Consider the following 144,179-nt stretch of genomic DNA (forward strand, 5'->3'; position numbering starts at 1 on the left):
GTGACAGAACTCGCACCACTTACATGAAATTTAACTACGCGATGACCCAAGTATCCGTTTGCGAGGAAATATCTAGTCCCGACTTTAAAATTATAATTGTGCAAAATCGGCTGGATTGTAAATGGAGAACGTTTTATTCCTAAATCTACACGTAGATAAAACTGGGAACGAGTTCTGGCAGACCTCCACCGCCAAGGGGCAGTATTGCGTATGCTGACGTTCTGACGGCCAACGAGTATTAACATCCGGTAACATCTCTCTGTGCTCTCTTCCACCAGTCCGATTCAACATGGTGTGTATACTATGGAATACATCACTTCACAATCCTTTGCAATCCTTGTTTTTTGTTAGGTGAATGCGCGTATACAAGCATTAGTCCGCACATTAACTGCTTAAAGTAACCTAAGTACTTGGTATTAGGTGAATTAGACATCCCATACATTTGTAGTGATTCCCAAATTATGTGTAGTATCGTTAACCAATGGACATTGCCGGCAGCAACAAAACTACTCTTTATCTTTTTATACAGGCTGAAACTGGTTTCAAATAATTACATAGTGGACAAGGTTTAGACGCTATGTTGGTGGCCAGCAATGTCTATCGTAATTCGTTATGGGTTGTACCGAAGAGGCACTAATATAAGAACTCGCGTGGTCATAACCAACACAATATTGAGATCACTAATTAACTAATCAACTGTACTGCCTATCGCAAATGCAGTGTCAGCGTGTGCTTTATTTTGCATTTTGATAGAATGACTTGTGTCTTGGATGTGACTGTAGTACAAGGATGCTCAAGATTCACTCTGCAGACTATTGTGATTAAACTGAATGAGGTTCAACTATCCCAGCTAGGTAACATTATCAAAATGGACCTAGCTAACTCTTGACCATGCACACGAAAAAAATGGAAAACATGCATCTTCAGTCTATCTTCAGAGTTGCCAATGTCTAGTCTTGTCAAATCAGATTTGAAATCGCAAAGTGGGTCGACTTATTGTGGGTTGGGTTGCTTTTTCCCCCACAGGGACGAGTCAGAACTAAGACCGTTAAGAAGGCCGCCAGGGTCATCATTGAGAAATACTATACCAGACTGGGCAATGACTTTCACATCAACAAGAGGGTATGCGAGGAGATTGCCATCATCCCCAGCAAACCACTGCGCAACAAGATTGCTGGGTAAGTTAATGTACTTAAGCTGGGGTTTCAGATTTTTTTTTTTGTATATACTTTTGGTGGTGGCTGCCTAGACCAGTCTGCTTTATTTTTCTCCATCTGAGGTTAGACAGTCTGTGATTGTGCTGGCCTGTGGCAGCTCTCTCCTCTGTCCCATCTCCCTCTCCAAGCTTTGGCTTAAAGTCCCACTTGCATGTTGTATTTTTGTTCAATAAACAATGTGACTAGGCCAATGGTGACTTTCATGAAAGGGGGGGGGGGGGTTATCGAAGTTGACCCAGTTTTAGCGTTTTTATCAAACATTTTGTCCGCACATGGTTCATAGCGTGCGTGTGTCATCTTAATGATGACGTCACAGCAGGTACAGGGCAGCAGGGGCTGAGAATCACAGGCAGGTAGTGGCAGGAAGCAGAGCCTTCTGTTACTACTAGGCTAGCCAAGGAGCTACTATCTGTTTCACCTAACACTATTGCTCCGTGATCATAGCCATTTATCTCTAAAGCTAACCACTATTTGTAAAAGCCACAACCACGTTACCATATTTGTAATAATGTAAAACATGCCGTGACATGTAGCTTGCTAGCCGGCATGATGTGTGCAGTGCTTGCCCCACAGGTCTGAGAAGAGGACCTGCACATTTTACTCGTTTCCGAAACTCTTTTACATTTAAAATGGTTCACCACAGTAGACATAATGCTAACGTTAGCGGGGTAACGTTAGCCAGAGCCATATAGCCAGCTTGGTACTATGACCCGCGACAGCCCACATACCAATAGCGCTGCTGTACTGAACAACAGGCTGCCTAGTGGTACATGTAGTTCTTTTTTTATGACATTAAAAACCTTATAACTACCTTGTTTCAACCAAAAATGCAGTTGTAGCTGGTCCATCAAAGTCTCTCCGACGATTAAATCCATTTGCGTCTTAATGGGAAAGTTACCTGCAGTGACGTCACAGCACTGATGGCATCTGATAAGCTTTTTGATTGGCTCCATACATGTTATTCGTGCATGGACATTTTTAACCTTTTCTGAGTGGAATTTCCGCCGTCAAATGGAAATAAATAATGAAATTAGATACCAATGATGTAAACTACCCATAATTGAAGAGTAGGGTTTAACCTGCAAGTGGGCCTTTAAATTTCATAGACCGGATTATACTGGTACAGTCAACATCTAAACTACAAGCTAGTTCGGTTCACTCCTGTGCAGATTCACTAACTGGTAGATGGTCTGATCTATTGCCTATACCCTAGGCCAGGGGTCGGAAATTTACTTTGCATCAGTACTGACTCTTCATCTCCCAATCTGACATATACTGTCAGAGTGAGGTAACTCTCTGTTCCCCAAGAGATCGAACTATCCAAGGTGCAAGGTGTTTTTTTGTCTATTAGTCTTTAATGCTTTTGCGTGTTTCATAGAAGTCTGTAATTACTTTGGTGCTGAAAAGGCGTTTACGTTGCTCGCCTGGACACGTTACTATTTCCAAATCAAAGGTATATAATGGGTATTATTTTTCATCATGAATGCATCAAACCCGTGTTACCAAGTAAACAAATCATCGTAGCTCTCAGAATGGTAGTCAGAAGCCCACACCGTTAGCGTTAGCATGTAGCCTAGCCATGGCAGACTATTTGATTCCTTAAAGGGGCTATGTATTATAAATGTCATTTTTCAGTCTCTAGCATTGTATTATAGTAATAGGAGTTCGTATCAATGTGTTTTAGGGTCTAAATACCATATTGGCGGATTGCTCAGATTCAGCCCAGCCCCTTTCCTCGTCTAGTAAATCGGGTCATATTTTTTTTGAACGGCCAATACGCGTCATATGGCCGCTGGGTAGCGCACAGTGATGCGATTGGCTCTGTGGTTGGAGCTAATGCCCGCCCCCATTCTACCTAGACTGACTGTACACAGCGAAACCATTTCCTCATACTCGAGAGGGAGAGAAAGGAGAAGAGAGAGAGATAGAGAGCACTTGGGGGTGGGGGACCTGCAGCGCGCCACACACACGCAAACGGGAGATTGAAAGAAAGAAAAAAAAAAACCACAAGCTGCCGGCGGACTGTCTTTTTTTTTTTTCTCTCGCTCTCTCTCTCTCTCTCTCTTCCCCCCCTCCCTCCCTCCCTCTACCAGTGCAGACTGTGTGGCACTGTCACTCAAAGTGCTTATGGGCGGAGCCAGGCCATAACAGCCTGATTTCTTGAGGCTGAAAAATGATGGTTTTGAGTACTTTATTAGAAATATAAAACAATGCATTTTTTTGAAAAAAACCTTACAAATGTCTTCAATAGACTAACAGGAATTGTGTAAAGTTGCCCAAATAGTGCTAGGAATAGCAATACATAGCCCCTTTAAGGGCTCGAAATTGCCTGGGTTTTGGTCATAATGCTCCCGAAATGCTCCTGCTGTTGGCTACTTCTGTGCAGTGAAAACTACTCTAAAGCTTTATAACCTAGTAATTGATTTAGTTCAGGGTAATCTAAGATTAGCCGCAGAGCTAACGCTAGTTAACGTGAGCTAACGCTAGTTAATCAAGCTCACAGAGAGAGATAAACAGCTGACAGCGGATAGTACAGGACGGTACAAATACAATAAAAAAGTGGGTGGGGGCTGTTGTGTAAACCTTGTACTCTTTAGTTAACATATAATAAGAGACAGATTATTTGCTTGCTCCACACTAGTGCACAACAACACAAACCAACTCTTGTCACAACGCTTTACGGTATTTTCACAGCACTGTCGCAACATTACCGTAAAACGTGAACACCGTTGTGACCCACTCGCTCCACTAGTGAGGACTGGTCTCGCCCTCTGCTGGCGCATGTGTGCACTACACTCAAAACTCTGTTTCACTGTAATAGAAACTGAAGCGCATCTGTGATTTTGAAGCTTTTGACTGTATTGATTTTCAATACCGTTGGGATTTAATACCATCGTACCGCCCAAGCCTATTTACAGCCTTAAATAATGTTTGGCACACAAAGACCAAACTGACTGAAAAATATAGGCTACATTTGTCAAAGTATTAACTGGCAGCATACATCAAACTAACACACACACTGTACTGTTTAAAAACAACACTGCTCTGTTCATTCTATTTTTTAAATACGTACATTATCCGTCTACATTTCATTTATTTAGACAGTCTAACATTATTTAAATATTGAGTGCAACTGTGGTGGATTTGGAACTATCTATGGGTTGGTGGGTCCCCACGGACATTTTAGCATGTGGCACCTTCAGCTCCGGTAACGTTAGGAGTTCATAACATCAACAAGCAGCACGAAAGCGGCAATAGTCTCGGTTGGAGTTAGTAAAACACAGTTGTATGTTAGCCTTCTTGGATGTTTAATAAACGCCTATCATTGTCTTTAAACACCCCGCCTCTCAGACTCTAATTTCCTCCTCTGCTAGCTAGTAGCTACAGTAACATTTCGTTGACTATTAGCTGGGGCTAGTGCTACCATAATTAAAGGTGCGTTGTGTTGTACAAACTGCTAACGCTATGGCAAGGTGTGTGTAGGCCTATGTAATGTTAATGGCTATGTTTTTAAAGTCGTAATGAAGATTGATTTATATTGTGCTTGCCATTTTTACACAAACTGACTAGCACCTGGCTGCAGTGCGTCATCTGAACCGTACGATACACAGACGCCCCGAACCGTCGGGGTCGTACCATACGGTACACAGTTCGAATGCGTACCGTCCCACCCCTACAAAATATGCATCAAAGTGCTCGGATGAAGCGATTAACTTGGCTTGGTCTAAATTCTCCGCCCGGACCATATACACAGTGTGAAATAAGGTTTCAAAGGGTGGGCAATACTGCCACCTAGATTCGGCCGGCATTTCACTCTCGGCGTCTCGGAATGAGTCCCAATGATACGTGTAAATATAAATACTAACTACTAACTGGATAGTTGATGATATAAACATTTAATTTCATTATCTGAAATATTCTAAAATCATTAAGTCTGCTATAAGCCATTATCCCTGTGTGTGGGGGTGGGTGGGTGGGTACTGGGTATCTGTTCAAATGTGGATGGTACCCAACCCTAGTACAGGGATAATAGTGGACTTTTTCAAACTGGTGGGGAGTACATCAGTTAAGTCAGGGGAGGAAACTAACTTTTTGGCTTACCAGCCAACTGGCGAGTATATGATTTTTTTTTACCAGCCAAAACAGATTTTTTACCAGCCATAAATAAATAGCTAATTGTGATAATTACTTCTTTGTATGTCTTCGTCTAAATTGATTTTCAATCATAGTAATAATCACACCGTGTCTCTACTCTTTAAAATATTTATTACCATAAAACATTGTGTCTCTACTCTTCACAATATTAGCATAAAACATATATTAATCACATCGTCTCTACTCTTCAAAATATTAGGATATCACATATTAATATGAAAGAGGGAACTATTCTGGACTGGGTTGGGCTGAACTGGGCAGTGAAAGATGCTGGGCTGGGTTGGGCAGGGAAAGTTGGGCTGGTCTAGGTTGGACTTGGTTGGGTTGGACTGGGCTGGGCAGTAAAAGAACCAAGCATTTCACTGTAATGTAATAGCTAAATAAAACAACTTGAACTTGTTACATTTGCACTCTGTTTGGATGCCAAATGTATTCTGGTTGTACTGTACTTGTGCTGTATGATGACAATACATTGGAATCGAATCTCATGTCAACGCTAGGGGTTCAGCAGGTGTATTCTGAATGACGAGTATGACAACATCAACGTTGTGAAGGGCATATGGGTAGAGCCATATGAAATCCGTTTTATTTTTTTCCAAATTCCATTATCTTTTTCCAAATTCCGTTTTTTCCGTTTTAATATTTCAGAATTCTGTATTTTGCTTTGTACGCTCATTTTACCATCAGAAATAGTGTCTAATAAGTGGGAATGAATAAATGTCCACAATTTAATAAGATATAACAGTCTATTTAATAGGGCTGTCATAAATACTTCGAAGCTTTGAAGCTTCGTTCGATGGGCATGGGATTCGAATATGAAAATAAAATTCGATTAAAAAAGAAAATGATATATATATATATTTTTTTGCAAAATCAACTCTGCCTCTCTGTTAACTACAACAAGCAATGCTGTTTGTTATTTAAGATGAGGTCGGACTCTGCACTGACAGATTTGTGTTCATTGTGCTGCTTTTATAAAGTCTCAAATGACGGCTTACAATATTTCATGAAAGCAAAGTGTTTTGTTTGTCTAAGATTTAAAAAGGTTTAAACTTTACAGCACTGACAAAGTTGAATAAAGTGCTGTACAAGTCCCACAACATAAAGGAAATAAAAATATATACCGTATATATATTCTTTTTACAGTGGATTCCATTTTTATTGCTCAATTCCGCGATTCCGTGAACGCGGATTCCATATGGCTCTACATATGGGCGAGTGGTGATATGGGGGGAAACCCGGTAATAATTCGGTAATAATAAAATGTCACTCGGCTGCATTGAAAGCTCGGTGTTGCTAATAAACATTTTAAATCATTTTTCTAAACTAGTAAAAAAAATCACTGAGCTAGCCTTGGCTAAAATGGCTGCTTCCGCATTTTCACGCAGGAGCGCTGTGATTGCTGGCTGCTTTGTCACGTGCCTGGTGCGCCCAGCAATCACAGCGCTCCTGCGTGAAAATGCGGAAGCAGCCATTTTAGCCAAGGCTAGCTCAGTGATTGAAACCCTAATGCAACGGCGAGTACCTTTTGAAATTTATATCTGATATATTTTGGACCCACCGCTCGTCTTTATCCAGTGCTTTTTAATATTTTTTGTTACCTTTTTCCCCCTCCTTTTTTTCGATTTTTCTCCCATCCCACTGTTAGTCGTTATGCCAATTCCCAACCCCCTTCCTGGTTGTTGCGCACCCCCCCCCTACTGTTGGTCCGGGAGGCTGGAGACTGTCTCATGCTTTCCTCCGACACATGTGCAGCCAGCCGGCAGCCAGCCTGGCAGCGCAGATTCTCACCGGGAGAGTAACGTGTGGAAGGTCACACTACCTTTATCCAGATCCTACCCTCGCTGTGCAGGCGCCCCGACCGAACTGTAGGGGTCGATGTCCACAACGCCCAGGACCCACCCACGGCTTCCCTCCCCCTAACTCAGCCAAACGAGTTAGTATAGCGATCAGCCCAAGCCAAGGCAATGCGGACTCTCCGGGAGTCGAGACCGCTTTAACCAGTGCTTGATGTGCACATTAACATGGCTAGTAACGTGGGAGCCAGTGACTGTTTTTGTCCAAGTTTGTCTACGCTGTCAAGCCGGTGACAGGAGTCTGTAGGTCCACACGCAGTGGTCTGTCCACTTCCCCTAGATGGGTGGCATCTTCTAGATAACAAGTGTTCATTGGAGGAGCTTAGAGCACAACGATGATGTTCATTGGTTATGGATTATTATTAGGGATAGGGGTGCACCGATATATCGGTCGGGTATCGGTATCGGCCGATAAGTGCCTTGTTGACTGCTATCGGCCTATCGGCCGATAAGCTAAAATGTGCCGATAGCAGTCGCCGATAAATAACCATCAATTTGTGTAGCGTCAAAAGGCAAAAAAAAATAATTCACTTGCGACCTACCTGCACAACGCCCGCCGTCCCCCACACACACACAAGCTACTGCATCAAAGTTACTACTAGTTATGATTAACAAGGCATTCGTTTTGTGGCATTAACTTATATAGTTAGTGTTACACGGACAATAACATCAGCATATTATTTACCCGAACGTAGCAAGCGTTCATACTAGCTCAGTTCCTTCCGTTGCTCACAGAGCCCTGAGTTTTACCCATTCTGCAATCTGTTAATAACGTTTTCAATCAGACACATGTATAGAAAGGCTTTGTTTTATTATAACATTAGTTTCAGTAAAATCATTATGCCTCATTTAAGTCATCCTGCGGAGCTAAAAGCTAAACGTCAGCCGCGCCGTGTTCTAGAAATCCTCTCGTCAACTCAAAATCAATGGCGGACGAAAGCCGAAGTAAAAAATGTATACGGCTTGCCGATTGGTGGTAACAGCAGGGGCGGGTGCAAGCGGTGTGTGACGTAATTGGCAGAATCGACTGTCAATCAAAATGTCATTGGTTGAGACAATAGTATCTCGCTGCAGCCCAGCAGGTAGACCATGCTGGGAGAACTAGTATCTAGCTGCAGCCCTGCAGAACATACTGGGAGAGAGATAGTGCTATTTCTTGATGTTTCCTTTTTTTAAGTAAATAAAGAGGCCTATGTTCATATCGGTGAGCACAATTTGTAAGACAAATATACAGTAGTTTCATTAAAAAAAAAAAATTACAAAAAAAAAATATTACAAAAAAAATGTAAAAAAAATATTTTGCCACAAAAATCGGTATCGGCCGATTGTGTTAGTTGAACGATCGGTATCGGTGGCAAATTTTCATATCGGTGCATCCCTAATTAGGGATGCTCGATATTGGCTTTTTTACCTATACCGATATTGTCCAACTCTTAATTTCCGATACCGATATCAACCGATATCACATTTTAATGCCGATATCGGCCGATAATATCGGACATCATTTCTATAGAAATGTAAATAAAAAAAAATTGAAAACCGATACCGATATTTTCCGATATCACATTTTAATGCCGATATCGGCCGATAATATCGGACATCCATAATTATTATGAGGCGCAAATGGGAGGAATCATAAGGGGGAGTCAGAGTTCGGCTTGTGCCAGTGAGCGAATCAGTAGATTGCAGAATGATTTTTTTTGTTTTGTTTACTACTCGCCAGTGTGGCGAGTGCTCTTCATGAATCACTCGCCAAACATAAACAATACTCTCATTTGGCGAGTAAAAGGGCCTAATTTCCTCCCGAGTCACACGCACACACCTTTACACAAACACTTGACCTCTAGGCCAAATTCCAGCCTCCTAAGGTGAGAACTGTGGCCACTAGAGTGGGGACACTTATGTACTAACCAACCGAGTGAGCTATAGAGCTGCTGGTTGTAGCCTACTCATCAACAATCAAAACTTGAAGAATACTGAACCTACTGAAACGTACTGTACTGTGGGGGGTTCAGACATGGCAACCATGTTTTAATATGATACTGAATCCCAGTACATTACATCATCACCACAGACATCTTGGTAGGCAAACATGTGTTCAAACAATGTGTGTTTATGGCATAGCGCCATTTTGGTAGGAAACGCATGACTTGTCATTTGAATACTATGAGCAGAATAGCCTGGCCTTTCCTTCTGAATAGATCAATAAATTCATAGGGTCCCGTGACGTCTATGTTTTAGAACAGTGTTCTACATTCCAATGATTAGATCATGTCATCAACTTAACCCTCCTGTTGTCTTTGCGGTTAAATCTTACCGATTTTCAATTTCTCTCTAAAAGATTCAGTTAAGGCAATGTTATAACAATAACCTCATATTGACACATTTGTGCCACATTGGAAATGAGTGTCTTTAAGCTACACTTTTACTTTTTCAGTTGAATCATTGATTGGTGTCTGTCTGTCTGTGTCCCATAGGTATGTGACTCATCTAATGAAGCGTATCCAGAGGGGCCCGGTACGAGGCATCTCCATCAAGCTGCAGGAGGAGGAGAGGGAGAGGAGGGATAACTATGTCCCAGAGGTCTGTAGCTTTGTTTGTGTAATTAAAGGATCATATCAGTGTATGTTTGACTTCTCACCATTATTAGATTGTCCCATTCTTTACACTTTATACACCTATGAACCCAAAATATGTTATATTTTAGTTAATCACGGCCTACCTTACTAAGGCCTAAAAGAAAAAATGGGTTTGTTCCGGTTGCCGACCGACCCTGCCGATTTAGGTGCGACCCAATTTATGAGTTTAAAAATAATAATAATAATTACAAATACGCTTCATGGGGTATGTTTCCATAGCCTGAGAGCTACCAAAACCTACACCTATGCTCACCAAATGTGTTAAAGACGGGGGACAATCTTTGGTAATGGTGAGAAGTAAAAATGACACGGGTATAAAAGTATAGATACAATTAAAGATTACCTCAATTTATTGTGAACAAAAAATATAAGGTACAATTTGTCTAATCAGATAAAAGGGAATTTTTTATTGGTAGTCTACATGGTCCTCATTCAACGCAATGAGGACCATGAAGTAGGGCTGGGCGATACGACGATATTATATAAATATCGGGTACAGTTCATTAACGATACACTTTTTTTTTAACGTATCGTGGATATCGTGATGTTTTGCCCAAGAGGATTGTGTCGCGTCAAACTGGTCCACGCGTTCAAACTTTTTAACAACGCCGCCCCCACACACACACACACTACTGCATCAAAGTTACTACCGGTACTTATGATTAACAAATGCATTCGTTTTGTGGCATTAACGTTATATAGTTACACGTTCATTAACATCAGCGTATTTACCCGAACATAGCAACGTCCGAGGACGACATAGATAGCAAGCATTACTCGTTCATATCTCAGCCCGTGCTGAGTAGTGCCCATTCTGCGGTCTGTTAATAAAGTTTTTAATCAGACAGATGTATGGAAAGGCTTTTATTATAACATTCGTTGCAGTAAAATCATTATGCCTCGTTTAGTCATGCTGCGGTGCGCTGGTAATCTTATCGTCGGCCGCGGGTAGCTAACGTTGTTGTTGTTCAGCTCTCGTCAAAATCAATGGAGGACAGTCTGGAAAGTAAAAAATGAATAGCGCTTGCCGATTGGTGCTAAGAACAGCAGGGCGGGTGCAAGCGGTGTGACGTAATTGGCAGACTCGACCAGGGAACAAACTTAACTTTTTGACTTACCAGCCATTTGGCTGGTAGATTTTAAAAACTACCAGCCATCCAGATTTTTTACCAGCCAAAAATTATAAATAGCTTTTTAGTATATCGCCATGTGTTATTATTACTCGTATGCTATTTTCAATTAATATCATAAACAACATAAGGAATATTAGCATAATTTCTAGTGGACTGAAGGAATGAGTCGGCGTTAATAGTTTTAAATGCAAATAATTTATTGCGAATTTATTTACAATATGGAAGCAAAAGAATTAAAGAACATATTAAAACAACTTCAAACAAGATAAACAAATCCATACTTGCCACCTACAAGGCAACAAGGGATGTTAGCGGAGTCTGTAATGCATCCAGCCTTGTATGGAATAATAATATAATAATATCATGCATTGTTATGTAAACAATTCCACTGGGTAGGCTTTACAACCATAATTAGCTGAAAGTGAAAGCAGACACACCTATATGAACATGCTGGACTAACGTTATAAAAAAAACACAATAAACTTACTCGCACATCCAGGCGAAGTCCCTGTATGGTCTTGATTTTTTCGCTATAGCGTGGGCGTTACGGAATAGTATCCGCATTTTAGCCAGAGTCGACTCTGACAGCTTGGTCAACAGTCGTACAGTCGGAGCAGCCAGGAGCGGAGTAGACTGTGCTTTGTATCTAACAGAGCAGTCCCTGTGACAGCGTGACGTCTCGTGGCTTTTGATGGCTTCCAGTTTCATCACCGACATCCTGATGACAAATTAATTTCGTTTTCTTTTATCCGTTGCTTTGGCACGACATGGTATACAAAACATTACCCCCCCCCCCCCTCAAATTTAAGCCATTCTCGTGGTTTCCCGGAATCAGATGTGTACCATTTCTGGCTAAATTTCCTAACTACACCGACGCTAGTAGCAGGTGCAGTGTTATCGGTGGTGCTGGTGGTAGCAACGGACTCGTCAACGTTAATGTTGTCGCCTGTTTTTCTTAATTTTGAGGGGGGACCCGGGGGAGCTACTCCGGGAATATGCCTCCACATATTTGGTCAAATCAAATGCAAAATTAAATATCGGAGCACAATCAAAAACGCGATTGCAGGGTTTTTTTGTAGGCTAAAGAACGGATGAAGACAGACCTCATGTGTGTCTCATGTTACAAACTTGATCTCGTGAGCAGAGCGCATCTCATTTACATTTAAAGGTTCATTGTTTGTAAACATTAGAACGGACACGCGACACACACACAGTTTCACTTTCGTTTCAACTCACCACGCCCGCATCCAATAGGGTCCAGCTGCAGCCCCGGAGATTGTTCCAGATTGGGCAACGTCCGCCCGCTCCCACGACATTTCTCCCGCTCAGCTGGAAGCTACTCCCTGCATCATATTAATGCCGACCCATGCAGTGGATTTTGTTGGCCGCCAGATGGCGCCCAGGCCTTAATTTATGACGGCCAAACATTAAATCTACACGCCTGTGGCGCTGGGCGTGTAACTATTTTGTACCCTGGACTCGACTGTCAATCATTATTCTGTTGCCGGCTCAATGATGAATGAATGAGAACTTTATTAACAGATTGCAGATTGGGTACAGTACAGCTCAATACAACAACAGTGGACTGGAGGATGAAGACCAGAAAAAGACTTTCGGCTTTTTTACATAAGGGTCCTTCATTTTCAATTCATCAAAACATTTAGAGACATACAAATATACAGTAGTTTCATTAAAATGCTATTGATTGATTGATTGATTTGATTTAAAACTTTATTAACATATTGCAGAATGGGTACAGTACAGCTCAATACATACAATTGTTGAGGGGATGCAGACCAGAGAGACTTTCGTCTTGTTTGCATCAGGGTCCCCCATTTTCAATTCATATTTCATATCTAAATCATATAATATCTCATTGCTAAATATGTGACCAAGTCTAGCGTTTGTGCCAACATGTCTCTATTTTCATTTTCCAGATTGTGAAAGTACAGAATGTAAGCTTTCAAATGATGTGTCATACTTTGAAATCTGAGAATGTTTTGAATATCATATATCCATTTAAATCTTGTAACTCAGTCTGTTGTCTAAAACACTCAAGGAGAGAAAATGCCTCAAAGATTTCTACACTTCAGCTAGTTTGGGGAGGGGGGCGTGGGCGTGGACAACTACCCTCACCTGAATGCGTCCATTGTTAATGTTAATGACTCTCTGTGTGAATGCCTTTACCTGGCTCAGTGAATCTGAGGCCATGTCCTCACGTATATGGATCTTTTGCCAAACGCACATTTTATTCCACGATTGGGCCTCATCCACACGTAAAGGGTGTTTTCAGAGACATAAACGGAGACTTTCTTAAACGCATTTTAAAGTGTAGATTCTCCAAAATATCCGTTCAGTGGATCCGTGCAGCCACTGTAAACGCATAGTCTAGATAAACGATGACGCCACAGCTCACTACGCATGCTCAGACTGTTGTTCCATCCATGGCAATACAATAGGCGCCCGTAGCCTTGAAGCGCACAGAGGCAATAAGATGGACAGCGCCTGGTGCTGAAATGACATTCAAACTATCCTTACTTATATATGCGACGGCACGTGAACTAGGGCTGGGCGATATGGAAAAAAATCTTATCGCGATAACGATATGATAATTTGATTTTATTTCTCGATATCGATAATTATCGAATTTTTTTTTTTTTTTTTTAAACAGATGTATGTTTATTTTGCAGCAATTCTTTGTCATTGCCGCCATCTTTAGTGTTACATCCCCTCACACTCCAGTTCTCAGGCTGCACTGCAGCTGGTTTAAAAGCTAAAGTAAACCGGCTTCTCTGCTGGCTGTGGCTCCAGAGGAGTTGAACAGTTCTGGCTCTGCTAGTTTATTTTCGATCTTTTGGCGCTTTTTTGGTGGACAAACCACCGCACATGTGCACTGTGACTCGTGACTGGAGTCTAGTTCTGCTAGCACACATAGCCTACTGTGTACAGACGGTTTCAAAATGTATTTTAAATTAGAAAGCAAACAAAATAAATGGACAAGAGAAAAATAAATCTGAATTTGGTCAGTATTGTCATTTGGACAAGCAAAGCTGTAACTGAGGGGTACAATTCCCTGACTGTATTACTAGATATGATACTTACTACCACTACCTTTGTACTTAATATTCGGCCACCCAGTACTCGGCATAAATATATTATGATGAACACTGTCACGTAGATGAAACGGATCCAACACAAATGTACGAATTAGAAATAGGTCTTTATTTCTACACAGCGATGGTGTGTAGAGCAAGCACTTAATCAAATCAATCACATTTATGAATGGGAATTAGTATGCACTTTTATGGCAAGAGTATTCGTCGGTATATCAATAGAGAATGTCCAATCTCTGAAGGCGCAGGTGGTACATATACGACCTGGAATAGTTTAGGAATAACGGCAATGATACTTAATGATTATAGACTGGATACACTAGGGGGGGGGTTAATCCGGTCGCTTGTAAGCCGACAGGAGTAGGAAGGGGGGGGGGGTAGAATCCGGCTGCCTCATCCGGCCAAGGGTATCCCAGGTGAACCCACTGTAGTGCCGTTCAATGCGCCGGCGATCCTTGGACCACAGATGAAAGCAGATGGACTCTTTGTGGGCCGGCGTCCTCCGGTCCACGGAGGAGAGACGTGAAGCGACCTCGTCTTGCAGAGCGTCTCCTCACCTTGCGTCCTCTCCAGGGGGGGGGGTTCCAACACACGGCAGTGTCGGGGGTCTTTATCCATGGAATAATCAACGTATACAAAGCATAATCCGTGCCGGGGAAGGCGGGCTGTCGTCGGTAGAATAATCCGGTATACAGGTCCACTCGCTCGTCGGCTCTGGGGCTCCTCGGGTGCAGCTTCACGTGGGGTCAACCACCCTGGATAAGCAGCCAGTTTTCTGCCCGAAACGATGGGGTGCTGACTACGGTAGTATTCTCACCGCACGAAGCACTATATATTAACAGACTATTATTAGCTTAATAGACTACGTCCAACTCGACGATATAGTGCCAAATATGACTATTCAAATATTAATATACACGATGTCTCAATACCGATGGTAGGCGAACTTGGCCTTACTCCCACACGTGGCGTCGCGTGGAGGCTTTACGTCTGTGACTCTATTGGAGGGTAAGAAACTGGACTGAAAAGGAAGTCCTACTTTAGTAGCGCAGTATATATACGCACTATGAACAAATAGTCCCATTAGTGGTGCGGTAGCCAGATTCCTACGCGGAACTAGGACTTGTTCGTACATGTTGAGCGGTACGTTTGAACTGGGTCTGGGGGGTATGGCAGCCTGGCACCAAGGTCTCGACCAATAGTAGAATGGAGACTATTATGGGATGTTCAGTAGGCTAGAATGGATATTCAATGCATATTGTACAAGGAATATACAAGGGATATCAGGGAATATTAGAGAATATACAAATACAATTAAATATATATATATAAATAAATATATATATTCGGTTTAATCTGGCCCTTCACAACAAAAGCCATTACTTTAAGTTGCAGGCAAGAAAGACAAGTCTGTCCACTGTCTCTGGTTTTAAAACTGCCCTGTTGCAGGTAAAAAAAAAAAAAAAAAAAAATCTTTTTTTTAAATTTCGATATTCGATATCGATTATTAAAATATATCGCGATATTTATCGTTATATCGCCCAGCCCTAACGTGAACAGTACAATTCAATTAATGAATGTCTTGTTGTAATTAGTATATATATAGTTTGTGATAAGGACTCGCCATATTTAGTTTCAGAATCCGTTGAATACATTGACATTGTATCTCTCCGTCGCCCAGTGCGCAGAAGTAAAGCATTAAATCGTGACATATCTAGATTGGTTGTTTCCTCTGGACTGCATCTAATCCACCGCTATATCTATCTATTTATCTACTGTATGTATGTCAATATAGCCAATGGAAATGCTAGGAGTGGTGAAGTGGGCTGGGTGAACCAATCATTTCTCTGTCGTCCTGACCGCTCGTACCACCATGGTATTAGGGATATTGCTTATCTCCACCTGCTGGCCCGCATGCTTGTTGGAGCAATTCATATGCGTTTATGTGTTTGTGTCTGGATGGGGATTTTTTTTTAAACACTGGTGTGGACAGGGATTTTATTTTAAACGGAGCCTGAGAATATCCGTTTGGCAAAAGATCCATGTACGTGAGGACATGGCCTGAATCCCAACGCGCAGCTCTATTCAGATGCAAAAATAAACCCAGCCCCCACCTCTCCTCTGTGGAGAGGAACAAACTGTTTCAAAACAGCCTTTTTTAAACACAGAATTCTTACAATTAGAGTTATATCTGTTCGCTGTTATACTAAATATGTTCTTCAACTCTCGAACTGTAGTTGTATATTTAAAAAAAAAAGTTATTGCGTCTCTGTCATTTCACCCTGGCGACTTGTAGGCATCTTCACCAGACTGCCTGGGTCACATATATGCAATATATAATCTAATAATCTAAATCTAATATATAATATAAAAATGCTAAATGCATGGGTATTTTATTTTGTCTTTAATGTTGGCTTGCAAACTCAAAATGTCTTGGTAAGCCTCATAATGAATTGTTTGGGGGGAAAAAAGAAAAACATTGTGATGTGTATCGCCGAAAGGTCCGAAAATATCGTGATATCATATTTAGGCCATATCGCCCAGCCCTACCATGAAGACTAAGTAAACACTACGTGATGATGACCAACGGGACACAGCACACACACATTCCTACAAGCGTGTGTTTTGCCGGAGTGTTTAGGACCCGCCGCAGCTTGTTAGAGAAAAGAAACTACCCCGTTCCTAATGGAGTGCAATAATGGCCGAAGGCGTTAGGCGGTATAAGACCGTCTGCCAGCTCAAACACACTCAGAACAGTAGGCACAAGGTGCCCCGCTGAATTATGAATGGCCATAGCGATTAAAAGAGATACCGTGAGAAAAACGTAGATCTACGTTTCTGGCACTCAACGGTTGGGCGACAGAAACCTAGTTCTATGTTAACGGCACCGGATGTGTTAATTATTTGCATTTATTTATTTAGCCTGCCATTGATGTGAAACATGTTTTTCAGATGGACATTTCCAATGCCATTTAAGATGAATCTGGGATGCAAGTGGTTACCTGCAGCAACAGAGCAAACATAAGATTATGTTCACTTTGCTAATTAACGTGTCTTTCATCTTGTCTCACTAGGTATCTGCTCTAGACCAGGAGCTCATCGAGGTGGATCCAGATACCAAGGAGATGCTGAGGATGCTGGTGGGTATATATAGCCGTTAGCTTTTTAAGTGATTGTTTTCCTAATAATATGTTAAAAGGATGAATATGCTTTTATTTTAGACCTGGATAGAGTAGCTCATTTTGGCCCATTTGCTTCCCCTCTCAATATTCTGTTTAATAAGAAGATATTAGGCTAGTATTAATCATGCAAAGGCCTTATTACATGACTTCAATGTACACAAACACCTTAACCATTTTCATTAATAGATTCTAAACAATCCTGGTCTTAAAGTAATTAATTTCAGTTGAACACCCTAAATTAAGTGTAATCTTTTGATGTAAGTAAACGGCCAACAAAATGTCTGAAATCTCATTTTACTCGAGAGGTGTAGAACCTTCTTTTTCCTATATCAATTTAGTCATTACATTTGAAGAGATGTGGGATGAGCATTGTTTGGTTCTAATGTAAAACCATCTTCCATGTTGTGGTTTTCATATACTGTAAATACTTATTTCAATGCAAATGTACTACTTAATTTTAATTGAGTGGACATAATTCAATTACAGCCTGCATGTAAGCATAAACGCTCAAATATCCTGCATGTGTCTACTGAAATACTGGAAGTGAAAATAAAAGCAGATAGAGCTTGTTAATTCTTTTTTTTAAGCCAACATATGTAAATGATTCCTTTTTATTTTTTCTCTTCCAGGACTTTGGCGGCCTTTCCAACCTTCAAGTGACCCAGCCAGTCATTGGAATGAACTTCAAAACACCAAGAGGTGTCTACTAGAAACATGCACAATATCCCTCTCAATAAAGAAGTGGAAATCCAGTGGCGTCCTTGTTTCTTCATTGTACCTTTGTCTATATCAGCTGTGGGGGGGGAAAACATTTCTTATTTTGGAGATCGATGTCATACTGTGACACTGAAATGAAAAAATATTTCATCAACTAAAATATACTGTATGTCACACCCCGCGCCTCTCCCTGCCGTCTGCAAGTGGCTAATCTTGAGTTTCTGACCCCCCAGTAAGCTAACCATGGATAAATCCAAAAAAAAGGAAAGTCTGAGGAAAATAGAGGGTTTAATTCAGCGTGGACAGATTAATTTGCTTTCACAACTTGTTCTACACTTAACTAACGATGCAGGCTTACCTGAGAAACAACAAAAAATTTACTTTTTATTTGATAGATTTTCCACAAATAAGGGAAGGACTCAAATAGAGCTGCATAGTTCAGGGTTTTATTTCAAAGTAGGTCTACACATGGTAGTATTTTTTTCAAAGTAGACTACTTGTTATTTTGTAAATGATCCACAAATAAGGGAAGGACTCAAATATACCTGCATAGTTCAGGGTTTTATTTCAAAGTCGGTCTACAGACGCCAGTGTTTTGTCTCTTGTGTTTTATTTAAAAATGGGTCTACAGAGCCAGTCTTTTTTCTCCTCATAAGAGTTTGAGGTTTTCCTTTGTTATAACTTTTTTTTTAATGCGTTTTATAATAAATCGCAAATTACCGTACTTTGGGTATGCAATTGTCAGGCGTTTTATGCTAAATGTGGGGTATGCTTGGGGATGACTATATAAAATGTTATACACTGTTGGTGTGTTATCTTCATTTTAAGGGTAAATTGGTTTTTGCGGCTCCAGAGGAATTTTATTTTGTGGGAGGGGGAAAATGGCTCTTTTGATAAAGGTTGCTGACCCCTGGTCTGTATCATATGAATCTGGTATGGTCAGTAGTGGAGAGAAATCCCTCTTGTTTGTCTCTTCTTGACCACTGCTTGTGGTTCCAAACCCATTCCAAGGCTGGAAACTGCACACACCACACAGCTGTAGATCTATTACTTAGGCACATTTCTCCAAGCTAAGGTCTGCTTGGGAATTGGCTGTAATTGATATTTGTTCTCCCAGTAATCAGTATGTCAATATGTCATGATTACCCCACAAACAATCGTATGGTATTAGAGATGGGTTGTACAAATGTATCCATTCAATTAAATCCATCTAAATGTCAATATATTTGAGCACTATTTAGTTATACATATGTTCCAGTATAGGGTTATGATGGTCAATTTGAGAATATATCAAGTCGGGTAAAAGTCGTTTGAAAATATGCAGGGAAGTCAAGTTGTCGTTGCATGGGGTTTGCATGCCCCCCCGTGTTTGCAAGGGTTTCCCCTCATAAGATAAACCCAATGGAAAAACATGCAGAGCAGATCGCTATAACTGTTGTGTCCCTGAGGAAGACTACTCCTGGATTGGTCCCCGACCACAGCACATGGCTGCTCTTGGAAGTGCAGAAAGACATCTCATCGGCGACTCCGTGCATGCGTGTTCCTTTTGAGTCGCCCATTTCGCATGTGTTAAACTGCATGACAATTAAAGACTTAGATTCATAGATACGGATGACCCATTCAAAGATGTAGGAGTCAGTTTTTGTTAAAGATAAGACTTGAAATATTGCTGACATCAGAGTCTTGGTGCGGTGTAAACACTGACCTATTTGGTCGTGGAGGACAAGAGCTTTGAGTTGAAGAAGGGGATCACATGTATTAATTATACAAGGGGGAAATAAAAGTATCTTGCAACATCTAGTGGTGGGCCATCATGAAAACTAAAAGTCTTGCACAGACACCCTCTACCCAATAGATTAAAATCCCTGTTTTGTCATCTCCCATCGTGAGTTGAAAGATAACTCCTTGTATTATGATTTGTCTGAGAACTGCTATCTGAAATGTCAGTTGTAAATGGCAGAGTTGAAAAGTATTTAAAGCCCCAATCGGTTTTGATGTGGCCATTTGTGGACTATTCTTAGCATTATCGAAGAGTAGCCTATGATTTGTACAAAATAATTGAAAATACGCTTTCTGGAACAGTGTTTACAAACGAATACATTAAAAGCTGACAAATTATTGAAAATACGCTTTCTGGAACAGTGTTTTTTTTTTAAACTTTGACCAGACAGCTGGTTCTTTTTAGCGTTTATCGCTTTTTCTAGTCAAGCATGACCGACAGAAACAGGTTGAATGGGATATAGATCAGGGGAAGACACTGAGAAAATACGGCGAGTCCGGGAGTCGAACTCGTGTACCCCAGATCCGTGACGCGCACGGTTGTCCCCGACGCCGAAATAGCGCCGAGATGCTACTGGAGCTCCCCTCTGGAACAGTGTTTACAAACGAATACATTAAAAGCTGACAATGCCACTAATCAGTCGTTGTCAGAGGTACCCCTCTTAATGTTGGTTCACAATTTGAAAACCTCAGACTCCCAGACCATCAGCACAGGTTCCCCCCAAGGTTGTGTTCTTTCCCCTTTTCTCTTCTCCCTTTATACCAACAGCTGCACCTCCAGTCCGTCAAGCTCCTGAAGTTCGCAGACGACACCACCCTCATTGGACTCATCTCTGGTGGGGATGAGTCCGCCTACAGGTGGGAGATTGACCATCTGGTGACCTGGTGCAGCCAGAACAATCTGGAGCTCAACGCTCTCAAGACACTGGAGTTGGTTGTGGATTACAGAAGGAACCCAGCCCCACTCAACCCCATCACCCTGTGTGACTCCCCAGTGGACACTGTGGAGTCCTTCCGCTTCCTGGGAACCATCATCTCCCATGACCTCAAGTGGGAGCTGAACTCATCAAGAAAGCACAGCAGAGGATGTACTTCCTGCGGCAACTGAAGAAATTCAACCTGCCAAAGACGATGATGGTGCACTTTTACACAGCCATCATTGAGTCCATCCTCTCCTCTATCACAGTATGGTACGCTGCAGGCAGCCACGGCCAAGAATAAAGGCATTCTGCAGCGTGATCGGCTGCAATCTGCCATCTCTCCAGGACCTGTACGCCTCCAGAACCCTGAAGCGTGCAGGTAAGATTGTGGCCGACCCCTACCACCCCGGTCACAACCTGTTTGAGACACTCAGGAGGCTGCGGTCCATCAGGGCCAAAACCTCACGCCACAAGAACAGCTTCTTCCCCACTGCAGTGAGCCTCATCAACAAGGCTCGGGACCCTCACTGACACCCGAATGTGTTACATTAACACCCCCCCCCCCCCCCCCACACACACACTGGACTATATACTTGCCCACTGTATTGTTAACTCATTCTAATTAGTGTATATAAATGACCACATCTGCCCAGTTATATAGCCCTGGCCTATTCCTATTTTATTTTGACTTAACATTTTACTCTATTGTTCTATATATTTAATTGTTATATCCCATATCCTTTTATTCAACCTCTTATTTAGTTGTACAGCCCTGGCCTATATTTTATTTCATAATTATATTATTCTATTGTGCTCAACTGGCTCATTTCATTTTACTTTACTCCACCTCTTTATGTCTGTCTGCTAATGTCGCACGATAACGTCCAAAGCAAATTCCTTGTCATTTGAAAACTATACTTGGCAAATATAAAGACCTTTCTGATTCTGATAAAAGAAAAGAGTCAGCTAAATGACTAAATGTAATGTACATGGAAACACTAATTAATTTGGGTGGTGGTGGGGAATCTCTGAAACGACTCCGGCTTTAAAATGTTAAACAATTCATAACTCACCATTGTGCAATAGAGGATAAAAAGGCATATCCACACACACACACACACACACACATCTTTCGCATTCTAAAAACAAATCGATATATAGTATAACTGTATATTGTATAGTAGGGGTGTAAAGGTACGTGTATCCGTACCGTACCGTTCAGTACGGCTGTGTACCAAACGAATACAACGATATGTTAACCACTGGGCTTGGGCTATGACCTCTGCCAGTGGGTCTTGGACTTCCTGACTGGCAGACCCCAGGTGGTGAGAGCAGGCAACTGCACCTCCTCATCCATCACCCTCAACATAGGGGCCCCCCAGGGCTGTGTTCTGAGTCCCCTCCTCTACTCCCTGTACACACACGACTGTGTGGCTCAGCGGAGTAGCAATACAATCGTCAAATTTGCTGACGACACAGTGGTGGTGGGCCTGATCTCTGCCAACGACGAGAGGGCCTACCTGGAAGAGGTCAAGGTCCTGGCGGGATGGTGCCAGGAAAACAGCCTCTCCCTGAACGTCAGCAAAACAAAGGAGATGATTGTGGACTTCAGGAGGTCGGGGGTCAAGGACTACAGCCCCCTCAGCATCGACGGGGCACCGGTTGAGAGAGTCAACAGCTTCAAGTACCTCGGAGCCTACATATCCGAGGACTTGACATGGACCACACACATTAACAGTGTGGTGAAGAAGGCACGACAACGCCTCTACTTCCTCAGGCGCCTAAGGAAGTTCCAAGTCAGCCAGAAGATCCTTAAGAACTTCTACTCATGTACAATAGAGAGCATCTTGACCGGCAACATCACCTCCTGGTTTGGGAATAGCACTGCAAAAGACCAAAGCAGACTACAAAGAGTGACACGTTCAGCCGAACGCACAATTGGAGGGGGGCTCCCCACCCTCCAGAACATTTACTACAAGCGTTGCAAGGGCAAGGCTAAGAGAATCATTAAAGACTCCAGTCACCCGAACAACTGCCTCTTCGAACTGCTGCGGTCAGGCAAGCGATACAGGAGTCTCAAGGCGAGCACAGAAAGACTCAGAAGTAGCTTCTATCCCCAGGCCATCAGGCTGCTAAACGAACAATGAATGAACACTACACAACAACAACCACCAAACGCACATAGCACACACATCCACACGCACACACTCACTTTAAACAAACACACTGTAGCACCCACTCCACACACTTTATAGCACACACCCACTTTAAACAAACACACTGTAGCACCCACTCCCCACACTTTATATTTATGGATGAAGGATTGCACTACAACTCGTACACCTTACTGTAAATTGTACCTAAAATTGTACCTCATCCCATTTCTGCTTTGCACTAGATAGTACTGTACATTAGTACACTGCATAGTATTGTGTATTGTATATTATATGGTAACTCAGAACATTGTACATATGTCTATACCGAACACTGTGACCTCATTTTCTTCTTCTAAATTCATGCTATATTATGTTATTATGTTAATTGATACTATCTTGTCTAGCACAGTCTCTGGAGCGTAACAGTAAGAAGCATTTTGTATGAAAGTATTCTGTACTTCTGTATGACAACTATTAAAGAACTTGAACTTGAACTTGAACAACCGCCCACTGGGGGCTGTTTTTTTCACAATCTAATATAATTATTTTTTTTATTTTTTATTTAACAAATCAATTATTAATTTCAATATAGAATATTCGTTGACAGCCCTACAAGTACAATTAGTTACTGCACACTACATCACCCCTGAGTGGAACATGGAAAGCCAAACTTTCCCCCACTGTACCGAAAACCCGTACCGAACCGTGACTTCAAAACCGAGGTACGTACCGAACCGTGGTTTTTGTGTACCGTTACACCCCTATTGTATAGTATAGTATAGTATTGTATAGTAGTATACATAAGACCCAGTGCCTCATCCGTAGCTTAACACTGTATTGCACTATCGCTCAGCATGTCTTTTACCATGCATTTTTTAAACTTTATGTACATTATACCTGTTATGTCTTATTCTTATTACTTGTATTATTGCACAATCGCTGCGGGCATGACCACCTGCATTTCACTGTATGCCTTGTATGCCGTGACAAATACAACTCTTGACTTGACTTGACTCGTTTAGTAAAGACAAAAAAAAGTGTATAGGTAAAGTTTATACTTCTTAAAGGCTCAGCTTTTCTGTTTGGAAGGTTATGAAAGGTTATGAAAACTTAGTTCTGGGTTATTTACCCTGTTGGTAGTGCATCTTACCACACAGCAGATTTTAGGTATTTTTCAGTTTTTTTGCTAGCTGACCTAAATTACAAGGACTGTCACACAATACAAAGTTAATGGAGAGTGATGGAATGTTTCCCCCTCTGTGTGGGTGGGACTTATTTGTCTCTATGGCCTAATTGGCCGTGAGCCAGTAGTGTTGGTTGTTACCATCTTGGGGGACTAACTTTCATAGTGATTTTTGGGAAGGTATATATCTTTTATAACACTACCAAGCATATTTTTCAGGCCTCCTGTCCGAAATTACATGCCCCAAATTAATCATGATAGTTCCTGAACCAAAAGGTGCATGTTTCTGGTCTCCTTTGATAGGTAACAAGCTAGGACATATGAATCCAGTGTAAGTAAACCCACATCTATTACCATTCCAGAGTAAATGGAGATACAATGAAGGAACACATCATATTTGTACCCTCGCCTGGTACATAATCTTAATTTAAAAGGCAATATGACCATTATAACCAATATCCCATGGATAATAATGCAACTGAATGTGTTCTCCTACTCCTTGACTACAAATGTAACTGTAAATGTGATGACAATACATTACAAATACAACATTAATGATGTCGTTTAAAAAGGTATACTCAGATGATGTAAATGTTTTGGCCATGGGTTACCGTTTACATGTTGACTGTTTACTGGTAATTTGACTACAAAATCCACTGAAAAATATGCTTGGTAGTGTTATAAAAGATGTGATAGCACACATTTGGCATTGCTATCACATCTTTTCTAGCAGCAGGGGTGTATAGTACTGTATACCTTCCCAAAAATCACTATGAAAGTTAGTCCCCCAAGATGGTATCCGTCCCGTGGCCCAAATTTGGGGCCCTGGCTCACGGCCTATAAATCAGAATAATAATCTGTGGAACTGTATGGACGAATATTGCAGCACCACATACATAGTAGTCACTACTATGTATGTGGTGCTGCAACATTACGCACTGATAGGCGAAATTTATTTGGTTGACCTATTTCATTGGCTCCGAGGAAACAGCGATGAAACCAGTGCACGCCCTGCTGTGCGCGATACGAGTCGCCCGGCCTGAGAGCTATAGTTACTACTTCCTGTGAATGAAAAACAATTATTTATATTTGATATATTAACGTTATATTGTGCATTGGAAACACAAACATACTTAAAATGAGTAAATATTATTCATTTTAAACATGTTTATTTTATTTCTAGGGCTCTAAAAAAAAGGAAAAAAAATCTTCTTCTCCTCTCTATTAACAAGGGAGGGCGGCGCTCTAGCGCCCACTATGGACGAACCGCCACTGTAAAAGTAGTGTGCGTCTGTGTTTGGTGCCACTTGCAAGTACAAAAAAAAAAAAAACGTCCCTTTAAGTCCCTTGTTGTAGGCAGCTCAATGAAAGACAAGTATGCCCTACCTACCCAGAGGGCTCTGGCCCCCCTACCCACCATGACCATGAACTTGGACCTTCAATGTCAGCGCCCACAAACCGCAATCTCTCGGCCGTTTCCTCCGTGCCATTTTGAATTTGAAAGCGTACGGCGAGCGAGTGGGTAGAAACGGGCAATAGGGTCCAGCTGCAGACGGGTGGGCCTTCTAGTCATAGATATCTATCTATATCTATGCTTCTAGTTCTATGCCTACGAATACAAAAGAAAAGAAAGGAAGAAGAAGAAGAAGAAGAAGAAGAAGAAGAAGAAGAAGAAGAAGAAGAAGAAGAAGAAGAAGAAGGAGGAGGCATGGCCTATAACTTTTATGTTACAATGTATCAAAAATAATCAATCAACAAGGAACCTTGATACTGCAACCAAGATGGCAACTAAACAATGAAATGATTTGTCATGAACATTCTTTATAAACCTACAAAACACTACTGCAACTACTACTTATTGGGGGAAGGCGAGCGGCGGCTGGCCTTTGATATCAGGGCACCACGTGGGGTGTTGGAGCGCGTCACTGTTCTGCACAGCTTTCTCAATCTGGGATTTAGGTAATAATTAGGCCCAGCTGGGCGAGCAGACTTAATAAATATTAGCTCCTTTTCAAGCTCACGTCTGTTCAACTTCTCTGACAGGCTATCTATATAATGGCGTTTTCCCTGGTGAGTTGAATTCAAAACATTTGGCCGTTATGTTTCCTCAACGTAGCCGCGGCTAGCAAAGATGTGCTACAGCAGTTTTGCCATTACTAGTCATCGCAGTATTAACGCCACAGTCTCGCACACATGCTTTCTCTAAATTAAATTTTCAGAAATATTTCGAAGTCCTTGACATCTTCGTGTATTATATCAGCGGCAGTAACATGCCGGCGTTTCATTGTTCCAATGAATTTCAAGTTTGTTTATTATTTGTCACATAAAATGCGTGTACTTTACGGTGAAATGATTGGTTCTGTATGAGAGTGTGCTTCATACAGTAAAAAAATAAGTGTGACTTGACGGCCATGTACATTGAATGCACCAGCAGTTGGTACATCAAAAACACGTAAAACGTATCTCGATTAACAAAATAAAGCACAATCTCGACGGAGCCCACAGAGAGGCGACCGGACAGTGCGGCGCCATTAAGCCATCATGTCTTTGTTGCATTCTTCACAGAGAGATGACCCTCGAGCCCATGACCGCTGGGACCCCGAGGCTCCAGCCATGTCCACCTGCAGCAATGCAGATATCTTCCGCCGAATGAACACCATGTTGGGCAATGCACTGGATTTGACCGGTGTGTGCACCACACCCAACACCAAGGGAAAGAGAGACTTATTGTGTGGTAAAGACTTGATTAATCCCACACAACTAAATGCATTTGGTCATTTGGTGACTTGTGTTGTGCATTGGGTTAAACATCCAGTCAGGGGGGTAGATGTATGGGGAATGTAATGACTGACTTTATTTGACCAGAAATGCTATCCAGTCCAGTCAACCTCTTCAGTGTGTCAGACTTGCCAACAGCTGATTCATGCTGCATTGCTTGGTCTGCAGTATTACAGCACTTGTAAGCTCACCCCCTAAGACGGAGACATTTGCCAAGTTTAAAGTAGACTTTCAGTCCTGTGTTCTTCCTTGGAGATGTTTACTATGATTTTTACTTTGATTTGCCCCCTAAGCAGTCCTCTGTGAGGCTGTTATTTGCTTGCTAGATGTAAGAAAAATGGAAGACATTCTAAGTGTAAAGTCTGTCTCCTTACAGGACGCTTTACAGGATTAAAAAAAAGTCTTGACTCATGCATGACCCTATGAAATTGAATTGGAACATGGTGCAGATGGAGTCAGTCTGGTAGTGTAATCCAGCTTGAATCAAAGTTTTAGTAGCCCCCCCCCCTCCCCCCCCCCCCCTCTGGCCTGCTGGGAGTTGCTGAATCAGGACTGTAGCTAGCAGTTGGAGACGGTCCAGATCTGAAGAGCGATGGGAGGAGCTGGCAGTGCAAAATGCCCTGTCCTCAAACATCTGATCAGTCAGCTGCTGCTGTTAGCTAGACTTTCTGTTTGCCTGCCTGTGTGTGTGTGTGTGTGTGTGTGTGTGTTACTCTGGCAAACCAGAGGAATAACCCAGCACGCTAGCCAGCTGAATGCTTCACAGCATATCTTTCCTGTGCTGAGAAGCTAATCCTTACCCAACAATCCAGTCTCTGTGCAGACTCATTGCTGTCTCCTGTGCTGCCTCCCTGCTCGAGCTGTGCCTCCTCGTCTCACCCACCCACTCTGTCTGCCTCTTTGCCAGCTCACTCGGGGACCTAGACGAGACGTACTGTAAGCAGCAGCAGTCGCTGTCTACCGTCGACTCCCTCTGAGACGTGCTGTGCCTACCAGAGAGGGGTTGAGTTCTATCAACCGGCCAATATCTCCGACAGGAATTTTTCATTACTTGTTGGGAGAGGAAACAGAAAGCAGGTGGTGGGGGGGCAACTGATGTCATTAGCAGGGGGGTGTGAGTGCATCAGCAGCCAGGTCACATGCTGTTAGGTGGGTCAGTGATGCAGACGGAGATGCATGGCAGTCGCACCGGACACAGTAGCAGCAGGTTAGCTTCCCTGTTTACCAGGGCAAAGGGGGAGAATAAAGGCAGAAACTACTACTACGATTTTTTATATTCTAAAATAATCTATTTCTCTCGCTATTCGCAACACCCTCTTTTCCCTGGAAGGTGAATGCAGTGTTTCTAACAAGTAAGCTCTGGCTATTTAACACTTCTCCCTCTTTTTTCACCTGTCTCTCTACGCCTCTAAACCGGATCCCAGACCGGAAGGAATCGGAGCTGGCTGCAGTGGGCAGCAGGATGCTCTTCCCCAACTGCAGCGGTGGTGGCATGTCTCTCTCCCAGGAGGTGTCGTCGCCCAGGGGCCTACCGGACGTCACTGACGTAGGCCTGGGCCTCCAGTCCCTCAGTCTATCTGGTTGGGAACGTCCCTGGAGCAGCCAGGAAGCAGATGCATACATCACCACCGCCCAGGCCCAATCTAGCTCACCCTCCAGTAAGTACTAGATTCTACAAAACTACTATTGTTGTGAAGGAAGCGCATCTACAACACTAGCTTTCTTGTGTTCTATAGGCTGTATAATGTCCCATAGGGCTCGGAGGCTGGCTTGTTGTGGTAGTTGTTTGCAGAACTATGGTGGTATGGTTGTTTGTGTCCCTAATGTGGTTGTAGATGTTTAATGACTCTCGGATGTAACTTTTTTTGTCACTGGGTCTCATTTTAATTGCAATATTGGGAGTTATTTGAAGTATGTTACAGTTGGCTGTTCTCATCCCCTGGATTTAGAGCTGTGTATGTGAGAGCAGACAGTGGCATTGCTAGGGAGGATGATGTGGCAGTTTTGCTCTGCTGCTTCTTTTCAGGCTCAAAATGGTCCTGTGAGGATGCATCAAAACATCTTCATTTACATTGTTGTTCTGTATCGACAAGATCATGCGTGACATGGAGATGATTATGCCTGTCATCTGATGGATTTGTTAATGGGTTTAGAATATAACTATTCCTGTGTCTGAACTCGTTACTCCCTTATATTGTATAGTATGATCAGTATCTTTTCAGTATAATTAATTTGTAAAGGGTTTAGCAGGGCAATGCTGTCTTGTCATATGTATACTGACAATGCAGTATTTGAGAGACATTAGACTGCAAAATGGTTGTGCGTGTATAAAGAAAAAAATGCTGGTCAACAAAATGAGTGATGGTAATAATAATAAATGAAACTGTGATGCCTGACATGCAGCACTGTTTTGATTATGGCTTGAATATATAATATTGAAATTCTCATAGCAAGTCATTTTCTATTTACTGCATACCACACTGTATCATACATTAGAGTGTATGATTACAACAGCATGTGCTATTAGGATTGTATGTACTGAACAAAGGGGGTAATGATTTTCTCATTTTGATGAATTCTTGGTGGGTTAAAATGTTCATACTAAAATGACCCTCAAACATTATGCTAATAGCAATAGCCCGCCCTTATCATACCACCAGTTCAACTGAGAATAACGTGAGACAGAGGGATAGAGTGAGCAAGAATAGTCACTATGGTTTTGATTCTGTATTGATTCGATTTCAGAAACGGTGAGTGTTTGTCTTTGAGATCAGTCTTTGTTGACTTGAGGGGAAATATTGGTAAAAGATTCACCCCACCCCATTTTCACCTGACCCATTTGTGATGCTGTGGTTGTATCACTGCATGTCCATACTGATCCAACAACTTTTCATTAAGACTATTCTAAACTGGGTCTCGAAATTGGGACAGTGCTGAATCTTGCCCACAGCTGTAGATTTCTCTAGTGCTTTGTGTTGAGCACACATTGCTACAGACCCCACTGTACATATTTGCTGTGGTTGTCAGCTGACCCACTAATTTTTCAAGACAAGCAAGATGGGTCCCTGTACCTTAGGCAGTGTCTCCTAGCAATCATGTGGAGATTACATTACAATACTTGGAAGGTGTCTTGTATTGTGCCTTCAAATTCTGTCATAAATGCTACTTTGGTGCACATTAATGATCCAACAAAGTGAATTACAAGTGGATTTTTTTTTCACATGAGATGGTTAGGGGGTTGTCAATAGTCCCACTCGAGTCATGGTTCATTAAGATTGGGTCAAAAAACTACTTTAAAACATCAATTGGCTACATTCATTGTGTAAAATAGCTGTGTGCTGCATGATTTGTGAGATAAAACGAGACAAGCTGATATAAATACAATAGCAATCCTTTTCATCTACATTTCATTGAGTTGTAATTTAACGACACAAGGATTCAGTGCCCTTTGATGACATCAAGGGTGGAAATATTCAAACTCAATAACTGTCCACTAAATTAATGTGTGCAAAACAGTTTAGAACCTTGGGATATGAGAGATTATGTGCAAACTAACTGAATAAAAATTTCGGTTTATGTACCCCTTTAAGATGGTAATTTTGTTTATGCTTTGGCACATCATGGTATCACCCTTGCCATTATGCTGACCCCCTTTTGCACAACTTTGTCATTCTGCTGATTCTGCTGACCCCCTTCCACACAACTTTAGAAACTTGTCAGATGTATATCTGCAATGGCCATCCACTTTGCCCAGAAAATGTTGTTGCACCTAGACAGCTTTCCACCCACGTCCAGTGTCGTCATTCCACTCATCTAGAGACATCTGTTTTGTGATGACTTGCACAAAGAGGCAATTCCCATAGTGGCCTGGATTTGGCTGTTGGTGCATCCTTTTCTCTGAAGTGGCTTTGAGTCGTACCATATCAGTTTTGTCTCTGCCTATAAATTCTGTCATTGTCTTCTTCCAGTTCGAGGAATGCTCAACAGTCCCCTTGGCAACATCTTGGGCAAGCCCCCAGGCTATGTGCCCAATGAGCCCATGGGCACAGCTGCTGAATTCCTGGATAAGTTCCCTGTCATGGCTCGCATGGCCAACCGGCTGGACTCACGCTCCTTCCTGGACTCACGCTCCAGTAGCCCTGTGGACTCTGAGACCAGCGGCTTCAGCTCTGGCTCTGACCACTTCAGTGATTTGCTGGTATGGATGTACATGATACTGCAATTCTGTAATTTCCATTGTGTATTTTGAGTCACACAGTAGGTGTAGGGCAGGTAGGATCGGGGTCTGTCCTGTTAAAGGGATACCTTTTTTCGGAAGACTGGTTGTAACAAATACAATGGGCTTCTTACTTTTAGTGTTGGCTTTTTGTAGTGTCCCAGTAATAATCTGGGAAAACTTTTCCTTGTCACATTTTTAGAAATTATTTGGTTAAGTTTTGTTTACCTGTGATCCTACTTTGCATAACTGCACATCATTTGGAATTAAATGGACACATGACATCCACAAATTAATGTCCATTGATCATTTCTCATAAGGCCATGATCAGATTGCCTTTCCTCATCAGAACGTCTCGTACAGAGGACAAGGTTGCAAGGAGCTATAAATCATTTTCATTGCTAAGCAACACTTCAAAATGACGACGACATGTTCAATTTAGAGTGCCCCCAAAATGCGCCACCTTAATATGTTGGGATTGTCATTTGGACGTGACTGGCACCTGCTGTGATCAAATGATTGAAACAACTGAACCCTATTTACATTTTTTCTAAATAATAATAATAAATATGTCCCAGCCCATTTATTTGCAGTTGTGAAGTAAATCAAAATAATTTGAGTGTGATAAATTATCCAAAAGTACTCCCATTTGTTTATAATAAAACACAATATACTTGTGCCCTAATGATGAGGATATGCGCTGAATTGGGAAACCCAATCCCATTACCCGAAGAAGGTAAATACTATGGAACTACACACTATATGAATGTATTACATGGTCCCCAAGCATTGCCAAGTTCAACTGACCCGTGCCCCTTTCATGTGAGCTTGGGTATTGACAATGCTACATACTCTACCACATGGCCCCTAATGGACACCACAACCCAACATGTAGATAGATGGGCAGTGAGAGGCAGCATGTCACCAGGGTTATCAAGTGGGTACCTCCCTTCGTCTGCGTTTGTCAAGTTATGCAGCCTACACAGTACACACTACACTACTTAAAAAATGGTCAGTATGCTGTTCACACAAGGATCAAGTCGTTGTGGTATCGGACTACATGACTGATCAGCGACGGGTTTAAACATTACAAGAGCTTTAACCAGGAGGAATCCTAGACTATCCGGTCTGGTCTCCCAACTTCGTTTTGTCACAAACGCACGCAAGAAGGGATATGGGTTTTGGTCATGCTCAGGTTTTGCGCACGATTATAGCTATTTCTCTTTCTCAGAGAAAAAGCTAGCAGAGGACAAAGCCAACTTGTTAACCAAACACTGGTAATGGGCTGGTTTATTTCCCAGATCTCCGCCCATCCCCTTTTTTAATTTACATTGCAATAGGTGGAATAAGTAATCAATTTCTTGTTGGATTCTGACGAGACTGCTCTTAAATTTAGTTTTTAAAGACATTTTCTTCATTCCGTTTGTGGTCCCTCACTAGTTCAAAGTCAATAACTCAACCACAGCAGAATGGTCTCACACTCGTGTCTCATTGCTTGTCCCCAACAGGGTCCAGATATTTAACATGCTAGATATCCGTTTGGCATCTGCGACACATCGGCGAGTCACTCTGGTTGTGTCTTGGAACAATTCACACATAGCAATCAAGCGCCGACATGCAGAGTTGCTTCTGATCTTGGGCTTTTTGTTGGCCATCCCCAAAAAAAAATTGAAGAGTGAATGGCTATAATCGTGTACTCTTAACATGGCATTAGGCCCACAAGGCTCGACAGTTAGTTCCAGCATCCCAGAACCACAACTATTCCTTTTTTCTTATCCACTTTTTCTCCTATTTTTTTCTCCCATCCCAATTTCGCTGTGCCAATTCTCTCCTCTCCTGTCTTGAACGTTGCTCACATATGCCCCCCACTGGCTGGTTGTAGGGAGGATAGAAGCCTTGCATCACGTGTCCCCTCCGATACACGTGGAGGCAGCCTGTCGCATCTTTTCACCTGCCAGCGCAGACTCATTGGCGAGGTGTAACGTGTGGGAGGCTCACACTACCCCTGCTATTTCCTGTCTCTGCTGTGCAGGCGTCCCCCAACCGACCTGTAGGAGTCGCTGTCCACAACGTCCAGATTACCACCCATCGACTTCCACCCGCTAACTCTGCCAATTGAGTTTGTATGACTGCCGGCCCAAGCCGGAGGCAACGCCGACAGCCGGAGTCGAACCCGGTGTCTCTTGCGTTGGTGACGAGCGCGATGTCCGCTGCGCCACAGGGCTCTACAGTGCGAGCATTTCACTCATTTGCCCCTTAAAATAGATTTGTGCGAGGAGCACGGTGTGCAAGTAATGGTTTTGGGTAGTGGGCGTGTCGAAGCGCAATTGTCATTTCATAATATACACAGAGCAGTGCGGACCTTCAATTTTAGAAGCTAGAGGTATGACATCTAACTATTCAGCCCTGCGTTTGACAGCTCTGACTACTTATCTCACGCGGTTATGTGTAAGGAAAACTCTGCGAGCAATGGTCTAAAAACGCACCTCGTCGCGGTAAAAACCTCTCTCTCGTCTCGCCACTGTTTCTATGTAAGGAAAAGTCCGCAAGCAATGGTCTAAACGCACCTCGTCGCGGTAAAACTCTCTCTCTCTCTCTGGAAAACTCTGCAAGCTTTGCATCCCCTCTACTGATTCCTGATCCTATTTCATTCAAAAGGAAGATATTGCAATCATTTGATTATTTTCGTTTCAACAGTGTCAAAATATTAATTTAAATTATAATGAATTAAAGAATTGTATAAAGAACTTTCCATGTCTGTCATCTAATAATATATTCCATTACATTTCCCATCTGTATCGAAGTCAAAATGTTAGTATCGTGACAACACTACAACATACAAAAGCAGCTGGACAACCTATATCCTTTGTCTAGTAGGCATGGACCAATGTGTGATTTTGGTGATGCTATTGCACAGATGTTTGTCCCTTACTATGCACACACACGCACACTACAGTATAATATGCATGTAATAAATAGTTTGTTAATAAACTCTGGTACGTTTCTACAGTATAATATGCATGTAATAAATAGTTTGTTAATAAACTCTGGTACGTTTTTCACTGTGCTCCTAAATTTCTTTGTGTGATCCTACATTTTTTTGTGCTCCTAAATCTTTTCATTTAGGAGCACATGTGTTCCTTGTGAAAAAGGTTAGCGTAGAGCCCTGCGCCACCCAGCTGCCCTGAAACACAACTATTCCTATAACCCCTCTAGTATAACCTCTTTAGCTAATTCTATTTGAAAATGTTTTTAATCTTAAACGGACTCGTATGGTTCTTCGTCTGAGGGATTCAATTGACTTATATCAGCCCACCCTTTTTTTTCTTCATCCTGTCAAGTTATGATTGGAGGATCAACAAAATAGGGCGGGTTTGAGATGGATCAACTGAAAAAAAGGTGCATTCAGAGAAGCGTCCTACATGATCCCAACTTATATGGCACAATTCCTTTTGTTTGACTTGTTTCCCCAGTCGGCCTTGAGGATCTCCCCCACCCTGCCCTTCCTGATGTCCAGTATGCAGAAGGAGCCACTGCGTCTGGGCCTGGGTGCTTGCTTGGAGCACCAGGACAGCTGCAATCCCTTGACCCCCCCTCCCAGTGCCAGCCCATCCTCAGCCATGTCCCGCTGTTGGCCTCCTGCCTCCCTGTGGCCTACTGGCTCCCTGTGGGCTGGTCTGGACCAGCCTGATGATGGTTTTGGCATTGAGAGGGAGGCCCGTCTGCACAGACAGGCTGCTGGTAAATGCAATTTTTTTTTAGAGTCTGCTCCATGTAACTGTCTATTACTGGCCTTTTGGTCAGTCTTTCTAAAGCTGTTGTCATACCTCAGTGTTTCTCATTTAATAAAAGCTTAATTTAGGGCTGGGCAGTAAACCGGTGTAAAAGTAAATACAAGCACTTAAGGAAAAGGGAGATCCTGGTGGAACATTGGTAATGATTATCTAGGTCCAACATTGCTTTTTGTATAATTTATTTGGCATGTGAAACAGGAATTCTCTTGACTGGTAAATACTGGCCAATGGCTGTCTAGAATTTCAATTGGCCGGCAAATATCAATCTTGACTGCCATTGTGGCCAGTGTAAAGAAAACATACACAAAGTTGTTTCTGCAATGGCACATTACGTTAGGTTCTAATAATAAATATATCCAGTAATACCTTTTTTTAGTAAACATTTCTTATCTGTTCAGTGACATTAGTCGCAGACATAATGGTTCATTAATATAATGTTCTCATGCATTTCTCTTATGACTGCACATGTATTACATGATATAGCCATTCAATTTAACATTTGGCCTGTAAATGAAGTTTTGCTAAAGTCCTAGCTTTTACCCTGACGTGAAAATGTAGCCTAGAATCTTTATTACAATCACTCTGATCACAATATGTTCAAATAAATTTCAAGAAGTTATCCCGTTGATTTGAAAGTTTCTTGAGTGCTGCACAGTGCTCTCACTCTACAAATGATTACGCTGAGCCTTATTGCAATCATATAGGTAATAATTACTGTTTAAACATTGTTGGCTCCCATTTGACCCTGGGAATACTACTTGATTGGCCAGAAAAAAATAATACAAATTATTATAGTTAAAAATATTGTTGAAATATGTAATGGCTCTAGGGCTGTACCGAATGCTTCGATCATAATGTTGACATTCAAATTCTAAATCAACATTTGAATTTAAAATGTTTAATAAAAAAATTATATAAAAATGTAATCTTTTTTTTGTTGAGTCTATTCGATCCGTTTAAACCAATGGGGGTTTTCTTCACAGTTGCAGTTAAAGATTAGGCTACACTAATATTATAATATTATACTATAAGACGTCACCATCACTTTCATACCAACCGTGCCCTTATTGGATTATTTATGTTCAAGTCAAGAGTTTTATTTGTCACGGCTTACAAGCATAGTGACTAAACTGATGAGTTATATTCATTAAAGAAAGTTGATTTGATAAAAGAAAAAGACAAATTTAATCACTATTCAAATTGAGGATTATGTTTGAAAAAAAAATAAACTATTTTATATATTTTTTTTTATAAAGTAATTTCTTTTTTATAGACATTCGAAGCTTCGTTCGAATACTTCAATCGAAGCTTCGAATGTTAAAAAATGACATTCAGTACAGCCCTAAATGGCTCACAGTGCTAAAAGCTTACATTATTCGCAATTCCTTTATGCGAGTGGGCCTCCTAAGCTGTTAATTTTGGTCTCTGTAAACCTCATGTGTGTCCTAGTGACGACCATTTTGAAAGTTAAAGCCAGTTGGTAGGCCAAAGCATCTGACTTGATTTAGGGGTGTGGTCAAAAGAGTCAACAGAGGATTCCGGACGTTTCAGGGATACACTCTCACACCAATTGGGGGCCTTGTTGACTTCAATTAGTTGTATTCAATTATTTTAAATTCTGCATTTTATTATTAAGTCTACAGTAGTAGTGTCTCCTCCCTAGATTCCTCTCCCTACTGTAAGATTCTGATCAAACTGGCCAGTATCACGTCTTCGTCTGTTTGGCCCTCCATCCAATTCCTCTGCGTTGTGTACTTTTAATGGTCCTGACGTCTCCGATACTGGTAGATAAGATCCTTATCTCCCCGTTAGTGCAATCCATAAACCATAATAATTCTCCACTTCCGTAAGAATTCGACACTCCGACACCGTGAGATACCTTATGAGGAAAAGCGTTGTTTTATTGCTATAAACAGAACCTCATAATCAGATGTTATCAAGATGTTATCAGATGTTATCTATCATCCTTTTGTGATTCAGTCCAATAGTGTTCAGGCCTGTTCGTTAGCCTAACCATCCTCGTGGTAGCCGAAGCTACTGGTGATGTAGCATTCTCCCCCCCCCCCCCCCCTCTCAATGAGAGGAGAGAGTGTCGTCTGTGTGATCTCAGTCCTACTCGCTCTTGGTCTGATTCTAGTCCGAGTCAGATTCTAGTCTGCCTTACACCCGGAAACACCGTTCGATTTATAGATGTTCGTCGTCGCAACGGCGGCCCCGCCTTCTGGTTGTCATGCGACGTGTTGTCATGACAACTGCATAACCTTTAACACTAATAAACTCACGTTTCATTAAGATGAACCTCTCTCCCTCCTGCCCTGGGAGACGGTACACTCTAATCTCAGATGTTCTTCCAAGGAATTCATAACAACCCTCGCTGACGCGGCCTGTGCCTGTGAAACCACTGGTTCCACCACCGTCAATATCACCGTCTTCCATGCACATTTCAATCACCGTTTTAGCTGTGGTCACCTCCCCCCAATCTATACATCACATACATTGAAAAAGCACCCCAAATCTCTTCCCTACTGAACATAAGAGTCACTGTTGCAACGACCAGGACTCATACCCCACTGGCTTCCCACCTGTGAACGCTGCCAATTGTGTTCGTCTGAAGCTTAAATTTAGCTTGACAAAATATTGCTAACCTTTGGATATAAAATATTGCAGTATATTTTTTCCTTGATGATAATGGAGAAATCTAGAGCCCTATTTAACCCCTTTCTGGGTAAACTAGTATGAAATGATTGACATCACCAGATTCCTTGTGATCTCAAGTTGATCTCAAGTTGCATAATTATGATGCCTTTTTCCAACATAAAAATTTAGCCCACAAATAATTATTTTTTTTAACTGCCAACATCGGCCCAATATATTTGCAAACTGATATCAAGTCATCTACCAATCTGCATTTCTTAACCTCTTAACACTTCCAGTGCCATAAACTGTCCCCATCTCTGCCGCTAGAAGGCCAGCTTAAAATGGTCATTTCTGTGGTGTTTCACGATGTTTGCAGAGCTGTGTTCTGTTTTATAGCTGTGGAGACAATAGTGTGGCTCATTTGACAGACACCACTTGTAGTCCAACATGGAAAAAAAGAGTTTCTACACACTGTAGTTTGTAGTTTATTACACGCTAAACATCGCATTTCCAAGATAATCCAGTATTTTTCCATAGATCGCGAGATAAAACATGTTTTATACAACGGCATGCAAATTTCTCGATTCTGATTGGCTGAAACAGTCAATTTTCACGTATGTATCTGTCATAATTCCACGCTCTTGGTCCCAGGACCCGCCCACAACCGAATCACTATCACTCCGCGTGAGAGTAAAAAAAAAAACAAGATGGCGGACAATATCTTTACAAATGGATATGTTGATAGCGTCATAACGACTAAATAAAAACCGATTCTGTCACGGCGAATGTCTTAGTCTCTTACACAATGTTGGATTAGGTAATTGATGGGTCATGAGTCATTGTGGAACAAAATGAAAATCGCACGAATTGATTGACTTAATTGCAATTTTCTTTTTCTTCCTTGCCCCTGACTGCAGAGCTCACACTGTCTGGCACACTCACTCGGTCGCATACACACACACATACACACACACATACACACACACACACACACACACACACACTCCTGTCTGCAACGGCGGAGGACAGTCAGACTGAGAGACATAGAAGCAGCTGGGTGCTGCGCTGTTTTAAGTGAGCATGGCCTATTGAATTGATTGATTGATAATTTTATTACTGTCCGCCTGGTTTCCAACTGGTTAAGTTTAGGCCCTCTTTCGAAGTTGGTTAAGGTTAGAGTTTGTCTTTAGAGCAGGGCGATAGACCACCAGCCCTGGTTCCAAACTCCTTCCAAACCAACTTTGAAATTATATCCAATTCAATAACCCACGCTCACTTAAAACATCGCACCTCCCAGCTGCTTCTATAGAAAGTAGGTTAAAAACTAAAGAAAAGTTGGATGTGTTAGTTGGTTGGATGTCTTAGTTGAAAGACAGTTGGATGTGTTAGTTCGTTGGATGTCTAGGTGAAAGACAGTTGGATGTGTTCGTTCGTTGGATGTCTTAGTTGAGAGACAGTTGGATGTGTTAGTTTGCTGGATGTCTTACTGAGAACAGTTGGATGCACTTCCGAGCTGCTTCCACATGGAGGCAACTTCTCTTTTTTGTTGTTGTGGGAACTACTTTTTGTGGCGGATGGTTTTTTCAATAAATCTTCGATTAATGTGTGTTTATTGTATAGCAATAAGGTTGGATGAATGTGGCAGTTGTATAAAAGCATTACACCACTTGCAGACGTGATTTGTGAAAAATAAACCATGCCTAGGGGGGGTCCAACGACCCCCCCCTAGGCATGGTTTATTTTTCACAAACCACTCCTGCGCGTGATGTAATGCTTAAATGTGCAATAAGCCCAAATCGTTCTGGTTGATTCCCTGAAACCACAAATACTCAAATAAAAGCTATATAACATGTACATTATGTACCTTCACAAAATCATCAGGGGGCGGGGGGGTCGTTTTAACTCAAAACTGTGATCGTGTTTGCCGAGCTTGTTTTACGTCCGGTAAAACACAAAACTGTGATCGTTATAAAGTTCAGGTTCAGTAAAATAGACATAGAATATACCTTACCTTAGCCCAGTGTTTCTCAAAGTGGGGGGGGCGCAGAGGCATGACGGGGGGGGGGGGGGGGGGGGGGGGGCTTGAGATTAATAAAAAAAAAAAAAAAAATCACTAAAGTGCCATCTGTTGCAGCTGTACTGTTCTCCATCAAAATACCATTTCTGAAAATCATTATTAATAAAACACAGAAAAGGATCACCAAGTTACTCTGGATAAAAAAAACCTTTACAGACAACATTGAGACAAAGCTTCCTGACACATCTCCATCCAAACTCTTGGAAGAACTCTTTGAAATCTCATCTGATACCACCTAGAGAGCTAGTTTCAGAGTGGTGCTGAGTACCAAGTATCTCATCTCATGGCCCACCAAGTATCTCATGATGCAGCAGTTAAGGTGTTGATACCATTCAGCACCACATACAGTATCTGTGTGAAGCTGGCTTTTCATCCATGACGGCTCTGAAAACAAAATATAGGGCCAATTTGAAGGGTCACGATATTGGTGTTATTTCAATAAATTTAAACATGGCCCATTTCATGACTATTTTGTTGGGGGGGGGGGCCAAAATATTTTGGTCCGCCAAAGGGGGGCCTGACAGAAAAAGTTTGAGAAGCACTGCCTTAGCCAGAAGGTATTCCAAAAAGAATAATTTCAAGTCATCGCATCGCCATCGCGATTACCAGTGTATGTCTATACACGTTTCGATGGTAAATACGCCTCGGCAACGGAATTGAGGCGATCAATGTGAATCTGTTCAAGCAGGAGGAGGAGCACTTACCAAAAAATTAAGGAAAACGTGTATCCACGCCAATGCAATTCCAGTTCAGACACAGACGATACTGCCACCTGGTGATATTAGATCACCATTGCAATTTCAACATATACAAACGAGCCAGGGACAGCTAGAATGATTCGGATGATTTCGAACGGCGATCAGAGGAAAAATATCAAAGGATCAAACCCTGACTATACTCGTGATTGACGCTCAACCGCTGGCGAGATAAGCAGACTATACTCGTGATTGGCGCTGAATGTGTTAAGCCCTAGCCATATTTTCAGAGAATTAGCCTAAAAGTACATAACCAAATAAATGGAAGATTGCTCCACAAGGCCCATTTGCATGTTCCTGGTATCTAGACATCTATGGACCTCGGGGAATGTATTCCCAGTGTCGGAAATATTCAAGTCGTTTTATTTGTCACGGCATACAGTGAAATGCGGGTGGTCATGCCCACAGCTATTGTGCAATCATACAAGGAATAAGACATTTGTGCAATAATACAAGGAATAAGACATAACACGTATAATGTACATAAAGTTTACAAAAAGCATGGTAAAAGACATGCTAAGGTCCTGCGATAGTGCAATACAATGTTAGCTACGGATGACGCACTGGGTCTTATGTACAATACTATACAATCTACAGTTATACTATATATCCTTATGCTATCTTGCTATATCCATCTATTTACTATACAAGAACCACTCCTGTTTTTTTCCCTTTCAAAGTGACCTTTTCATTGTGTAAAGTGACCGTTCAGTGAGCGTGTGCAGCATGTGTGTGTTCATGCTAAAGTGACTGTTAGTGTGTGAGCTTATACAGTATGTGTGCTTGTGTGTGGAGAGTTCAGTGTTCAAGACTCTGATGGCCTGGGGGAAGAAGCTGAGCCGAAGTCTCTGTCTAGTTGCTGGTGTGCGCAGGCGTTTGCCTGACCGCAGCAGCTTGTACAGGCTGTTGTTGGGGTGGTGAGGGTCTTTATTTTTTTGTATCCACTTTTTCTATTTTTCTCCCATCCCAATTTCACCGTGCCAATTCTCCCCTCTCCTGTCTTGAACGTTGCTCGCATATGCCCCCCACTGGCCGGTTGTAGGGAGGATAAAAGCCTTGCATCTAGGGATGCCCCGATCGATCGGCCAGCGATCGTTATCGGCCGATATTCAGTATAAATGAGATCTGTGAATTCCGATAATGCTTTATTTTCGCCGATCGGTTTTCGCCGATCGTGAAAACAGATTGAAAAACATGATCCAATTCTTAGCGGAGATCTCACTCGCTCTCAGACACACGGAGCTGCAAACTGCTGCTCCTCCTGCCCCTCCCGCACCCGTGTAAACACAGAGGCGGCTCCTCTGCTCTAGTCTATAGTGCATGGGACCATGAGCTAATGTTAGCTACCTAGCTATTGTTACTGTTTAAACAGAATGACCCAGTCAACTATTCACTTTTAGTACATGAGGCATTGTCTAACGGTATCTAGCCGGCTAGCTACTGATGGCTCCTGATATCAACAAATGCTCCAGCAATAGTCTAGTAGTGCATGTTGATACCTCCGTTAGCTCACGTTAGCTCGCTGTTTAAAACGAAATGTCCCATTAAGCTAAATAGTTCACTGAGGCGTTGTCTTAATGTTATCTAGCCGGCTAGCAGTAGCTACAGATGGCTCCTGATATCAATGTCTTATAACATTGATTTGATGCGTATTCGAGCCCCTGGCTTCCATCGCATGAGGGCAGAGTATAGGGTCCAGCTGCAGCGCCGGAGAATCCTTGCTGGAACTGGAGGCTACTCGAGTATACACAAAGCAGAGTATACACGGACAGTGGAGATGGCGAGCATTTTGACTTGTTGTGTGGTGGCGATGTCTCGCAGATAATGCAAGTATAATTATATAATTTTATTTAAAATATATATATATTTAAAAAAAAATATATATGGCTCAAGACGATCTGTGATCGGTATCGGTGGCAAAAAACGTGATCGGGGCATCCCTTGCATCACGTGTCTCCTCCGATACACGAGGAGGCAGGCTGTCGCATCTTTTCACCTGCCAGCGCGGACTCTCATTGGCGAGGTGTAATGTGTGAGGCTCACACTACCCGCGCCATTTCCTGTCTCTGCTGTGCAGGCGTCCCCCAACCGACCTGTAGGAGTCGCTGTCCACAACGTCCAGATTACCACCCATCGACTTCCACCCGCTAACTCTGCCAATTGAGTTAGTATGACGGCCGGCCCAAGCCGGAGGCAACACAGACAGCCGGACTCGAACCCGGTGTCTCCTGCGTTGGTGACGAGCGCAATGTCCGCTGCGCCACCCAGCCGTGGGTGGTGAGGGTCTTTCATTATTCTGCAGGCTCTGGATTTGCACCTCTTGTTATACAAGACCTGCATGGCTCTACGCTAACCTTTTTCCCAAGGAGCACATGTGCTCCTAAATGAGAGAATTTAGGAGCACAGTGAAAATATTTCAAGTAACAAGAGTTTTATTTTTATATTTGTACTGTGCGTGCATGTGCAAACGGGAACGGGACACACATCTGTGCAATAGCACATACCACCAAAGTCACTGGCCCACTGTGCACGTGTGTGTATCTGCGTGTGCAAACGGGAATGGGACACGGGTGATTAATGCCTACTGTGTCAAAGTTGTAGCCAACAACTAGGCATAATAAAAAAGGCAGTGAAATTGAACTACTACTACAAAAGTAACAGTCACTTAACTTTAGCTTTTGCCCCTTTTATGCATACAATGCCTATGTTTTGGCTAGTGTTCTTCTAGAAAAATAATCCTTTCAGGGTTGCCTATTGAAATACTGTACACTAGGGCTGCAACTAATGACTAATTTGGTAGTCGACTAATCTGCCGATTATTTTTTCGATTAGTCGACTAATCGAAAACCAATGTAAACAACAATTTTTTTTTTTTTTTTTTTAATTACCTATCTTTGTGAAAGTGGCTTCTCAGCTCTGGTCCAGCTGAAGACAGAGCAGAGGAACAGATTGGACATTGAGCATGACCTCAGAGTTGCTTGTCTACCATCACCCCAGACTTTGAGACTCTTGTCAGGACCAAACAACAACATCATAACATGATGATCCCATAGCAAATTAAAATAATGACTCATGAAACATTTGAATTTGGATCTTTAAGCCACTTTAAATGAAAATGTATTTGAAGAACAATACAGCAATCACTCATAACAAGATAAATAAATTAAATAATACAAATTAAAGTGGAAGTGTACTTTAAACAACTTTTGTTTGCTGTGTGTGAGAGGAGTCCGTGTGTATGTGTGTGTCTTACTCTGATCGCTGTGTGAGTGAGAGGAGTGTGTGTACTGTGTAATTTGTGTGTGTCTTACTCTGATCGCTGTGTGAGTGAGGTGTGTACGGTGTACTGTGTAATTTGTGTATGTGTGTGTCTTACTCTGATCGCTGTGTGTGAGTGAGAGGAGTGTGAATGTGTGTGTGTCTTACTCTGATCGCTGTGTGTGAGTGAGAGGAGTGTGAATGTGTGTGTCTTACTCTGATCGCTGTGTGTGAGAGAGGAGTGTGAATGTGTGTCTTACTCTGATCGCTGTGAGTGAGGAGTATGTGTGTGTCTTACTCTGATCGCTGTGTGTGAGTGAGAGGAGTGTGTATGTGTGTGTGTGTTACTCTGATCGCTGTGTGTGAGTGAGAGGAGTGCGTGTGTAATGTATTGTGTCTAGTCTGATCATCATCTCCTGCAGGGGAACAATGTTTTCAATGTCCAAAATTTGCTATGGGATCATCATGTTATGATGTCTGGAACCCTGAGAAGCCACTCTCACAAAGATGGGTAGTGCACAAAAAAAAAAAAAAAATTAAATAAATTTTTTATTTTTATTTTTTTTAATGACTAATCGACGCAACAATTTCTCGTCGACGATTTTTTATAATTATGTCGACTAATCGTTGCAGCCCTACTGTACACCTCCAGTACAGAAACATTGTTTATGAGTTTGCGTGTCAATAGTTGACCATTGATTGACAGTCGATTCTGCCAATTACGTCACACCGCTTGCACCCACCTTTGCTGTTGATAACGCTAGCCAAGTTAGCACACACAGATACACACACGCATAGTGGGCCAGTGACTTTGGTGTAGGGGTGTAACAATGCATCGCAATGCATCGATCCCAAGGGGAAAATTCAACTGCATCGATTTGAAAATATTAGAATCGATTATCGCAATTTTAATGTGTACAGTGTTATGTTATTGTCATGTCCGTTACAGCCAACACAACGGCATACACTACTGCATCAACGTTATGATTAACAAAGCAAGGCATTCGTTTTGTTGCATTAACGTTATATTACTATTGCTATCGATGAATCTAGGTGTTCTAAAATCTATTGCTATTTGTAAGACTAGAATAAGTTACATTAATTTAATGTTACTGACTGTCTCGTAAAACTCTCATAGCGCAATGGCGGACTTTCCGGAAGTAAAAAAGCAAATGAAAGCTTCCGATTGGTTTCAAGGGAAATAAAGAAAATGACCAGTCACGTCACTCTACTGTGGTTGGACCGTTGGCTTGAGTGCAATGTGGGACTTGTAGTTTTTGAACGATTAGGAGCGGAGAGAAAAAACCACGACTAAGGTTGTAATCTTCACTCGCACACTGTGCGAGTAATTGATTTTTCCGGTTCGCACACGCATATGTCTAGGGGCAAATGCGATTAATATGGTCGCACTGTAGAGCCCTGGGTGGTAGTGCAATACCCGTAGTACGCTCAGCTGAGCACACCACTCTCTGTAGGGCCTTCTTGTCCTGTGCTGTGCCGTTTCCATACCAGGCAGTGATGTTTCCAGTTAAGATGCTCTCTACAGCTCCGGAGTAGAAGGACTGGAGTATCTTCCCCGATATCTGAACTTCCTTAACTGTCTCAGGTGGTAGAGGTGCTGCTTCGCCTTCTTTACGACTGTGTTGTCCATGTCAGGTCTTCCGAGATGTGGACCCCCAGGTACCTAAAGCTGCTCACCCTGTCCACGGTAGCCCCGTTTATCCCCTGCTGTGTTCTCCTAAAATCCACGATCAGCTCCTTGGTTTTACCAATGTTCAGGAGCAGGCTGGCACCAGCGTGCCAGTGCATCAACCATCAATCAGATCAGCCCCACCACCACTGTCGTCCGCAAACTTCACTATGGAGTTGGAGCTGAACTTGGCCACACAGTCATGTGTGTAGAGTGCAGTGTTGGGACTAACGCGTTACAAAGTAACGCGTTACAGTAACGAAGTTACTTTTGGCGATTACTAGTACTCTAACGCATTACTTTTGAAATTCAGTAACGCTACTTACGTTACTGAATGGTTCGTCACTGCGTTATTTGCGTTATATATGGCGTGGATTGATAGCGAGCGGTAGTGATTATTATTATTATTATTATTATCATCCTCATATCCTGTCTGCTTGCGTGGAAACGCTATGCTGGGGGCGTGTTTTGTTTACTATTCCTGAGCCTGACTGATGATGGCAGCGCCCAGCCCAGCTACTCGCGTATTTCTCTTTTGTCGAGCGAAAAGAAAATTAACGTTTTAGTTATGTCATTTGTGTTTTGGCTCAAAGATACTGGAGTCTAACGTTAACTACCAGGACTCATCCAAATCCACTCGCCACCCGCGTAGAATGATACCAGGCGACACACAGCAAATGGGACGGAAAACCTTTTCAAACTACTTGGAGAGAGAATATACAGTACAACATGGAAATGAGATAAAGAAAATGTTTAAGGGGCTGCTGGACTAATGTTACATCTCGACACTGGTGAGTGCAGTGATGTGAATGGAAACTCAAGTTGATCAACGCATTTTGACTACAAATCTGCCAGGGAATCTCATCAATACTAATCAAACAATATAAATATAGTCCTTTCATGCACAATTGATATCCTAACTATTCTAACGTTGCAATGCACGATTGATATCTTAAACAACGTTGCAAGACGGTTATAATGAAACGCTCCGGCGACAGATATCAAGGCTGTTCCTCAAGCACTTATTTTCAACCTAGAACCTAAACGTGCATGCGCGCAACCTAAACGTGCCTGCGCTCAACCTCCCCGAGCAATTAGGCACGGTGCATTTCTTATTACGTCGGGACATTTGTGTTTGTCAGATTTGTGTTTGTATCTATTCTAGACCACATTGCTTAGCAGAGTTCAGTGATGTGAATGGAAACTGTCAAGTTGATCAACCGATTTTGAGTATCTGCATGGGAGCAATTTTTTTTCTTCAAGTAACTAAATAGTTACTTTTCACAGTAACTAATTACTTTTGGGTGTAAGTAACTAGTAACGTAACAGTTACTTTTGAAATGAGTAACTAGTAAAGTAACTGAGTTACTATTTTTCAGTAACTAGCACAACACTGGTAGTGAATACAGCAGGGGGCTCGGAACACAGCCCTGGGGGGACCCGATACTCAGGGTGATGGTGTTGGAGGTCTGACCCCCCCCCACCCTGACCGCGTGAGGCCTTTCACTCAAAGTCCAGTATCCAGGCGCTCAGTGCGGAGCTCAGACCCAGCTCAATCAGCTTGTCCACCAGTCTGGTAGGGACTATGGTGTTGAACGCTGAGCTATAGTCAATGAACAACAGTCTCACAAGCCCCCCTTCTGGCTGTCTAGGTGAGGGAGGGTGTTGTGTAGTACCTGAGAGACCGCATCGTCAGTGGACCTGTTTGTCTTGTATGCAAACTGCAAAGGGTCCATGGTACTAGGGAGGGAGGCACAGATGTAATCCTTAACCAGCCTCAAAACATTTCATGACCACAGAGGTGAGTGCCACCAGTCTGTAGGGTTGGGCACCGAAAACCGGTTCTAATAGGAACCGGTTCCTAACTTCCGGTTCTGGAACCGGAAGTAACATATTTGCATTTAGATTCTTAATTTCAACAAAAAAAAATAATTCCTGCGAAATAAGCTGTGACCTGTTTTGACCTGCACCTCAAAGAATCGGAATCGAGAATCGTTAAGAACGGGAATCGATATGGAGATTCGGAACCGGAATCGTTCAAATCCAAACGATGCCCAACCCTACCGGTCTGTAGTCATTGAGACCTGCTGGGGCGGATTTTTTTGGTACCGGGATTATAGTGGACACCTTGAAGCAGGCAGGGACCACGGACTCAGCCAGGGATAGATTAAATATGGTAGTCAACACTGAGGCTAGCTGGTTAGCACAGGACTTAAGTATCCGTCCTGTTATCCCATCTGGGCCAGCTGCTTTTCTGGTATTCACCCGCATAAATGCTCTTCTCACACTGTTCCTTCAATAGTAGGGATGTCCGATATTATCGGCTGATATCGGCATTAAAATGTGATATCGGAAAATATCCATCGGTTTTCAATTTTTTTTCTTTTTTTACAATTCTATAACCTTTATTTACCCAGGCAAGTAAGAACAAATTCTGATTTTATTTATTGTCAAAAGTATGCATAATGTTGTGTTAATTCCACAACAAGAGATATGTAATGTTAATTACCTGAAATTATTCCTTTTTTTGGGGGGGAAACCCTGCATATATCGGTATCGGTTGATATCGGTATCGGAAATTAAGAGTTGGACAATATCGGTATATCGGTATCGGTAAAAAAGCCAATATCGAGCATCCCTATTCAATAGAATAGAATAGAATAGAATAGAAATACTTTTATTATCCCGTGGGAAATTAGACACTGCAAATCGCTCAACATTTAAACATTTAGACAGGACGGGTCACAAATTAGAATAATAACACAAATCAAATCAAGTTGCCTAGGATAAGAGTAGAGTAAAATAAAATAGGATAAAATTAAATGAAATAAAATATACAGTAAGAATATACTGAGCATACTGAGCATGGGGTAAACAATTTGGTCAATATAATTATAATTTAACTCTAACTAAATGAAATATGAAATATATATTCCAGTATTCAGTGTAACTAGGTGCAGTATGCTTTAGGTAGTGTATTGTCCTCCTTGGGTTCCAATAAGACTTAGATCAATGTCTGGCAGCCGTCGCTGCCCCCTGTTGTGGAGCCTGGAGGCCGCTAGTCGCGTCCTCCTGCCACTATTGAGCTGCCGCTCTGTGCTCAGTGAGGCACAGTGATGCATTATAGTCTGATGGCTGTTGGAATGAAGGACTTCCTGTGCCAATGAGAGTCCTCCACGACGACCGGTGTGTCTTTGACGTTGTTAGCCGGTTTTCTAGACCGTCACAGAAGGGTAAAGAAACTATAAGTAAAATTTTATGGCAATAACGTTCAGGTTTGTTCGGCCCGTGAGATATAATCAACGAAAATAACGTTAAAAAAAAATCACGTCAGAAGGCTCGAAGTTTGATGGGTTCTGGTGTGAGCTGGGTAGTGTAGTTTTATGAAATTCAAAAGCCCTGGGTCTCCTTAGGACTACAAAGATGAAATGACGGCATAATTTCCTTGTGTCTATATCCGCCGGTTTCTGATGCAATGCACAGAGAATTCTATAAACTCGCTAATGACACTTAAAATCATTGGAAAACTAATGTTGTGCTGAAAATATACACTTTGACTGCTGTTTTGATAGGGTTGGGGTCTTTACTTGGCTACATTTGGAAAAAAACAACATTAATTAATACGGACTATCTATCTATTTATGGCGTGAAATTAATCTCGTACCGGACCGCTCGGGTTTAACACTTTGATTGCCCAACCCGAGTTTTCTCGGTTTGACCCCCCCACGGGTTGAATGCCCATATTTTCTCGTTTTCTTTTATTAGCGATCTGAAATCATATTTCATCAACCGAGTCTACCATTGGAAATTCAGCCACTCCAGGCGCTCGGATGTGAAAAGCGCCCCTATCGTCTCCCAGATGGTAATTCACCCTTTTGGATTGAACTCAATGAAAATGAATGAGAAAAAATCCCTGACTCCACATTTTACTTCTCACTCACGCAGCCGGGGTCGATCAGCTCCACTAGTGAGCCTCAGAGCAGCGGGATTATGTGTTTTTACAGTATACACGGTGAATCAATAAAAGGATCGTTTTTTTTTCGAATGGCAATCAGGAATTGGAATAATCCATTTGGATACCATCTGATCTCGGGTAAGGAATCTATGTTACCAGTCTTAGGATAATCAGACTCGTTTTCACGGAGATATAAGCTTTTATGTGATATGGCTGATTGACTGTGCAAGCGGTCAGGAAATAGGAGAATCGATTTTCAGCTCGCGGCCAGAGCGTGCATGCTTACACATGTACTATCGATGATCTAGCGTTTATTTGAAAACTATTCGTGAATGGGCCGAGGAATGACTACGTTCTATTCCAGTAAAGGGCGATTATCATGGAATATCTTAATTTTTCCATGAAAACGAGTGCTTTTCAAAATGCTAGAAAACGGAAATGAAGCGATAAAAAAACAATCTGCTACGACAATGTTGACTGGAAAATTTGTCTTTGATAAGCGACGGGCAGATTAGACACATAGCCATAATTTAAAACATAGATTAGGCGATATTAACGTTAACATTGAAGTGGTGCTGGGCATTCAAGGAGGTAAAAAGGAATTAAGCTTGGGCAGTGAAAGTGTTAAGGGGTTAACGTTGCATGGGCTTTATAGTTCAGATTAAAATGTATTAATCACTCAAATATGGTGTAAATGTTGACCCAATTGTCCATACCTAATTTAATCTGTTCTGTGCTGGTGGTATTTGCACATGCAAGTGAGACTTGGAAATGTGGTGAACCTTTTACCTTTGGCTCCCATCAGCTGTGAATGAGGCCACATTCACCTGGAGGGGCCAGCTTCCTCCCAGAAACAACAAGAACCCTCTCTACTCCTGCAAAGTCTTTCTAGGAGGAGTGCCTTGGGACATCACTGAAGGTAAGCCTTCTACCACTGCTTGGTTACACACTTCCAGACACTTGCTTTATGCATTTTGGGGGGGGGTAATTACAACAGGCGTGAGTGAATTGATCTTTAGTCATCACGATTTTAAGTAAACGTTTTTTTATTTAATATTTTTTTGAAAACTTTCTTTATTGTAGGAAAAAAGTATTAAACATTGCAGTTGTACATATTATAAATTTTCCATATTTTTCTTTTTTCCCCCTTCCCCTCCCTCATTCCCACCCCATCCCACCCATGGAGGTTGACAACAAACACATCTGCAATATACATAAATAAATAGCTAGAAAGGTTCTTTGGCATAGATGTGGCTGGGAAAGAAAAGTAATGATATCATTTCACATTTTATCCCTGCCCCTTCTTATAGTATCCATCCTGTTCATTCTTGAACATTTCGATCTTCTGCAGTTATGTCCCCTGTTCCTCCGTCCCTCCTCCAGTTACCCACCCCCCCCCCCCTCCCCGGGATCTCATTCTCACACATACATACCAAGACAGGGAGGGGGAGGGTGGGGGAAAACGATAAACAATACAACAATAGGAATAAAAGATAGGAAAGTTTAGTTAAAGGTGTAAAGCTCTATCCATTCTCAGTTTCTTCATTGAGAGTCAGGGTATCGATGTGTTGCAAAAATGGTTGCCAGGTCACATGGAATGCTTTTAGGGAGCCCTTTAGAGAGAATCTGATTAGTTCTAGTCTAATGCAGTGTCGTATCTCATGAATCCATCTATTGTGAGTGGGTGGATCCATTTGAAGAGAATGAGCCTCCTAGTGAGGAGAGTGGTGAACGTCATAACTTGCTTTTCAGCCTTTGATGTGATTGTAGGTGTATTCGGAATTCCGAAAAGGGCAGTGAGCGGGTAGGGGTCTAATGTAGTACCTAGGACCTTACCTCGTGATTGCAACTTGTTCCTGTTTGCGGATGACTCTGCCCTGCTGGTCTCTGACAAGAACAAGTTACAGGTTGAAAAAAAACCCTCAGCTCAGAACTAGGCAAAATCTGCACCTGGCTCGCTGATGACAAACTATCATTACACCTTGGTAAAACGGAGTCAATTCTCTTCGGTTCAAATAACAAACTCAGCAAGGCAGACGGCTTCTCAGTTTGTCACAAGGAAAGATGAAATTACATACCATAGGTTCCATCCTAGAGGCTAATCTTTCCTGTGACAAAATGGCATCCAATGTAATAAAAAAAAGTCAACCAACGAACTAGATTCTTGTACCGGATCTCCTCTGGTAAACAAGAATACCCTGAAGACTGGCAAGAGCACTCATTCAAGGGTACTACGACTATGCTTGCACCTCATGGTACCAAAGCACCTCAAAGGCGCTAAAAACAAAATTACAAACATCAAAAAACAAACTGGTCAGACTACTGCTTGACCTTACTCCTAGAACTCGCCTCACCCCTGCCCACTTTGACAACCTAGGATGGCTTAGAGTAGACGACAAGAGTACAGCAACTTGCAATGGGCCTGGTCTACAAGATACACTACACGACTAAGGTACCCATGTACATGTCAAAATACTTCCCAAAGGTCAGTGAAGACCACAACACCAGAGGGAGCTCCACAAATCATGTTAAACCCAGATTCGGCTCAAACAAAGGACTAAACGCGTTTTGCAATTATGCCACATCAATGTGGAACGCCCTACCCACAGCTGTAAAGGAATGTGAATCGCTACCCACTTTTAAAACTACTCTCCGAGCACCTACGGGAGACTGCAATTCGAAACTGGCCCCTGTAAATGTCCTAACTCAAACTCAACCCCCTCCAATGTAAATGTCCTAACCCAATAATACACGAGACCCTCTTCTTGGGACCAAGTAAGGTTCCGTCGATAATCCAATGTACAGTTACCCCAACCACCTCCAATGTACAGTTTCTTCGTCAAATGTATATACTCTTTTTTTTAAAACTCTTTGTATTGTAAATACAATCTGTTAATAACATTTTCAATCAAACCCAGTGTATCAAATATTGCAGTCCAGAACTCTGTGAGTTTGGGGCACGTCCAGAACATGTGCATATAATCCGCTTTTTCTTTTTCTTTTACATGAAACGACACCATACAGTAACAACAACAATAAACAGGATTTCACAGGACATAGTAACAACAATAACGACAACGGAAATAACAAACAAAAGATAAAAATGTGTTACCACAGACTTCCACCCCCCATGATCAGTACCCCGACTCCGCTTCGCCGCTAAAACATGGCCTTCACTCCCTCAGCCGCCGAGACCACAATTCAATATTGGATTGCCCAATCCCCACCACCCAGGCAGTAGAAATCTACATATATATGACATCCAAAAAAGTTAATGACCAATTGATTATTGTTAGTTTCTCCGGTTGCTTCCACCTCATGTCTATTCATTTCTTGGCTGCTGTAAATCTTTTTATGGAGGCCGGTAGTAATGTTATATCATCCAAGAGTAGCTTCACTGCCGTATGTAGAATTGACGGGCTACATATGTTTGAAAGTTTATTTGCCAAGTTTATTTGTGTATGAATTTAACTCATTGGACGCCAGAGGTCGCTGTGGGCGTATGGCCGTGTGTGCCAGCAGCGCTGTAATGAAATGGGCGTACATGTCGGTGTTTGTAGTGCTAAAACTATATTAAATATTATAGCTATGGATCTAATGATGTAGTCTGTCATTGAGTTTCTTCCGGTCAAGATGCAAAAAACAGATTCATTCAGTTCATCAATACATTCCCGCTTTATACCGTGGTGAATGAGTATAGTTTCAGAGTAATTCTGTGTAATCCCAGTGTTGGATATTTGGCCATCTCATCATCTCCTTCGTGACTCTCTGGTTGTGCGTTGTGTTTTCTTGCAACCCCTGATAGTACATCCATAGTCATAAGAAACAATGAGGACATGAGGACATCTTTGGTTTTGCAGGATTTTTGGAGAAGGCATGGCATCTGAGACAAAACACACTGTATCCTATATAATTGTATTTGAATTCACCTTGTTTTTCTGTTTATTTACATTGAGTACAGCTTGTGTTATATTACGTTTTATTGTATTTTCTTGTATTTTCTTTTTTTATGGCCATCTTGGTCTGTGACATTTGTTAAGTAATGGGTAAAGTATATTGTTATATACTTATTGTTATGTGTCTTGTAAGCCCATATGGGCTGGGCATACATCTGTATGTAAGACACGAAAATAAAAATATCAAATCAAAAAAAATCAAATCAAATCAAATCATAAGAAACAACACTGCAACTTGATCTCTTTCCTTAGATCCTCATGTTTATTCTTATAAACATAGTCTCGTTATCAGATGTAAACCAGTTCTGTATTGTCTTAATTCTCTTCTCTCAGTCTCCTGTCATTAGTCCGATGGTTCTGGGTCTTGTCGCAGCCAACCACCATATCTGCTAGTGATGTGTCATCTTCTCTATTGCTGCCGTTTCAAAGTCTCTGATCAACGCTTCTCCTGTGTCGTAGCTGAATCTAACCTTACCCGGAAGAAAACTCATCATAACTTCTTCCCCTAACAGGCCCGCCTCTCTCCTCGTTACTATGTGACGCGCTGTCTTTGACCACAGCTATTTGACCCAGATCACTATAGCAACGTCACCTCTGTGGTTACACTGCTATGTGACGACTGCCCAGCGCTGCTGTAGACACTTGACCCTATCAGCTGTTGATGTTAAACGGCACAGCCTCATCTGTGGTGTCAAGTCTGCTGCAACACACTGACTGCCAGCTACCTTAAGATCTATAGATCCGAGTAGACGCTGTCACCCACCGATATATATACATATTGAAAAACATAGACATCCTTCACCAGGAAACTCTGCAAAAAAGCATTTTACTGCATTTCACTATAAATCGTGCCATTCCTCGCCTGGATCAATAATCAATCTGAAATCAACGCTAGATTATCGGTATTATGTTTCATCATGGATGCATGCCGTTGGTTGATCGCAACCAACGGAACACTCCCCACAGACGCACGCTCCGATCGTGGGGAAAGAATTATCGGATCAACGCAAGATTTATAACGTATAGCCCTTGTCTATGATGTACTGCAAAAAGCATTGATCCAGCATTGAACATGAACAGGGGGGGGGGGTGACCCTCGTCGATGCATCAGTTATAACCGCTTGTCTTGCCCAAGTATTTAGACCCTGCACGCACGCCGCAGCTCGGCCCAGACACTAAGCCACATCGTTTCAAATGGAGTGCAATAGCGGCTGTTAGGCGGCGCTGCGGCGGTATTGATCTTTTGCAATCTCAGACCCATCCCCAGTGATAACACACAGCTGCCTGCATGTTTATGAATGGAAATAGCGAATGAAAGAAATAACAATCCAATAACGAGTATACTCGTTGGCAGTATTCGATTGGCAGGCTATAACGAGTTAACTCGTTTTCGGCGGGGAATGAGTTACACTAATTGAAGTAAATACTTTTGACTCAGCTTAACGGATGTACCAATTCTGGTATCCGATACCAGGTTAAAATCTCTATTGTAGAAATGACATAATACTAAAGTCCAATACCAAGAAGATGTGTAACATGCTAGAAAAAGTGATGATGATTTGCTGCATTCTTGACACATGTTGGATCTGTTGGAATGCTAGCCATTAACACTGAAGAAGGAACACCCGTTCTGAAACATGTCTGTTGTATGCGATTTAAAATTGTCGAAACCTGAGAGTGCTGGTCCGGCTTTCTGCTTTTTTAGACTTATATCTTCGGGATTGCAGCACCCAGTGTCAACTATTGTGAGCGCGGTCTAACATGACTTTCACATGTTGGATCTCCAATGGAGAGACATTTATTTAATCTATATAATGTGTCCACTGACCTCAATCTGATTGTCTAAGTCTATACTGAACAATGGACAGATACAGAAAATGTAGGAATCTGTATCGACAGTTACAAGTGCATCCCTAGTAACAACACTAATTGAAGGTATTAATACCGTGATGCATTGGAAATTGTATGATAATTGATAATCATAGGGCTAATAATGGTAACTGAATTGTGGCGTCCCACCCCTAGTAGATGAGACATATTTCAGCTTGATTTTGAGTAAATGGTTTGAATTTGATATTCTTTAACATCATATATCCTCACCCCTTCTCATTATTTCAGCTGGTCTGATCAACACATTCAGTGGCTATGGCCCTCTGAGTGTTGAGTGGCCAGGTAAAGATGGCAAGCACCCCCGCTGCCCTCCCAAAGGTAATATGCCCAAAGGTAAACACAGGCTGGTAGGCTATGCATTTTTTTTCTCCCTTCTGGTCCTAAGGTTGCACTGTGGTGAGGGCACATGGCGAGTTTAGATAGTTTCACTTACGCCACTCAATGTCGCAAACAACCCCCTACACCTAGACTCAATGTACACATTCTAGATATGATGACCTATGCTTGCAGTACATGTGAGGTACCGTAATTGCTGGACTATAAGCCGCACCTGAATATAAGCCGCACCAGCTAGATATAGAATGAAAAATAAATGTGTACATATACAAGCCGCACCTGAATATAAGCCGCTCCAGCTAGATATAGAACGAAAAATAAATGTGTACATATACAAGCCGCACCTGACTATAAGCCGCAGGTGTCCACTAGACACCTGCGAGAGCGCCCCTGGTGGCCGTTCGCTGTAAAAATCCATAGATTAGCCGCATCGTTGTATAAGCCGCAGGGTTCAAAACATGGGGGGGAAAAGGTGCGGCTTATAGTCCGGCAATTACGGTACTTTAATTGAGGACATGAATTACATTTCTGTACAAGTACTTGAGGATGGGTCAGTGTCATAGCCTTACAAGCCAGATGAAATCTTGCATGATTTCACAATGAAAGATGAATTCATTGTGAAATCATAAAAATAATTCTGGCTTGCGAAACCATTGGTCATAGAAACATTAGAAAATGGCTTTCCTTTACCACTGGGAGACTAATCATATACAGGTGCAGCTCAATAAATTAGAATATTGTGGAAAAGCAAAACTCTCCTAGATTATAGATTCATTACATTATAGCATCTTGACTGGAAACATCACTGCCTGGTATGGCAACAGCACGGCACAGGACAAGAAGGCCCTACAGAGTGGTGCGCTCTGCCGAGCGTACCACGGGTATTGCACTACCTCCCCTGCAGGTTCTATACAACAAGAGGTGCAAATCCAGAGCCTGCAGAATAATGAAAGACCCTCACCACCCCAATAACAGCCTGTTCCAGCTGCTGAGGTCAGGCAGACGCCTGCGAACACCAGCTACTAGGACAGAGAGGCTTCGGCTCTGCTTCTTCCCCCAGGCCATCAGAGCCTTGAACAATGAACACTGAGGGTCACAGAACACTGAACCCTACACACAAGCACACATTAGCACACATGACACACACACTGTGCACGCTCGCACACACTAGCAGCCACTTTAACATGAGAAAGCACTCACTCATGCTGCACACGCCCACACTTATGGCCACAAAGGAAAGGTCACTTTAAAAATAGAATAGTAACAGTGTATTGCACTACCAAGGGACCTAGCATGTTCTTCATGCTCTGTAAATAACTGTACAAATACCGTGATGTCCCACTATGTTACCTGTTTATTGCACAATGTTGTCTATTGGATTCTATTATATGTTGTACTACTGTATTGCACATCGTTGCGGGCAAGACCACCCGCATTTCATTGTATACTTGTATGCCGTGACAAATAAAACTCTTTACTTGACTTGATTACACACAAAATGAAATATTTCAAGCCATTTGTTTTAATTTTGATTTTCCCTGCCCAAAATTCAGTATCTCACAAAGTTTGATAAGACCAATAAAAAAAATATCTGAAAAGTATGTTCACTCAGTACTTGGTTGTGGCTCCTTTTGCACAAATTACTCTATACAGCAAAATAGATGGACTTTTCCACGATATTCTAATTTATTGAGCTCTACCTGTAAGTAGTCTCCCAGTGCTGAACAGATCCTGTGATGTTTGCTGTGAGTGACCCAGCCTCATCATTCTTGTTGGTTCCTATATTGCAGTTATAGGCTCTCAATGGAATGTCTTGCGTCCAATCATGATGCATGTTTGGAACTAAATATTGTGTATCTTTGCACACGTGTACCTGTTTTCCAGGCTATGTTTACCTGGTCTTTGAGAATGAGAAGTCTGTGCGGGCACTGCTCCAGGCCTGTACCCAGGACCTGCTGAATCCTGCGGACAATGGAGAATACTACTTCAAAATGTCCAGCCGCAGGATGCGCTGCAAAGATGTGAGTGTAAAGTAGGCATACATGACTAGACCATGCATTGGGACAGGGACTTCATCATGAACAATCACCGGTCTATTCTACAAAGTTCAAGGGGTGGGAGAAATAACTGATGTACCTAGCTTTTGTCACTTTGATAATAAATGATGGATACATAATTTTTTTACCTTAGGTTTTTATTATGCTGTGAATTCTTTGGGAATTATTTGAAATGGGTGTATTTTAATGGAAATTAATTGTAGCCCTTATAATAGAGTTTGTTTATTTGCATATAGAAATACAATAAAATAGGGCGGCCGGGTAGTGCAGCGGTCTACCACCAGAGACAGTGGGATCGAATCCAGCTGTGGTGCTTCCGGGTTGGCCGACCGTCCATACTAACACAATAGACCTATCGCTAAGCCACGCCCCCTTTGAAACCTTTGACACAGAGCCGTCCGTGAATGACTCTCGTTGACGATGGCGGCAGGCAGCCCCTTTCCTGACTGTGATGCAAGCCTTGCTTCACAGTCACGAAAGGGGCTAGGCCGCTGGAGATTTACCACAGCAGGTAATAGACCTGTTATTTTTTTTTTTAAAGATACATATTTCATCTAGAAGCAGACAGAGGGGTTACAATATGCAGTGGAAAAGTACGTTCATGAGATACACATTTACCTTAGACCTCCATGGTGATGCAAGCATTAGCTATAGATAACGTCTCAAGCATTACTTACAGTTGACTTGATTGAAGATTACAAGAACTATATTGCTGATACATTTAGTTTAGTGGTCCAACGCAGTATACGAGCTAGACCCGACAGTTGAGTCACTAGAATGAGGAAAAAAGTGAGAGCTGTCACTTGCCAACAATCCTCCTCCATAAAGGGGTGAGACGTCAGAGAATGGTATGCTGCACATTCTAGTGTACATCAGGTCAAATGATTGATTTAACTATAAATGTATAGTGATAGAGACCAAAGTAAAAATACCTAATAATAAAATAGACCTAGGGGGCGACAGTGGCTTGGGAGTAGAGCAGTCGTCTGGTAATCCGGAGGTTCCCGGTTTGATTCTCGCTCCTCCCGGGCAGCGTGTCTAAGTGTCCTTGAGCAAGACACTGATGAGCAGGTTGGCACCTTGCATGGTTGCCTCCACCGTCTGTGTGAGTGAATGGGTAAGATGTGAGAAACAAATTGTAAAGCGCTTTGGATAAAAGCGCTATATAAATACAGCCATTTACCATGTACCAAAATGCCTGTAAATCACAGTAAATGGGTACAGGTCAGGACCAATGTTCCCCCTAAGGTGCGCCCGTGCGTGCGCGCACATGGCAAAACGCTCCCGCGCACATCTGAAATCTGTAGTTAAATTGACTGGCGCGTTGCACCGAATACTATGGTAACCTGTTGCGTGTGACGTTACCAAGAGAAGCCTCGCTTTCAGTGCTTTGTGGGCGTCGCTACTGCGCGCTCACACAGACACGCACAACAGAGCAGGAAGCTGACAGATCCGACCAGCGTCGCTGGCTCCTCACAATGCCAACGCCAAAATGTACATTACAGATTAACTGCAGAGAAAATTCCCAATTTATCGTCCCGGTCGAGACTAATTGGAAGCGGAGTGCAACGCGTGCAAAGCTTGACCATATGTTTCTGTGTCTAATAAAAGTGGTGGCGATCTCAAAGCTCACATGGACACAGAAAAACATTACAAACAAAGCTGCGAGGCGAGAGTTTGATGCCAAAGTTGACCGAATTGATTGAAGCATGCAGCTATACAGAGAGAAGGAAAATAATTGAAAACTATTTTGATGCCTCAAAATGATTTGGTTTGAAAAGATGCTTGTTATGATACAATCATTCTAAGGATTATGTGTGTAATAAATTAGTTTAGTACACACATTTTCATATTTTTCTTATTTATTTTGTCCAGTAAGACTACAGCATGTTGAGTAACTTTGGTTATAGAGAGATATTATTTTGTTATATAAAATAATATAAACAATTGTATATCCATACAGAGGAGGCATACTTTAAATATATTATAATGATAAGGCATCTTTGAGTAAACTGAGTATCATTAAGTATCTTGAGGCTGAAGGCAGTGTCTTTTAAAAAAAATCACATTATGGTCACCCTTGAAGTCTCATTATAATTCACTTAATAAAATAATGACTAGTCCGCCTCCTAAAAAGACAAAAGTTAATGACACGACTCACACCGCCGCCGCCAAAGTAAGGACTTTGCTCTGTATCGTCAATCAATGGTCAAATAAATATTTGATTAAGGAATATAATATGCCTTTTTGTATTATTTCTCTGTATCAGCAAAATTTATATATTTTTATGTTGGACATTGAGGGAAATTAAGATTCTCAGATTTTTTACAAACCGCCGCTTATCAACTAACCGGTTAATCGGCAGGTGACGTATGTTGCTCAGTAGTTGCTGATGTCTGCTCAGGAGGTTTGAGTGTTTGCTCAGACCGAAAAAAAATTAGAGGGAACATTGGTCAGGACATAGCTTTTCTTATAACACTAAGTATAAGTTATATTTAATATAAATAAATGCATATACAACACATTCTCAAGATGGATCACTCTGATTAGAAAAAACCCACAACTAAAGTGTACATAAATAGCCACTATTTTTAATATATACAATAGATATACATGGATTTACAGTTACACAAATGGATGTACGATATAAACTGAAATAGCGAACAATATCATGTGTTGTTGTGATACATCTATGGTAATTTAACATTATATTCTTCTAGTACCTCCATTATGGATTAATAGCCTAGTCTGTTGACATTTGCAATATCAGCAACTGTTGATGAAGATTAAGTACTTTAAACATTGTAAACCAGCAATCTGAGGGACACGGAGCAGCATAACTGGACCACTTTAACAACCTTCAGGTCAATCGAGGGTTGAATGCACTGAAATACAAGAACACCCTATAGAACGGGTGGCCAACCCGCGGCTCGCGAGCCGCATGCGGCTCTTTGCCCGTCAATGTGCGGCTCTTCCATCCATAAAAAAGAAAAGATTTTTTTTTTTTTTTTCTTTTTACTTTTTTTTTTTTTTATGTCACTCATTCCATAAGGACGTAGAATAAACATTTACAATTTTTTTTTAAATGGTCCATTTGCATGTTCTTGGTATCTGAATCTAGGGACATATATGGATCAGTGTCAGAAATAGTGTGTCTGTTACTAGGCTTGAGTAAATTGTAATGAACCAAAGGAGAATATCAATTCTATTTAAAAAAAAAAAAATTATCTTTGACTGTAAATAACACCATGCTAAAATTGACCAGACCTGAAAAATCTAAGCAAATGAATAAAGGGAAGATGATTAAACAGAAGGTTTTGTAGATACAGTACTGAATTCTGCCATCTTTTTTATAATGTAAATTTCTCCACCATTTTTCATCATATTGCAACACCGTTTTTTGCAAGACGTTCACAGAAAGGTAGAGAAACTAACTGCGTTCTGTTTTATGGCAATAACGTTCAGGTTTGTGGGAGATAATCCCCAAAAATAAGAGAAATTAAAAAGTAAATCCAGAAGTCAGATGATTGACAGGGGCTGGTGTGAGCTGGGTAGGGTAGTTTTTCGAAATTTGAAAGCCCTGAGTCTCTTCCTTCAAAAGACTACACTCACTTTTGGCTGTGCCACTTCCTCCTGTCAATATGCGCCGGTTTCCGACTCAATGCCCTGAGATTTCTATAATCTTATATTTCACTAATAACAGTTAAAATAATTGGTAAACAAACATAATGCTGAAAATATACACTTTTACTGTATATCTCGGGCTTAAGAGGTTAACCCTGTGAGGCCCAAATTAAAAAGAAATTAGCAACTTCAGAGGCCAGAGGGTGGGACATATAAACACATGTACTATCAAATAGCATTGTGAGGCTGAACAACAGGACCAATTGACTATACATGTGCTTAAAGGGTAACTATCTTATAAATGGCTTTTTTCAGTGTTTACCATTGTTTCTTAGCTATGTGGACTTATATTAATAGGATATATGTCTCTAATTCTCATATTGGTGAATTCTTCCAATTCTCCTCTCACAATATTCACCCTCACTGAACTGAGTCATCTGAAAATGTGCATATCTGTGATGTCAGAGATTTCTCAGCTGCATAATAATGTGGCAGTTGATGTGGCAGTTGGCACCAGGCCACACAGTGGTTGGAGCCCAGCCTCAAAACGGCTTAAGATCTTGAGGTAGAAAAATGCCGTTTTTAGTACTTGATTAGAAATACAAAACAATGAATTTTTTTTGAAAAAAAAAGTGCCCAAATAGTGAAAGAAATAGTAAAATAGTTCCCCTTTAACATTTTTTAAATAAACATTATTTTTTTAAATGGCTAAAAGTGATTTTGTAATTTTGCAACCGTGGGTCTCACAGGGTACTTTTAACCCTGTGAGGCCCAAATAAAAAAGACATTAGCAACTTCAGAGGCCAGAGGGTGAGACCTATAAACACATGAAGGGTGCCGTGACTGAAAAAAAAGGTTGAGAAACGCTGGTATATGGTGTGGCTCTTTGTGGTACCACAGTCATTTTTTTGTGGCTCTTAGTCTCTGACTGGTTGGCCACCCCTGCTATAGAATATGTACTGTACTTTTACTTTTGAAACTTAATACAGTACTGTAGTGATTGTAATGGTACATAATTCATCCACATACCTATTGTTAGGAACATTCTAGAAAATTAGTGCCGCCCGAACATTCTGGAACGTGTGTGATGTCATGGCAGTACATTCTAGAACCTTAGGTCTTCCCGATCATTCTGGAATGTTGGTGATGATGTCATAGTAGAACCTTCTAGAACCTCTAACATTCCTATTTAAGCATTCTGTTTAGCTTTCTAGTAATGTCCACCTTCCATTGGGGGGAGCCTGGTGCCCACAGGCCGGCACTCCTCATCTGGAGTAAGAGGGGAGGAGAGAGGGGTGATGGATGAGGGGGAGGTGAATGAGGAGAGAGGTATGAGGGGGAGAGGTGAATGAGGAGAGAGGGATATTATTCAGTTAATGACGTGATTTGTAAAGCTGCACACATTCCATGATGCTCACTTTAGTCCAAAAACATAAATCAGACCTCTTTCATTGTCACTCATGTCCTGTCTTGGGTTGACCTGTGTCGTCTCTGTGAGGGCAGTAACATCTCCAGCACACCTCATTCTGTGAAAAAAACACAAAGCTGAGTATTAGCCAAGCATAGACTGATAATAATAGTTCATTTATGGAGCATCTTTCATACATAAAATGCAGCTCAAAGTGGATTTTATTGACAACAAACATAACAACTTTGACAGATCAACATTTGTGTTTGCCTTGTCGGGGATAAAACGAAAAGTCCAGGACTTATTTACTGTTTACATCGTTGTCCCTGTTACTGGTTTCAAGTGGCACTATGGCATCTGAAGTGCATCGAGCATTCTTAGTGCATGTAGTAGTATTCATGTTATTAGTATTCTGTTGTCTGTTAGCCAGTTCTTTATACTATCAATGGTGGTCACTACATTACATCTATAACTAACTGTCCTTGTTGGTCATCATTTCCACTGTTGTGCACCTGGCTTGCGGTAATGTTGCTGACGTTATGATGCAGAAAGCTAACCTTATGATACAGAAGGCTCACGTTATGATGCAGAAAGCTAACCTTATGATCAGTGTTGGGCAAGTTACTTTAAAAAAGTAACTAGTTACAGTTACTAGTTACTTCTTCAAAAAGTAACTAGTTACAGTTACTAGTTACTTCTTCAAAAAGTAACTAGTTACTTCAGAAAGTAACTATTAAGTTACTTTCAAGTAAAATGTTGCTCAAATGTGACCCGACCTCCACCCCTCTTTAACGGAACATAAAATACATGTGCATGTTCAATTATTTATGATAAATCTAAATATTATAATAAACTTAATACAATACATTATTAACATAAACAATGTACACATCTAAACTATTTTAATGTTGCTGTGGGACAAAGTGAGACTAGCCTCCAATCAAATGCCATGTATGTATATTATTATAATTACTATGTTTATATAGTGAATCGATACAAATGAAATACCACAATAGATGTTTTGGAATTTTGATATTTATTCAACGGGCCACAACTGGGGAAAATTTTATTATGCTTGTTAAGCACTATACCAAAAATAAATAACAAATATATACTGATTGATTGAACATTTTAATTAACAGATTTCAGAATGGGTACAATACAGTACGGCTCAATACACACAATTGTTAAGGGGATGCAGACCAGAGAAAGAGTTTCGTCTTGTTTACATCAGGGTCCCCCATTTTCAATTCATGACATTTATGACGAAAGTCTTTCTCTGGTCTGCATCCCCTTAACAATTGTATGTATTGAACTGTACTGTACCCATTCTGCAATCTGTTAATAAACTTTTCAATCAATCAATCAATGACATACACAACATACAGATATAAGAATCTAATCGAATCATCTAAACTAATCTAATCATTACATTTAAGACATGCATGACATACAGAGATATATATATATCTCTGAGCAGCTGAAGCCTGTGCTATTAAACCAGGAAGTGCAGCACTGTTAAGGCTGTCAGCACTGCAGTATAGCCACTCAGTGCCCTGCGCTGCAAAGAGTGAACACAAAACGCTCAAGGACCCGCGGTCTCATGTTGACATTGTGTTGTTCGTTGGATTCGTTTTTGAGCTCAAAACGTACACTACACGGACCGCGGTCTCATGCTGACTGATCAGTGATCGCTTGTCTTGTCGCGCTGTACTGTCAGACTCTGGATGCTTTAGACACCCGCCCACCTCCACCTCTGATTGGCTTACCATGACATTGTATTCAACCTCAGCCAATCGTCAGCATGTATGCTTGGCTCGCGCACTGTCCACTAAACAAGGAAGAACATTATTATTGCCTCTCGGCGCAGAGATATGTCTGATGAAAGAAACGGGTTCATTCATAGTAACGCGCCGCATTTTTTTGTAGTAACGGTAACAACGTTATTAAGATTGGAAGAGTAATCCGTTAGATTACTCGTTACTGAAAAAACGAACGCCGTTAGTAACGAAGTTACTTATAGTGCCGTTATTCCCATCACTGCTTATGATGCAGAAATATCTGCGGCATCGTTGCATGTTGGCAGCCAAAGTTAGCTAGCTGCTAACGTTAGCTAACTGGGCTGGATATACGATAGCTAGTTCGCAGTCAAAGTCAAACGTTAGCAAACTTAATAGTTTGGTCTACGTTTCTAATACATGCCGTCAAATATTATGTCTTTATGAATTGACCTTATCTTTGAGCAAACATAAGTGTCCTTGGTAATGGTCTTCACATTCAGTTGTGTATGTGGTCGACGACGCAACATAATCCATCGCTTGCATTTCTCTAGTTTTCGTTTGGGCTTCGGGAAAGGTATGAAATATACTCCTCCATCCAGTCTTTCAGGGTACCTGGTGTCCGAGTTACAGGTACCCCACCCACAGCGTTTCACCATCGGATATTAGGTAGATAAGAACATATAAACTGAACTCTTACACAGTGGTTTTGATCACAGCCGTCTGGTTTGATGCAGCCCACAAATGGCTTTTCTGGTGTTGACGGAGTTTTCTGCAGCGAAGATTTTTGCTGTGATATGATTGGACAAATTCTATTTTGGGGTGTGGTTTAGCGACAGGTCTATTGGCAGTGTTAGCGGGTGGGAAACCCGGCGAGGCTGGGTTCTGGTCGTTGTAAACAGCGACTCCTACAGTTCGGTCGGGGCGCCTGCACAGCAAGGGAAGGATCTAAGAGGTAGTGTGACCTTCCACACGTTACACTCTCAGTGAGAGTCCGTGCTGCCAGGTGAAAAGAAGCGGTGGGCTGAGTACACATGCATCGGAGGAAGCATGTGATAGTCTCCGCCCTCCTGGACCGACGGTAGGGAGTAGAGTGCGCAACAACCAGGAAGGGGATTGGGAATTGGCATAACGACTAACATTGGGATGGGAGAAAATCGACATCTTAAAACATTGTGCAGGAGAGGTTGGAAGCCAAAAAAAAGATGCCACCTTAAAATATAAAAAAAATTCATACAGGAAAATAAAACATTCTTAAAGCTGCTTTGGGAATTGACCTATCAAGCTACACCCTCCTTTCTTGACCCGCCAATCACATCGGTTTCTTTCCTTGGGTCAACATTTTTTTATAGCTTTTTCTTGACCCTCCTATTGCAAGCATTTGCTTTCCTCTGTCAAGCTGAGAGGGCGGAGCTTGAGACAAATTGACAAGAGACACGGCTGTAACTTTACTTGCTCAAATATATACAATCATGCGTTTCATGTGGTGGTGGATTTATTGGACAAACAAGTTTCCAAACCAAGATTCATATACGACATGGTGTCTGGACATGGGCCTACAGTGGATGACTCATAGTTGACTAATTTCACTAAATTAATTTTGCAACATGTCCCGACAGCCTAATTAGAGTTGGAAGGCAAGCACTCTACAACAGGAAGTTCCATTCAAACACCTTTTTGTGATCTTTTTATCTTGTGTTCATCCAGGTGCAGGTGATTCCCTGGATCATCTCTGACAGTAACTACACACGCAGCCCTTCCCAGCGTCTGGACCCCAGCAAGACTGTGTTTGTGGGTGCACTGCATGGCATGCTGAATGCTGAGGCCCTTGCCAGCATCATGAATGACTTATTTGGAGGAGTCATGTATGCTGGAATCGATACAGACAAGCACAAATACCCCATAGGTGAGCCATTCCTCAGGGCACATGGGGGTGGGTGGGGTCTACTAACTAAATGGCTTTCAAAAAGTGCCTAGACATTTGCAAATAATTTTTGTGATGTGAGAGTAGTTGAGTTGCTGTTGAGCTATTGTCAGGCTTGTTTGAATGTGCCAATCTTATTTCCCCAACAAGTTAACCTTCCCACCTAATATTTCTTCTGTACACAGGTTCTGGCCGTGTCACCTTCAACAATCAGCGCAGCTACTTGAAGGCTGTGTGCGCAGCATTTGTGGAGATCAAAACTCCAAAGTTTACAAAGAAGGTATATATTATTGTGAGCAATGTAATTGGACTTGGACCTTCATTGCACAGTAAGCATTGGGCCAACCTAAGTCATGCCACCTGAGGTCATGTGACATTAATTGACCGTTCATTCAACCCAAATGCTATTATGCCAATCCCCCCCCCCCTGGTTGTTGTGCAGTAGCGATCCCCTCACTAGACGCTGTGGCAGCCACAGAGGGCGCACTGATTGGCGGAGAGGAGGGTACGGAAGTTTCTCTACCACAGAGAGCGCACACTGATTGGCCGAGAGGGGACGTCACTCCACATTGGGCCTAGCCCCTCCCCCAAGCTCTGTTGAGATGTGCGGTTGGAGAGAGGGTCGCGGCCTGGAATTGATTGATTGAAAACTTTAACAGATTGCAGAATGGGTACAATACAGTAAAATACTACCCTAACCTCTATGGTTGAGGGCCTATGTTGCTTTGTTACAGGAAGGATTACCAGCCCTGACTGTCACTCTAACCTTAACCTCTCTTAGATGAGGGCCTAAACCTAACCCTTAAGAGAAACTTCCGTACTTTCCGCCAATCAGCGCACCCTCTCTGTGGCTGCCACAGCGTCTAGTGAGGGGATCGCTCCAGTGTTGCAGCTGGAGGCTATTGGCCCTACTGGCAGTCTGGGGAGGGTGTAGACTACCACATGTCTCCTCCGATACATGTGGAGTCGCCAGCTGCTTTTCACCTGGAGGTTCACTCTATCGCCCCTAGACCCCCTGCCTGCTGAACAAGCACCCCAACTGACCAGTAAGAGTCATTATTGCAACAACCAGGACTCGTACCCCACCGGCTTCCCACCTGCTAACACTGAGATGACTGAACTTTCTTTTAATTTTTTTTATTTAGGCTCCGACCATCCTTTGGGTAGTCCCTGCTGTTCTGCCTGGAACGCTACTGCCTTAATTTAAAGCGATGCTTTCAGCATTGTCTATTTTCTCCATGCTCTGAACGAATCTGACATAACGGATAAAATAAATAAAAACTGGTTAAACAAACATGTTTAACGTTTGAACACAAATACCTGGAGGTCTGTGAAGACCTGTGCAGAGAAATGCACTTCTGATCTGAACAGCCAGGCTCTGCGAGCTGCAGGGAGTTAAATTAATTACATTTCCTGATTTTTATAGATCTTTTTTTTTTGGTCAGATTCTGGACTGAAGCCTGATGCAGATGTTTTTACTCCTTTTGGCTGTTTGTGGGACACAATGGCCTAATGGCCAATAGATTGCTAATGCCAGTCAAATATTTTCTGGGTTCTTGGTACCTTACTGCTATGGTAATAAGAGTGCTCATTTAATAAGATGTTTAGAAGCAGAATCTGTCCTATAGCTGTGATCCATCAACGGCAGTAGCAGCTTTGTCAGTGTGTGGTTTTGACAACTGAGAAACATGGCTGTAATACTCCTCAGGTCCAGATTGACCCCTACCTGGAAGACTCTATGTGCCAAGTGTGCAGTCGCCAGGCTGGGCCTTTCTTCTGCAGAGACCAGGTAAGACACTTGCATGATTTATCACATAGCTACACTATTGATGATCATGAGATGTCTAGATTATAATCCAGGCTTCAATGTTTGATCAAGTGGCTTTTTAGGCACTATACATACATTTTAAAATAACTTTAATTATAATTTTTTTTTAAATAAACATCAATGATTTGTCTATGGCACACCGTATGCTTAGCCCATGTGTATTGGTTTCTAGGCCTGCTTCAAGTACTACTGCCGCTCCTGCTGGCACTGGCAGCACTCGATGGAGCTCCTGAGCAACCACCGGCCCCTGATGCGCAACCAGAAGAATAGGGACTCCAGCTAGAGCGGAGGGGCCCAAGGATGCAGAGGGCTACAGAAGAGCCCCACACCTCACGGGACACGGCTGCCCGCCAAGCAGAGCACGAGTGCCGGCCACCTTCCCATAACCTGGGAGGGAATGATGGCACTTCACCAGGAACTGGGGAAAACACTAGAAAAAGTTCACTATTGCACTTGCTACATTTTTGCTGTTTACTTGTTCACAATGGCACTATGCACAGTGACCTTGTTGGGATTGACAAGGGCCCCCCACACTTTATGCATTTTCCCAGACGGAAAGATGGGCATCAGGTCGGGGTTCAGAAGTAGATGAAAATGCCTTGATTTTTTTTATTTTTATTTTTTTTTTTTTTTTTGTTTCACATGCGTGATTGCTCTTACATTTGCAACACAAGTCTCATTGCCGTTCGTTGGCAAATGCCATACAGTGCCTTTAAATAGTTTTTCCCCCTCCCTCCCTCGCCCCCCAGTTGGCCAACTGTTTTTCCTGTGCAAGCCAGCTGGTGTTTTTTACTTTGAAATGCAACTGGTTAAATGAAGCCCAAATCATCTGACATTTTTATGTGATTTTTTACTAATTCTTACTCAAAACGGTTTTAAGTCATGACATGGAAATTTTGAACAGCAAAGATTTGGTGACTTTTTAATTTCCCCCATCCCCCATTTTTCTCAATCCCCATATTTCTCTGGGGGCTATTTTTTTTTTTTATAATTTTTTCTTCCTTTACCTTCCTGATGGTCTACTGAACGGTCACCTAAGGTGTTGAAGCATTCATTTGCTTTGTCTTATCGGTCCAGTTTTTAAAATTTAAGCGTGGACCTTGCTGGACACTGCTTCAACTGGGTTTCCATCACATTTTTGATGGATCTTACTGAGACTACAATGAACAGTGACATTTTGATTGTACATAGTTTTATTGTTGCACTTCTTTATTTGCACTTTAGGAGGGGTGGCAGTGGTTTTTAATCACTTTTGTACATCAGCAGAGAGGCAGGTATTGTCTTGGGTGCATGCCCAGTTGCCAACAGCTGCTTTTTTGTAATGTAAGAACTTCCACTTAACTGAAAAAGAGAAAATGTAGCCTGCCCAGAGCTTGAGTAGACCCTACTGCAGAATCCCCCCCTGCTTACTTAACCCCATATTGCCTTCCTGTTCCAGTTGGACATAAAGACATAGTATTGAGCTGTGTGCCAAAGACGATGCGTCTTTTTATTTTTTCCATCCGGTTTCTCATGCTGAGCTTGTTGTCTTTAGCCCAGCTGCTTTTTAGAGTTTTGAAAGTCTACCTCATTGTGGTCTGCCAAGTTTGCTGCTACTTACAGATGTGGAGTATGTTCAGATTGGGCACAATAAAGGTGTTTGAGCATTACCTTTACTGCATCTAGCCTCTTTTTTAAATGTGTATTCTTTTATTTGAAGTGTGTTGTCTTGGGGATCTATGTGTTGTCTTGGGGATCTATGAATAACCTTATTTCCTTTACTGGAGGTGTTCTTTGAGGGTCCTCGTATGTTAAAAAGGACACCAAGCACTAAAATACCTACATTTATGCCATGCTGAAGTAGTTAGTCCAGAGTTAAGGATCATGCTGAACACCTGTACAAAGTTAACAAATTATTCTCTTGGGAACCTTTCTTGCACCAGTCTTTACATTGTTTCTTCTGAAACTGAGAGGTGGATGGCTTTTCGTGTCCTGATTCTCCCCGCTTTCAGTTCAAAGGTGACAACGGCATCCAATGTGTGGATATTTCTGCCCATTTAAAGGTGTCTGTTTTTTTTAGGTAGTTTAAAATCCATAGTATACAGTAGGACATCTAGAACCGTACTGTACGAGTTATGTTGAACAAAGGCCCCTGCACCTTCAGGGAACTGTCAAGACTGTTCTTCCAATGGTGGGAAGCAGTGCAGGGTGCGGTAAAGTAACTGCTAGAAATTTAGTTGTGTTTTTGCTAATTAATGAAGATGTTTAAATTCACATATTTGAATTGGCGCAGCTAAACTCTTAAGGGATTCATCTTAAAGGTGCAATAATCTTCGTCCAGGATTTTAAAAAATTTCTAAACTCCGTATGACCACCTGCCATCACAATGTCTCCATGAATGAGACCTTCTAGGTTCGTAAAATGTATTGATGTCGGATTATTGCAGATTTAGCCTAACCCGTTTCCAGAGTAACCACTCCACGTACAAAAAGGCTGTTTGATTCACTGGGTTTGATTTTATCCATGCCTGGATCCAGGCTCTACACCAGTGCCAATTTGGAGATAACACTACAATTAACAAAATGGCTGCCATGTGTCGGACCATATGTCTTCTGCCATAGAAAAAACGATTTGACTATTCATTGTAATACATGTTTATGTTAAAATGTTCTACCATTTCAGTGTTCTATTCATCATCATTAGGTGTCTTCTTCGTTCCGAAGGTTGCCTATCACTCCAACCCATTCTGTCCCCACTTCTTCTCTTCTCTCCGACTCTGTCTCCGCCTCTCACTCCGCTCCAATCACACGTTGTCTACCCAGCCTCTTCTTGGTCTTCCACTTCCTCTCTTTCCATCCACCTTCCCCATCACCACCTTCTTGAACATCTCCCCACTGGATCCTCTCAGAACATGCCCACACAACTCCATCTTTCTCTTTTTCAACCTCTCCAGCAGCTGTCCTCCTTGCATATCCGCTCTTCTCAGTACCTCCTCATTCTTGATCTTATCCTTCCATGTTATCTTCAGCACCTTCCTCAGCGTCCACATTTCAAAAGAGTATCATCCTCTTTGCCTCTTCATTCAGTGTCCATGCTTCTGCTCCGTATGAAAAGACTGACATAACATACGTTTCCAAAATCCTGGTCTTCGTTTTCCAACTTATGTTTCTTCTCAATAATTCTTTATGGTTCCAGAATGTGCGCCCTTTGCAATGTCCATGTTGGCTCTTCCACCTTCACTGATCCAGCTTCCAAGGTACATGTACTCCTTCACTTGTTCAAGTTTTTCTCCAAACGGTTCCTGGTGTTTTTTTCAATGATCATTACTTTAGTTTTCTTTGTTTAGCGACGTTCCATAGTTTTTGCATTTGACAATCAGCTTATTTATCATGTCCTGTAGATCTTCTTGACAGTTACAGACTATAGCAGTGTCATCCGCGTATCTTATATTGGTGATGTTCTCTTCGCCAAGTTTTACTCCTTTCCCTCCTCTCAGACCTTTTTTCATCAGTGATTCACTGTACATATACAGGGCAGGGGCGGAGCTAGGGGGTGGCTACCTGGGCTCAAGCCCCGGATGTATTCTGAAAAGCCCCGAATCTATTTAAAAAAAAAATAAAAAAATGTTTTTTTTTTTTTTTTTTTTTTTTTTTTACAATTCATCATTGTTACATGAAAATATGTTTGCACCAGATTTAGCAGAAGCTAATTTTCATCTGTGGTCTATCCAGCTGCTAACTGTATTTGAGTGAGTTAAGTCTTGGTGTTATGGTAGACTCAGACCTAAGCTTTAAATCACAATCAACAAGTTGACAAACTTAATTCTTCCACCTTAGAAACATAGCTAAAGTACGGCCATTTATAAATCAAAAGGACGCTGAAAACCAGATCCATGCCTTTATCTCAAGCCAACTCGACTACTGTAATGCACTCCTTACCGGCCTCCCGAAAAAATACGATGATAACTATTTTATTGCAATGCACTATTGCATTATTTTATTCTATTTTACTAACAATTTTATTGCACTGCACTATTTTACTTTGTATCAGTGAATCATAGACGCCTGGCCATAAGGGCATTCAGAGCATCTCTGCTCTCCCACTATTGAACTTGGGGGAGCAAAGGTATGATCTTGCTCCACCACTTTTTGATTATATGAAAAATATGATGTATCCCCCCCCAATATATAAATCTAACCATAACTACGTTATGGTTAACTGAGTTTTATAGTGAAAAGAGCAGCTTTATTGGTCAAGATTGAAGGCTCTATATTGCAGGAAATTGCACGTACAGGTTAATTAAATTAAAAAAAAATCTGTCGTGGAGGGGGTCGTGCCTGACCCCCTACAAACCACCCCTTGCCTGCCCAAAAAAAATAAAAAAAAAAAAAAAGGGGGGGGGGGGGGGGGGGGGGGCATCTGGGCTAAGCCCCGGATCTCCTACAATCCTAAATCCGCCCCTGATACAGGGGACAAGGGACTAAACACGTTTCACTGTAAAGGAATGTGAATCACTACCCACTTTCAAAACCACTCAAGGGACACCTACGGGGAGACTGCAATTCGAAACTGGCCCCTGTAAATGTCCTAACCCAACCCCCTCCAATGTACAGTAATTTACCTAGTATGGTTGTCAATATTCCAATGTACAATTGTGCTTGTTTGTACAGTGTGTCCCCCCCCAATGTACAGTTTTGCTTGTTAGTGTTTCTCCCCCTCCCCCCAACCACCTCTAATGTAAATTACCCAGTATGGTTGTCAATATCCCAATGTACCCAACCCCCCCCCACCCAACCTCCTCCAATGTACAGTTTCTACGTCAAATGTAGACTTTTTCTATCTCTTCTAGACTAATTCATGTGTCTGATGTTCTGTTCTGGTCTTTGTATAGTGTTTCCACATACTCCCATCTATTGATTATTTCTTTCTCGTCAAGGAGCAGTTTTCCTTCTTTGTCTCTGACACCTTGGGTTGTTTTTTTCCTCTTCCTTGTTAGTTGTTGGATCTTGTTGTACATGAGAGGGTTGTGCTTCTTGTCTAGATCTTCAATTTCCTTGCATTTTTCTTTGTAATACTTCTCTTTTGCATCTCTACACATCTTCTGTACTTTTCGTTTTGCTCCGTTGTATTCAGTTTTTCTGTCCGCATTCTTAATGTCTGCTCTCTTTTTCATCTCATCCAGAATTGAATGTATGTAATGGTAATGTAAATGAGATTTAATTCGTGAAAGAGAAACTATTTTTAAATAAAGTATATGGCTCCACTTCCATGTAACACAAGGTGCCTCTCTCTTATCTAGAAACATAGCCCTGCCCAACCCGAATTACTTCCTACCTTTAAACGAGCCCCCCCCCCCCCCCCCTAATTTCAGTAGCTCTCATATCGCACGCACCTCCGGAAAAGGAGGCGAAGTTGCTTTGATTTATGACTCCAAGGTCAACTTTCTCTCCGACTCAAATTGTACGTTTTCCTATTTTGAGGTGTTCCTGAAGGATAGGAGGTTCTCCCCTATCAGAAAGTGTGGTGGTCTGGTTTCTACCTCCACTGCATCCTGTAATGGCTGTCCTTTATCGTCCTCCAGGTGATTTTAACATTCACTTCAACAAAATTCTGGATCCCTTAAATAAGGCTTTTACTGACATCATTGACTCTTTTGGTCTTGTTCAAACCGTTCACCAACGCACTCACGTGGTGGGAACACCGGGCCTTGACTTAGTCCTAGCCCGTGGTCTCTGTGTCAGACTTGACCGTCTCTCCTTCCTGCCCTATCAAACCATTACATTACCTCAACTAATTTGAAGTTGATTTGGCGGTTTCTCGCCCAGATAGTGTGGAATCCTACACTATCTGTGAATTGAAAATGGGGGACCCTGATGTAAACAAGACAAACGTCTTTCTCTGGTCTGCATCCCCTTAACAATTGTATGATTGATTGATTGAACGTTGTTAACAGATTGCAGAATGGGTGCAATACAGTACAGCTCAATACACACAATTGTTAACACATTCCCTGGCAGGCCGGACTGGGGAAATAATTCATACCGGGAGATATAGCGCGAAATATAGCCCCAATCAGGCCACTTTTTAAGCGGGGGGTCTGGGGGTCCCCCACCAGGAATTTTTTTGTTACAAATACTTAATTTCCTGCATTCTGGTGAATTTGAGTGCATGTGAATCACAAACTAATGAGCCAACAATTGCTTAGTACAATGTACTGTTATGGACCTCAAATAAAACGGTTGTGGCACTAGCAATGCTACTCTCTCCACCTTCAAAAAGAAAAAAGCAAGAGCACAACATATTTTTCTATTTACTATTATAATACAGTTAACCACTCTCTCCTGTAAGGGCCTTTTCTTTTTTTGTTTTATCCCTCTCTCCTCCACCCTTTCTCTTTCTTCCACTGTCCATCTTGACATCAACGTTAATTGACTTTCGCTCTACTGTATCTCTCCCGAGTCCCTCACTACCTGGCTCATTGCCTGGCTGTTATTCTGCATCTGAGTGCCGTCTGCCATTCCATTCGCCGCCTCCGCTGTCAATCAGTTGTATCGCCTGGTCCCGCCTCCACCAATCACAAGCGTCAGCACGGCTCCATTGTGTGTGTGTGTGTCTGCGTGAGGGAGAGAGAGTCGGATAGTTCTCCAACTCTGTCGCAGACAGTGAAATCCTGGTTGTTCCCCACCCACCTAGGTTATCTAACATCTAACTATCGCGCCGCGCCGCCGCCACAACTAGAAACAATGGCCTGGCAATTATTTTTTATTTTTTTTTTTTTATATAATTTTTTTTTTTTTTGTGTGCAGGCCAGGCCACCGGGAAAACTCCCGGTGCTCCCGATGGCCAGTCCGGGCCTTTTTACCTTTACTAAGCCGGCACATTAAAGTAAACACAAAGAAAATAATAAACAAAATCCCCCCGTTAGAGCGCCCTGTCATGGCTGGAGAACGTAGTGGCCCAAAACAGGACAGCCCCTTCACTCGGTCCCGAGCATGTAACCAAAATAAACAGTTAAATGCTCCAAAGCGCGGCAGGTGCGGAATGTACCTTTACTCGAATCGCCCGTGCGTGAGGGTCTATAGACGAAGTGCTGGTTAGCCCCGCATAGCAAAGGTCTAGGGTTATTTGGCCGTAAAAAGGTCCCGAGAAACAGTCACCTGTGATACTTAGAAGGGGGCTGGTCTGGTGGTCAGCAGGTAGCAATGTTGTGAATGTCCAGTAGAATCCCTCGTGTCCGAATCCTCCAGCTGCTGGAAACCGGCGACACGACGTGCTGAGCTAAAAAGGCTAGTGCACTATACTTTAGCTAAGCTAATAGCCGAAATGGCTAGCCTGACTCCCCGACTGTACGTTCTAATACGCAACACTTTAACATTCATCTTCACAGTCCTTCTGCCGAACGTCCTCTTCGTCTTGGCGTAACCTAATCACTATATTTGGTATTGATAAGCTTACGGCACGCAGCGTTACTTCTTCTGCTCCGGTGCACAATTGGTATTTTCCGTTTTTCAAAAGTAGAATGCTCGTGGCCAACACGTCCACTCGCTCCCGTGGATAGCGCCGAAGAGACCCTGCACATGTGGCTCTTCGTGGATACCGGTCCTCTTTGCATCTCTCTACCGACTACCCGACTGACGCCAACCAGCTCCCCCTAGTGTTAGTCCTCCCACAATGCTTTGCCGGGCACAAAAGTAAACGGGTCATTGAAACAGTTATAATGAACACAGTCAGACACATTCACGTGTCTACACTAGGTTGTCAAAGTGGGCAGGGTGAGGTGGGTTCTAGGAGTAAGGTCAAGCAGTAGTCTGACCAGTTTGTTTTGTGATGTTTGTAATTTAGTTTTTAGCGCCTTTGAGGTGCTTTGGTACCATGAGGTGCAAGCATAGTCGGACTCGTAGTACCCTTGAATGAGTGCTCCTGCCAGAGTCTTCAGGGTATTCTTGTTTACCAGAGAGGAGATCCGGTACAAGAATCTAGTTCGTTGATTGACTTTTTTTATTACATTGGATGCCATTTTGTCACAGGAAAGATTTGACAATATTGTCACCCATTGTAACTGAGAAGCCGTCGGTCTTGCTGAGTTTGTTATTTGAACCGAAGAGAATGGCGAGCCAGAATCAGCGAGCCAGGTGCAGATTTTGCCTAGTTCAGAGCTGAGGGTTTTTTCAACCTGTAACTTGTTCTTGTCAGAGACCAGCAGGGAGTCGTCCGCGAACAGGAACAAGTTGCAGTCACAAGCTGACGACATGTTATTTGCATAAATTAGGAACAGTAGCGGTCCTAGTATGCTTCCTTGTGGAACACCACAGCTCACTGTGAGGGGGGGGGGGGGGGGTAGAGTACCATTTACCTCCACCATCTGTTCTCTCCCCTCCAGGTAGGATTGCATCCAGCTCACTGATAGACTATCAAAACCAATTGCTTTCAGCTTGTCTTTGGTCCAGAATGAAATTGAAGAGAATGAAGATAACACAGATATATATTATATCCACAACCCATGCGTTTTCATTTAACTATCAGTGGGAAATTACCATCTGTACACAACATTGTTGTGTATGGAACTTAATCAATACGCCCTCTCGCTCACTGTGTGAATATTGCAAACAATGATCTGCTTGTGTTCAGACATGGGGGCGGGTTGTAATTACGAGGATTCAGGACTAGGAGCTGGGAGGGTAAACTATGTGTGGAATAATTAGCATATAATGTTTGTGTTCAGACATACACCCCCTCCGATTAATGTGCGACTAAGACCAGGAGTCCAGTGCATGTCTGAAAGGGGCTATAGAGACAGAGCACGAGTCAAAAAAAAACCATGCCCTCCCGGAGGGGAAACAATAGACCGCTTACGGGTATTTTCTGGCTGCTCCGGAGTCTTCAGTCTTTGCTGCAGCTATAGGAAAATGAATGGACTATTAATATATCGCTCCTAGCTTTGTCTGTGGTTCATCATCATGCAGCTGTGGCGTGAACAAAGCCGTCTATAATATATTTCTCTCTGTGATAAGGCAGTGGATGTTGAATTTTAAGCGGCAGTTTAAAAATAATCACTAGCCAAAATTAGCATTGCAGATCAGGTCATCTGACATCAGTGCATTCTCTGCAACATCCTGTAATTTAGGGTTAGCAATTTAGAATAACTTTTTTTTAATGTTAATGTAGCAGGGTGGATTATCCTTGCTTTATGGGAGTGGTTGTACACGGCCACCTGGTAGCGGGATGCAGCAGAGCTGAGTCTAGCTGGATCCCAGACTGTAGGCCAGGAATGTCGAAGTGGAGGTCGAGCAGCAGGAGCGGATGGGGGCTAGGATTCACTGACCTAGGGATGGTACTCTGGTCCTTCTTGCCCTCCAGGGCGATCAGCAGTAGCTCCCCACACACCCCCACTTCCCCCAATACTTCCTGAGCCCTCCCACACCTGATGGCAGTAAGATGGATGATGTTTTCGCTCCCCAAAGCAGTACCCTTCCTTAATGATCTGTAGAGACCTTTAACAATGAACTATAATAATGCAGGACCTGCTCAGAGGTCTTTAATTGGCATTGGCTATTATCCACAACACACACACACACACCGGAACACACACGCATGCATTGTCTGTAGGATCGCTGATGCGATTCGTCTCTGCGATTAACCCATCCCGTCGTCCTTCCCCCCCAAGGGCAGCCGGGAGCAGACAGGAGTCAACGTGAGCCGCGCCAGGGGACCAATCCAAGTGCTCCTGTCCGTCTTCGTCAAGGACGCCATAGCGTTAGCGATCTGTTGTTGTGCATGTTTTTCCATTGGGTTTATCTTATCGGGGGGGAAACCCTTGCGAGCACGGGGAGAACATGCAAACTCCACACAGAAAGGCCTGGGAGATACCCCACCTGGGTACCTGGCATCATGGAAACCTGGTCCCCAAGCGGGAATCGAACCCTGGACCTTCTTGCTGTGAGGCGACAGTGTTAACCACTACACCACCATGCCGCTATAGGCAGGGGTGGGGAAAGGGTTAAATAATAATGAGCATTACCCGGGCAGAAAAGGGTTAAGACAACAGACTCAGTAACAGACACACACAGTGCTCCCATTCAGTGTTCTTTAGTGAAGTCTGATTCAAGTTACAATTAATTACAGTCTGATTCAAGTTATTTACGCCCTGGGCACCTAGTGCTCTCGCTCTGTAACACCGACTAAAGTGCTTCCCACACTGGGCTAGACACAGTAACAACACCTTCCCTTTAAGGGTTTATATATACTGTTCCACTACTCCGTAGGTGGGGGGAGAGGGGAGGAAGAGGGAGAGGGATAATGGGGTTACTGAATGGGAATTTTATAAAGGAACACACATTATTATTACACTCAAAAGAAATTAACAGTGGGCCCACATTTAGCAAATAAAGTCTTATCTAAAGCCGGCTTGAAATGGTTGGGGCGCCCCTATACACTGCTCTCCAGCGTTCGTTCAAAGCACAGTTTATCTTCACTCTTACAGAGCCTGCGCCACACAGTGGACTGTCTACCGAACACGTTTCAACACTCAGAGCACCGCTGATACTTATCCAAGATGACGGGCCCAACCTCAGCACTACTAGTCCGGATGCTAAGATGGCAGACGGAGATCCCGCGATAACAGCCAGCGGGGCGGAGTAGACGCTGGGGCAGGTGATGCTGGGCAACGGCTTGGAGAGGCTGGAGAAGCGTGCAGTGTAGTGGCGTCCTCTGCTGGGCTGAAGAGGTGGGCCGGCGCGTGTGCTAAACTGTGGTACTCGCCTAAACACAGCTAAACTGTGGGTCGTTTTGAACCCTCCTGCTATGACGCCTATACACAGCTAACGCAAGGTGGCCAATGTCTACCACCTGATCTTCGGCGATGCTCGCCTGTTGATTCCTTCACAGTGTCTCTGGCACATGAACCAAACGCTAAGCTACCGCAGATATTTCTAGGATAACTCGTTGTGGAACTGAGTTTATCTGGCGCATTAATCAAACGCTCAACTACCGCATGTATTTCTAGGATAACCCGTTTTGTAGCTGAGTCTGTTCCTCGCATGCTGACTCGCTGGTGCTCCTCATTCAGACGTCCTCCTTCCTCCGTGTAGAACGCCGAAGAGGAAGTTCCTCTCTGCTGCACTTGGCGTTGAACTCATTCTTCTTCGCCTGATGTCCTTCCTGCCCAGCGACCACCACCGCCCCCTGCCGGCACCTGTAGTCCTGTCTCGTTATGAAACGCCAATGTTTTGAAGAAGGAGAATCAAAGAGCAGCAAGTTAATAGTCAATGTCGGGGGGGGGGGGGGGGGGGGGGTGATCAAGAGCGGTCAACTGGTTACAACGTCCTCGTGAACACAGGAAATGCAAAAGATTACCGTTAGCCACCCTGAATAATAACCAGACATATTCAGGTGGCTACATTAACAAAACATAAAATCCTTTGGTGAAACACAATTTTCCCATTAACCCTACATGCAGTATCAAGGACAAATTGACTGGTAAATGGGAAAGGCAAAGACATTAGGTTTTAGGTGGGGGGGGGGGGGGGGGGGAATGCACCGGGGCTGGCTCCCCATTGCTGCACGAATCCGCTTCAAGGCCCTCGACCTAGCATACCGTGCGGCAAAGGGAACCGCTCCCGCCTACCTCCGGTCAATGGTCTCTAACTACACACCCTCAAGACCCCTACGCTCTGCATCTTCTGGCCGCCTCAGACCTACTCCTATCCAAGCTCCGGGAGGGTCATCAAAGAGAAGTCGCCTATTCTCAGTCCTTGCCCCACAATGGTGGAATGAACTACCCACCCCAGTTAGGACAGCCGAATCACGTCCAATCTTTCGCCGTCGACTAAAGACGCACTTCTTCAACCATTATCTGAATAAAAAAAAAAGAAATTAAACTAAAAAAAAAAAAGATTATCTAACCCTAACTAACCGTACTGTCATGCACTTGTCCTAATAAACTAACCTACACACTGTAGCACTCAACACTTTGATGAACATTGTTGCTCAGCTGATAGAGTTGTGCCCTTCCTGATGGCTTGTCGTACAGAACTTGTAAGTCGCTTTGGATAAAAGCGTCAGCTAAATGACTAAATGTAAAATGTAAATGTAGTCATAATAACATGAACGCGTGAGAGGTCTATTGGTGCAGTAATATGCAACCTAACAAAATGCCCATAGCTAGTAAAAAATATACCAGCATTAAAGGATTATTGTTGCAACCTGTGTCTACCAGAGAGCAAGGTATATTGATAAACAATATACTGTCAATATCTCCAGGTTAGACACACTCCAGGAGGGAGGAAAAGTAGCAAACATTATACTATAGCTTTCTGATTTATCTTTCAATGCTTACCATGACTTACAGCAGTTTCCCCATTCTTACTGCTGATGCCTCACATGTATTGCCCATATCCACCTTTCTCTTTATTGTCTATTGTTATTGTTATACTAACTTTAACAATATAAACTTGGAGGCTTGACTTGACTTAAACCCTTTTGCTCTTTGGGGAGCATAGGTCATTCATGAACTCTCTCCAGCTGGTTCGGTGTTGGGCGGTTTTCTTTGCTTCCTTCCATGATGTTCTTTCTTCTTTGAGATCCGCCTTTGTTAGATAGATAGATAGAAACTTTATTGCCATTTCAACACTGTTGATTGGGATTTGTCTTGGTGCCACGTACAGTACAGACAATGTTAAAAACATACAATATAAAAACACAAGAATACAATATAAAAACACAAGAGTACAATATAAAAACACAAGAATACAATATAAAAACACAAGAGTACAATCCCCACAATAAAGAGTTTTACACAAACAATTAAAAAGAAAAAATGCTACAATACCTAAAATAAATTGCTCAGTGTACCAGTTTTAAAGTGCATATTGCCTTAAAGTGCATGTTGGCTGGTGCTAGCCCTTGTTGTGCAAAGTGCCTGTACATTTGTACTCGAGTTCAGGTGACGGACAGCCTCGGGATATGTACTGTTTTTAAAACGGGATGTCCTGCACCTGAGACTTTGGAGTCTTCTGCCAGAGGGAAGGGGGTTAAAGAGGTCGTAAACAGGGTGAGAAGGGTCTCTGATCACCTTTTCCCCTTTCCGCCGGATTTGTGTGGCATAAATGGAGGCCACAGAGGGGAGCTCACAGCCGATGATTTTTGACGCTGTGCGTACAGTACGTTCTAAATGTCCCCTATCATGGACGGTGGTGTTTCCGTACCACACAGTCAATGAGAAGGTAAGGACACTCTCTACAGTGGCTCTATAAAAACTGAGCATCGCCTCCCTGGACACGCCAAACTTTTTAAGCTGGCGCAGGGAGTGGAGCCTCTGGTGGGCTTTGCTAATTATGAGGCTGGTGTTAACTTCCCATTTTAAATGATCACATATGGTGATGCCGAGGAATTTGAAGCTGTCCACTATGGCTGGGCGATATGGCCTAAATATGATATCACGATATTTTCTGACCTTTCGGCGATACACGATACACATCACGATGTTTTTCTTTTTTACCCCAAACAATTCATTATGAGGCTTACCAAGACAGTATTTGAGTTTGCAAGCCAACATTAAAGACAAAATAAAATACCCATGCATTTAGCATTTTTATATTAGATTTAGATTATTAGATTATATATTGCATATGAGATATTATATGATTTAGATATGAAATATGATGAATTGAAAATGGGGGACCCTGATGTAAACAAGACTAAAGTCTTTCTCTGGTCTGCATCCCCTTAACAATTGTATGTATTGAGCTGTACTGTACCCATTCTGCAATATGTTAAAGTTTTAAATCAATCAATCAATAAATAGCATTTTAGCATTTTTATGAAACTACTGTATATATGTATGTCTCTAAATGTTTTGATGAATTGAAAATGGAGGACCCTTATGTAAAAAAGCCGAAAGTCTTTTTCTGGTCTTCATCCTCCTGTACTGTATTGTACCCATTCTGCAACCTTTTAATACAGTTTTCATTCATTCAGATTCTGACGGAAACATAATCATTTTGATTGACAGTCGAGTCTGCCAATGACGTCACACCGCTTGCACCCGCCCTGCTGTTCTTAGCACCAATCGGCAAGCGTTATTAGTTTTTGACTTCCTGAATGTCCCGTGTGCTGAACATCAACAAAGCTACTAACGTTAGCTCCCCGCGGCCGTCGAGTAGGAGACCAGTGCTTCACAGGATGACTAAATGAGGCATAATGATTTTACTACAACGAATGTTATAATAAAAGCCTTTCCATACATCTGTCTGATTGAAAACTTTATTAACAGACCGCGGAATGGGCATATCTCAGCACAGGCTGAGATATGAACGAGTAACGTGTGGACAGATTGACGCGACACAATCCTCTTGGGCAAAACATCACGATATCCACGATACGTTGAAAAAGTGTATCGTTAATGAACTGTACCCGATATTTATATAATATCGTCATATCGCCCAGCCCTACTGTCCACCCTCTCCACCTGCTGGCCGTTTATGTACAGAAGAGGGTGGACTGCCTCCCCGCGCCGGAAGTCAACTATACTCCATCTTCACCAATGATCTGCCTCTATGTGTGAAAAATGTAAACACAGTTATGTATGCCGATGACACTACTATGTATGTATGGACTTTTACTTTTTTTCTTTACTTTTTTTTTGCATTTTTACAGCGTTTTCCTGGTCACGCAGGACCGACAGAACGGGAGGAGAAGTAGGGAAGACATGCGGCAAATGGTCACCGGGTGTGGGAAGCGAACCCGGGACGACCGCTTCGTGACTCAGCGCGCTATATGGTGTGCTACTGGAGCGCCCCTGGACTTTTACTTTTAAATCGACATTTTACAATTTTACACTTATAGGGAGGTGTAGTCTGACATCACTTTAGTTTCCTGCGCGGTCCACCCGTATAGAGATTTATCATTGGGAAAATGTATTATTGGCTATTATAATAATTCTGCCTCATGAACATTGGCAAGCTTTCCATTTTTGCACACAATGAGTTCCCTTCTATCACTAACATGATTGTTTAACCAGTGTTGTGGCTATGTTAGTGAAGAATATGTTTAAGTATATTTGGCCACATCCAGCTTGTCTGTGATGAGAGTGTTTTCTGTCTTTATGTTTGTAAACCTGGTTTTTAGTTTTTTGCTGCAGCTTAGTTTGTTGTTGAGTAATTTCCAAAGTTCACAGGGTTTGTTTTTGTTTTCCTCAGTTTTGTCATTGATGCATTCTTTTTTGCTGAACATGGTGTTTCTTAGTCTGTTTCTTTGTATTTTGAGTTCATCCACGTGGGCTTGGAGAACACTGTTTGAGCTTTTGGCAAGCTTTGTCTGACTTTTATGAAGTTCAGAGCATTTTTTGTCTCTGGTTTTCATTAGCGGTCAGTATTTCAGAGTGCATCCATGGTTCAGCATGATTTTTAACCCTGGTGGTTCTTAGGTGGGCCATGTTGTTAAGTATTGTTGTGAATTTGGTTTTGAATCCAAGCCATGTTTCTTCAACTAGTGTACCACTGAGCTCATCTGACCAGTCCAGGTTCTCCAGTTCTAGGTTAAAGGCCTCTCTAGAGTAGGTTTTGAGGTCCCTAGATGTGACTGTTTTGTGACAGCCGGCCTTTTGTTTTAGCTTTTTGCGGGTACAGAATATCATATAATGATCACTTAACCCGCATGCTATCACATGGACATCATGGACTTGTACAGTTATGAAACTGGTATCCAGAGATGTGTCTACTCCACCTCCACTTTGCCATTAGGACCTATGAAGTCTGCCATATTGGAATTTTCATCGTCATGAATTATTGGAAAAATACTTTTTCCCCTACTCCCCCTAACCTGTTCACCTGATTCTCACCAAACCGGCTGTGTGGAATCCGGGGATGAACATTTTAAAATGTATCATTTAGATAATTGATAGGCCAAACCATATGACCACAACATCCAATAAAACTTCGGAAAAATGTATGGTAAACAAGAAATTATTTGTTATATATTCATACTGGCCAATCGCGTCTCGCTCTGCCATTATAAGATGTCATCTCCTCGCACCTACTGTGCGCATGAAAAAATTGCACATGCACGTCACTTACACGTGACCATGCCTACTCCTGTGCGTGCCTACAAGACACAGGGAGTGGTCACGTCCACGCCCTCCCTTGTTTTTTTCCATCCGTGGATCTGCTCATTTACAAAATGAAATGCCACAAAAAATAGTATAGTATAACTTGAGATTGTATAATATAGCATTGTATAGCAGTGTACATAAAGACCCAGTGCCTCATCACAGGACCTAGCATGTCTTACCATGCTCTTGTAAAAACTCATGTACATACCGATATGCCCTACTTTTATTACTTGTATTATTGCACAAATGTCGTTCGCATCCTATTGGATTCTTACTATTGTATTATGCACAATCGTTGCGGGCAAGACCCCCCGCATTTCACTGTATACTTGTATGCCGTGACAAATAAAACTCTTGACTTGACTTGACTCATATGCATTTCAACCAGGTGGAACGTTATTATGAAGCAAAATGAGAAATTAAGCGATGTTGGACTTCGCTGGTAGTTCGCCAGCCCCCGGACCTTCTTCGGCGCGTCCAGACGGAACGTCAGCCCTTTTCCGATCTGTCCCCGATTCTGGCAGTGAACCGAGGGACTTCGCACGGCGTTCGGTGGTCGAGCTACGCCGCGCTCAGGTAGGGGCGAGCAAGTTTTAGTACTAGCGTTTTCACTACTGCTGGTTGTCCTGTGTGACGACAGGGCGGTGTGATGGCGCGGGGGGCTGTGTATTTGGATGAATGTGACACGTTGTTAAATGTCTTTCCATTTATCATGGCGCGCGCAGCTACTACTAATTCTGTTGCTTTTCGGAACGCTGCTCCCACGTGTGTTGTCCCGCCGGGGCTGTGTTCAGTTCCCACCGTTTAACCATTACACTGCTGTAGGTCAAACGGTATCTGAGGCTTGTGTAGCGTCCTGAATATTCTGCTAAGTATTCAGAAGTGCTGACTAACTGTTACTTTCCCTGTGTGTGTATAAAGTGTGATAAACAGTGTTCCTTTTGATATCTCGCCCGGTCTAATAACGAGGTGAGGTGCTACTCTTCTCCGGCTTCATTATGGATCACTAACATAACATTGAAGCATCTTTCTCCCGTGCTGAAGTGGTCCTATAGTGGGATCAGTTGCGGTTGCCAGCAGGGGGCAGTGGTGGCAGTGGTGGCAGGTGGAGCGGAGGAGAGAGGGAAGCAACGAGGAAGAGAGGATTACCTGGGAGCCAGAGCACCAGGAAGCTCTCTTCGGCAGTGAACTCGACCATGAACAGTCGCAACGGGCGTGTGCAGCACCGACCAGCATCGCTGGCTCCTCACAATGCAAACACGAAAATGTACATTACAGATTAACTGCAGAGAAAATTCCCAATTTATCGTCCCGGTCGAGACTAATTGGAAGCGGAGTGCAACGCATGCAAAGCTTGACCATATGTTTCTGTGTCTAATAAAGGTGCTGGCGATCTCAAAGCTCACATGGACACAGAAAAACATTACAAACAAAGCAGTGCGAGGCAAGAGTTTGATGGCAAAGTTGACCGAATTGATTGAAGCATGCAGCTATACAGAGAGAAAGAAAATAATTGAAAACTATTTTGATGCCTCAAAATGATGTTTTGGTTTGATAAGATGCTTGTTATGATACAATCATTCTAAGGATTATGTGTGTAATAAATTAGTTTAGTACACTAATTGCAACAAATCTGAAACTGCATAGTGCACTTTTAAATTAGTATCTTTGTGAGGTTACTGTTTTATAATTTACATTACATTGAAAAGATACAAAGATATATTTTTAAGCTGGATTTTCTAATACAGAAGAGGTATTATTTATAACATTACTTCATATTTTTCTTGTTATTTATTTTGTCCAGTAAGACTTGAAAATATATATTATTTTGTCATAGGTTGATTGTTATTTTCTTGAGATTTGTCAGATAGATTACTTTAGGCATAATACAGCATGTTGAGTAACTTTGGTTATAGAGAGATATTATTTTGTTATATAAAATAATATAAACAATAATTTTATATCCATACAGAGGAGGCATACTTTAAATATATTATAATGATAAGGCATCTTTGAGTAAACTTTGAGTATCATTAAGTATCTTGAGGCTGAAGGCAGTGTCCTCTTTAAAAAAAATCACAATATGGTCACCCTTGAAGTCGCATTATAATTCACTTAATAAAATAATGACGAGTCAGCCTCCTAAAAAGACAAAAGTTAGTGACACAACTCACACCGCCGCCGCCAAAGTAAGGACTTTGCTCTGTATATCGTCAATCAATGGTCAAATAAATATTTGATTAAGGAATATAATATGCCTTTTTGTATTATTTCTCGGTGTATCAGCAAAATTTGTATATTTTTATGTTAGACATTGAGGGAAATTAAGATTCTCAGATTTTTTACAAACCGCCGCTTATCATCATCATCATTTATTTATTTATTTATTCGTACATGGAATTACCACATTCCAACAGTACATATTCATATGCCAGCAGGGGGCAGTGGTGGCAGTGGTGGCAGGTGGAGCGGAGGAGAGAGGGAAGCAACGAGGAAGAGAGGATTACCTGGGAGCCAGAGCACCAGGAAGCTCTCTTCAGCAGTGAACTCGACCATGAACAGTCGCAACAGGCGTGTGCTCCGGAAGAGCCCCGTTGAAGGAGTGATGTTGAAGAGCCCCGTTGGACAGCGACGGGTGATAAGAAGTACTTGCTAGTTGACGTGTTATCCTAGAAGTACCAGCGATAGTGTGTGAGTAAGCGATACGGAACGAAGGACTAACGTCCATAGTTAACGGGTTATAGTAGTAAGTGTGCGTGTATTAGCATGCTGCTAACGGCTCCATCTGACTCCAGTAGACTACCGGGCGCGCGGCGCTGAAGACCGGTGGTACAGTCAGCCACGTTGCGTTAGTAGTACAACCGATAGCAGGAGGGTGCACTCAGACCCGCAGTTTAGCTGTGTTTAGGGTAGCCAAACAGTATTAGCTCGCGCGCCAGCATCAAACAACAGCCGCAGTGGACGTCTCCCCGACGCCACAGAGGACGCCTCTTCCCACCAGCAGAGGTCGCCACCACAGCACGCTCCTCCAGTTCACCACTGCCCATGCTGTTCACCCCAGCCCGCTGGCTGTGCTCGCGGGATCGCCCGACGCCATCTTGTCACCTGGACGAGAGGTGATAGGAGTGGGTCCGCCATCTTGGCTAAGTACGAACGGTACCTCGTGTGCCCACAGCAATGTCCATTCAAGCGAACGCTAACGACCAGTGTCTAAGGCAGGGGTGGGCAATTATTTTTCCCGGGGGGCCGAATGAGCAACTGAAAATATGTTGGGGGGCCGGGCCAAAATTCCAAACTCAATTATGCATAATATACATTTTATTTCTATATAAAAAGCAGTAAATGGCATTGTTTTGACCCCTGGTAAGAGTGTATGTTATTATTTGGCAATTAAAAGGTGAGGTTAGCTTTCAAAAATATAATTTATTCAAATAGAATTTATTTCCAAAATGATAAACAAAATGTGAAACATTAATAACAAAGGGCATTTTGAGTTTCATATACTATTGAAACAAGGATTTTCTTAGCTTTCTAAAGACATCACATCATCTTATAGCAAAAATAAACAAGACATGTCACTGAACTGTGTAAAGAAAAGTGTCCCAGTTTTGTAGCCTTTTTTTTACTTTACATGCCTATATTAAACATTTAATGTTTTCAGAACTGCAAAAAAAAGAAAAAAAAATATCAAGTGTCCCATTTCACTTGTTATATTTCCACATTTTAGTGTTCTTCAGTTCTTTTTTTTTCATTCAGTGTGAGAAATCCAGTCTCTGTTGAGCTTTAACAAGTCCATCAAAGTCAGGTTGCATGTCTGAGGTGGAGATGCGAAGCACAGCTGCCAGATGTTCATCAGTGAGAGAGGATCTGTACCTGGACTTGGTAAACGTCATGACTGAGAATGTCTGTTCACATATGTAGGTGGATCCAAAGAGAACCAACATCTTCTGAGCATGTCTCCTAAGCGTATACTGTGCGTGTGAACGTTGACATGAAAAAAAAAAAAAAAAAAAAAAAAAAATTAAAAAAATATTTTTTTTTATTTTTTTTTTATTTTTTTTAATTATCATGTAATCTTTCGCGGGCCGGTCAGAATCATCCCGCGGGCCGGATCCGGCCCGCGGGCCGTACAATGCCCAGGTCTGGTCTAAGGGGTACCCCAAACAATATAAGCCGGCTTTAGTGTAGGTTTTATTTGGTAACGTGGGCCCACATTTACTTGGTTTCTTTTGTATTTTTGTATTATTATTATTATTGTTATTTGAATTCCCAATGAATCATCTACTTTGTGCCTGGGTCTCCCCTAATCTAAGCGGGGTTATTATTAATGTATTGAGCACACGGTGCCTATGATGGGAATAGTGTTCCCCTACATTACCAGTGAGAGCACCCGGTGCCGTTTATGAATACGTGCTATCTGAATAATCTGAAGTACAACTTGTAACTGACCAGGCTTCATATAAAGTAGACAGAATTGGGAGCACTGTGTGTGTGTCTGTTTCTTCCATATATGCTAACCTAACCCCTGGGTAAATACTTGTGACTGGTATAACTATTTAACCCTTCCACCCCATTCGCAGCACATTAATTAAAGGGTCTATACAGGTGGTCAAGGAAGGGTACTGCTTAAAGGGAAGCCCAATAACACTATTGAACTGACAGTCACCGGGTGTGGGAGGGCTGTCGGAGGTACTGGGGGAAGTGAGAGTGTGTGGGGAGCTACTGCTGACCGCCTTGGAAGGCGAGGGAGACCAGAGTACCATCCCCCAGGTTAGTAAATCCTGGGCCCCATCCACTCCTGCTGCACGCCCTCCAGAACGACGTTCCGGGTCAAAGACAGGGGTACATATAGATCCAATTCTATAGATAGTATCCTGCTACCAGGTGGCTGTGTACTACTACTCCCATAAGCAGGGATAATCCATCCTTCTACATTTGGCGTCACGAACAGGATCAACATCCTACTCCACTTCCTTGACACAGACCAGTAGAGAGACCATGACGTCCGACGAAGGGACCCGTGCCGCGCAGGAGATGGCGGTGAAGATTGAGGAGCTGCAGGAGAAGTGCCGGACGCAGACGGCACTACTGAAGCAGCAGGCCGAAACCGTGAAGGAGTTGACCGAGCAGGCACTCCAGGAGAAGCGGTACGCTCAGGTGGCTCTGCGGGAGCAAAGAGACGGCCCAGACGCCGCCACCGAAGTGAAGAAGGAGGGCACGTAGGCCATGGAGGAGCTGACCGCCCAGGTGAAGGCCCTGGCGGACAAAGCCCATCGGCAAGCAGGCCTCCTGGACCGGCAGGCGCTGGCCCTGGAACAGACACAAGCCGCCCTCAACAGAGAGGGCCGTGAATCCTGCCCGCCCCCCTCGCAGACCGTGTATGTCCAGCGGGACCGGAAATGCAGCGTGTTTGGAGGAGGAAGAGAGAGAGGAGAGTCGCCGGTGGAGGACTGGATCCAGGAAATGAAGGCCCATTTCCGGACCAGCAGAGTGCCCGGCAATGAACAGGCGGAGTTCATACAGCAGCACTTAAAGGGCAAGGCAAGGCGGACGGTGCGCTTCGTCCTGGAGGGAACCGCCCCAGGGCCAGACGCCCTGTTTCGCATACTGCAGGAGACGTACGGAGACAAGACCCCAGTCAGTGTCCGCCTGGGAGAGTTCCTCGACCGCCGACAATCTGACGGGGAGAGCGTACGGGAGTTCGCGTACGACCTACAGGAGCGGATGCGGCGCATTCAGGACAGAGACCCCAGACAGGTCCCCGACCCTGCAGCCCGGCTGCGGGAGAAGTTCGTGCTCGGCCTGAGGGACGAGATGCTGAGACGGGAGATGAGGAGGCACGGGAGAGAGGACGGGGAACGGACGTTTATCGACCTGATGATGGAGGCGATAGACTGGTCCGAGGAAGAGATGGTCCTGCCCCCCACGAAGGGTCCCGCCCGGGGCATGATTCACGCCGCCGCCGCGGAGGGACGCAAAACCCCTCCTCTCACCGACACCCTCCAGGAGTCGATCCGACAGCTGTTCGCTGGCCAAGAGCGGTTGAGCGCGCGCCAGGAACAGCTATTCCAGGCCTTGCACCAGGAGCGAGACGCGCCCCAGAGAGGCGCCGCTAGACGGCGACCTAGGCGAGACGTGCCCGCAACCTCGCGGGGAATGCCCAGGTGAAAACGGGAGGTTGATATGCTACACCTGCGAACAGCCGGGCCATATCGCCAGAGATTGCCCCTGCCCCGCCGGTGGGTCACGCCTCGCCCCTGCCCCCGCTCCCGAAGCGCCGGGCCCCTCGGCGTTCCGACCTGGGCCGTGAAGGGCGATCGACGCCGTCGCGACGAACACCGTCGACCCAGTCGCCGAGAGCTCAGAGGAGCAGAAGGTACACGGGAATGCCTCACCCTAGATGTACAAATAGACGGGGTGGACACCCGCTGCCTGGTCGACACCGGAGCCGAGGTGACGACGGTGTCAGAAAGCCACTTCAAGCAAAACTTCCCAAAGCGGCAGCTGACCTCCGCCCACTGGATCACCCTCACAGCCGCCAACGGTTTGGAGATCCCTGTGGTGGGGTGCCTGTACGCGGAGGTGAAGTGCTTGGAGATGACGTTCACAGAAAAGTGTATATTCATCGTGAAGGACGACCCCCTCCGAGGACTCGCGAGAGACGCTGTCAAGGGACTTCTGGGGATGAATGTGCTCGGCGGAGTGGACGGTCTCTTCCACGGGATGAAGGGGATGCGCCCCGCCCGTAGTTATCGCCCCGACTCCGAAGATGTCGCCCTTAGCCACGTTGTTGTAGTCCACTACAAACCCGGCCGGTTCAGCCGGGAGGCCGACGCCCCGTCGTGCACGTCGAAGAGGTCAGAACCGGAGGTAGAGGACACCGAGAAGAGCTTCTTAACCGTCATGGCCCCCATCCCGTACTCGCCAGTCGTCACCGGACGAATGGTGACCCAGAAGAGGAACCGTGGGTACGACTGGGTGGAGATGCGGCGACTTCAGGCGGAAGGGCCCAAGCTGGAACCAGTGTGGCGAGCAGTGTTCCGGGAGATCCAGCCCTCTAAGACCCCGTTCGATCGGCAACGGGAGAAGAAATAGCCTGACCGGAGAGAGCCGGACAGGAGAGGGCCTGAGAGAGAGCCCGACAGGAGGGAGCCGGACAGGAGAGAGCCCGGCAGGAGGAAGCCTGACAGGAGAGAGCCTGAGAAGAGAGAGCCTGACCAGAGAGAGAAGGACAGGAGGGGGCCTGAAAAGGGAAAGCCTGACCAGAGAGGGCCTGAACAGAGAGAGCCCGAAAGGAGAGGGCCTGAGAGGAGAGAGCCCAACAGGAGAGAGCCTGAGAGGAGAGAGCCGGACAGGAGAGAGCCTGACAGGACGGGGCCTGAAAAGAGAAAGCCCGAATGGAGAGGGCCTGACAGGAGAGAGCCTGAGAAGAGAGAGCCCGACAGGAGAGGGCCTGAACGGAGATAGCCCGAAAGGAGAGGGCCTGAGAGGAGAGAGCCCAACAGGAGAGAGCCCGATAGGAGAGAGCCTGACAGAGGAGGGCCTGAAAAGAGAAAGCCCGAACGGAGCGGGCCGGACAGGAGAGAGCCTGAGAAGAGAGAGCCCGACGGAAGAGAGCTTGACAGTGGAGACCGGGACCGCAGGAGGCAGAACTACCACAGAGGCTTCCGACCAAGGGGTTTCCCCCGTCCCCGGCTGGCGCGAGACAGAGAGGAGAACCAGGGGAACAGGTCGGAAGGAGGTCAAGGAGGCGAGGACAGCCTGGACCAGGGGCCTCGTCGACGCCGCCACCGGCGCAACTACCACTACTGCCGCAGACGCCCACCGGCCGGCGGCAAGCCAGGCCCAGAGGGCGGCGATGGAAACGTCAGGAGAACGTCAGTGTTCACGGTTCGCCCCGAAGGAGGGGGCCCCGAAAGAACCGTGTATAGAGATCAACTCAAGATCTGCTCCTTCCCGGCCTCCGACCCGGAAGAGCGGACGAGAGCTCCCCGAAGGATCCCGATGAGAGCGCGGAGCTCATCCGAGTCAGACGTGGGGGGTGCCTTCGTTTACTCTCGAGAACCGCACCCTAGGGCGTGTAACTTACCCAGGGTCCCGCGGGTCGTCGCTGAAGCAGCGCCGAACGAGGGAGGAGAGGTAGAGTCAGTTCCCTCCGACAAGGATGGAGAAGACGGCGGAGACAGGGGCGAGGAGGGCGTCGCGGGCGGCCCCTCAGAGGCCTCGGAGGGCGAAGCCGTGGCCGAGGGCCTGCCAACAGAGACAGACGAATCTGACACAGAATCAGACGCAGGGGGGGTTGAACGAACCCGGCCCCAGAGGAGCACCAGAGGTCGGCTACCCGCCCGGTATCGCCAGGACTACGTGCTGAAGAGTGTGTTTGTGGAACAATGTGTGAAATTAATGAAACAATGTGTGAAACTGTTGGTCTAAGGACCGGTTTCATGTCATTAAACTGGTTTCATTGAGGTAATTTGCAGAGGACTTGGCAAGTTTAAAGTGGGGGGAAATGTAGCATCCTGAATATTCTGCTAAGTATTCAGAAGTGCTGACTAACTGTTACTTTCCCTGTGTGTGTATAAAGTGTGATAAACAGTGTTCCTTTTGATATCTCGCCCGGTCTAATAACGAGGTGAGGTGCTACTCTTCTCCGGCTTCATTATGGATCACTAACATAACATTGAAGCATCTTTCTCCCGTGCTGAAGTGGTCCTATAGTGGGATCAGTTGCGGTTGCCAGCAGGGGGCAGTGGTGGCAGTGGTGGCAGGTGGAGCGGAGGAGAGAGGGAAGCAACGAGGAAGAGAGGATTACCTGGGAGCCAGAGCACCAGGAAGCTCTCTTCAGCAGTGAACTCGACCATGAACAGTCGCAACGGGCGTGTGCTCCGGAAGAGCCCCGTTGAAGGAGTGATGTTGAAGAGCCCCGTTGGAGAGCGACGGGTGATAAGAAGTACTTGCTAGTTGACGTGTTATCCTAGAAGTACCAGCGATAGTGTGTGAGTAAGCGATACGGAACGAAGGACTAACGTTCATAGTTAACGGGTTATAGTAGTAAGTGTGCGGTGTATTAGCATGCTGCTAACGGCTCCATCTGACTCCAGTAGACTACCGGGCGCGCGGCGCTGAAGACCGGTGGTACAGTCAGCCACGTTGCGTTAGTAGTACAACCGATAGCAGGAGGGTGCACTCAGACCCGCAGTTTAGCTGTGTTTAGGGTAGCCAAACAGTATTAGCTCGCGCGCCAGCATCAAACAACAGCCGCAGTGGACGTCTCCCCGATGCCGCAGAGGACGCCTCTTCCCACCAGCAGAGGTCGCCACCACAGCACGCTCCTCCAGTTCACCATTGCCCATGCTGTTCACCCCAGCCCGCTGGCTGTGCTCGCGGGATCGCCCGACGCCATCTTGTCACCTGGACGAGAGGTGATAGGAGTGGGTCCGCCATCTTGGCTAAGTACGAACGGTACCTCGTGTGCCCACAGCAATGTCCATTCAAGCGAACGCTAACGACCAGTGTCTAAGGGGTACCCCAAACAATATAAGCCGGCTTTAGTGTAGGTTTTATTTGGTAACGTGGGCCCACATTTACTTGGTTTCTTTTGTATTTTTGTATTATTATTATTGTTATTTGAATTCCCAATTAATCATCTACTTTGTGCCTGGGTCTCCCCTAATCTAAGCGGGGTTATTATTAATGTATTGAGCATGCGGTGCCTATGATGGGAATAGTGTTCCCCTACATTACCAGTGAGAGCACCCGGTGCCGCTTATGAATACGTGCTATCTGAATAATCTGAAGTACAACTTGTAACTGATAAACTGACCAGGCTTCATATAAAGTAGACAGAATTGGGAGCACTGTGTGTGTGTCTGTTTCTTCCATATATGCTAACCTAACCCCTGGGTAAATACTTGTGACTGGTATAACTATTTAACCCTTCCACCCCATTCGCAGCACATTAATTAAAGGGTCTATACAGGTCAAGGAAGGGTACTGCTTAAAGGGAAGCCCAATAACACTATTGAACTGACAGTCACCGGGTGTGGGAGGGCTGTCGGAGGTACTGGGGGAAGTGAGAGTGTGTGGGGAGCTACTGCTGACCGCCTTGGAAGGTGAGGGAGACCAGAGTACCATCCCCCAGGTTAGTAAATCCTGGGCCCCATCCACTCCTGCTGCACGCCCTCCAGAACGACGTTCCGGGCCAAAGACGGGGGTACATATAGATCCAATTCTATAGTATCCTGCTACCAGGTGGCTGTGTACTACTACTCCCATAAGCAGGGATAATCCACCCTTCTACACTTGTCTACCCTATGCATTTATGAATCTATGAATTGAAAATGGAGGACCCTGATGTAGACAAGACAAACGTTGTTCTCTGGTCTGCATCCCCTTAGCAGTTGTGTGTATTGGGCCGTGGTAAGTGTGCCCATTCTGCAATCTGTTAATAAAGTTTTCATTCATTCATTCATTTATCCCTTACACGGGTGGACGGTCTGACAACGGGACTCAGGACACGGTGCCGCAGTGGAGGTTACTGCATGACTACTAGTGAGGCAGTGCTTCACTAGTAAATAGAATTGGTCAGCAGCCGCCACTGGTGTGCCGTGCTTAGAGAAGCGGGTGGCATCGGTCCTTTGTCCTGACGTGGTAGAGCGGTATCCCGCCCGGTAGCCGACGCCAAGGGGCGAGTCGGCCCGGCAGGTGGCTGAGTGGGCTGTTGAAGCTTATACCGCCGCAGTACAGAATTTAGCAGCAACTCAATTCGCGGTTTTCTGTCGAAAATTGTGTCGGGTGATGGGGTCTTAGGACTAGTTGACGTCAAAACCATTGCGCAAGGTTTTGAGGTTATTCAGCTTTTGACCCAGCCGCAGGCAATAACCGCAGGGAGGGTTAGGATGCTGTTGATTCTTGTTCACAGACATCTTTGGTTGGAGTAATCTCCCCTGGAGGAGGGTTCTCCTTCTCAGGGCGCCCCTCTCCGTGGATGGACTTTTGGTCTGTCCACGGAGGTGCGGGCGGTATTTGACCGGGGCCCCACGCCGCCCCACACCGCGCAGCAAGAGGTGAGAGCACGGTCTCGCCATAGCTGTCAACATAGGCAGGAGACAAAACGTGTACATTTTAGCCCCGCCCCTTCCCCTGGCCCTGCCCCCTCAGCACCGCCCCCTCCCACTCTGCCCCGCCCCCTCCCAATGGAGCTGCCTCGTCGCTTGCCATCTGCTGGTCAAAACCTGTATGTACCCAGCCATTCGTTTAAGGGTAAACTGTAAATGTTTTTTCACAGGAAATGCACTGTATTATTTTACAGATTACTTTTGTGTTCCTACTTTAAGTGTAAATGCTATAAAAATACAGTAAATTACATTTTATCAAAATATTAACCATTAAATAAAGGTTGTAATCTGTAAATGTATGTGATTTTACTGTAAATGTTATGAATTGAAAATGGGGGAAGAAGTCCTTCTCTGGTCTGCATCCCCTTAACAATTGTGTATTGCGCCATACTGTATTGTGCCCATTCTGCAATCTGTTAAAGTTAGCAATCAATCAATGTATTACCATAGTGTCTTTATACCTTCATCACTGTAGGCTACATATTAATACTACAACTCGTTAAAGCTATAAAAAAATACCTATGGTCATTAATTTAGCAGTGGGAATATCATTTTTGGAACAGTGTGTGTGTCTACAGAGAAAAGTGAGATAGAAAAAAAGCCAATGCGATTTTGTGTTTTCCTTCAATATCTCTGCAATGCCTGCGAGTTACCAGTAACTGTATTTGTCATACCATGACAATTCACGACAACTTTTAAAACGGATCAATTTATATTTATAAATTGCATTCAGGAAATTGGGCGTCAGTGAAGGCATGCTCTCCGTGGAGGAATGGGAGGAGGGGACAGGGGAGGCGCAGAGCAAACGGCTGTTCACCAACACATTTACACATTCCTGCATCACATACAGTAACTTTGTATTGTTTTATCCACAGAAGATTTGCAAACCTTTTGTTCCAGAGACAAAAGCCACAGAGTGGGCAATCAAGAGACACTGGCTAAGTTGATTTGACACCCTCGGTGCATCAGTCTCTCCCCTGAGCTCTGAGCTTTATCCGGTCGTTGTACTTATTCTTCTTCGGGTCGCAACCGTCTCCCGGTCTGACTTCCTGTGATAACGTTCTAATCTACACTGCTGCCACCTGTTGTCACGGAGGGGAATTGCAGCCATTTTGTAAAAATTAATAAGTACAAAATACGTGCCAATTCCGTGAACCGTGAACAGGGCGTGAAGAAGGTTGAAAAAACAGGAGAATCCCGGGAAAAAAGGGAGGGTTGACAGCTATGGGTCTCGCCAGCCGCTGCGGCGGCGAGACCCCAGACCGGCGGCCATGTGTCTCCCGATAACCTGGACACAAAGAGAACAGGTTATCACGGTGCCGTTAGCCTCGGCGGCCGAGGGATCGGCTGTATTAGATGGGCACGCCCTAAAAAACCATTGCCATCTAGCTGTGTCTAGCACGCTCTCCGGTCACTCCCCCCCGCTACACTATGGGATTCAAGACTCTGATTTGTCCCCTCTGGCTGCGGGCCGCGTTCTTCCAGTGAAACGCAAGCGGCCCCACATATCACTTCTCATGGAGACAGGGGCTGACACCCAGCTGCTAGCTAGGCCTGGGTCTGTCTATGAGAATGCTGTACTGTCAGGAGGCTCCTGCACCACATGTCCTGTGGCTGTGTTGGTGAGCCTGGTGTTGTATCTGACGACAGAGCAGGGTTCCCTGTATCTAAAACATTTTGTCAGAGGGGGATACTCACCAGGCCGGGTATTACGTTAGTGCCTCCCCCGCCCGGACTTCTGATCCCGCGGTGGTCAGTCAGGCATGCGTAATTTGGGTGGTAGTAATATCACTACAGGGACGGTGTGTATGGACTCACCCTATCGGGCAGCGTGGGGACCACACACACCATGCATGTCCAGCCACAGAGCAGGCTGTCCCCAGCAAGCTAAGCCGGGAAGATGCTCAGCGGGGGAACTACCTCATTCACCGGGGGTGATGAGCTCTCCCTCCGTATCAGACCGCCCCTTTTTGTCTGGGTTCCCCTTGAGTGCGATTGCCTCGTTGGTAGAGTCAGGGTGCGATACACCTTGCTCGCGCGGTTGGCGAAACCAGGGTTGCAATGCACAGCGGAAGGGACCGGGCCACCTGTCTATGATTCTTAGCGAACCGGCGCCAGTTGGCGGCGGGGGCGCTTTGGGATTTTTACCACGTATGGCTACAGTAGTGCCATATGTCAGTGTGGAATGGATGGAGAGAACGCAGAGGGCGGGGCTTGTGTTACAGTTTGCACACCCCCACCCTCCGTTTTTGGGTTTGGTACAGACTCTATTGTCAGAGTCCGCGGCAGTGACAGCCCTGGCCGAAGAGATTCGTTCTCTGTGGCGAAGCAGGCCATCGTCGTGGTCCCATGGGAGGATGCGATGAGTGGCGTTTACTCCCGATATTCTCTCGTGCCCGAGAAATCGTGGGGGTGTCAGACCCATACTGGACCTGTCCCATGGAAGGTTCAGAATGTTGACCGTCAACCACCTGTTAAGCGCTGTCAGAGTGGGAGACTGGTTCACCTCCATAGACCTGAAGGATGCGTATTTCACATCCCGATCTTCCTTCCTAGGAAATACCTACGCTTCCTGTTTCAGGGCTTAGCGTACGAGTACCGGAGGCTGCCGTTCGGCTACTCTCTGGCTCCTCGCATCTTCACCAAGTGCGTGGAGACCGCGCTGGGGCCTCTGCGTCGTCAGGGGATACGAATTTTATTCTACCCTAGACGACGTTCTGGTCCTCAGCCGGTCAGAGGAGATCGCCAGGTCTCATACCAGGCAGGTGGTGGAATTCCTCACCTGGCGGGACGGTTACGGCACTGTCCGTGATGCGCCTGCTCGGTATTATGCCATCTGCTCGAGCTGTGGTCCCTCTTGGCCTCCTCTTCATGAGGAGGATACAGAGGTGGGTTTTCAGTATGAAAATAGACCATGTGAGAGGCAAGTGGAAGCAGCTGAAGGTTCCCATGTCAGTACTGGGGGACCTCACCCTCTGGGGGGGGCCTGGGGCCCTCTCCAGCGGGGTCCCCATGGGTAGCAGGCTGTCACACATCACGGTCTTCACCGACGCCTCCCTCACGGGATGGGGGGGAATGTGTCGGACCGACGCAGTAGGGGGCAGCTGGCAAGGACCATGCTGCCCGGTCTGCACTACATATCAATGTGTTGGAATTGAAGGCAGTGCTTCTAGTCCTCGGACGGCTCGGCCATCATGATGGGCAAGCATGTTCTGATCAAGATGGACAGCACGATGTCGGCCTCGTATATCAACAGACAGGGAGGAGTACGCTCCCCCGTCTCCACCGGGCGGCGGCCAATTCGGTCCATGGCCGCCCGGGATTATATAAGCGTTCCCCCCCATATACCTGATAGCTCAGCTGTTGGGGCGGGTACGTCAGGAGCGCAGGACTTTGATCCTGGTCACGCCGGACCGGGGCTCAGCTGTGTGGTTCACGCCCCTGATTCAGCTCTTGGTGGCCCCGCCGTGGCCTGTTCCGTGGTCACCGCGGGCCCTCTCTCAGGCTTGGCTGCTGAAAGAGTGAATCTGGAGGGGATGCGTCTTAACTCTGTGGTTAACACTATCCAGAACACGCGCGCTCTGTCCACTACCGCGGTTTATGCAGGGAAGTGGCGTATGGTTCGAGAGTGGTGTGAGGTGGCGGCTAGGTGGTGTAGTGGGCAAGGCGCTCGCCACCAATGCAGGAGACGCTCTATTCAAGCCCAGCTCTCCGCATTGCTATCAGCTTGGCTGGTCGTTCATACTAATACAATTGGCAGTATTAGGGGGTGGGAAGCTGATGGGTGGGGATCGGACGTTGTGGACAGCGACTCCTACAGGTCGGTTGGTGCGCCTGCGCAGCAGAATCAGGAAGCGACGGGGGCGGTGTGTCCCTCCCACGCAGACCCCTGCCGCTGAGAGATCGCGCTGTGCAGGTGAAAAGATGCGACGGCTGCTTCCTCGAGTACCGGAGGGGACACGTGATGTAAGGCTTCGTCCACATTGCAGCCGGCTTGTGGGAGGCATGGCCTAACAGCGTTCGAGACAGGGGATGGTAGAATTGGACGATACGAAATTGGCATGGGAGAAAAATAGAAAATGGGAGAAAAAAGTAGATAAAAAAAAGAGAGTTGAAGAGTTTATCGCCGGCCACTAGGGGGCAGCGTCTTACCAGCACCCAACCGGACATGCCTTGATCTGCGCTGTTATTACTGAGCGGCCATCTTAGTCCTCATTCCCTCACTCGCCTGCGGCAGAGACGTTCGTTCACTCATTCATTCACGAAACGGTAATTGACTATGTCTGTACTCTGGTAGAAGAAACAATCCTGTTGTGAAGGATCAGATTAAACCGAATATGTATATTTATTTATATATATATATTTAATTGTATTTGTATATCGTTTGATATCCCCTGTATATTCCTTGTACAATATGCATTGAATATCCCCGTTTCTACTAAACAGCCCATAATAGTTTCATTCTACCATTGGACGAGAACCTGGCGCCAGGTTGCCATACCCCTAGGTCCAAGTTCAATCGTGCCGCCTAACATGTCGAGGCAACCCCCGGTTCCGCGCAGTAATATGCCGGGCGAAATACGAATGGTACTATTTGTTCATAGCGCATATATATATGGCGCTCGTAAAGTAGAACTTTCTTTTAGTCCAGTTCTTTACCCTCCAACAGAGTGACAGACGCAAAAGCCTCCCCACGACGCACGTGCGGTGTAGTAAGGCCTACTTGGCCCAGAATAGGCATTGAGACATCGTGTAGATTAATAGTTGAATGGTCATAGTTTGGCACCATACCGTCGAGTTGGACGTATTCTATTAAGCTAATAATAGTCTATTTATGTATGGTGCATCGTTCGGTTAGAGTTCTACAGTTATCAGTACCCCCATCGTTCCTGACGTTATCTGGACGCTTAACCAGGCTGGTCAGACCCCTAGTGGTGATTGCATCCGAGGAGCTCCGGGCCAAGAGCGACTGGACCTGTATATTGGATTACTCTACCCAGACGACGGCGAGCCTTCCACGGCTTGGATTATGCTTTGTGTGCTTTGATTATTCCATGGATAAAGGCCAACACTGCTGAGTGTTGGAATTACCCCCCGGAGAGGACTCCAGGTGAGACGGCGCTCTACACGTGAGGTCGCCTCACGTCTCTCCGTTGTGGACCGGCGGATACCGTTCCACAGAGGGTCCAGCTGTATTCGTCTGCGGCCCGAGGTTCTGTGGGCACCGTGTCCAAGACTTTGGATTCTCCCAAGACACCGTCGGCCAGATGGGATACCGCCAGCGGCTTCTCTAACCCCCCCCTCCTACTGTCTTACAACCAGCGGGACCCCCCCCCCTTAGTGTATCCAGCTATAATCATTTAAGTACCTTCGCTATCGTTTCCTAAATATTCCAGGTTGTATACTTACTCCCTGCGCAACCAGAGATTGGACATTCAATGTTGATTTACCTACGAATACTCATTTGCCATAAAAGTGCATATTCCATATTTCAAATCATAAATGTAATTAAGTGATCGTTGTATACACCCTTTGCTGTATTAAACTTTCGATTTGGTACATTTGTGTTGGTTCGTTTCATCAGGTGGGAAAGTGTTCATCATACTTATATCTTGTACTGGGTGGCCAGAAGTTAAAGTACATGAGGTAGTGGTATTAAATATCATATCTAACAATACAGTCAGGGAATTGTACCCCTCAGTTACAAATCCCCTCCACCAAAATTAAAATCTACCCAAATCAAAAGCCCTGGGTAGACAAATCCGTCCGTGAGGCTCTGAAAGTGCGCACATCAGCATACAACACCGGGCTGGTGACAGGCAACATGGAAGAACACAAGATGGCAAGATACAACGTCAGGAGAGCAGTAATAGAGGCAAAACGGCGTTACAGGGATAAAGTTGAACTTCAGTTTGAACAGGCTGACTCTAGAGGCATGTGGCAGGGCCTCAGAACAATGACAGACTACAAAGGCACCCCCCTCAAACTGAACAGTGACATCTCCTTAGCAAATGATCTCAATTCCTTCTATGCGAGGTTTGAGGCTGTGAATAACAACACCAGCCTACAAACCACGGCAATGGGGGGGGGGGGTCTGCTGATGGAGACTCAGTGTTCAGGGTAACAGAGCATGAGGTGAGACGGATCTTTAAAAAAGTGAATATCAGGAAGGCAGCAGGACCGGACGGCATCCCCGGCCGCGTCCTAAAAGTCTGTGCCGACCAACTGGCCCCGGTATTCACTGACATCTTCAACCTGTCCTTGGAACAGGCTGTCATCCCCACCTCTCTGAAGAAGTCCACCATCATCCCTGTACCCAAAAAATCTACGCCCGCTTGCCTCAACGACTACCGCCCTGTAGCCCTCACCTCCATAGCCATGAAGTGCTTTGAGAAGCTAGTGAAGGGCTACATCTGTTCCTCCCTCCCCATCAACCTGGACCCTCTGCAATTTGCATATCGCCCCAACAGGTCCACGGAGGACGCCATAGCCCATGTGCTGCACACAGCAGCATCACACCTGGACAAGAGGCAGGGGAACTATGTGAGAATGCTGTTCATCGACTACAGCTCAGCATTCAATACCATAGTCCCCTCCAAACTCATAGCCAAGCTCAGGGACCTGGGCTTGAACTATGACCTCTGCCAGTGGGTCTTGGACTTCCTGATGGGCAGACCCCAGGTGGTAAGAGCCGGCAACTGCACCTCCTCATCCATCACGCTCAACATAGGGGCCCCCCAGGGCTGTGTTCTGAGCCCCCTCCTCTACTCCCTGTACACACATGACTGCGTAGCACAGCGGAACAACAACACCATCATCAAATTTGCTGATGACACAGTAGTGGTGGGCCTGATCTCTGCCAACGACGAAAGGGCCTACCTGGAAGAGGTAGAGAACCTGTCACAGTGGTGTCAGGAGAACTGCCTCTCCCTGAACGTCAGCAAAACAAAAGAGATGATTGTGGACTTCAGGAGGTCGGGGGTCAAGGACTACAGCCCCCTCAGCATCGACGGGGCACCGGTTGAGAGAGTGAACAGTTTCAAGTACCTCGGAGCCCACATATCCGAGGACTTGACATGGACCATACACATTGACAGTGTTGTGAAGAAGGCACGACAACGCCTCTACTTCCTCAGGCGCCTAAGGAAGTTCCAAGTCAGTCAGAAGATCCTTAGGAACTTCTACTCATGTACAATAGAGAGCATCCTGACCGGCAACATCACCTCCTGGTTTGGGAATAGCACTTCACAAGACCGTAGCAGACTACAAAGAGTGACACGTTCAGCCGAACGCACAATTGGAGGGGGGCTTCCCACCCTCCAGAACATTTACAACAAGCGGTGCAAGGGGAAGGCTAAGAGAATTATTAAGGACTCGAGCCACCCGAACAACTGCCTCTTTGAACTGCTGCGGTCAGGCAAGCGATACCGGAGTCTTAAGGCGAGCACAGAAAGACTCAGAAGAAGCTTCTATCCCCAGGCCATCAGGCTGCTAAACGAACAATAAACACTATGGAACAACCATCAAATGCACACAGCACACACACCCACACGCACACACTCACTCAAACAAACAACACACTGCAGCACCCACTCTCCACACTTTAGATCACACAAACACACTTTACACTTTATATTTATTGATAAAGGATTTGCACTACAACTCGTACACCTACTGTGAATTGTACCTAAATTGCACCTTGTCCCATTTCTGCCTTGCACTATATAGTATTGTATATTAGTACACTGCACAGTATTGTATATTGTATGGTAACTACGTCTATTCTGCATCGAACATTGTACATATGTCTAAACTGAACACTGTGACCTAATTTTTTTACTTCTAAATTTTACTATGTTATTTTATTTCATACTTATCTTGTCTTGCACAGTCTCTGGAGCGTAACAGTAAGAAGCATTTTGTATAAAAGTATTCTGTACTTCTGTATGACAAATATTAAAGAAACTTGAAACTTGAAACTTGAGATGCTTATTGCACTATTGCTGTTCATACATTTTATATATATTATATTATATGCATTATACAGATATATATATTTATGTGTTACCATAGTGTTATTATGTATTCATGTTACACATTGTCAGCTGAGTGTGTTGTCTTGTCTGTTTCAGGGTGTCTTCATCTTTGTCTTTTATTAAATACTGAAACTGACATTGAGGAGTGTGTTTCTTCATGAAGACACCATGAATGAGTGAACGAACGTCTCTGCCGCAGGCGAGTGAGGGAATGAGGACTCCCTCCGCCTATGGCACGTCAAGCACCGTATATCCTCCGTCAGCTTTCCACAGTCGAACGGGAGGGCAGAAGTGGCGGTGAAGGCTGCTAAGCGCCTCCTGATGTCCAACACCGGCCCGTCGGGCAGCCTTGATCAGGACCGCTTCCTGCGCGCGATGCTGCAGTTGAGAAACACACCTGACCCCGACTGCAACCTCTCGCCAGCGCAGATCATCTTCGGCCGCCCCCTTCGAGGCTCGCTCTCCTTCGTGAACCGCCTCGAGAAGTTCTCGAACCCACATATCCGCCTGCTGTGGCGCGAGGCATGGGCGGCAAAGGAGGACGCCCTTCGGACCCGTATGTCCCGTACCACCGAGTCTCTGGGGACTCACTCGAGACCGCTCCGCCCGTTGGCACTCGGCGAGAGAGTATTCCTCCAGAACCAGCAGGGCCCGAGCCCTCACAAATGGGACAGGTCAGGGGTGGTGGTGGAGTCACTGGGCCACGACCAGTATCGGGTCAGGGTCGACGGTTCGGGACGCCTAACATTGCGCAACCGGCGTTTCCTCCGCGCCTACACACCGGCCACACCCTGCGCCCATCAGCAGTCGGCTGCGCCGTCGCTGCCACCTACTGCAATGGGACGTCTGCCCCCACCCGTTGTCCCCACCCCGGCCCCCACCCGTCAGCCCCCGCCCGCGATGCCCCAGGGGTTTACTCAGCAGCCGGCTGATGAGCCCCGCGACTCGGCTATGGGTGCCTTCCCTACGGCGCCTGCTGATGAGGCGGCCTCTGACCTCACCGCTCCTGCCGGTGCCTTCCTGGGCGCGCCGCTTCCGGTGCCACGGTCGCCACCGACGCTGCCCCCGCCTACTCGGCCGGGCCGCGTGAGGAGGCCGCCTGCACGTTACGAGCCCGAGTCCGGCAGCTGGATACAGGATTTAGACCGTTAAGCTATTCCTACCCTTAGCTTTCCGGTCTGGGGGGGATGAAGAGTTTATCGCCGGCCACTAGGGGGCAGCGTCTTACCAGCACCCAACCGGACATGCCTTGATCTGCGCTGTTATTACTGAGCGGCCATCTTAGTCCTCATTCCCTCACTCGCCTGCGGCAGAGACGTTCGTTCACTCATTCATGTGAGATGCTTATTGCACTATTGCTGTTCATACATTTTATATATATTATATTATATGCATTATACAGATATATATATTTATGTGTTACCATAGTGTTATTATGTATTCATGTTACACATTGTCAGCTGAGTGTGTTGTCTTGTCTGTTTCAGGGTGTCTTCATCTTTGTCTTTTATTAAATACTGAAACTGACATTGAGGAGTGTGTTTCTTCAAGAGTGGTGTGAGGTTGGGGGCCTGGACCCGGTGTCATGCCCCCTGGACTCGGTTCTGTCCTTTCTCCAGTCTATCCTGGATAGGCGGTCGGCCTCGTCAGTGAAGGTATACGCTGCGGCTATATCTTCTTGTCATGTGGGCTTTGAGGGCAGAACACTGTTCTGCCACCCTCTCGTGGGACGTTTCCTGCTTGGCGCACGGCGTCTCAAGCCTGTGGAACGTGCTCTGTCTGGGGCCTCGTTTGAGCCTCTTGAGCAGGCGCCATTGGATCGTCTGTCCTTTTGGCCATCACCTCCGCTAAACGCGTGGGTGAGCTGTGTGCTCTCTCGGTGCGGTCTATTCGGGCCGATGGCAGGCGACTCTGTGGCCTAATCCGGCCTTCGTGCCAAGGGATATCCGGAGCTCTTATCGCTCCAGGGATATTGTGCTTCAGGCATTTCACCCTCCTCCTCACACTAGTGAGTTGGAGGCGAGCCTTCACCTGTTGTGTCCTGTCCGTGCGCTGAAGGTTTACCTTAGTCGCACGCAGGATCTCAGGGCTACCGATCAACTGTTGTTTGTTACGGTGGCTCTCACGCGGGTAAGGCGCTGTCCAAGCAAGGCCTTTCACATTGGTTGTGCGAGGGCATTGCCCTCAGCTACACTATGGCATGACAGGTTCCCCTCGCAGGCGTCAGGGCACACTCCACTCGTGAAGTAGCGACCTCCGATGCCCTGTTTGGGGGGGCCTCGGTGGAGGATATCTGCGCTGCGGCCTCCTTGTCCTCCCCGGGTCCTTTTGTTAGGTTTTACCTCATGGACATTACTGGGGGCTCTGTCTCCCAGGCAGTCCTGGGGTCCGGGACCTCTCCTGCATCCCGCCATCAGGTGGGCTAGCAGGTGTGTGTGGGTGTGGCCCGCGGAGGGCTGTGTCACACATCGTCCCGCTTGCACTGTGCGTTCTGGGGTGACTGGTTCCCTTTTTCGCACATTGGTTGTAGTTGTAGTTGTAGTTATGGGCCCTCAGGGGGTGCATTTGACGTGGCCACGCGTCCGCTCTGCCCCTTTTGATCTCATAATGGCGTGACCACTCCCTGTGTCTTGTAGGCACGCACGGGAGTAGGCGTGGTCACGTGCAAGTGACGTGCATGTGCAATTTTTTCACGCGCACAGTAGGTGCGAGGAGATGACATCTCATAATGGCAGAGCGAAACGCTCAGCCAGTATTCATATAACTAGGGTTATAAGATAACCTTCGTTACTTGTGAATGCACTGTTCAATTTCACCATGCAACTCAAGGAGGCCTTTGACGTTCTGAGTCATCTTGCTTCATGGTGGCACTATTCTCATAAAACTAAAAACATGAACCACTCCTCAGCTCGGGTTAGGGGCCCGGTCGAAAGGTAGATTGAGAATTCTGGCTATTCGGGATACAGTTTCAATAGTACATGTCTAGTTCATGGAAAGCAGATGGTACCAAAACGTGTTATACTATTTCACCTTTGAGAAACTTGGGTCAAATGCTGTGTAGCCTACATCTTACAAATAAAGTTATTATTATTATCTTTCACACACGTTTCAGTTAGGCCACAGGGTTTCATTACCTTTTAGTCTGTATTTTACAATGTGTAAAATTAATTGGATTACTCACAGGACGCCAGGTGAGTGGTTGCCAGTTTAAAAGTCTGGGTGAGGGAAGTGAACACGTGTTCACTCTCCCTTTCTTCAACAGGTGGCCATGAGCAAGGCACTGAATCCCCAACTGCTCCAGTGGCTGACAGTTCAAGACTGTGGTGTGTAAGTCTCCCTTTCCGCTGTAACCATCACTGTAAATAATAATGTGTATTGAGTCATTTTGCCTGGTCAGATTATCTTTATCTGCTAGCAAAATCTAATTAGAAATGTTCTATTTTTATTTAAGCCGCTTTTACCTAATTTTGGAACTTGGAAAAATATTTTTGATAGTTTTCTTTTTTTTATTTACTTATTTTATTCTCCTCATAGTAAGGTCATGGTCAAGTACAAGTACTTTTCTTTTTATTCCAACCTTCTTTTATGTCCATATGCTACATTGAACTATTCTTTTTACAGTTTATATCAATTTAGCAAAGTATTAAGTTTTCCTTGTTTCAGCCCAGTGTTTTTTTTTGGTAGTAGTGGACTATGGATAAGGTTTCCCTCATAGTTATTTCAGATTTTTCTAAATAATCTCATACGTCATGCTTATCGCATTCTGCTAAAATTGGGATATTGTCATATTTTTTGACCATCTTACTGATTTTTCTTTCACATATTCATTGTTGCATAGTATCTAATTTTATCCCTCTGCAGCCTGAATTAAATATGATTAAATTATATATTTTATGTCGTAAACCCAAATGAAGCCTTTGTTTTTGCCTAAATTCAGACTTTATTTTTAAATACATGTCTTGCCTCTTTGAGCTATTTTCATATTAAGCCTTTCAGTATGTCCCACTACTATGGGTTAAGTCTGCAGTAGCATTTGGTTGGCCCCACAATGTTGAGGGTTATATATAGGGTTAAGGGTTATAACCTTAAATATACTGTAGGTCAGTGGTTATAACAGTATTTCTATTTAACAAGAAAGATAAAAGCAGTGAGTTAAATCAATTAAGATTGTAAGTAGGTTTTTGTGTTGGCTATTCCAAATTCATTCAACAGAGGAACCATAGCAGCCAAGATATGCCTGCCCTACATTTGTTCTGTAGACAATATTGTTCAAGATGGCTTGAATGCTGAGCCTCGTCTTACAGCCATTGCAGTTCCTGGTGTCTGTGGTCATCCTGGGTGAACACATCTGTTCCCTTACGACAGTATTCACAAGGGTTCCCCCCTCCCATACCCAGTGCAATAGTTCAAATGTGGTATGTGAATGTTAGTGCATGACAAATCATTCTAGGTTCTCCTCATTTCCACAAGAGGGCGTGCTTAATTCATCAGCCAAGTGCTTAATGTGGTTGTCTTGTGGACAGTAGGCCTGTAGATGGCAATACCATACTAATAATATAAATCCTACACTTTTAAATTCCATCACTATTTATCATTGACCTCAAAAGTAGGCTGTTTTCCGTCCAAATATCATAGTGTTGGTTATCAAGGGGTCCAAATATCATAATGTATTTGATCAAGGGTTCCAAATATCATGTCTTTTTATCAAGTGGACCAAACAAAGATTTTCCTTTATCGCTCTATATTGTGATGAATTATATTGCCATTGTTCTGGGTCACAGAATAATAAAATATGCACACATATTTGTGCAATGTATTATTTACACAGGGACCAGCAATTATCCTATATAATAATATTCTAAAATATAGTACAGTAAGTACACAGTTGATACTTTTTTTTTCTTAAACCGTAATAGCCACATTCTGCTCTCATAGCTTTCTTTGCTATTCAGCTAATTTAACACACATTATGTTTGGCATTGCTTTAGCGCTTTGCACAAAAATACAATTTCCTTCATATTTTCTCCCAGAGGTCTGTGAAAGCCAAAAGCATGACATGGGTATTAGGATTGGTATGTTTATGCTCTGACATTTTGCACCTGTAGTGTGTGGGGGTTCTCAAGACATGTTAATGTCAAGGATGCCAGAAGCATGTGCTCAACCAACCAGGAGTTGAGGTGCTACTTAAATATGTGTAGAATCCATGAGCGATGAAGCGTGAGCAACTCTGTGTTCAAAAGAAATGCAGCAGTTAATGAGCGTTAGTTAACCCTTTCACTATACCACACTACCAAATGGTTAACCCTTTCACTGCGACAATACAGAAGGTTAACCCTTTCACTGCCACACAACAAAGGGTTAACCCTTTCACTACCACACTACAGAAGGTTAACCTTTCACTACCACACTAGTGAAAGGGTTAATCTGTAGTGTGGTAGTGAATGGGTTAAAACAGTGCCATTTCTATCACATCAGATATAAAACAATAAAATATACAGTATACTATAAGACAATAGAAAGCCATAGACAGTGACACAAGTATATCCAAATAAATCTACATTACACTGAAGACGTTAGATTTTTACCCTGGAGTCTTTCTCTTTAAAATATTAATTAACAGTGAATCTTATTGTCAAAGTAGATATTCACAATTTGCCAACTTCTATAAATTAATAGTGAAATTATTATTTATTAAAAGTAGGCTGGTTTTAATTTAAGCATTTTACCTACCTGGTTAGCGAATATACAATTGCTTTCAAATCTAAATTATTAAAGCATGACGTATATAACATTCTTCTTAGAACCCCCTCAGTAATTGCAATCTTAATATGATCCTTGTGTTTTAACTGCGTCTGACAGCAGAAGCAGTCTAAAATCCATAGCATCCACATCCTGCATGGCACAACCTATTGATTTCCTGTCAATGCAGCTTTTCTGTGAGGGAGTGATGTTGGTTTGGTCCAATTCTTCATGAAGGGCAAACACTGTTGGTACTTGCTAGAATCGTTGCTTTTTATTCACTTTCCAATACTTAATTTAAGCTTTAAAACCTTAAACTGCACTAGACAATGGGGGACTATATTAATAATAATGGCTGCCCCCATGTTTGACAATTATATGGTTTGAAGAGATTTAAATTGTCCATCTATTCCACAATTCAAAATATCCAGCATCCTCTTTGGCTATTAGTACTAAGCCTCTAGCACATTTGATACCAAACGTTAGAGCTCCCATCTATGTCGGTAACTAAATGTTACAGTACTAGTTAGTGTTACAACACTAACAGCAACATTTGGTAGCCGTCACATTAGCTCAACTGTTTAGGTAAGCAAGAGGATATGTTAAAATAATTTGCATTGTGGGGTATATTGAGGGGAATCGTATGAATGTGTATGCATGTGAATGAATGTTGGTGGTGGTCGGAGGGGCCGTAGGCGTTGATTATTTGCCACGCTTCCGTGAGTCTGCCTCAGGGCAGCTCTGGCTGCAATTGTAGCTTACCACCACCGGTATGACTGTGTATGAACGAATAATGGACTCTGTGAAGCGCTCTGGGTCAGTGAAGAGCGCTATATAAATCCAAGTCATTATTATTATAAATCCTTACTGGGGGCAAACTGCTTCTATATTAGACAATGTCCGTGACACGTGAACCTCCCTTTATAATGGAACCCAAAATTTAGTGCAGTTAAATTGACAGTTTATATGTTTATACAGTCAAAGGCCACAAATAAATGCAACCCATAAGTATTGATCACAAAATCTAATATAATTGACTTGATTATGAACTACTTCCATTTCAAAGAATAACCACAATAACATTCCGCAGACCATAAGTTCACAAGCAACCACCAGTGCTGCTACTGCTCCACCCTCTATAATTAAGCAGCTGGTCCTATTGAGAGTGGCCACTTAAGGAGTCCCTTGGGAGGCCATCATGGTTGGTTGAGCAGAACAGTTTAACAACTTATGAGGGCAGAGTGTGGAGGTTAGTTCCACTCATGCCACGAGACACTAATGCAATAGCGCATTTCAAATTAAGAGTCAGCATGAATTATTGACTTGTTAACATCTAATGTCTAGAATGTATTTGTGACATGGCGTACTGAATAAAAAACATGTACAGTATTAACTTGATTTTTGCCCAGATAATTAATACCAGCCATTGACACGCTACAATGATTGACTACAGAAAAAAAACAATGCATTCACTCGCTTGTTTTATTCATAAGATGGGAATTATTTGTACATCTTATGCACAGCAGATAACAAACATATATTCTAAACCAAACTTAAATTCCTCCATCACTAATCCTGGTGCCCATTTCAAAATGCGCGCCCCCCCAAAAAAGCAATCCATTACGTTTCACATTCTGAAAGATCAGCATTTTACAGCAATCTCAATTTAGCAGTCAGAATGGCAGGAGCCACGTTCAGAATACTTTATTCATTTATTTTATTAACAGATACCCCCTTGCCAAAATACAATTGCACTTTTTAAACTACTTCCAACAGGATTATAGGACCAAAAACACAGGAGACTAACACCCAACTTATACAGGTTCATTTAGTTGCAAAAAGAAAAAGCATAAATATACATTACGCAAAAAGTACAAAAATACTTGTACTGTATTTTGCTCAAATATACTCTTAACAGACATAGTCAGGTAAGGACAGGGATTGTCATAGAACACAGGGATGCATTCACAAGGTCCATGCGAGATAAGCCATTTACACAACAGCCTAGCTTTCACAGAAGCAAGACCAGGGTTCTACAGGAAAACAAAATGGGATTCATTTTCTAGGCCCGGGTAAAGAGGCAACACAAACACTAAGAAAAACAAATTAGGATACACAGAACTCTGCGTTCTAAATACATGCCAAAAAGACTTTAACATGCAACGACTCTTAACTCCCCTAAACCTCCCAGAGCCACAGTAACCCATGGAAGGACTAAGAATGTATAACTTCAACATGACATTTTTCTCAGCAGGTATGATCCATGGAGTTTACTTGGCTTGCATGAGGTGTTTTTTGTTGTTTTGTTTTGAAGTGCTAAGACTGTACCGCAATAGTTGCCAAAGAGGAATCATAAGCCCAGTCATTCAACAGCAAGATGGTTTCAACTCAAGACCACCCCACCCCCTCCGAGACTATCCGGAGGAGACATAAATACTGTGTTTGTAATGCACATCTGTCCATTAAATAAACCTGATTAAATTAATGAAGAGCTTCAAAAACCTCACTTCAACTGGACAAAGTAGGTCTGGTTTCCATGGAGGCCTAAAGAAAGTGGGTGAAAATAGTCATCAATCAAGTGATTATACCAATACAATGTCATTCACATTTCTTTTTTGTACAATATCAGTTAACACATTCAGTGCCATTCACCGATTTACACGTTTCTGACGCCCGACCTTTGAGTGCCAATCACGTGTTTTTTCCCGATTTTAATACCCCATTCCATCCAGGGAGCCTGGTGTTATCATAGGGAATGAGTGAGATCGCAAAAGTCCAATACCGCCGCCTGGTAGGATGCGGCCGGTATTGCACATACTTTGAAACGTTGAGTCTTTGGCTGTGCGTCGATTATATAGGTCCGGGCGGACTTTTCTTTGTCAGACAAGTATGGCGGTTCCAATGCTCGGATTGAGAAGAAACCATTACTCCTGTGGTGGATTCTGTGTTGGCGGAACGATGGACATCAATACTTGGAATGGCGATCAGATAATTGGAATATTCTTTTCGGGGTACATCCTAGTCAAGGTAAGGGCTATATGATATCAATCTTGCGTTGATCAAATAATGTTTTCATTGCGATCTGAGCATGTGTGTAACGCTACTCCATAACGTATTCCGTTGGTGATGATCATGCATTCATGATGGACATAATACCGATCATATTTTTTATTGTAGAGTGAGTAGGGACAAAACGTGAATGGATTTGGTATAATACACATTGCGGCTTATAACCAGCCTCTCAGGAATTGGCCTGGATCATTCCGAAATAACTCATATTCACCACGTTATAAAACGGGAACGTATGGATGGAAAAATTCCTTTTTTTTTAATCTTGACCGGAAGAAACCCAGTGTCAAACGACTATAGTATTGTATGCATAGCTATAATATAGAATATAGTTATAGCTCTACAAACAAGGTGACGGACTACATTGGTTTAATGGGTGGCATCGCATAGCTGTTTCCCGGAAGACTGCGTGGCACAGAATGTGTTAAGGGGAAAACACTGTCGGACTAAATGTTGTTCAAATCTCCTTTTACTGCAGACATTTAACATCACATTTTGATAATTTTATGTTTTAGAACATCGGCTTAGCAGTTAGGGGGGAAATCACAGTCAGACCAAACACTACTAAATATCTAATGACCACATTTTCTATATTATCCCCCCCCCCCCCCCCCCCCCCCAACATGTTTTAGAATGTTTGTTTATCACATCAGGTTAGCAGTTAGTTTGTGTGTGCGTGGGGGCAAAGGTTACTTACTAAATATCTAACAAAACTGCCGGGACTTCCATCCAGGCTGGGAAGTCTCTGAAGGAGTAGGGTACCAACGCATCTAAAGAAAAAAAAAAAACATGGTCACATTCCAGAACACTACTCAAATGCACTTTCAGTTAGTCATTATTCAAAAGTAGACATTTACCCAAAAATGGAGCAAGATCTTTTCATTATTTTGAGTTTTGCATCACAAGCTCAACTTTGCATTAAACAAGAATATTTTATAGAACATGACTGGTCATACAATTCTTTCAACCATCTCAGTTAATGAGATTTCATGTCTACATTCTCCTCACAACTAAAATAATTTTTATAGATTTTAGGGAAATTGTAGAATTACAAGCTAAAACTACATTTATATGGAATACCCCTCAAGTCCATCCTCAGCCATTGACATGGTTTAAAAGAATCAACAGATTTTCAAAAACCTTGCCTACTGGTACGTGAACAGAGCATCCCAATAGAGAATGCTTTGTCCTTTAACGGTCAGGCGTTTAGAAAACATTTGAAAGATGCTTCGGGTGGACTATCCCTTTAAGTCCTGGTCACTGAAACCATGGGAATGTGGGTCACATAGCTCGTGGGGACAATAGTCCCCAGTAATTAACAGGCATGGAAATGAGGCAAGTTTAACCTCTCCATGTGTTAAACATTTCCATGGGCTAAGCATTGATGAAGCCCTTCTATCCCAGCACACCATGACTAAACCATGAGCTAGGCTGCATACAGGGGGTACTGATTACCTAAGGAGGCGTCTCCAACTCTTTACATGGCTGAAGTTGTTGGACCATAAGCCCAATGAAGTATCAACTATACAGTGAGATACTGCGACTGCCTTTTCCATATCAGTCTTGGGTAGGGAATCAGTGAGTAGAGAATTCAGGGCATTTTAGGGATCTTTCAGCAGATTACAATTAGCAGACTTTTCCCCTCTTTGTGCTGCAACACAGACCGCTTATGTTCCAGCCAGGGACGTGGACAGTAAGTTGGCACCTCCAAAGATGGCCGTCACAACTGACAATTTCTCCCTGCAAATACCTTACATTCCTTAGGCTGTTGTCCCATGAAAATAGGCCATATAATAGCCTCCTACTAAGCAGTGCAGCACTCCCCTGCGCTCCTACATTGCAGGAGGAAGTTAACTCAGCAGTGAACTTAAAATGACCCAATGGAGAAATATTTTCCATTACTGCAGAGGGCCTAGAGTTCTGCCTTGTTGCCTACTGTACCAGTACTACATTTAGACAGCAATTAGCTTACAATGGAATGAATCCCAGCAACTTCCTCTCCATCGGGATAGTCGCTCTAATTTTTCAGTTAACACAATGGCAAACACAGCCTTCCCCTTACAGCATTCTTGTATACCAATTCTTAAAAACTTAAAATATAAGTTGCAGGTATACAGCATTAACTTTAATTTATAATGGACACTGATGGGATGGAGGCGTATGATCATTGCCGCTTTATGCCACCATGTATGCAATTGAAAGCCGGTTAGTATGTTTACCGTTTTTAGCGGATTAAGGCTTAAATTATATGCATACTTCCAAAAAGTTATCACATCGTTCTTTAACTATGCTTCACTTGAGGGCGGCTAAGTGGCGCAGTGGGCAAGGCGCTCGCCACTAACACAGGAGATGCTGGGTTTGAGCCCAGCTCTCGGCGTTGCTACCAGCTTGGCTGGTCGTTCATACTAACACAATTGGCAGTGTTAGAGGTGGGAAAGCTGGTGGGTGGGGATTGGATGTTGTAGACAGCGACTCCTACAGGTCGGTTGGTGCGCCTGTACAGCAGAATCAGGAAGTAACGGGGGCAGCGTGAGCCTCCCACACGTTACTCCTCGCCACTGAGAGATTGCGCTGTACAGGTGAAAAGATGCAACAGCTGCCTCCTCGTGTACCGGAGGGGACATGTGATGCAAGGCTTGGTCCTCACTGCAGCCGACCAGTGGGAGGCATAGTCTAGCAACGTTCGAGACAGGGGAGAATTGAAGGGAGAATTGGCGAGGCGAAATTTGGATGGGAGAAAGATAAAAAAAAAACTATGCTTCACTTGTGCTTTTTTCCCACTAAGCTGCAGACAAAGATGCAGCCTTGAGCTTGAAAGTAACAGGGCCTCCTTTCCCCATTGACCTTGGTGTGTGAGGTTGCATATTGACAGGAGGACAGAAGGGGGAGGGGAATCCATTAAGAAGGATGAAGTCACACCTCCAGCTCTCCAGGCACATACACCTAGGGAGCAGCGGGCCAAAGCTAGGAACTGCTGATGGCCAACGGGAGAGGGATTTGTGAGTGTAATGGGTGGGAGTGAGGATGGTGGTGTTAAGGCGAGACAGTACCCCCGAAATCGCCTTTTTTCGACAATATTGAGATTGTTAATATTTTGCCTCCTTAACTATTTCAAACTAGCGGCAATAAAATATAGAACAGACAATTAGTTGTTTATTTTACTTCATTTTATCTGATTGTGTCCATAGATCACAATACAATACAGAACTTTGAGGGAGTCTTCTGAAAAACAAGTTATGCATTTTACTTACAAAGACATGGAACTCCATTTCCCTAGTACCTACACATCAAACTTTGCACATTTCTTCCCATCCATATCCTGCTTCTAATTACAGAAGGGTTTGTTGATATATCATTCATAGCCGGGTTTATAGTACATTTTATACCAAAACTAGGCGGATTTATTTTTTTGACAGTTGACCGTATTTCCTGATGTATGGGCTGATAAGGACATTGAAAAAGTTTAGTTTTGAATGCATCAACAAAATGAAACCAAGTTTTTGAATCCGGCATTATCCATGTTGGTGATGAGTCTTGGCGATACATGCAAATGTGCCTCATTTGCATATACAAACATAAGATTCAGAAAAGTTGCAATATATTCTTTTAGTTTATATGTACATAACAAACTGGGAAAGTTTCATAGTGAAAACTATTAAATTATTTTTGCCTATTAGGGGGTACTGTCTAACCTTAACTCATTGAATGCCAAAAATGAGTATACTCGTTTTTGGCTCCCATGCGTTCCACCAAAAATGAGTACTAGTTTTTATTTATTTATTATTATTATTATACTAAACAGTCCGCCGGACCTTGTTGTGTGATCCTGGCACATCCGAGTGTTCAAATTGAAATGACGATCGAAGATAGGTTGACAAGGTTGACAGTATTGCCTACCTTTTGAACCGTTTGCTCACTCACTGCTGGGCACAGTAGTAGCCACTAGCCTGCAAACTGCCTATGCAATGGCGAGCGAACTATTAGAGATTATTATGAAGAGGACAAAACGATCACACTTATGGATGAGGTGCGTTCACCAGACTACATTGGACTCAGCACTTCTGGTAAATCATAAAAATACTAGTGTCAAACCGGCCGAGCCTGTAACATTATCCGTCGCCGAGTTGAAAGCACCCCAGACTAGAGCCAACTAATGTTCGGCAATGGCGATCGCCTAGAGCAAACTATTGGAGATTATTATGAAGAGGACAAACTGTGACGATCCATCCATAAGGTGTGTTTTCACCAGACTATGTTGGATTCTAGTATTTTCAAACAAGCCGTTGGATGTAATATTATCTCCAGACTAGAGCCAACTAACGTTCGGCAATGGGGATTGCCTAGAGCCAACTAACGTTATTTAAATTGTTCCTGTTCTGACTCGAGACACTTTGGAGCAAGAGTGGACAGGGTTTTGGTGGACCTGCTGACAAGGTAACGTCTTTTTTCCCCGAACCCCATCATAAAACATGCATTTGTGATTATCCCAGCGTCAGAAAATGAGTCTGCGAGGGGACCACAGGGTTTTTGGGATTCGAACTGTCAGGATTTTTCAAACGAACGTTTGAACCTTCGTTTTTAATAAATAAAATTAAATGATTTTTAATTAAAAATATTTTTTTAACTATCCTCAATTTGAATAAAGTGATTAAATGAGTTTTTTTTATTGTATAAACTTTCCAGCCCCAGCCCAGGGAGAAGCCCCAGCCCAACTAAATCAACTTTCTTTAATGTATATAACTCAGTTTCTTTTAATACTATAATATTAGTGTAGCCTAATCTTTATCTGCAACTGTGAAGAAAAACCCCATTGGTTTAAACACAAATAGAATTTTTTTTATTTGTTTTTTTATTTCAAATTTTGATTTAGAATTCGAATGCCAACGTAACGAACGAAGGTTCGGGCTCAGCCCTACTCGTAGTGTTGACCAAGGTGGTGGATGTCTTGGGGTGATGGCCAAGATTGAAGTGGCTGTTCTACCCCCACAATGTGCACCATTGAGGTCATGGATCAGCTTCATAGAGTCTTCTGTCCGACCTACGTCTAAACCATGTCCGTTCTAAATTTAGTTCATTGCTGGGTTAAGTACTTCTATTCTATTCACATAATGCTTACTACATGCATCTATTGCTATGTCCGCCCATCACAAACACGCAAACTGTCTAACGCCTGTCCCCCTGTGACTAGATGTCTCGTGGTGATGGCCGGGAGGATGCGATCCTCTACTCCACCCCATACCTCAAATTTAATGGATCAGTCATCAGCTCTATTTTCAATCTTTCAAAATATTCTTATGTACCCCAGTTGCTATTGCATGCATGGCCGCCTAGTTATAGTTGAACGTGGGGGTGCAAGATTTTTTTTGTCCCTTTTTTTTTTGCTTTTTTGCCTGTGCAAGACAGGCAAGGGGTGGTTTGGAGGGGGTCGACCCCCTCATTTTTTTTATTTTTTTTTTTACATTTAATGAACACCTGTACATGCAATTTCCTGCAATATAGAGCCTTCAATCTTGACCAATAAAGCTGCTCTTTACTATAAAACTCAAGTTTATATTGCAGTATGATAGCCAATTACTATAATAATAACTTTCCCGATCCTCCCGAAGCCCCTCCGTTCACATCCGATCCCCAGCAGCAACAAGCCAACAACAACAACATCATGATTGACCACATCAACACGGGGACCCTGATGTAAACAAGACAAACGTCTTTCTCAGGGCCCCGTTCCCCGTACCTGGCTAACTGAGTTAGCCGGATAATATCCAGCATAGCCTGACTTAAGCCGGACCTTTCCATTCCCTGACGCTCGATTGTCTAAATCACTATGACAACAGATCAAAAAGTTTGAGCCTGGTCGAGAGCAGGGTTAAGTTCAGTTAGCTGGATGAACCATGGCCACACCCTGCAAAGAAATGCCAGCTTGTTTCCTGAAATGATTCTCACAGTCTAGATCTGCATTATACCATTCTGAATTATGTTCTTGTGCTTAGTTTGAAATGTAAAATAATATGTCTGCAGTAACACTGATAATAAATCATATTCAGCCTATGAATTTACTTTGTCCTATATAATGCACGTCATATTTATACGGATACGGCGCTCGCGAGTCGCGACAGTTATTTTAATAACGGACTAAACGGATCATTGCAAATGTGAATCCCGCTGGGATATTTTTAATGAATGAAACCTATCGGGTGTTGGCTCTGATTAGTTTAATATTCTTCGCTTTGTATTTGCTTAATGGAGCACCCGGATGCGTTTCATTCAAGCTGAAGCGTCTATGCGCGGATTGTGGATATGAATTATGAGGAATCTGAATCTGTGGAATATTTAATTGTATCACTGTGATAGTGTCACACGTTATTGTGATATTGTAACTGGGATTAAAATATCTGAGGAGATGCGCTGTTTGATGGATTTGATGACGTGACGTGACTCGATAAATTGAATGAGCCTTTGACGTTTTTGATGAATGAATTCGAGAAAATGCATTTATCTTTTCAAGCACTGTTATCTGATGATGAACATGAGGTGTCACTGGTATAACCATGTATTTATATAGTACATAATATTAATACCTAAGCACATACAGATATCCTCATGATATAATTCGTATCAATTAGATATACTATTTGGGCTTGTTTGTATCGTTATTCTGAAAGAGCTGAACTAATTATTTTCGCTAGCAAGATCTCATTTGATTATTCATTCCATAAGCCTATACTGCCAGCAGGCACGCCCATTCTGCAATCTGTTAATAAAGTTTTAAATCAATCAATGCCGTTAGAAGATCAGGATTTCTGCTATCGACACTTGCCGTCTTTTCAGCTGAGGCGGGCGCGCGCAATTATCCGGAGTCTCAAGTCTGGTTCAAATGAACGAGACTGAATCCACCTTCGAGGAACAGGAAAATCCCGGATTCAAACATCGGGTTAATTGAATCTGGATAATGGGACTCTTGATCGACTTAGTTGAACCAGGTACGGGGAATAGGGCCCAGGTCTGCATGAAGTCCCTTTAACAATTGTATGTATTGAGCCGTACTGTTTGGACCCATTCTGCCATCTGTTGAATAAACTTTTCATTCTTTATATTGCAGTATGATAGCCAATTACTATAATAATAATAACTTTCCCGATCCTCCCGAAGCCCCTCCGTTCACATCCGATCCCCAGCAGCAACAAGCCAACAACAACAACATCATGATTGACCACATCAACATGGGGACCCTGATGTAAACAAGACAAACGTCTTTCTCTGGTCTGCATCCCCTTAACAATTGTATGTATTGAGCCGTACTGTATTGGACCATTCTGCAATCTGTTAAATAAAGTTCTCATTAATTCATTCATGAAAGATTCACTAGCTAATGGTTAGGTAACGCCAAGCACGGCGGCTCGGCTCGCATCACCAATACGATAAATATTCAGTTTCAATCTGTTTGCGCATTTAGTATACAGTCAGTGTTCGACTTACGTAATGATTAGCTCCATTTGGTGTAAAACGCAGAAGGATAATCCTCACAAAGCCAATGTTAAATCCAATATCGAGGTGAACTTTTCTTCAGGCATTCAAAAAACAGCGCCTCCCATTACGCTCATGACGAGGGAGTCGGGACAGTGGGGCACTGGATCAAACCATTAATGTAGGGGGTCACACAATCTTTGGAAACTTAAAAACGTGCTATTAAGTGTCATCATTGCGTATTATTAATTTGATTGAAATTACGTAGTTATGGTTAGATTTATATATGGGGGGGGGGGGGTGGATATATCATATTTTTCATATAATCAAAAAGTGGGGGAGCAAAACCAGATGTTTGCCCCCCCCCCCCCCCCCCCCATGTTCAATAGTGGTAGAGCAGATGCTTCGAGTGCTCCATTGGTCAGGCGTCTTATGATTGCATGTACTTATTTGCGTTTCATTACACGTATGTACATACTTACCAACTGTTGCCCGTTTTATAGCAACACTACCATCACCGACATCTAAGAAGGAAGATCCCCCTTGAACAGCCCGTCTAAGGTTTCATCCCTACACATGGTTTTTAGTGAGTTTTTCCTTACCTTCATGTGGGGTATGTCTGGGAGAGTTGCATTAATTTATAATTTTATTTTGGATTTCATGGTGTTTGTTTTGTTCTTTATTTATTGTGATGTTTCCGTTTGACTCGTAGAAGACGTGTCCGGCCCATGGGGACATTAACGTGCGTTGTCGGGCCTTACAAATAAATTTGATTTGACAAGGTCCTCTTTTTTGCCCTTTACATTTGCTCCCATCCCCTCAATTTAGTCGTTATGCCAATTGCCTCTGGTCGTTGCGCTACCTTCCGTCGATACATGGAGTCGCCAGCTACTTCTTTTCACCCGACAGCTAGGAGTTCACTGGGAAATCAAGAGGCTCACGCCATCTCCTAGATCCCCTCCCTGCTGAACAGGCACCGACCAGTAGGAGTCGCTGTTGCAATGTCCAGGACTCGTACTCCACTGGCTTCCCACCATGAACAGTGTTCGTAGGGATGACTGATCAAGCCACAGGTACCGCAGTCAGTAATTTAACCCAGGTCTCTGTGGTGGTAGGAGAGTGCTTAAACCTCTACACAAGCCAGCCACCCCGACAAGGTCCTTCCATTAGTTGACTAGGAATGTCTTCAGTCAAGAATATCCCCAACTTAAGTAGGTGGCCGTTCATAAAATAATATCTTTGTGTGCCGACATCTGTAGACTTAGAGTTTCCCAGTCTTTGCCAGAACTGAATGTGTCTTTTATGGAATAGAAAAGATGGGAGAGAGACACACTGGTTGGTCCCTCACCTGGGCATGGAGGGCTGCAGCTGCTGCGGCTGCGGCTGGGTAGGTGAAGGCGGCATGGGGCAGGCCTGGGGTCAGCTCTGTGGTGTACAGGGGGTAGGGGGTCCAGGCGTCTGGGGACGCAGGGATCAGTGCTGCCCCTGTCATATCATCTGGACAAGTAAGAGAACTTTAATAGCTACAGAATTGCATTGTTGTCAACACTTAACACGGCAAGGTGTTGAAAGAATGTGCAGAGGTAATAAAAGAAATAAAAGGGGGGAAGAGAACAAAAGATTGACAGGATTCCTAATGAACATATTTAGACAAATCTACATATCTGAAGATATTAAGTTAGAATTTTAAGTTCAGAAGGACATAGAGCATTCATTTGTCAGTTATTGACATCTACCCATGTCCATTTAGGCGTGATGTGATCAGGCTGGACGCTTACCATTTCCCCTTGAATAAAGGGACAAGAACATTGATCCGTTCACCTCAAGTAAATAATCGCAACAGAAGCTAGTAGAGAAGAAACAGATTTAATTTACTCCTACATATTACTATAGCAACCTGCCATATAGCCTACTTCAGGCTTGTAAAATCATTAAGAAGAGTCATCAACAAATGGACCAGTAGCATCTACGGTTTCAGACATGTCGCTAAAGAATGTATGTGATCCATGCAACCCCCTATTGGAATAATTTAATCCCTCAAGACATTAAACACTAATGGGCAGGTTCCGTTCCCCTCACCAAAACCTAATAACTCAAAGCAGGTGCATGGGCAGAGAGCAGGGAGCAGGGAGGCAGTTGGCTAGCCCCTGTGATAGTGGAAATTCCCTGTTGAAAAGAAATAAAGAAAAAATAAAGCGAAACGGCTCTCTTGCAGTCAAGATGACGCATGCATGTGGAGGGTGAGTTAGTTTTTAATTTGTTAGCCTCTAAAATATTTCCGCCTGCTCTACATTTGACCTCAATGTCCATGGAGAGAGAGACCGAGAGAGAAGGGATAATAATGGACTGGCACTGCCAAGGTGTTGAAGGTGAGAGTGGATGAGAGCCTAGAGTGGTGCAGCCGTACAACTTACATGGGTCCCGTGCAATGAAGTGTGCTCCTAGAGCAGGGTGGATATTTGTGGGGTTCGGTGTGGCCATCAGCTTACTCTTTGCCATCTTCGTGTTGGCTTTAGCAAACTCTAAGCGCAGGGTCTGGGGACTTTCGGGATCAAAACGGATTCCCTGGGGGAGAGACGGAGGAGGGGGACACAGTATTGTAAGGGAGGTGGGCTGAGTTTTTCGAGGGGCTGTAGCTCAATAGTCTCACATGGCCTCCTTTCCAATGCCCCATTTCAATACTTAAAAATCTATCCTTCATTACATTACTTCCTTTGAATTAACTACTGTTCTGTAACACATGGCACAAATTAGTTGGTTGCCACATTAATGGTTTTACCAAGCCAATATTGTTCAGATCAGTCGTTGCTTACAAAAAGGACAGACTGAAGAATACATTCTTAAGTATTTGCACAAGCTAGCATCTCCATTTCTTCATGACAAAATGAAGAGGTTTTGCTATTGGGGGGTACCCACCCAAGAGCACTAGCCAAGAGGAGGGGGAGACTAGGAGAGGGGCCGATGGTAAGACTTTTGGTGTAGTTTGTGGCTCGACCCTGCTTGTGTTCTGTGCCCTAAGCGTTGTGCCCACATGCAGGTGAGTAGTATTTTGGTGTGTGTGTTTATGTGTTTGTGTGAAAACCTGCTGGTGTCTAAAAAGGTGATGCTCATATAAGGAAGGCTATGAGAGAAAAGTGTTAATATACTGCCAATGTGGCTACTTGGTGCCAAAAGAAGAGGTTACACTACAGAAGATGTGTCCAAATAATACTACCAATGTGGCTATAGTACAATTAACAGTTAAGCAGTGATATGCAAATGAGGAAGACTATGGAGAAGAACGTGTACCAAGGTCAAAGTAAACTACCGTAAGGCTACAGGATACTGGTCTCTCTTTCCAAAAATGGCCCTGCCCTTGAATTATAAGAGACAAAATGGGTCGGCTTTGAGAGGCTGTACGGGATCAGTTTGTTCAGTGACTGCTCTCATTCATTCCTTTTAGGTCAGGACAAAAAGTAATGTCACAAATATGCAACACAATAGACAAACATTATGATTATTTTTTTAAATCCAGTAGCATTGGACACCAAAGGGAAAGCATATACCGGTCCAGTAGCCCTGGTAATGGATGTTGTGCGTTTGGATGCTTACATTTAATGAATTTTTCGCAGCTTCGGCTCCAGACCGACTGTCAAAGGTAACAAACCCAACAGGCTGTAAGAGAAAAGGCAATATATACTCAGACCACTTCCCCCATCTGAAGACCATCTTAATAGCATAATCCACTGAATATAGACCATCAGTAGAATTGCGTTACTAGGTAACAGCTTGGACCCAACTTTATTTCCCATTGCAGTGTATGCCAATATCTACAGGACATCTCAATAAATTAGAATATTGAGGAAATATATTAGTTGCCTCCGTGCCACACCGCAGTGATTCATGCAAAATGAGCCCCGACCAAGTATTGAGTGCATATACTTTTCAGTAGGCGGACATTGCTGTAATATACATCTCTTTATGTAATTTTTTTTTTTTATCTACTTTCTTTTTCTGAGATTTTTTTCCCATCCCAATTTACCTCTCATGCCAATTCTCCCTCCCCTGTCCTGATCGTTGCTCGCATGTGCCCCCTACTGGAGTAAGGATAGAAGCCCATCACATGTCCCCTCCAATACATGTGGAGGCAGCCAGTCACATCTTTTCACCTGCCAGCGCGGACTCTCATTGGCGAGGAGTAACGTGTAGGAGGCTCACACTGCCCCCACCATTTTCCTGTCTTTGCTGTGCAGGCGCCCTGACCGACCTGTAGGAGTCGCTGTTTACAACGACCAGACTACCACCCATCGACTCTCCTCCCGCTGACTGCCAAATGAGTCAGTATGACGGCCGGCCCAAGCCGGAGGCAACGCAGACAGCCGGATTCGATACCGGCGTTGGTGACGAGTGCAATGTCCGCTGCGCCACCCAGCCACCTAGTCTTATGTAATATTCAAATTCTCAGATACCGAATTTTGGGTTCTCATTAGCTGTAAGCCACAATCATAAATTAAAAGAAATTTCACTCTGTAATGAATCTATATAGATTTCACTTTTTGAATTACTGAAATAAATAACTTTTCCTCGATATTCTAATTTATTGAGATGCACCTATAGCTGATATGAAGGAAGGAATGAAATCAAATGTAGTCTGTTCTATAATGTTTGTTTTTGTCATCAAGTTTAAACTGTAGATGCATAATTTCCTGTTGGTGTTTAATAATATCAATAAACTTGGGTCCAAGCTGTTCACTAGCAATGCAATTCCATTGAATGAGTCCAGCTTAGTCGATAATTCAAGACGTCATTTCTGATTCATCACATTAACAACAATGAGGACGATATCAAAACTGGTCCCCAAGTTTCTTTTTCCATGTTCTTTTTTTCACATACACTTCAAACATTTTAGGCTTCATAGCCATTTAAAAAGAGTGCAAATATAGCACTGAAGCCGTTGCTCTTCAACAGTGATGGAAAGCTTCTCACCTGTTTTGATGTTAACTTAATCAGTGACCCTTCATAACCCTGTGGAGAGGAAAGATATCCAATTATCCACCATGAAGTCACATGCAGGAAGCCAGGCATGAACTCACACCGTATGAAGAGAAACACGCAGGTTTGCTCCTTATGTTTGCAGAGAGCTTTGACTGAGCAGGGTAGTAGACTATAATGGATAATTGTACAGCACACAGATGTACAACTGCTATACCTCTGAAACAACGCAACTTTCATTGATCCGACTAAAATAGGAATAAAGCCACAGAGTTGGCGTTTCTTCTTCAGTCCTATAGAAAAGCATCCACTGTGACAGAAGTTGTATCCATATTTAACCTAGATTAAACAGTGATAAAGCATTGTTTTCCAAATAAACCATTTGTTTATACAGACTTAAATACACCAGTGGGATTAGTTACAGCATGAGCAAATTCCTCAGAAATGTAAGAGAGTTTATCCTGACCACAATATTGATAGATGGGACCTCTCCTAATCCCGATTTACAACCATGGAAAATTAAACAACTTGCTCCGTGTTTAAATCTCAACAATCCAAACCAGATTCAGCGCCACAGCTGGTGGGATCTTGTCAACTGTGCCGCATACAAACCCACTCTAAACTGATACCAACTAGAAAAAACGAGGAGACATCTTGTTAAAACATTTGAATTGAATTCACTCATCTGGAGCCAACTCCTTTAACAGATTATGCTCACAATTTACAATCAGCTCTGGAAAAAAAAAAGGTGTTTTCCCAGCATTAGAGTACAAATTCAATCTCCATTAACTCTTTAATTGCCAATGACGTGTATACTCGCTATAGCCCGCCAATCATTGGACGACAACGAGTATACTAGTTATTTATTCTATTCGATATTTCCATTCATAAACATGCAGGCAGCTGTGTGTTATCACTGGGGATGGGTCTGAGATCGCAAAAGGCCAATACCGCCGCATTGCGGCCGCTATTGCACTCTAATTTTGAAACGATGTGGCTTGGTGTCTGGGCCGATCTGCGGCCGGAGTCTAACTACTCGGGCAAGCCAATCGCTTATAACGCATGCATCGGCAAGGGTCGCCCCACCCCCGGTTCGTGTTCATGGCTGGATTACGTTGGAAACACGGTCGACATCAGTACTTGGAATGGCGATCAGATAATTGGAATATTCTTTTTGAGACACATCCTGGTCAAGGTAAGGACTATATGGTATCAATATTGCATTGATCCAAAAATTCCTTCATGCGATCAGGGCGTGTTCAGTTGGTAGCGATCAAAGCACCCCCCCCCCCCCCCTTCATGCATCCATGATGAAACATAGCTAGTCCAGGGAAGAAATTATAACGCTTTTACTAGAATACACGTTGCCGGCCATTACCTAGCATTTTGGAAATTACACCAGACCTCCCTGAAACTACTCATATTCACGATGGTATAAAACAGGAATGTATGGATGGAAAAATTATCAGTTTTTTGCATCTTGACCGGAAGAAACTCAATGACAATCGACTATATTATTAGATCCATAACTATAATACATAATATAGCTTTAGGCCTGCAAATACAGCCACATAGCCCCATGTTAGAAGGCGATGGCATTTCAACGGTAAGGTAAACAGCGGCCCCTGGCACTGAATGAATTAAGTAAACAACCACATAAACTGTATGAACTACATTTGACCTATGATTACTGGATGTCAACAATAACGGTGGTGAACAGTGCATATCACATTCATGCAATTTACACAGTGCAAAGGCTGCAATATGGACATTGTGAACTTATTTTTCTGTTTGTATTTCATGTGTTTTGGATAGACTACAGATGGAAATTACTAATAGCTTCTGCTAAATCTGGTGCAAACACATTTTCATGTAACAAACAAGGATTCATGTAAATGCACATAGTCTATAATAATTTTTATATATATTTTTTTAAATGCAACTGTGATTTAAAATGTATGGAGATATTCTGCATGGGAAATCCAATGCCAGCTTAATGCCTGAGGGTAAATGAAAGCATTTAAAACTATGAAAGTTATATTGCAATATCGGGCAAAATGATTACAATATATAATATTGCCCACATTGTACCTCTGTTCACTATATGTCTGCAGCCAGAATGATGCACCACAAAACATTACCAGTGGTTTCACAATGTTGTTCGAAAACTGTGTAGAGGAAATGGAAGCATGAACATCTGAGAGGGGGCTACAGTAGGTCACTGGGAGGGATGGTTGGCCAATCGCAAGGGCTACTCATTTACACATTCCACAAGCGCATCCATGTGCGAGCGATCCCACTTCTAATTTGGTTAGTTAGGAGGTGGTTGGAAGGGAATGGAATTGGATGAGTCCAGTCAAAAACAGAAGCATGAATGAACAATGATGTGGCCTCATTACCATATATGCAAATACCAGCAGACTTCGATGAGCAGTACATTACTGGATCCCAACTAGTGGTGGTGGGATCGATACAGCATAGTATTGTGATATTTCTTCCTGCAATACTTTTAATATACTGGAGTAAAGTATCAACACTTTATTTGAATGTACCAAGTACACCCCCCATTTGTTTACCTGACTTATACAAAATTGCAATACATCTAAACTCCTGTTGATAGCACATTTCAAAAGAGCACATTTGTTTCTATACTTCATGAGGTTATTTAGCCATTTTAAATTCTGACTAGCCCCAATTTAACTACCAAAATGTTATATACAGACTTTCATATCACAAATCCTATCATTATCTTGACACAAGTATTGGGATACTATTGTATTTTGAGGTCTCTGGTGATCCTTGATCAAGATACAACATTGTGAGAGACCCATTCATTTTAATGCACCACAACAAATGATTCATTAATCAAATTCTGTAACAGCACAATGAAATATCTTACTGCAGCTGAGAATGAACTTTGTTCTCCTTAATCGAACCTCGATACTTTTTGAGCACCGACCGAAATCACGTCCGTAGCACAAGTAGGCCACGGAAAACTATAAGTGATTTTTCCAGTTAGCCTTCTTCTCGTCTGTCATCTCTTTTCTTCCACTTGCAAAATGTTCGATGCCTCATTCAATATAATTTGTTGTTTTGGCTAATGGCTATTCTGCAATAACACTTAATTATTTTTATATAAATGCACTACATTGCCACATGAAGGTCACATAAGCACTCGCACAGCTCATCTAAAATATCCAATGCCATTGTCCAATCGGCATAACACTGAAGCATTTGAGAAGTTTTGGCTTATTGTTCAATTAAAATAAACTGTTTAGCAAAATAAGGTATTGAAAGAAGTAAACTTTTGTTAGTGTGGAATCAATGTATTTTATCCAAACATTTTAAACCCAGCCCTAGTAGTGATCTTGCATCATCTCAGAGAGTCACTATCCAACGCAGTATGGCTTACCTTGAAAGGTCTGAAGAGAAGGTAAAGTTCTCTTGGTTTGATATCAACTGGTAGGCCACTGACAAACAGTGTTCGTACCTTAAATAAAAAACAAACATGTTTATGTGCATCTTGTTCCTGAAATCAAAAAGCAATTGGTGACAAACATGCTACACACAAGACAAGTCATTTTCTAAATTACCCATCTAAAAAAGGGAAGACACTCATATACCTCTAAACAGCATTCGCTGATCTAGAGTTAAGGGAACAAAAAGCTTGAGCAATAGTGCAAGCTTGTCAATTATCACCAAGACCAATACATATTTTTCCAGGGACAATACAGTACACATTCATGGCCTAAATTCCATTGGAAAATATCAAGACAAATTACTACGGTAACTATTCAAATCAAAGTGCATGGAGTGTCCCACTCTGAAATTATTCAAATCCAGATTTTAACAAGATGAGACACTCATTCCCAAACAAAGACAAAAGGCTGGATGTTGGACATCTGAAGTCAACTCAAAGCAAGAGGCAGAGTCAATTGTCCTGTGAGGAGCCCAGTGTGGATTAGGAAATAAACAGTGCAGTGCGGGGGCCCATTAGTCTCCACTCGGTGGGGAGGCCCCCATTACAACGGGCTGCCAGAGGAACAACGCTGGACAACAGCGTGACACCATTTCCTTCCTTTGACCTGTGGCCCAAACCCTGCTGGCGCTCCAGCATTTTCAGGTGCAGCACAGCAGCAACACTCAGACCTTTACAAGTCTGCACATACAGTGCTGAATGAGTCCTTTACAAGTTGACACGTACAGTGCTGAATGAGTCCTTTACAAGTCGGCACATAGTGCTGAATGAGTCCTTTACAAGTCGGCACATACAGTGCTGAATGAGTCCTTTACAAGTTGACACGTACAGTGCTGAATGAGTCTTTTACAAGTCGGCACGTACAGTGCTGAATGAGTCCTTTACAAGTCGGCACGTACAGTGCTGAATGAGTCCTTTACAAGTCGGCACGTACAGTGCTGAATGTCGACCCAGCTTGACAAACCCGGAGTTTATGTGCGCTGCGCTGACATCCGACACTACGATAAGTGGGACACATGGAACTCCTTCCATTATGAAACAAAATAAACGTGGCCCAAAAGGAAAAGACAAAAATTGTTATCGAGTGACCCGACTGAATGACATGGATCCTAATGGCCGAATCTTGACAGTCTATTCATATTCCGTTTACCATGCTACATTTGTTATGGACGAGATAAAAAAAATCTGGGAAAAACGGGAGAAAGTGGAATGCCCCATCATGGTTTCTGTGCCTGACATGTTACTAAGAGTCAACCATTTGGACTTCATCTAACTTTACTATACATTACTTAGATTAAGTAATGGAGGTAGATCATTTCCAAGTTGAGATATTCAGATTATGTGGTGTTTGACATCCGATTACTAAACCATCTGTGAAACATATAGGCCTACCATTTCAGAATTAGGGACCCATCCCTTATTTTGGTATAATGTCAATTGAAAAGGGGACACGAATTATACCATGAATTATCTTGCATAATAGCATCGCAATGCACGTTATAGCTGACAAAAGTTAAGGCATCAGTCACTGGACAGTGAAGCCCGCCCCACCCCCTTTATACGAATTTAAAACTTTTAATGGGGGGAAATTCCCCTCTGGTGGGCTATTTAAAATGTAAATGACATTGTCATTGGCCGCCATTGCTTCCGCTTATTAAAAAAAACCCATTTACTGGTCAAATATGTACGGTTCAACTTTAGTTTAATATAGTGAACACTTTTATAGACGTCAATTGGAAATGAAAAACAACAGTCAAAACACCACGCATAATTGATGTGGGCCAAGTAGACAAGCAATAATATGTCTTGCATTGGTTATGGATTTGAGGAATAACATAAAATTAAAAGTCAATTGAAGGCATGCCAAGTCACGAAGAAACGTATCACGCCAAATTAAAGATACATGTGTTGTTATGTAATTCGAACAACTCAATAAATGTGTTTTTGGTTCGTTTGGGACATGACATAATAACCGCATGGTCGGTTCCAACACCTCGGAGGTGGTTCCAAGGACATGTAGGGAAATAAACGTCGAAATTAGATTATTCTTACCTCTTCTTCAATGGACACGTTGTTATTAGGCTCGGTGTCAGATTTTAGACTCATGTCGTCGTTTGCTTCGGGGACAGTTGAAGAAGAAATAGTGAAGTTTTTCCTTGTCGGGTATTTTCCCCAAGAAGTGCGTTTGTTGCAGAGAATATCTCGGTGGCGTTTGAACTTCAGGAAAGAAGATGTGCCGAAGTGAGTTCGTGCGAGAAACGAGGAAGTATCCAAGGATATGTTGCGAGAGACAATCATTCATAAAAAGAAAACCAAAACTAAAGTAAAGGTGAGAAAGTGGAAATGTGCACTGTGGGGGTGAAAGAGGGAAAAATAAGTGCAGCGCGTAAACCCCTCTGCTCACATCAATGTCCTCTGCTGTATTCTGATGGGAGAACAAGTAGCCTCAACTTTTTCATTGGAGCGCGTCTCCTCCGTCCTTTCAATTAGGTCATCAATTATGCTGCTGAGCCTGGTGTGTGAGGAGCGGTAATCACACCAGATCCGCCTCAGCTGCTCTGAAACCCGGCCCCTTCACAGATACAGCATGGTTTCTCTATGGGACCCAGAGAACCAATAGAAATGATCCCATACTGTACCTTATCATCGTTTCGATTTTTTTTCTCAACAGAATCTCGCTTTCTTTTTTCTTTTCCTTCTTTTTTAATTTTTTTTTATTATTATAGGCCGTCCATAATACACTATAGGCCTAAAAGTACAAGTCAACATTTTGTCTTCTATAACTTGTAGTACTGTAATTAATACAGTAATTGGGGACGTAGTTTGTTTATTAATTAGGAAAAGGCGAATGTGTTTATTTCATGGCATAGCCCTAAATCATTTAATCCAAACCATGCTAAGTAGCCCTATATATAACCTTGATACATTCATTTAGGGGAGTATTTTTATCACGTCGAATTTCCTAATAGCTGGATAAAAAAGGTTAGACTAATCAACATGTAGTAAATTATGAATGTAACCAAATGCAGTAACATTGGGAATATTTTTCGACAATAGCCTACATTCAACAAATTTCGATATAGAAAATATAATTTAAAACGTGGGATAATTGGAAAACATATACGGAATTCTAGGTCTACCATACAAATATATACCGAATTTATAACATGGGTGGTAACAAGGACAATAATTACTAATGATAATTGATTCAGCCAACGAAATTCTAAAATAATTACAGTTAGAGGGTGTTAATGAAGGAGGAAACATTTGGCTATGCTAGATAATGCATTTAGGTGCATCAGTGCTTTCTAAAATATGAACATGGAGAATAATATTTTCGAATGTTTATTTTTTGACACATGTTATAGAGAATATGAAAAACAAAACGCAGTTCTTTGCCGCTAAATGGACATATTAGCAGTAAACAGGTGAAATGAATGACCGATTACATGATAATAATAATTATATTTGCAGCAACAACAACAACAACAACAACAATAATAATAATAATAATAATAATAATAATAATAATAATAATAATAATAATAATAATAATAATAATAATAATAACTATATTATTAGTATTATTATATTAGTATCTATTATACAATCTATTAATTTATTTGTATTATTATTACTATCATTATCATTATAATTTGTTGTTGTTGTTGTTGTTGTTGTTGTTGTTATTATTCACACTTTCACCTGCCTGCGTGTGATCTGTCAAACACATTATGTCTAAAATGGAAGTGTCTTGAGGATGGGGTGTGTTGTGTGTTCAGGCTTGATGCTGGAAGGCTGCCCAGCATGTGTTTCCCAACAAGAACTTAGATCTCAAAGGCAGCAGGCAGTTTCCTGACTTTGTATAGGAATACAATTAGGCCTCGACGAGGCAGCAGCAGAAAGGAGAGGGAAGGCTCTGTGACAGAGTGTCTATAAATAGTGAAGTTCTAACTATCATACTTTGAATCTGTTTTTCATACAGTACATCTGCGAGCTATGTGATATATATAGGTCAGATGAGTCCCTTGGGGAGAGATATTTATATGTAGATGAGTGTCAGAGTGCACAACAAACTGTACAACAGCATGAGAGAGATCAAGACAGGGCTCAGACTTCAAGGCATTAGATATTGAAAAATAATACATGTTCACTTAAGTGGTAGTCCTGGTCGTATTAATTCATTACATGCAGGACTGATGTCACACCTTGTAATGTATGCCAATGTATGGGTCACATATATAATTATTCAATCATTCACATGAAATTACAGTGGAAAATAGCATGACCACTTTTTGGCTCATGAAAATGTCCCTACACCCCTATGCACATCATAGATACAATTTATATTCAGTAAGGAGAATGATATATATATATATATTATATATATATATATATATATATATATATATATATATATATATATATATATATATATATATATATATATATATATATATATATATATATATATAGTATAAAATCAGAGGATAGTATAAATGAAAATATTTAGTCAATGATAAAGGTCCTGCTGACTTGGGGGTGGAATTGCCAATAGCTGTCTACTTGTAAGAAGAGTGGGGGGAGCTCAAGGCCTTGCTTTTAGCAGTCCTTCTTCGGGGCTCTTCCATCTCACTGCATCTCTTCCACACAGTCGATTCTTCAGCCTCATTACTTTTGCAGAGTGGAGAACATACTTTCCTTCTATGTGTGGTCTATCCTACAGGCTGAAATATAGATGGGGTACAAATCAGCAATGCATCTTGTTATAGAAACAGTCCAAGATGGACGCACAGAAGAACGCCAGCCCCAATGTGGTGTCTAGGGTCATAGCTGTAGCATATATTATGTCAACAGAGGATGAGAAGGTATTGCATACATTACGCTCTATTTGTCATTATAGCAGCACTCGCTGCCTATTAAATATTGACTGTGCTACAGAGTGATCATTAATTTATTTGGTAGGGTTGGAGTGTGTGTACTAGTTTTTAACACAGCGTGCCACTCAAGATCAGTGCTGCAGACTAACGGTGCACCCAGCGTTTACAACAAGCAGAGTGATGTTGACGTTGTTATGCTTTGCACTGCAACCAAGAGACTGAACATTTTCATATAACCAGTCCAGTGAGTCAGTGAAGTGTAGACATTTTTATAATCTCACAAGTTGTTTCCATCTTTCAGGAAATCCAGAATACCATTCTGAGAATCTCGTAAATATAGTGTCTGTCTTCCAGGAAGTGTGTCAGTCAACATGCCAACATCCCGTACCTGGATAACTGAGTTAGCCGGATAACTTTCGGTTAAGTCTGACTTAAGCCGGACTTTCCGGCTCCCCGTACCTGGATTTTCCAAATCACCATGACAACAGATCCAAAAGTTTGAGCCTGGTCGAAAGCAGGGTTTAAGTTCAAGTTAGCCGGATCAACCATCGCCACGCCCCCGCAAAGGAGTGACAGCGCGTTTCCTGAAATTATTCCCACAGTCTAGGATCTGCGTTATACCATTCTGAATTACGTTTTTGTGCTCCATTCTTCCAGAGGGGTCTTTTGAAATGTAAAATAGACCCAAAATGCTGATACTAAATTCACTTTGTCCTAAATAATGCACGTTATATACCGTGGCGCTCGCTCGGTGCAACAACAACAAAATAAAGAATATTCTAAACACGGGTCTCTCGTTCATTAATGTATAAACAATGAATTTATCCCATCTGGCACAGTGGCGTAGCGGTAGTGCTTAATCCTGGCAACCCGGCGACCGGTGTTCGAAACCCCGCGTTTCCAATATAATTTTTTTGAATATGATATTAATGATTATACGCAAAGGTAGCCTAGTTTTAAGTCAAAATATTATAAATCTACATGCATTGAGGATGTCATTCTTTATATAGCTCTCAACGTGCACCAAATTGAATTATTCCTATATTGCAAAAAGAAGGAGACGACTGGGTTTCGAACCCCGGTCGTCTGCGTGAAAGTCAAAAGAAGAACCCGTTACACCACAGAGAAGATAAGTAAAAGATCGACCATACATCAATCGATGGGTAAGGGAGCCGTATCGTTATTCTGTATAACAGTTTTACTAATTATTTTCGCTAGCAAGATCTCATTTGATTATTCAATCCAGCAGGCAAGTTTAAAGAAATATAATCTGATTGATTGAGGTAATGAGGGACTTAAAATTAGCCTATAGATAACGCATTTAACTTGTCGGCGAGGCGATTGAGCCGTACTGCAATATGTTACTAAAGTTTTAAATCAATTAATCAATCAATGCCGCTGGAGAATCAGGATCTCTGCTCTCGACACTTGCTGCCTTCTCGGCTGAGGCGGGCACGCGCACTTATCCTGGGTCTCAAGTCTGGCTTGAGTTAACGAGACTGAATCCACCTTCGAGGAACAGGAAAATCCCGGCTTCAAACATCGGGTTAACTGAATCTGGATAATGACATCTTGATCGACTTAGTTGAACCAGGTACGGGGAACGGGGCCCAGGTTAAAGAAAGGGTTTACTTTTTACAGATACAAAAAGGACAAAAACAACAAAACGTACAAAATTAAGCATCAAAAGTGAAAGAATAAAATAATCAAATCAAATTCAAATCAAATCTATTTGTAAGGCCCGACAACACACGTTAATGTCCCCATGGGCCGGACACGTCTTCTTTAAACAAGTCAAGAAGAAACATCACAATAAATCAAGAACACAAAAACACCATAAAGTCCAAATTTTTTTAAATAAATGCAACACTCCCAGACATACCCCATCACACGAAGGTAAGGAAAAACTCACTAAAACCTATAGGAAAAAAAGAAAAAAAAAGTCTCAGACAAGGACACAGTAAGTGGGTGTTTAGTGTGTTATTCTGAGTGTGTGTGTGTGTGCGTGTGTGTGTGTGTGTGTGTGTGTGTGTGTGTGTGTGTGTGTGTGTGTGTGTGTGTGTGTGTGTGAAAACATGCACATGTGCGTGCAAGTGTTGTATATGTATGTGCTCATGTGTGTATGTAAGTGCGTGCACATGCAACATCCATAAGGCACATGATTATATATTGAGGGGAAAAAACAGGGAGGAGCAAAGATGTGGATCAGGAACATTGAAAAGTCTTAGCAACAAGACCAGGTAACTTGGATGCGTCCTTCATGCGACTGCAAAGCAGAGCTCCCTCATATAGCTCAAAATGCATATGATAGTCCAACACTAGCTACAATATGTAAGGAGTTTACAAAATAAGTAGACTGATATTTTGCTTGTTACCTTGTTAGTGGCTGAGAAAACAACAATAGGTTGACAACACATGGTTATCAGGAAACGTTTGTTTTATGTATAATTCACCCCGCCCTACCTGTGCCATGAGTGGGTGGAGTTCTGTTCCATTAGGGGCTCTGCTTGGCATCACACTGCACTATCTCGCGTACGTGCACGCGCACTGAATAAATTCCACAAATGTACCTTTAATACCAGTATTAGTCTGACCACACCCCTCATCAGCTTACCTTCATAAGCAGGTGTGTGGTCACCTGCTCTCCTCCTTCTCGCTTTCACCACAAGGAAGTGCCTCGGTAGTACCCCACTTGACGTGTTGTTAGTTGAAAAGAGTTGTGACGGGTTTACATTGTGCTTAATTTTTTTTTAATCTGTTGTACAAGAAAAAGTTGGGTCATAATGTATTCCGCGGAGAGTAGACCCGCTAGACCTACTCTTCACCAGCGGTTCTCCATTCCCGCCTCCGTCGTGCGCCTTGGTGCTGGGCTGTTGCCACTTTCGTGGTTGCCGACCCAGCCCGGGAGACTGCCGGTGGATAGTTTGCCTCACCGAAGAGCCGAGGGGTCGGTGCCGTCGCTCCGGCGATGGCCTGATCTCGACTCTGGTTCTGGGGAATCGCCCGTTGGTGAACGGGGGGTTGTCTTGGAGCCAGAGGATTTGCGACGCAAACTTTTCGCGTCTGCCCGTTCACGTCGCAAGATGGTAGCGTGCAGGCGCGAACGGCCTGGGTTTGGGGAACTGCTGGAGACCAGCGAAGATGCGTCCGGCTCTGGATTTCCAATGGAGACTGAGGACTTCATGGACGAGGCGGACGGGTTTTTGTATGATGGCCCCGTGGAGGAGAGTATCCCTCCTCAGGAGACCCCGGAGGGGGGGGAAATGGCTCCATGGGGCGCCCTGTTCGAGGATGTCGAGGAACCACCTTGGCCTCATCAGCAGGATGCCCTACTGTCGGCCACATCAGACTGTGGCTCCTTGACCAGTCGCAGCCTGCTGCATGTGAGGGATGCGGGGTCGGTGGAGGAAGGTTCGCAGGGGGAACTGCAGGCCTTGTTTCCCGAGCTCATGGCGGTAGCCGCCGCCGCAAACGGCGTGCCGCTGCCGCTGCCATTGCCTGCACCTGTCCCTGATGACCTCATAGGCCATCCCTGGCAGCGTCCCCCAGTGAGAGGGGTGGACGTTGTCTACCCATTTTTCCCATCGATGGGGGCCTATGTTCGTCGGGGTCAGGCGGTGTCCAACATCATGGGACTAACTCCCGCCTACGTACCAGTTACGCGGGTGTCGGGGTTAGTCAAAGGTATGGGGGAGGGCGTGCCTCGGCTTGACAGTCCGATGGCCGCGCTCCTCTGTCCGGATATGGTGTGGGAACCCCTATGCAAGCCGGTCCTCCAGGGGAAATCGGCTAGGCGATTGGCTTATTGGGGTGACCAGTCATTCATCGCTGGTACACAATCGCTAGCTGCGGCGTCTAACATCGCCCACCTGGCTAGATTTGTATCGGGGATAATGACGGGCGGCATGGATCTGAACGAGGTGAAATGCGATCAGATCACCCAGGCTGCGGGAGCTGTCCTGCACCTTTCCCAGGTGCTGGCCATAGCCATGGGGAAAGTGCGCGCCCTGGCCACCCTGGGCCAGCGTCACCTTTGGCTGGAGCAGGCCCGTGTGCCAGAGAAGAAGAGAGCTCCTCTTCTGACGGCCGCCCTCTCCGACGCTGGCCTATTCGGGAAGGCCCTGCGGTTGATGACCTCAACATGCAGAGAGATGGCAGAGGAGAGGTCCATTCTCCAACCCCATTTTCCGCCTCCCGTCCTTGCCGGTGGAGTCAGAAGGCTTCCGCGACGTCGAGCTGTCTCCGTCGCCGCTACCACTGCCTCCGCCGCCGCTGCTGGCCCTGCCAAGAGGGCCAGGGGACGAAACGGCGCTTCTGCCACCGCCGGCCCATCCACGACCGGAGGAGACGGTAGGGAACGTCGTGTCCAGCAGACTGTAACCTACCGTCCCTCCGGGGCTCCTCGGGGTGGCAAGACTCGAGCGGCGCGAGGTGGCAGACGCCGTTGAGTGACTTTTTCCCCTCTGTGTCCCCTCTCCTCTACACCCTCCCCGGCCCCTCTATGATTTTGTGCCTTAAAACACTTTATTTAGTTTAATAAAAAAGTTCCCCGATGTGAGGGGGACTGTGTTTTGGCCGAACAAACTGTGTGTTTTTTCAAACAATTCATATGGTGGGGTTGTGTATATATGAATCTGCCCTTTTACGTTGTGGGATGAGTCGTGTTGTGTTACGAGGTTAAGCAAGGTCTGCAACGTACACTCGGTAATAGGTTCTATTAGCTTGATGCTCCACATGCAGGTAGAAACTGGTGTTATTCCATTGCTTGAACTAAGTATATGTGTCTCACAATGCTGTGTTGTTTAGTTGCAGTAATACTCGTACACACACATTTCACGGCCTAGCCGTTTACTCTCGATCAGCGTTTTTTTCCTATGTACGACATAGTCAACAGGTGTAGGATTCACGCACAGGCGACTTGTGTTTTGTTGTAAAACCTGTTCACATTTTTGTGGGTAGCGGGCATTGTATTAGCTTTTGCTATGCATTGCTTTCTACCGGAGGTTTTTCAAGATGGCTACGGTTGTTTTTCTGTGTGTAGGGATGAAGGGTGTTTTTTCGGGAGGGGGTGTCGAATAAACCCCTCCTTTTCCCACTTGATTGGTTTAGGGGATTTTTGATCTCTTCTGCTGAGCCAGTCAGGGTCAAGCCGGTGGGACGTCTTGGCGGGGGGGGGGGGGCGGGTTATTCTACCGACTCCTATTACATGACAGGAGCCGGCAGGTTTCCCCGCCCGTTGTAGCGGTGTTGCTATGGCGACGCCTTCCATGAGTTGGTGTCTTAAAGGTGTCGAGTTTAGGGCGTAGGGCTCACAGTTCTGCTGCGCCCGATTTATGTGTCAACTTGAGTCGGTTGGTCACGTGACTCACAGTTGGCATATCTTTTTCATGACTATGAACTCATGTGGGAAGGTGTTTCTGGGAGGGTCTGGTCTTACACTCTGATTAAAAAGAGTGACTGGATTAAAATCATGTGAAAACAGGTTTTTTACTCCCAGTTGTGCAGTTGGGTCATACGGGTGATGCTTTTTCTTTATTATTATAAAGAGTTGGATGTGTCTATATGGATTGGAAATGAGGGTCCCTGATGGAAACAAGACTAACGTCTTTCTCAGGTCTGCCTCCCCTTAACCAATTGTGTGTATTGCCGTACTGGGTTGTACCCTTTCTGCAGTCTGTTGGGTAAAGTTTTTCATTCATTCATTCATGGAGTTGATTGCATCTCGCCCCTCTTGTCGTTCCCCTGGGCGTCTTGGGGATTCAATAAGGTGGTCTAAACGGCCTATTGTTGATGTGGGTATGTCCAAACGCACACATAGTGCTAGCTCAGGATGTTCTTTTGGGGCATTGGCTGACTGGCGCGCCTTGATTGCTTGGGGTTGAAACAGCATTTTTATGAAGCAATTGGGATGGGGGTTTTTCCTCTTCCGACACCCTGTGTGGTTGTCGATGGGTTCCCGTTCATGTCAGGGGATGATAACGGAATGGGTCTGGACATATGGGGAAGGGTCTCACGCCCTAGGGGTGGGCCACCGGGCGCGGTTCGTACCGAAACGTCTAGGTGGCGCCTTCTTTTTATGTTTTGGGATCAACACGCATATCTGCCCCTTCTCCTGGGGTTGGCAGGTCGGCGTGGTTAGGGCACGGGACTGGTTCTGGTCGCGCTGGTCCAGATCAGTTACACCCGTTGTCCGCCGGGGATGCAGATCTGCTGTTCTGGTACCCTGAGGGACTTGGGTTTTTTTCAGGGGGAAAAGATGCTAGGTCGGTCCGGGTGTCACAGGGTTGAGCGTTATGGAACCCTTGTTGGGTGCGTTGTATTCTGCACTGTCGTAATGGCTTACGGCCGTGCCAACCTGTACGCGCCCGATCTCGTCGGATCTCGGCCGCTGTGCAGGTTGGTCTTGGTTGGTACTTGGTTGGGTGACCTCCTGGGAATACCGAGTGCGGGGTGCTGGGGCTGGTCTTCCATTTTTTACGCTCTTCTCTTGCGCTTGGCGCAGAGGGGCCTGTTGGGGTGGTTTTAGCCTCCTCGGGGGACCCTGTGCTCCCCGTATCACCGGGCCCGGTCCGGGGTAATGTTTCGTTGACCCGTAGGCCCGGGATAGCCCTGTTGGAAACCAGAACGCGGGCTGCGGCAGTGCCGCAGGTGTGTTTTTGGGGTTTCTTTCCTGAGGGGTTATGGGACCAACCATTGCTTAGGGTAATGCCTGGGTGGTTGGTTCTCTGGTGTGTTGCTGCAGTGTCAACTCCCGGTTTCTCCGGTTGAGGGTGCCCCTGCACGTTCATGACGTCTGCCGATCATATCAGCCTTCTCTGTGGAGGCTTGGTTATGCGACAACGCCAGCATACGCCCCTTCCGCCGGGGCGGCTGTGTTCAGCTGTCCTTTCTGGCGCCTGTCTCGTCCGCAGTCTCCAGGCTTGGGTTGACAGCCTGTTGCCTGGTCTTTTTTCCCGGTGCACTGCCTGCTTCCGTTGGTTAACTCTTGTGTGTTACGACCATGCTGTCTGCCTGTTGCAGGGCCTGTGTTCCAGGCGGTGTACTGTTGGGGAGGACAGGGCCCGCTCGGCTGAGGGGCCTTTGTCCGAATACGCTGGCGATGTGGGGGGCGGGGTCACTAGGTGCCCACCTGGTGGGGTCTTGATGCTGGCATCATGGACTTCTCCGGGCCCCCATTCCAGGGAGTCCAGTCCTTTTGGTGGGTCTGGGTCTTCCTTCGCGCTCCGCTGCTACGGCCTTGCCACGGGGTTGGGTTTGCCCTTGATCCCGTGATTCTGGGGGCAGTAACGAGGTTGTTCCCTACGTTCGTTCCCGGGTGGCATGGGGGTTGTGCGTGGGTGTAGTCGTGGGGTCAAGCCACGGTCTGCTCACCCTGTGCGTTGAGTTGCTTGAGTGCCTCTTCGCACGGTCGGGTCCGTCGCCCTCTCGGTAAACCTCTAATAGGGAGGGTGCCCTCCATTAGGGGGGGTCGGGGGGGCTCGGCCCTCCCTGTTCTGTTGGTTGTGGGGGGCCTTCAGCGGGGTGTATTTGTCGGCCAGCGGCTCCGCTTGGCCTCCCTTTGTGCAGTGTGATGCCAAGCAGAGCCCCTAATGGAACAGAACGTTAGGTTATGACTATAACCAAGTTCTGTTAATTAGGGGTGACGCTTGGCATCCGACGGCCGCTGCAGCCCTTGACCTCACCTTGTGGTGAAAGCTTGGGAAGGAGGAGAGCAGGTGACCACACACCTGCTTATGAAGGTAAGCTGATGAGGTGTGTGGTCAGACTAATACTGGTATTAAAGGTACATTTGTGGAATTTATTCAGTGCGCGTGCACGTACGCGAGATAGTGCAGTGTGATGCCAAGCGTCACCCCTAATTAACAGAACTTGGTTATAGTCATAACCTAACGTTAACGTTATACTGGGTCTGTGTTAGTAGTACTGGTTTTACTGGGTCTGTGTTAGTAGTACTGGTTTTACTGGGTCTGTGTTAGTAGTACTGGTTATACTGGGTTTGTGTTAGTAGTACTGATTATACTGGGTTTGTGTTAGTAGTACTGGTTGTACTGGGTCTGTGTTCGTAGTACTGGTTATACTGGGTCTGTGTTAGTAGTACTGGTTGTACTGGGTCTGTGTTAGTAGTACTGGTTGTACTGGGTCTGTGTTCGTAGTACTGGTTGTACTGGGTCTGTGTTCGTAGTACTGGTTATACTGGGTCTGTGTTAGTAGCACTGGGTCTGTGTTAATAGTACTGGTTGTACTGGGTCTGTGTTAGTAGTACTGGTTATACTGGATCTGTGTTAGTAGTACTGGTTATACTGGGTCTGTGTTAGTACTGGTTTTACTGGGTCTGTGTTAGTAGTACTGGTTATACTGGATCTGTGTTAGTAGTACTGGGTCTGTGTTAGTACTGGTTGTACTGGGTCTGTGTTAGTAGTACTGGTTATACTGGGTCTGTGTTAGTAGTACTGGTTATACTGGGTCTGTGTTAGTAATAGTATCACAAGTTGAAGTGACCTGGACTAGTTTCCACAGGTTCCTAACACAGTAACACAGCAAGACAACAAATGAAGGTGTAACAGAGGTAAATCTTTATTTGGAAAATGTATTACAATAGTGCAAAAACACAATAGAGGTTGAGGGTAGGAAGTCTCCTTTTTTTCCGACTGCTTGCTAGTGGCCTAAATCTAGTGTGGACTGGTGAGGGGGCACCTCATGGAGCCGCAGCAGACTGTAGTTGGACTGGGGCGGTAGTGGTACCCTGGCCTACCAGCACTGAGCAAGAGAAATAGAGGCGCCGAAATGGCAGCACATACAAGCGGTAGTCTTGTTGAAATGGCCAATATATACACACAGTTATATGATGCAGACTGGCCACACATAAATAGGTGGGTGCAAAAGCACTGTCCACAAGAGTGGACATATCCTTACTTCTATACTTACTCACACACTTAAATACGAGCCACACATGTTTTACAGTCTGGTTACAAACAGTCACAGGGCTAAACATGCACCCAATGAAAATGCCCATGAATAGTGGCTGTCTAAACTGGGTGCACAGTACTGCTGCTACGGCCACGAAAGGGGTCTCGGCCACCTTAATAGAATAGAATAGAAGAATAGGGGGAAAATACACCAGGAACTAAAATAACTTACCTACCACAATAACTTACTTAAGCTAAAAAACAATTATGGGACGGGGGAAATAGGAAATGGATGTGGGAAGATAGCCTAGGAGATGAGGAAAGTAAAAATAATAAACAAAAAGAAAAGATTGAGTACTGCTGCCCTGGGGTATGGAGCCCAACCAACGCGGTGTCATTGGTTCAACAAAATACACATGGCAGAACGTCAAACAACTGTGGTGCATTCATGAAAAATCTCAGTGGGAAAAGGTGACGGTCCTAATGGACTAATGGAAAGAAAAACCTGGCTTGTTGTTCTCAGTTTAACATCCAACCATATAATATAAATTATATGCGGGTTAACAAGAGCTAACCTATCTGGGGGGTGATGGGCCCCCAGGTGAATAGACCTCTGTGACCGTAGTGGAGAAGAAGGCTGGTAGATGGAGGACAAGGTTAGATGAGGTAACTGAAGCAAACGTCATGGTGGGGTTTAGCAACAGCATTCGGAGACTTCCACCCTGGAGTGGTCTGCCATCTTTACTGTTGGCTCCCATTATAAAGCCCAGGTGTGTCTCCATTACCTCACCACGTACCTATGGGCAACTGGAAGATAGTTGGGGAGATGCCTGGGGGTTGATCAGCCAATCCCCAGGTCCTCTCACGACAAGGTCAGTTATCCACAGCTGCACCTAATCACATATCAATTAGTCAATAGTGTCCAATGTTCTAGGCTTGTGGAAAAACACCGGAAGCAGCATAGTTCAAGCTGTTCATAGTTGCACTTCAAACTTACAGTCAATAATTCCCACAAAAAGGGTTAATCCCACAGTCATTATATTCCAGGAGTTAATTCCAACAGTTTATCATCCACAGGAATCCATAGTCACAAAAACGTGGCTGTCTGCAGTGGGTCTGTGTTAGTACTGGCTGAGGCTGGCTATAGTGGATCTGTGTTAGTACTGGCTGAGGCTGGCTATAGTGGGTCTGTGTTAGTACTGGCTGAGGCTGGCTATAGTGGATCTGTGTTAGTACTGGCTGAGGCTGGCTATAGTGGGTCTGTGTTACTTAGTACTGGCTGAGGCTGGCTATAGTGGATCTGTGTTAGTACTGGCTGAGGCTGGCTATAGTGGGTCTGTGTTACTTAGTACTGGCTGAGGCTGGCTATAGTGGATCTGTGTTAGTACTGGCTGAGGCTGGCTATAGTGGATCTGTGTTAGTACTGGCTGAGGCTGGCTATAGTGGATCTGTGTTAGTACTGGCTGAGGCTGGCTATAGTGGATCTGTGTTAGTACTGGCTGAGGCTGGCTGTAGTGGGTCTGTGTTAGTACTGGCTGAGGCTGGCTATAGTGGATCTGTGTTAGTACTGGCTGAGGCTGGCTGTAGTGGATCTGTGTTAGTACTGGCTAAGGCTGGATGTACAAGGTCTGTCTCTGTTAGTATTTGTATACATATTTGAACAACCCCCTACATTCCTGATCTTAATAATGTTTAGATTGTATTTACTTATAACTGTTTATACTGGGGTGCTCAACATTGTGAGTTTTAGTGTTTATTGAGTTTTGCAATAAACAAAGAGTTATTTTTACTGATACGCACACAGACTAGGGTAGGCTCACAGAGAAAGCATTTCACTGTGTGACTAGTAGTACTGGCTGAGGCTGGCTGTAGTGGATATGTGTTAGTCCTGGCTGAGGCTGGCTGTGCACCAACCGAGTCCGTGCTTGTACTGGCCGATGATTCAGCATCTCCTCTACTGACAACATTAAGATAAGACAAGATAAGATATTCCTTTATTGATCCCCTTGGGGAAATTCAGGCATCATAGCAGCATGGGGGAGGGGGGGGGGGGGGGGGGAGGTACAGGTAGTAAAAAGCAGTGTAAACAATATAACAAATCAATATAATTAACATAATTAACTCTGGACATGTGCATAATGGTCAACAAGGTGCGAGATGAGGGTATGTATGCCCTCTCAGTTATATTTGCCCTACAATAAGTGGTTACAATAAATAATCTAATCCAATAATCTAAATCTAATCTAATATATAGTCTGAAAAAATAATCTAAATATATGCAATATATAATCTAATAATCCAATAATCTAAATATAATCTAATATATAATCAAAAAATGCTAAATGCTAAAATGCTAAATGCTAAATATATGATCTGATGAAGTATACAGTATTCACATAAGGTGTGGTATGCATAAGGTAGTAT

General features: G+C 43.7%; 3 protein-coding genes across 4 annotated transcripts; 2 read left to right on the top strand and 1 right to left on the bottom strand.

Annotated features, from left to right (window-relative positions):
• Positions 1–224: 224 nt before the first annotated feature.
• Positions 225–18,047, top strand: LOC311247110 (small ribosomal subunit protein eS17-like). The gene is made up of 5 exons (XM_084337424.1): positions 225–292; positions 1,027–1,178; positions 9,706–9,811; positions 17,188–17,253; positions 17,925–18,047. The coding sequence occupies exons 1-5, from the start codon at positions 290–292 to the stop codon at positions 18,003–18,005; spliced, it is 408 nt and encodes a 135-aa protein (XP_084193550.1). The 5' UTR covers positions 225–289; the 3' UTR covers positions 18,006–18,047.
• An 8,544-nt stretch (positions 18,048–26,591) lies between these two features.
• cpeb1b (cytoplasmic polyadenylation element binding protein 1b) lies at positions 26,592–68,294 on the top strand (the record flags this gene model as incomplete). The annotated part of the gene is made up of 11 exons (XM_084337102.1): positions 26,592–26,784; positions 28,253–28,486; positions 30,797–31,026; positions 34,518–34,785; positions 50,016–50,129; positions 55,285–55,389; positions 57,277–57,413; positions 65,967–66,165; positions 66,369–66,463; positions 67,892–67,972; positions 68,184–68,294. 11 exons carry the CDS (start codon positions 26,592–26,594, stop codon positions 68,292–68,294), a joined length of 1,767 nt encoding a protein of 588 aa, XP_084193228.1.
• A 42,157-nt stretch (positions 68,295–110,451) lies between these two features.
• On the bottom strand, positions 110,452–130,487 carry LOC311247084 (RNA-binding protein, mRNA-processing factor 2a). 2 transcript variants are annotated; one of them, XM_084337394.1, is made up of 8 exons: positions 130,022–130,487; positions 127,904–127,981; positions 124,486–124,524; positions 123,112–123,174; positions 121,935–122,085; positions 120,869–120,978; positions 112,754–112,826; positions 110,452–111,531 (listed from the first exon to the last, which is right to left on the bottom strand). In XM_084337394.1, exons 1-7 carry the CDS (start codon positions 130,265–130,267, stop codon positions 112,761–112,763), a joined length of 753 nt encoding a protein of 250 aa, XP_084193520.1. In that variant the 5' UTR covers positions 130,268–130,487; the 3' UTR covers positions 110,452–111,531; positions 112,754–112,760. The 2 variants fall into 2 exon arrangements, with proteins under 2 accessions (XP_084193520.1, XP_084193519.1); XM_084337393.1 differs by having other exon boundaries at positions 120,869–121,017; positions 130,022–130,485.
• Positions 130,488–144,179: the final 13,692 nt, after the last annotated feature.

This window comes from Notolepis coatsorum (assembly GCF_963971535.1).
Source record: "Notolepis coatsorum genome assembly, chromosome: 20".
NCBI classification, from domain to species: domain Eukaryota; kingdom Metazoa; phylum Chordata; class Actinopteri; order Aulopiformes; family Paralepididae; genus Notolepis; species Notolepis coatsorum.

Coding starts and splice junctions, on each gene's coding strand:
- LOC311247110 (XM_084337424.1), top strand. Junction 1,179..9,705: donor CTGCGCAACAAGATTGCTGG/GTAAGTTAATGT, acceptor TGTGTCCCATAG/GTATGTGACTCATCTAATGA. Junction 17,254..17,924: donor AGGAGATGCTGAGGATGCTG/GTGGGTATATAT, acceptor TTTCTCTTCCAG/GACTTTGGCGGCCTTTCCAA.
- LOC311247084 (XM_084337393.1), bottom strand. CDS start 130,267: ATGATTGTCTCTCGCAACATATCCTTGGATACTTCCTCGTTTCTCGCA. Junction 124,525..127,903: donor TTCTCTTCAGACCTTTCAAG/GTAAGCCATACT, acceptor TCCTCTCCACAG/GGTTATGAAGGGTCACTGAT. Junction 112,827..120,868: donor CTGCAGCCCTCCATGCCCAG/GTGAGGGACCAA, acceptor TTTTTTCTTTAG/ATGCGTTGGTACCCTACTCC.